The sequence below is a fragment of the Oncorhynchus kisutch genome, unplaced genomic scaffold (genome assembly GCF_002021735.2).
Source record: "Oncorhynchus kisutch isolate 150728-3 unplaced genomic scaffold, Okis_V2 Okis06b-Okis10b_hom, whole genome shotgun sequence".
NCBI lineage: Eukaryota > Metazoa > Chordata > Actinopteri > Salmoniformes > Salmonidae > Oncorhynchus > Oncorhynchus kisutch.
In genome coordinates this window covers 4,695,832-4,840,010 of record NW_022261983.1, presented here as the reverse complement: position 1 = coordinate 4,840,010, position 144,179 = coordinate 4,695,832, and the positions used below count along the sequence as shown (strand labels likewise).

The window sequence follows — 144,179 nt, the reverse complement described above, 5'->3', positions numbered from 1 at the left end:
TCTGCTATCATCTTTTAGGAGAAACTGAGGACATAAACTGTATTGTTTGAAATGATTGAATCTGGCAATGTCACACTCTTGTATTGGCCCTACTGGTATCTTAGTGTGGGACACTGGGAGATTGTTCCTGGAACTCCTTTACATGGCTGGAATCTCATTTCAACTTAGATGACAGGTAAAGTGATGAAGAGGTGTATTAGACTGCCCTGGGCTACCATTACTCTGTGTGTGTGTCTGTGTGTGTCTGTGTGTGTCTGTGTGTGTGTGTGTGTGTGTGTGTGTGTGTGTGTGTGTGTGTGTGTGTGTGTGTGTGTGTGTGTGTGTGTGTGTGTGTGTGTGTGTGTGTGTGTGTGTGTGTGTGTGCGTGTGTGTGTGTGTCTGATAGATAGGCCACAATATGGCCCTCGATAATTCAATATCACAGCCTAATATTATTTGAGTGTCCAATATCTCATCATTGTAGGGACCTGTTTGTGGCTGGGTGTTGTATATTTGATTGTTACTGTAATATATTCCTGTGTGTGTGTGTGTGTGTGTGTGTGTGTGTGTGTGTGTGTGTGTGTGTGTGTGTGTGTGTGTGTGTGTGTGTGTGTGTGTGTGTGTGTGTGTGTGTGTGTGTGTGTGTGTGTGTGTGTGTGTGTGTGTGTGTGTGTGTGTGTGAATAAAATAGATGAAAGATGAATAAAATAGAAAGGATATGTTCTCCAAATGATTTGAGGGAGTGAGCACATGCAGCTATTCTGTGTTGAGTGGTTAACAAAGAAATAGTTATTCCTGTATGCTTATTTTAGAGTTATTAATGCAACTTTAGTTGTTCTACAAATGTTGGGCTATATGTTTAGATTTGTAATACATTGTAAGGCTGCATGATGCGACTCTAATGATGATTTGAAAAAAGTCACTTGAAAGGCATCAGCTGTACACACTACATCAGTCACTCAGTCACAATTTGACAAGCTCTTGATAATGACTTTTGTGGCCAGTGGCCATTCTGAGCTTCTCACTGAGTGTTGTGCGCTCACAGGCTACAAGTGAAGACAGACACATCGGGAACGCAACTGCGCAACTGCACGCATCCTTATCCAATTCCGAGGTGCATATTGAAGATATTGGAAGAACTGTCCACATTTACTTTTCATCAGCCAACAATATGAGTCGACCTAACGAACAGCAAAAGCACTAGCCTACGTCAGTCTACTATCCCCCATAGTACAAAGGTCGGCCTATTCTATTCTGTGTGAGAAATAAATATTCCAAACATAGTCTGGGACAGTTGTGGGATGCGATAGATTCCAAATGAATACAACCACGAGCATCAAAAAACATTTTTATACGCAATGAGTCTGACGCTTCTACACCTGCATTGCTTGCTGTTTGGGGTTTTAGGCTAGGTTTCTGTACAGCACTTTGAGATATCAGCTGATGTACGAAGGGCTATATAAATACATTTGATCTGATTTTGATTTGATTTGACGCAACAGATCAGAACATTTAGCTTGAAATGTTGATAAATGATTTCTTCACATTATAAGTGCAGCAATGCGTACATGGCAGTTGGATATAAGAGCGAATGTTCCATTAGTGGAAAACACCATTATCAAAAGTGACAAATGCAATTATGCATTTAATGATTTATTATAAAGGTGCATTTTAATGGGGAAAATTATCTTCCCCAAACTTGAAACTCACACACTACTTATTAAGTATGCCAGTTAGGCTTTATACCCATTGTAAAGCAGATTAATGTGCTTCATTTTAAGAAGTTATTTGGCCACTTTAGTTGTAATACAAACCTTATTAAAACATTTAGGCCCATGGTTGAGGCTACATGAGGTGTGCGACTAAGATTTATTGTATTGTTTCTTATGCTGGGCATCATGTGATAATATATCATTCAGAAGTGATAGGCTAATATTGTCACCCATCATACTATTCTTGATTTAATTTTGTCTTTACATATACTAAAAAATATGTGTGACATTTGTATTTATTTAGAATGAATCGTTATCATGCACCTGTATGGAAACAGGAGCAGTGGGAAAAATACATGTCATGTCATCTATACACTTAAATAGTGACTGGAGGACGCTTTTCCCTCTGGTTCATTTTCATGCCAGCCAGGTAGGCTATACTCCTGCTGTAAATATAAGCAATGTGCTTAATATTAGGAAAGTTGAGAAATAAATATACTAGGCCTAGACTATAGAAACCTGATTATTTTTAGTAGAGGCCATCACTGTGTTTTCTCACTCAATTGCATAGCCTATTGAGATGTTGCGCAACATGAGCTCATGGGATCTCATGAAGTGTTAGATTTTTGAATACATTTGCATTGATGTCAGAGTCATTAGAGGGACAATAGAGTGCACAGTACCAGGCAGTTAGCAAGTTTGGTAGGCTACTAATCACCATCAGCAGCATCAGAGCTTGGAGAAGCCTAATTACCGTGACTAAACGGTCACGTGGAATTTGACTGCCTTCAGGACTCGCGGTAATATGGTCACCGCAACAGCCCTAGTAACACAGAGAGTATGAAAGAAAACCTTTACATGGCCGGAAAGAGAAAGGGAGCAGAGGATAGAGAAAGAGAAAGGGAGCAGAGGATAGAGAAAGAGAAAGGGAGCAGAGGATAGAGAAAGAGAAAGGGAGCAGAGGATAGAGAAAGAGAAAGGGAGCAGAGGATAGAGAAAGAGAAAGGGAGCAGAGGATAGAGAAAGAGAAAGGGAGCAGAGGATAGAGAAAGAGAAAGGGAGCAGAGGATAGAGAAAGAGAAAGGGAGCAGAGGATAGAGAAAGAGAAAGAGAGCAGAGGATAGAGAAGAAAGAAAGAAAGAACTATACTATGCTATACCCTAAACTCAGTGACTCCTAAGTCAAACCCAGTCACCTGGCACAAACCGCCACCAGCCATAATGTCATCCATAACCTCCTGCTGACAGTGACACCCACACCACCTCATCTTAAGCTTGGCACTTTATGCCCTTATTATAAGACACAGAGAGTAAAGCTAAGTCCCAAATGGCACAATTCCCTTTAAAGTACACTACTTTTGACCAGGACGCAGCTGCAGAGAGCAATATGTACGTGCTTTATCATCGCTTTATTAACATTTAAAACATTAGCCAGCTCAAACAATGTCTCATCCTATTGTATTTGTCCCCTGTGACCCCAGTGCTACCTCACAGAAATATAGAGAGGACACTGGGTTCAAATGGGTGCATCTCAAGGAGTTGAAGTTCATTTTGCCATCCTGTATCACCTACCACATCAGCCCCTTGGGTGAGTGACTGTGTGAGTGATAGGTGACAGCAATATGGCGTCAGCCCTAAGATTGATTGACTCTTACCTATCAAGCCCCCCCCCCTCCCTATTTTTCCAGGTCAGTGGGAATAAAGGACAAAACGCCATTTCACTTCAAACAAACACTGTATAGCCTCGTTAAAACTATGATTCTGATCTCATGGATCATCAGTCCTTGCATCAACAGCTCCATCTAGGAACCCCCATCCCATAGCTGTTTACCAAAAGAGAAATAAAAGAGTGGCAGGGAGGGCTTTGTTGTTGTTTGAATCCCAGATTGCCCCTTTAAAGACCATTTCCCTGCCGTTCACAGGGATCACAGTCACGGTTATCACTGAGGATGTCGACACAAGTGTACATTACTTTTAAAAGTCAAGTGCAATGCCCGGCCAGGGCATATCAGTTGGAATGAAGGGACTTGTTAGTGTAACAGTACAGCTTCTGTCCCTCTCCCTGCCCCAACCTGGGCTTGAACCAGGGACCCTCTGCACACAGACAACAGTCACCCACGAAGCATCGTTACCCATCGCTCCACAAAAGCCACAGCCCTTACAGAGCAAGGGGAACCACTACTTCAAGGTCTCAAAGTGAGTGAGGTCACCAATTGAAACGCTATTAGCGCACACCACGGCTAACTAGCTAGCCATTTCACATCCGTTACACTCACCCCCGTTTTGACCTCCTCCTTTTCCACAGCAACCAGTGATCCGGGTCAACAGCATCAATGTAACAGTATAGCTTCCGTCCCTCTCCTCGCCTTGAACCAGGGACCCTCTGCACACATCAATAGCTGATACCCACAAAGCATCTTTACCCATCACTCCACAAAAGCCGTGGCCCTTGCAGAGGGAGTCATCGATTGAAACGCTATTAGCGCGCACCACCGCTAGCTAGCTACCCATTTCACATCGGTTACATTAGGACTAATCCTATGTAGGAATGTTGGGACTAGTCCCATGACATCTCATCTGAGAATGGTCACAGGGTCAGTGGGAAGGAAGGACAGAAAGCATTTTAAGACTGTTTGGACCAGTCCTATTATATGACAAATCTCTCTCACTTGAGTAAATCACCTCATTATTTTCAGATGATCTCAATTAGCTCTTTCGTAGCTTTGTTAACTGTGTGTGCTTTCTATCCCAGTTCTCTCCTCTCCGTGTAGGCTTTACAGACGCTCCCCACCCCGTGGCTGAAACCCTTCTAATTTAATGTACCCTGCACACACAAACCATGTGGAATTCCTAGTCTCCGGCAGCATTTGGAACTGCCAATATGTTGTCCTTAGGTCCTTACACTTTTTTGGTCCTGACGGAGGGCTACTAATTTCTCCTAAGTGGAGATTTTCTCTTTTCCCCTTCCTCACCTGTCTATTTCCTCATGCTGTCACTGTCACTTGTCTTCTTGACCCTAACCAGTCAGGCTTCAAGATGTCTTACTCAACTGATACCACTCTCCTCTGCGTCACAGAGGTTCTCCGCTCTGCCAAAGCTGACTCTCTCTCCTCTGTTCTCAACCTCCTAGATCTATCCACTGCCTTTGACACCGTGAACCATCAGATCCACCCTCTCGGGTATGTGCATCTCAGGCTCTGCACACTCTTGGGTTGAATCCAACCTGGCATGTTGCACCTACCAGGTGACGTCGAGAGGATCTGAGTCTGCACCACATGCTCTCACTACTGGTGTCTCCCAGGGCTCGGTTCTAGGCCCTCTCCTCTTCTCTCGTCTTCTCTCTTCTCTCTATACACCAAGTCACTCGGCTCCATCATATCCTCATATGGTCTTTCCTATCATTGCTATGCAAATGACACTGCTTTTCGAATGACACTACTTTTCTCCCTCCCCCATTCTGATACCCAGGTGGCGACACGCATCTCTGCATGCCTGGCAGATATCTCAGCTTGGATGTCGGCCCACCACCTCAAACTCCAAGGCCTCTCCATCATGGTCGACAAATCCAGGACAAATCCACGGTGTCCCCCTTTCAGAATGAAAAAACCCCTTGGTGTTACCCTGGACAACACCCTGTCATTCTCTGCAAACATCAAGTTTCAGCTTCAAGTTTTAACGTCTCATGGACAAGTACGGTGAAAAGCCTCTCTTGAAAGCTCTAAACCCAACAATGCAGTAATCAATTACAAAATGTAGTAGTAAAAAACTATACGGTAGAGTAACAACTCATGAGAGAGAAAAAAAGAAATAAGAAGAACATGAGAAGTAAGCATACTATATACACGGTCAGTTCCAGTAGCGTATTAACAATGTCCAGGGATACTGAAGTGATAGCGGTAGATAAACTATACTGTACGTACAAAGGTATGTGGACACCACTTCAAATTCCTGGATTCGGCTATTTCAGCCACACCCGTTGCTGACGAGTGTATAAAACCAAGCACACAGCCATGCAATCTCTATAGACAAACATTGGCAGCTGAATGGCCTTAATGAAGAGCTCAGTGACTTTCAACGTGTCACCTTCATAGGTGCCAACTTTCCAACAAGTCAGTTCGTCAAATTTCTGCCCTGCTAGAGCTGCCCCGTCAACTTTAAGTGCTGTTATTGTGAAGTGGAAATGTCTAGGAGTAACAACGGTTCAGCCGCAAAGTGGTAGGCCACACAAGCTCACAGAACGGGACCACCGAGTGCTGAAGTGCGTAGCGCGTAAATATCGTCTGTCCTCAGTTGCAACACTCACTACCTAGTTCCAAACTGCCTCTGGAAGCAACGTCAGCGCAATAACTGTTCGTCGGGAGCTTCATGAAATGGGTTTCCATGGCCGAGCAGTCGCACACAAACCTAAGGTCACCATGCTCAATGTCAAGCGTCGGCCAGAGTGGTGTAAGGATCGCTGCCATTGGACTCTGGAGCAGTGGAAATGCGTTCTCTGGAGTGATGAATCCCGCTTTACCATAAATCTGAGTTTGACGGATGCCAGGAGAACGCTACCTGTCCGAATACATAGTGCCAAGTTTGGTGGAGGAGGAATAATGGTCTGGGGCTATTTTCATGGTTTGGACTACGACCCTTAGTTCCAGTGAAGGGAAATATTAACACTACAGCATAGAATGACATTCTAGATGATTCTGTGAGTCCAACTTTGTGGCAACAGTTTGAGGAAGGTCCTTTCCTGCTTCAGCATGACAATGCCCCGTGCACAAAGAGAGGTCCATACATATTTTTTTTCTGAGATTGGTTTGGAAGAACTTGACTGGTTTGCACAGAGCCCTGACCTCAACCTCATCGAACACCTTTGAGATCAATTGGAACGCCGACTACGAGCCAGGCCTAATCGCCCAAAATCAGTGCCCGACCTCACAAATTCTCTTGTGGCTGAATGAATGCAAGTCCCCGCAGCAATTTTCCAACATCTAGTGGAAAGCCTTCCCAGAAGAATGAGACTGTTATAGCAGCAAAATGGGGACCAACTCCATATTACAGTGTTTTTGGATTGCTAAAATTAAAAGTAGTACACTATTAGAAAAAACCTTACACTCAAGAAGCAAAACATCAGCCCATATTTGCACAACTATAAGCACATTGTCAACCTCACACTTGTTGCAAACTCTACACACAGTGATTTGCAAAACACTAAACACACTTAACATACATTACACACAAAAATCTATCATGAGTCACGTCCTTGCAATACCAAAGCACTGACTGTCAAATTACCACACCGTCCAACCAATTGGTTCAACACAGTCATCAGGTGTGCAAACACTCGTTTGCTTAATTGTAGACACACCAATCAGGTGTATGAGCACTATAAAAAGCAGCAGGTGAGTTCATCGGTCTTCAAGCACAATGGAAAGAGTCAGAGAAAGAGTGAGACGAGGAGGAGGAGGAGGATGAGGAGGAGGAGGAGGATGAGGAGGAGGAGGAGGATGAGGAGGAGGAGGATGAGGAGGAGGATGAGGAGGAGGAGGAGGATGAGGAGGAGGAGGAGGATGAGGAGGAGGAGGATGAGGAGGAGGATGAGGAGGAGGACGAGGAGGAGGACGAGGAGGAGAACAAGGAGGAGAACGAGGAGGACGAGGAGGAGGAGGACGAGGAGGAGGAGGAAGAGGAAGACAAGAAGGTGCTCAAAGAGGACCGAATCTGACAAATGAGATCCGCGCAACACTGGTTGACCACGTTGTCAAACACGGCCTGACGCTGAGGGAGGCTGGACTGGGAGTACAGCCAAATCTAAGCCGATACACAGTGGCAAGTGTGATGAGAACATTTCGACTGGAAAATAGGTATTGTAAAAATATCATCATATCAAAACATCTGCACGGTTTCAGTAACTGCTTACAGTACTGTATTCTATGCACTGTATTCTATGCACTGTATTCTATGCACTGTCAGCACTTCTGTTACCTCTTCCTGTGAAATTACTCTACTATTGGATACTGTTTTTTCTACATAGGATTGAGGGTCAGGAACAACAAGGGGGAAGGCCTCCTATGTTCACAGAACAGCAAGAGAGGGAGATAGTAAACATGGTTTTGGCCAACAATGCTATAACACTCAAGCAGCTCCAAGCTAACATTGTCAATAACCACGTCATTTTCAACGACATCCATCAGGTCTCAACATCAACACTGGCACGCATCCGACAAAAAAAACATATTCAAATGAAGCAAATTTATCGAGTGCCTTTCGAGCGCAATTCCGAAAGGGTAAAACGACTGCGGCATGATTAGGCAGAGGTATGTATTCACTTTAGCAGTGTGATCTTGCATACTGTCTCATAATATTTTACTGTACTGTAATATGTATACTAGATCTACACTGAACTACACAATTTTGCCTGACACTGTTTTTCAGAGAGTTTTACGAATGGATGGAGAGGAGATTCAGCATGAGTTCATTTACATAGATGAGGCTGGGTTCAACCTGACGAGAACACAAAGGAGGGGAAGAAACATCATTGGCCACAGGGCTATAGTCAATGTCCCAGGGCAACGTGGGGGTAATATAACACTCTGCAGCCATTACACAGAATGGGGTCCTCCACCGCCATGCCCATATGGGCCCATACAACACAGCACTCATACTTACATTCTTGGACCAATTGCACAACATAACAGCAGCAAATCAACTCGATCATATGCAATACATTGTTGTCTGGGACAATGTGTCTTTCCACCGCTCTGGTCTGGTTCAGAACTGGTTTCAGCAACATCCACATTTCACCGTCCTATATCTTCCACCATACTCTCTATTCCTCAACCCTATAGAAGGGTTTTGCTGTTGTGTGTGTGTATATATAGGGGTAAGGTGACTAGGCATCAGGGTATATGGTAAACAGACTCGCTCCTGTAGGTTCATGGTCTACAACATCCGTAGAGTACAACCCTTCCTCACACAGGAAACAGCGTAGGTCCTAATCCAGGCTCTTGTCAACTCCTGTCTAGACTACTGCAACTCTCCATTGGCTGGGTTCTCTGCTTGTGCAATCAAACCCATGCAACTTATCCAGAACACCACAACACACCTAGTGTTCAACCTTCCCAAGTTCACTCTTGTCACCCACTCCTCTGCACACGCCACTGGCTTCCAGTCTAAGCTCGCATCCACTACAAGACCACGTTGCAAAGAGTATCTTAAATGAATCCCACGGTGAGCACTGCTAAATTACTCAAATGGAAACGCAAACATTATTATGATGGCTCTGATAGACCCAGGGTTAGAGTGACCCCATTTTCCTGCAGGTCCATGTGCCTCCAGGTCACTGTGACCCAACTGAAACACAGATTGACTGACTGTTCTGTGCACAGTTGTATGTGTCTCAAATCGCACCCTATGCTCCTTGGAACAAAGTAGTGCACTATATAGGGTATATGGGTGCCATTTGGGACGAATCCTCTGACTCTCAGAGAGTGTAGTGTTTGCATGCAAATGAACTCATAACTTCAGCAGTTTGTACATTAGCTGTAATTTTCTCATCTGTGTCAGTATAACAACATGTAAAGAGGATAACACAGGGGCAATAGTCACATGGACAATTATCTGCATTTACAATTCTACTGTATCTGAACTGTCTACATATATATATATATATATATATATAGAGAGAGAGAAATACTACTGTCATCTACATATAAATACATATAAATACAGCATTTTGTAGATAAACATCAAACTGAAGGTTCATAGATCAGGTACAGGGCTTCTGAGTGCTGAACAGAGTGGCCTTGTGCTTTCCACCTGATCCTAATACCTTCATGAAGGAACAGGTTGTTTGATCTGCTCTCCTCCCTTTCCATCAAGCCAAGGGGCTAACATTGCAGCCTCCTCCTCTGCTAGACATATTACACCAGGCTTCGAATAGTATTCTCTCCCCTTAAAATACTTTGAGCATTTGAAAGAGGCTGCCTGCCTGCCTGCCTGCAGTTCATTTGCATTGGTTCCATTGCGCCAGGCATGCTCAATCAAGCACAGATGAAGTATTTGTGACAAACCAGATTTAAACTCAGGTACTATTTGATTGACTCTCCTGACACATCTATCCTCTCAGTGTGTGTGTGTGTGTGTGTGTGTGTGTGTGTGTGCGTGTGTGTGTGTGTGTTGTGTGCGTGTGTGTTGCGTGTGTGTTTGTGTATACAGTATGTTTGTGTGCATGTGCATGTGTGTGTTGCACCTCTCTCCTCTCAGTTTCCCAGCCCCTCCATGTGAACACTGTACCTGTCTAATGTATTCTGTTTCATTCAGCTGCCTCTCCTTTCATCTGGACAGATAAAGGGCCTGGTCTTAGAGCAGTGTTTAAATCAGCATAGTTAAAGCCACAGGACAACAAAGAGGACCGGGGCTCCAGATACATCAACACAAACACAAACTACAAAGACAACAGGGATGGTTAATGAAGGGAGAGTGGGGGACACGTAGCGACTGCCAAATATTAGTTTGGATGGGTGGGGTGGGTGAGGGGGGGGGGGGTCTCTCTGTATCTTTGCAATTAGTCTTAATATTAATAGATTTGTAAATATTTAAACGAACACAACAAACACAGGCAAACTAGATGCAGAAACCCTCACCGTTTTTTTGCCAGAAGAAAAATGGATGTACGGTAAGATTTATTGCTTTGTGCTGCAGCAACTCTTTACACAGAGCTAGGATTAACAAGCTAACAACTTCAGTTCTCTTTGTCCTTGACACACACACACACACACACACTGCATAAATCCTGTCCCTGGCTTCAGACCGTACAGTATTTAATAAGGATGGCACCCTATTCCCTATATAGTGCTCTACTTTTGACCAGGCCACATAGAGGCATCCCATAGGGTATTAGTCAAAAGTAGTGCACTATGTAGGGAATAGGGTGCCATTTAGGAGGCAGACAGAGAAACACTCACCTCCCTGCAGAGGTCATAAAGGAATGGACAGAAGGATGGCTAGAGATTTAATGAGACTGTAGAGGAAGGCAGCCGGGAAGAACCAGACTGCATCCCCAATGGGACTGTATCCCAGCCCACTGGGCCTTGGTCAAAGGTGCACTATATAGGGAATAGGGTGCCATTTAAGACGCACACCCAGAATTGATCCAGGGTTGTCTTTACCTTGTATCCTCTACGACCAGTTTACTCTCTCTCTCCTTACTCTTTCTCTTCCCCCTTTCTTTTCTGAGGTCTTGGCCAGGCCAGGCCATCTCAGTGGAACAGTGAGTGATGGATGAAGAAGTGTTACTCTACTCAGGCCAGGACATCTCAGTGGAACAGTGTGATGGATGGAGGAGCATTATTCTACCCAGGCCAGACCATCGTAGTGGAACACAGAGTTATGGATGAAGGAACAGTATTCTACCCAGGGCAGGCCATCTCAATGGAACACAGAGTGATGGAAGAACCCTACGGCAGCCATAATGATTAACTCACTCTCTCTGGCACTCCTCCCCATCTTCCATCCTCTCTTCCTCTGACTCTGTCTGTTCTTACTGCTGATCAACATGCCTGATAAATGGGCAGAGCTGAGAAGGTGGTGGGTCAGTTTTAAACTCTCTCCCTTTCTCTCTCGCTCCTCTTTCTCTCGCTCTCTCTCTCTGTCTCTCTGTCTCTCTCCCCTCTTTCTCTCTGTCTCCCCTCTCTCTCTATCTCTCTCTCTCTTGCTCTCTCGCTCCCTCTCGCACTCTCTCTCTCCCCTCTTTCTCTCGCTCTCTCTCTCCCCTCTTTCTCTCTCTCTCCCCTCTTTCTCTCACTCTCTCTCTCTCCCCTCTTTCTCTCTCTCTCCCCTCTTTCTCTCGCTCTCTCTCTCTGTCTCTCTCTCCCCTCTTTCTCTCTGTCTCCCCTCTCTCTCTATCTCTCTCTCTCTTGCTCTCTCGCTCCCTCTCGCACTCTCTCTCTCATACACAAATGACAAGATAAGGAGTGTCCACACACACGCACGCACGCACACACACACACACACACACACACACACACACACACACACACACACACACCTCCGTTATCTGCGAAGTACCCACAAGGGAAATTCAGGACTTGAACTCTTTGAGCCTGTTCTATGACAAAAACCTTTCATCAAAACACAGTCTTTCACTGTAAACCTGCTGAACCCAGCACAAAATATACTTACAGTCATAGTATGTAACGTTTTATGGATTTTACATCTGGTTAGAATGGAAAAAGTGTTGATCAATAAATTGCGGTGGGACCAGGAGAAGAAATATTGTTGCTGTTGATTCATTATAATTAAAAGTGAAATGCTTAATCAATAAAGAAGGTAATTTATTGTAAAATCAAGATACTGAATACTGACAAAGTGTGGGTTCATAATGATGCCTTAGAGTCAGAAATGATTGTATATTCATCTCGGCAAATGGGTGTCTGTATATGTTACAGTGTGTGTGCATGCGTGTGCGTCTGTGCTTGCCTCAGTGTTTGTCCATCTGTATATGTGTGTGTGTGTACGTGTGTACGTGTGTATGTGTGTGTATGTGTGTGTACGTGTGTATGTGTGTGTATGTGTGTGTACGTGTGTATGTGTGTGTATGTGTGTGTATGTGTGTGTATGTGTATGTGTGTGTACGTGCAGGTGCTTCTGCATGCTTGCATCTATTGCTTGCATCTGTGTGTTTGCGTCTGTGTGTTTGTTCATGCTCCCACACAGCTATGTGAGTTAATCCGTGTGAGTGTATGTGTGTCAGTACAGTATGTGATTGGATGGAACAAAAAACTGTTATGAAAGCCACACCGGAAAGGTCACAGAGCTAAAGGGGGAGGGGGGGGGCAAGTGACGAGGGTCGCTTTGGGGGTAAGGATCTGACCTCATCCTCCGCATCGCCCTTTACCACTCTCCAGGCGGCTGCCTTTGACCCCCCCCCCCCCCCCCCACCTGACCTCCACTTCCCACTGCCTCTACCCAGCCTCCCCCAGGAACCCAAAACAGGAGGGAAAATGACAGGATCATTGATTTAAGGGACTATTATATTATGTTTGACAAGGATGAAAGGGACATTTAAAGCAGGTTTAAAGGGACATTTGTTCTCCTGCTTCCAGCTGTTGGCCGGTAGATCCTGTGCAACTTCAAAGAGAGGAACAGAGAGAGAGGAAGGAGGAGAAAGGGAGGGAGGAGAGGAGGATGGAGGGATGGAGGGGGAGAGGAGGAGAAAGGGTGTGGGAAGAACAAAGAGAGAACAAACCAGATCACTTCCATTTCCTTATGTCCTATGACAAAAACCAAGCATCCATCTTTAACACATGTCCCAAACACCTGTCTTTAAACACCTGTCTTTAAACACCTGTCTTTAAAAACCTGTCTTTAAAAACCTGTCTTTAAACACCTATCTTTAAACACCTGTCTTTAAACACCTATCTTTAAAAACCTGTCTTTAAAAACCTGTCTTTAAACACCTGTCTTTAAACACCTGTCTTTAAACACCTGTCTTTAAACACCTGTCTTTAAAAACCTGTCTTTAAAAACCTGTCTTTAAAAACCTGTCTTTAAACAACTGTTATTTGTAAAGGTGTGCGTAACTGGTGGCAGTGAAGTCAGACACAGGAGAGCAGAACTAGGTAATAGCCGGAGCAGTTTAATACAATAACCATCGTGGGTACAAAACCCGACCCGCACCAGTAACAAATGTGCACAAGCACTAAAAACAAACAATTCCACACAAAGACATGGGGAGAACAGAGGGTTAAATACACAACACATAATGAGGGAAATGAGAACCAGGTGTGTAGGAAAACAAGACAAAACAAATGGAAAATGAAAAATGGATTGACGATGGCTAGAAGACCGGTGACGCCGAACGCCGCCCGAACAAGGAGAGGAACCAACTTTGTTGAAAGTCGTGACATTATTAAACACCTGTCTTTAAACACCTGTTATTAAACACCTGTCTTTAAACACCTGTCTTTAAACACCTGTTATTAAACACCTGTCTTTAAACAACTGTTATTAAACACCTGTCTTTAAACACCTGTTATTAAACACCTGTCTTTAAACAACTGTTATTAAACACCTGTCTTTAAACAACTGTTATTAAACACCTGTCTTTAAACACCTGTCTTTAAACACCTGTCTTTAAACAACTGTTATTAAACACCTGTCTTTAAACACCTGTCTTTAAACAACTGTTATTAAACACCTGTCTTTAAACACCTGTTATTAAACACCTGTCTTTAAACACCTGTTATTAAACACCTGTCTTTAAACAACTGTTATTAAACACCTGTCTTTAAACAACTGTTATTAAACACCTGTCTTTAAACAACTGTCTTTAAACAACTGTTATTAAACACCTGTCTTTAAACACCTGTCTTTAAACAACTGTTATTAAACACCTGTCTTTAAAAACCTGTCTTTAAACAACTGTCCTTAATCACCTGTCTTTATACACCTGTCTTTAACTGTCCTTAAACTCCTGTCTGTAAACATCTGTCCTCTCTGTACGTCCTCTCATTCCAGTGTGATGCACAGGTGACAGAGGAACAATGACAATGACCATATGAGTTGACAAGGCAATGCAAACAGATTTGGGACCAGGCTAAGACAGGGGGTCATGGAGTAGAAGACTAGAGACCAGAGGACAAAAGCCAACAGAAGTCCCCACTATAAGGGATGTTTTTTCCCTATTCTTTCACTTCATAGCTCCTTCCCTCTCCCTGATTAGTTTTCAGTATCAGGGGACGCAAATGGGGGTATCCTGACAGCCCATCGATCAAAGTCTGAGCTCCAATCTGTGTGACGCTTACGCAGGTGTCTGTAATTGTAGTCTATTCAGCATACTCACACATATACACACAGGAGTGTGTAGGCATACACACACAGATACACACTGGCCATGGCCAAAATCTGGCTTGTGTAAATGTGTGATTTCAGAAACATAACGAGCTCTGACTGGGAAAGTCACAGAAGTCGTAGCTCTAGGACGATGTTTATGACTTGTTATTTTGAGTTGGGTGACAGTTTAAATCGATTTCCCCCAGTTGGATAAAAACAAGTTCTGAGTTCCCTGTTGTCTTGTACAGCTTCATATGAACCAGGAAGGAACTTCTGTAGCCCCACCCAGTGACCTTTCGTGTTGTTGTTTTGGCTAATGTTAGCTAAGTAGCTAGCATTTGGAATTATGTATTTGGAGTAAACATGAGTGTACCGTAGGCCTACGCATGAATCAATTGAAGAGTCCCCTGAAGCTTGAATGGGAGATGCAGTAGAGATGCAGTAGCTACTACTTAGAATATTGTGTGGAGAGCTTTCTGGCACCCTGAGCTGCTGAGGCATCACCCAAGTGGGTAACATACATTGCAAAGGAGAAGTGCAGTGGCTACACAACTCATGCTGGTTCACCTCTACAAGATCGTCACCAGACTCCTTCATCAACCATCTCCCTGACCGCCTTCCTCTGATCAAGCCTTGAACTGTCCCTCTCCATCTTTGGAAGATGCACTCAGACTTGTCCTCTATTGGTTGACCCAGCCAACGATAGCTAGGCTACTCGTGATGTATTGGTTGACCCAGCCAACGATAGCTAGGCTACTCATGATGTATTGGTTGCCCCGGCCAACGATAGCTAGGCTACACATGATGTATTGGTTGACCCAGCCAACGATAGCTAGGCTACTCGTGATGTATTGGTTGCCCCGGCCAACGATAGCTAGGCTACTCATGATGTATTGCTTGTTTGTTTTCATATTTTGATGTGCTTTCAGAATGTTATGAAAAGCACTATAGAAATGTAATCAATTATTATTACCAACTTATATCCATTTATTTTATTTAGTAGAGCAAGAATCTACGAAGAAGGCCAAAAGGTCGACAAGGAAAGCATCAATCATAAAGTGATACTAGCACTAGCAGTGAGAAGGTTTCTTTTAATTGATCTAATTGTTGCCATGCAACTGCAACAATATAGCTTAGATGTGAGAGTGCACTTTTTGATGTTGAAATGTTCAAAATAAAACACACCAACAGCGGCTGTACCTGTATCAAATTATTTTTATTTTTATTACAAACAAGAAACACATCAATGGGAAAACAGAAATCCACTTTGGGCTTTAAAAAAAGGACTTCATCAAAAACAACTAATAGTTACATACAGCATACATTAAACTACTTGTGGCCATAAGGTGTGCCTCCTTGGCAGTCCCCTCCTTCTCCCTCCTCCACATCTGGACCCTTCTGGGAGGGAGAGGATGTGATTGGGTGATGGAGTGGCAGTCCCCTCCTTCTCCCTCCTCCACATCTGGACCCTTCTGGGAGGGAGAGGATGTGATTGGGTGATGGAGTGGCAGTCCCCTCCTTCTCCCTCCTCCACATCTGGACCCTTCTGGTAGGGAGAGGATGTGATTGGGTGATGGAGTGGCAGTCCCCTCCTTCTCCCTCCTCCACATCTGGACCCTTCTGGGAGGGAGAGGATGTGATTGGGTGATGGAGTGGCAGTAGCCTCCTTCTCCCTCCTCCACATCTGGACCCTTCTGGGAGGGAGAGGACTTGATTGGGTGATGGAGTGGCTGTCCCCTCCTTCTCCCGCCTCCACATCTGGACCCTTCTGGGAGGGAGAGGACGTGATTGGGTGATGGAGTAGCAGTCCCCTCCTTCTCCCTTCTCCCTTCTCCCTCCTCCACATCTGGACCCTTCTGGGAGGGAGAGGATGTGATTGGGTGATGGAGTGGCTGTGGTCTCCCACCGTGCTGATTCTGGTGGGGAAGCTTTCAGCATCTAACATACTAGCTACACATAAAGGCCTGTAAAAGGTGTTATGCTATTCTCTAGAATACTCCTTTCTAACGTGTCTACTGCATCTTCACACTAAGATGAACTTTCTGGTGAAGCATAGGAAATAGATGGGAAAGTGTTGTTGCTCTCAGAGAAAAAGGGAAACGTTATTATCCAAGTACAGCACCGCAATAAATGTCAAGATAACATATAGTAGAGTATTGTGTATTTTTGCTGATGGTTATCGCACATATTTTTCACTCATGAGGGCAACAGCTGCCCCTTCAGCTCACACTCCTTCACATAGATCATGAAAAGACCAAGTACAACATTAACCAAAACATGAGGATAGTAGAACTTTCTGTAGATAAATACTTGATCAAACTGGAGTGCCAAGGTGAAACAATAACGAGAGCAGCTTCCCATTACTTTCACCACCAGCTACCTCATCCCCATACTGTTATTTATTTTGCTCCTTTGCACCCCAGTATCTCTACTTGCACATGAATCTTCTGCACATCTATCACTCCAGTGTTTAATTGCTATATTGTAATTATTTTGCCACTATGGCCTATTTATTGCCTTATCTCCATTATAATACCTCATTTGCACACATTGTATATAGACGTTTCCTATTGTATTATTGACTGTATGTTTGTTTATTCCATGTATAACTCTGTGTTGTTTGTGTCGCACTGCTTTGCTTTATCTTGGCCAGGTCACAGTTGTAAATGAGAACTTGCTCTCAACTTGCCTACCTGGTTAATGAAATAAAGGTGAAATAAAAAAAAATATTGGTTATGTGAAACGAAACTAGCTAGCCTAGACCCATTCAGGCTGTAACCTTTCAGGTAGAAAGTAATACTGCATCGCATGAACATCACAACACAAACCGACTTGACAAGTCAGGAGAACTAGAAGAAAATAGAAGTGTTGGGAGCAGCACCGCTGAGGAAAATAGGAATGTAGTAGTAGGTTACCACGTTACTAACGTTAGCTATAACTAGTGGCAGTGCATAGTGCAGTGGCAAGAGAGCTACAGTAACTATGGCTACATGACTAACTCACAACCTTTGTAGCGGCATTTCTCCTACCATGTTCACCACTGAATTAAATGCCTGGTATAGAGAGCATTAATAATGGCGTCTTTTTGTAGGCACTAACTCAGTCATTATCAGGTTTCAAGGTAAGACCCAAGTCCAGACTGTGTGAAGTAACAAAGTTTATTGTAACCACAGGGTCAGCAAACGACAGGTCAATGCAGGCAGTGGTCAATAATCCAGGGCAGAGGCCAACGTACAGGACGGCAGGCAGGCTTAGGGTCAGGTCAGGCAGAGGTTGGTAATCCAGAGCAGAGGCCAAGGTACAGGACGGCAGGCAGGCTTAGGGTCAGGTCAGGCAGAGGTCGGTAATCCAGAGCAGAGGCCAAGTTACAGGACAGCAGGCAGGCTTAGGGTCAGGTCAGGCAGAGGTCGGTAATCCAGAGCAGAGGCCAAGGTACAGGACGGCAGGCAGGTTTAGGGTCTGGTCAGGCAGAGGTCGGTAATCCAGAGGTGAAGAAAAGGTACAGGACGGCAGGCAGACTCAGGGACAGGCAGTGGTCAGGAGGGTGGATTCAGAGTCAGGACAGGTAAAGGTCAAAAACCAGGAGGACGAGAAAATGAGAGACTAGGGAAAAACAGGAGCTGAGACAAAACGCTGGTAGGTTTGAACAAACAAGACGAACTGGCAACAGACAGACAGAAAACACAGGTATAAATACCCAGGGGATAATGGAGAAGATGGGCGACACCTGGAGGGGGTGGAGACAGGTGAAACAGATCAGGGTGTGACAGTCATGGTTGGTTGGACAAGGCCTATGGAAATAAAAAAGGTCTGTGGTAAATACAGGTTTAGCAGATCTTCTACATGTTGTTCTATGAGATAATCTTAATCAAATCAAACTTTATTTGTCACATGCACCGAATACAACAAGTGTAGACTTTACCATGAAATGCTGATTTACAAGGCCTTAATTAACCAACACTGCAGTTCAAGAAGAGTTAAGAAAATATTTACCAAGTACTGTAGACTAAAGTAAAAAGTAATAATAAAAAGTAACACAATAAGAATAAGAATAACGAGGCTATATACAGGGGGCACCGGTACCGAGTCAGTGTGCAGGGGTACAGGATAGTTGAGGTAATTTGTAGATGTAGGTGGGGGTGAAGTGACTTTGCAATAAACAGAGAGTAGCAGCAGTGTACAAAAGGGAGGGGGGGGTTCAATGTAAATTGTCTCGATTTTATTAATTGTTCAGCAGTCTTATGGCTTGGGGGTAGAAGTTGTTGAGGAGCCTTTTGGTCCTAGACTCTGGTACCGCACTCTGGTACCGCTTGGTACCGCTTGCGGTGCAGTAGCAGAGAAAACAGTCTATAACTTGGGTGACTGGAGTCTGACAATTTTATGGGCTTTCCTCTGACACCACCTATTATATAGGTCCTGGATGGCTGGAAGCTTGGCCCAGTGATGTACTGGGCCGTTCGCACTACCCTCTGTAGCGCCTTACGTCAGATGCCGAGCAGTTACCCTACCAGGCGGTAATGCAATCGGTCAGGATACTCGCGATGGTGCAGCTGTAGAACCTTTTGAGGATCGGGGGACACATGCAATATCTTTTCAGTCTCCTGAGGGAGAAAAGGTTTTGTTCTGCCCTCTTCACGGCTGTTTTGGTATGTTTGGACCATGATAGTTCATTTGTGATGTGGACACCAAGGAACTTGAAACACTCGACCCTCTCCACTACAGCCCCGTTGATGTTCATGGGGGCCTTTTTGGCCTTCCTTTTCCTGTAGTCCACAATCATCTCCTTTGTCTTGCTCACATTGAGGGAGAGGTTGTTGTCCTGGTACCACACTGCCAGTTCTCTGACCTCCTCCCCATAGGCCGTCTCATCATTGTCGGTAATCAGGCCTACCTCTGTTGTGTCGTCAGCAAACGTAATCATGGTGTTGGAGTCGTGTTTGGCCACGCAGTCGTGGGTGAACAGGTAATACAGGAGGGGAGTAAGTACACACCCTTGAGGGGCCCCTGTGTTGAGGACAAGCGTGGCAGACGTGTTGTTGCCTCTTCTTACCACCTGGGGGCTCCCCGTCAGGAAGTCCAGGATCCAGTGGCAGAGGGACGTGTTTAGTCCCAGAGTCCTTAGCTTAGTGATGAGCTTCGTGGGCACTATGGTGTTGAACGCTGAGCTGTAGTGAATGAACAGCATTCTCACATATGTGTAGATTTTGTCCAGGTGAGAAAGGGCAGTGTGGAGTATGATTGAAATTGCGTCATCTGTGGATCTGTTGGGGCAGTATGCAAATTGGAGTGGGCCTAGGGAATCCAGGAGGATGTTGTTGATGTCAGCCATGACCAGCCTTTCAAAGCAATTCATGGCTGCCAACGTGAGTGCCACGGGGCGGGTAGTCATTTAGGCAGGTTACCTTCGCTTCCATGGGCACAGGGACTATGGTGGTCTGCTTGAAACATGTAGGCATTACAGACTCGGTCAGGGAGAGGTTGAAAATGTCAGTGAAGACACTTGACAGTTGGCCTGCGCATGCTTGAGTACACGTCCTGGTAATCCGTCTGGCCCAGCGGCTTTGTGAATGTTGACCTGTTTAAAGGTTTTGTTCATATCGGCTACCGAAAGTGTTATCATACAGTCATCTGGAACAGCTGGTGCTCTCGTGCATGCCTCAGTGTTGCTTGCCTCGAAGCGAGCATAAAAGGCATTTAGCTCATCTGGTAGGCTCGCGTCAGAGCCGGTGTAATAGGATTCAATCTTAATCCTGTATTGACGCGTTGCTTGTTTGATAGTTTGTTTGAGGGCATAGCAGGATTTCTTATAAGTGTCTGGATTAGTCTCCCGCTCCTTGAAAGCAGCAGCTTTCCATGGCTTCTGGTTGGGATATGTACGTACAGTCACTGTGTGGACGAAGTCGTCGATGCACTTATTGATTAAGCGGATGACTGAGGTGGCGTACTCCTCAATGCCATTGGATAAATCCCGGAACATATTCCAGTCTGTGCTAGCAAAACAGTCCTGTACATCAGACTACTTCTGTATTGAGCGAGTTACTGGTACTTCCTGCTTTAGTGTTTGCTTGTAAGCAGGAATTGGGAGGATAGGATTATGGTCAGATTTGCCAAATGGAGGGTGGGGGAGAGCTTTGTATGCATATATTTGTGTGGATGTGACGTGCTGGTAAAATTAAGTTTGCCTGCATTAAAGTCCCGCTAGGAGTGCCAATCTCGGTGAGCATTTTCTTCTTTGCTTATGGCCTTATAGAGTTTGATGAGAGAGGTCTTTGTGCCAGATTCGTTCTGTGGTGGTAAATAGACGGCTACAAATAATATAGATGAGAACTCTCTTGGTAGATAGTGTGGTCTAAAGCTTATCATAAGGTACTCTACCTCAGGCGAGCAATACCTCGAGACTTCTTTAATATTAGACATCCAGGAGGATGTCTAATATTGTCTAATAATGTCTAATAATACCAGCTGTTATTGACAAATAGACACACACCCCCACCCCTCGTCTTACCAGAGGTAGCGTCTCTGTTCTGCTGGTGCATGGAAAATCCCTCTAGCCCCTATATTGTCCGTATCATCGTTCAGCCACGTCTCGGTGAAACATAAGATGTTACCGTTTTTAATGTCCCATTGGTAGGATAATCTTAATTGTAGGTCAGCAATTTTATTTTCCAATAACTGCACTTAGCAAGAAGAACAGATGAAGGTGGGAGTTTACTCACTCACCTATGGATTGTAGAAGGCTGCCCGATCTGTGGCCCCTGCGTCTTTTCCTCATACAAAAGGCGTGGATCTGGGCCTGTTCCAGTGAAAGCAGGTTATACTTCTCTTCGGACTCGTTAAAGGAACAAGTTTCTTCCAGTCCGCGGTGATTAATCGCTGTTCTGAAGTCCAGAAATTATTTTCAGTCATAAGAGATGGTAGCAGCAACATTATGTACACAATAAGTAAAAAAATAAGTTATACAAAATTTAAAAACTAACAAAATAGCACAATTGGTTGGGAGAATGTAAAACGTCAGCCGTGTTCTTCGGCGCCATCTTGTGCTATCTTTTTGTGAATTTCTAAGCATTTGTCATAAAAAAACACATAAAGCACACAAAAGGCTTCATAATACAAAAGGTCATGTTAACTGACTGGTAATACCTCATTGATCAAAACGTTTAAGATCTTCTAAGCCTGTGTTAACCTCAGACCTTATTTTCAGTGTTAATCCCAAAACACTATTCTTTCCCTGTCATTTTCCCCATAGGAATGGCTGAATGAGAGGTACAGAGGTAAATCATTTTTGTTTTTTAGGACTACAAGCTGGCTAGCTCTATTGTCATCAGATCCTGTAACAGTTTGAACACAAGCCCTGATATTTACTGCAAGTAGCTAGCTAACAATGCTAATATTAAATATGAAGTTGTCGCTCAACAGCAAGCCAATAGCTAACCCTGTAGATAATGTTACTGTTTCGAACTGTGATAACTTATAAAGCAGATCTGTTTTCAAAGATGTAATGTTATGATTAAATTGTTTTAATAATTTGAGGAGAACAAGAAGCTTCGCTATTCTCCATCTTCAAAGTTATGTTGTTTACGTGAAGAGATCTTGTGATCAAAACTCCCCCCCTCTTCCAATGCATTGTGGCTTTGAAATTCCTTTAAAGTGTGCAGCAAATTCTACTAAATGAAAACCCGAAATGAGTATAATATCCTGGCATTTAAAGCACAATTGATTTTCAAAAATTAACATACTGTAAAACATATTTTTCCATACTGAGAATGTGTCATGTCTTTCCCGCTACGCCTTGATTTGGGTAGCTCATCCCCATTTAATCGATCAGCTAATAATTGACCCCCCCCCACCCCCCCACCGTACCAGTAAATGAACAATAGGTACCGTACAATATTTGGTCTCTCTCTCCTCTCAGCTTGATCTACTGCATTACAGTTTCTTCTTTACTCTCAGTTCAGTGAGTTCACAGTGCTTAACAGTCTGAGGAGGTATGCACTCTCTCTCTCCCAATCGTTCTCCACTCTGCTTAATACAACAGGGTGTGATTCATTTGAATGGTCGGTAGCAACGAAGGCTCCAATAGGTTGTCTTCACCACTCCAACGGGACTCTCTCTTTCTCCTCTCTCTCTCTCCCCCACTCCCTCCATGGTTCAAATCCACTTCACCATGTCTTCAGCTCAGAGACCTTACTATTTGTGTGTATCTGTAATATATTAGAGCTTACCCAAACCTCAAGGGGGTAAACTTCAGTAGCTTATTAGCCCACTTGAGTTGTAGCGAGGACATTTTTCAATTAACTTCTTATGGCTGCAGGGGCAGTATTGAGTAGCTTGGATGAAAGGTGCCCAGAGTAAACGGCCTGCTCCTCATTCCCAGTTGCTAATATATGCATATTATTAGTAGTATTGGATAGGAAACACTCTGAAGTTTCTAAAACTGTTTGAATGATGTCTGTGAGTATAACAGAACTCATATGGCAGGCAAAAACCTGAAAAGAAATCCAAACAGGAAGTGAGAAATCTTTTCAACCCAGGCCCTATTGAATTCACAGTGGGATATGGATGGAGTTGCACATCCTATGGCTTCCACTACATGTCAACCGTCTTTAGAAACTTGAATGAGGCTTCTACTGTGTTGTGGGGCTGAATGAGAGGGGAATGAGTCAGGTTACTGGCAGAGAGCCATTTCCTGGTCACGCGCATTTCACATGATATCGACCTGCTTGCTTCTCTAGACACAAAGGAATTCTCCGGTTGGAACTTTATTGAAGATTTATGATAAAAACATCCTGAAGATTGATTCTATACTTAGTTTGAAATGTTTCTTCGACCTGTAATATAACTTATTGAAGTATTTGTCTGAAGTTATGCGGGACCTGCACGAGCGTTTGGGTTTGTATACCTAAGCCCTAACAAAAGTAGCTACTTGGACATAAATAATGGACATTGTCGAACAAATCAAGCATTTATTGTGGAACTGTGATTCCTGGGACTGCAATCTGATGAAGATCATCAAAGGTAAGATAATATTTATGTAATTTCTGATTTCTGTTGACTCCAACATGACGGAAAACTTTATTTGTTTTCTGAGCGCCATCTCAGATTATTGCATGGTTTGCTTTTTCCGTAAAGTTTGTAAAAAATATGACACAGCGGTTGCATATAGGAGAGGTATATCTATATTTCCATGTCTAACACTTGAATTTTCATCGACATTTATGAGTATTTCTGTAAAATATGTGGCTCTCTGCAATACCAGAGATATAAGTTTTATATAAATATGAACTTCATCAAACAAAACATACATGTATTGTGTAACATGAAGTCCTATGAGTGTCATCTGATGTGGATCAAAGGTTAGTGATTCATTTTATCTCTATTTGTGCTTTTTGTGACTCCTCTCTTTGGCTGGAAAAATGGCTGAGTATTTCTTTGGCTTGGTGGTGACTTAACATAATCATTTGTGGTGCTTTCGCTGTAAAGCCTATTTGAAATTGGACACTGTGGTGGGATTAACAACAAGATTACCTTTAAAACGGTATAAGATACATGTATGTTTGAGGAATTTAAATTATGAGATTTCTGTTTTGAATTTGGCGCCCTGCACCTTCACTGGCTGTTATCATATCGATCCCGTTAACGGGATTGCAGCCCTAAGAAGTTTTAACCAAATTCGTAAACTCTAAAAACCAATGTTCCCAATGTTCGTAAAATGATAAAGATGTCACAAGGAAGACGTCACTAACGGCATTCAATAGTTTGAATCACTCATGTTTTGCAGAGAAGTGATTGTAGTCTGTTCCTCAAGACTTTGTAGAGAACAGCCAATTCAGTAAGGCTGAGTGCCCTCTACTGGCATGTTGGAACTACAGTTTCACTGTGGGTGTATTCACTAGGAACCAAACGGAGGCAACCGGCCCAAAATGGGAAACTTTAATTTTCATTAAAAAACATTTTGCTATGGTGTGTACACTCTTAGGGGAAAAAGGGTTCCAAAGGGGTTTTCAGATGTCCCCATAGGATAATCCTTTTGGGACCCAGGTAAAACCCTTTTTGGTTTCAGTTAGAACCTTTTTTCCCCACTGTGGAAAGGGTTCTTCATGGAACCAAAAGTGATTTTATATGGAAACAATAAGGGTTCTTCAAAGGCTTTGTGTGGACAGCCGAATAATCCTGTTAGGTTCTAAATAACAACTTTTATCTCAAGAATGTACTAATGAATACCACCCATTATTCTCACTGAATCCAGTGCTTGACTTGACAGGAATAGGTGTCAGTTCTATTTACATTGAGGTGCAGGAGCTCCACAATACTGTTGAGCTAATAAGAGGTGCAGGAACTCCACAATACTGTTGAGCTAATAAGAGGTGCAGGAACTCCACAATACTGTTGAGCTAATAAGAGGTGCAGGAACTCCACAATACTGTTGAGCTAAGAGGTGCAGGAACTCAAGCAGTAGAACATTTGAGGTAGTCAGCTCCAGTGAATACTTCAACATCAAATGACCGTACTGTACATGTCTGGGCATGTTGAACAAAGCACAAACAAAAAGGACTTGAGTGTTTTGAACAGCACACTGGAGTTTCTAGAAACAAACATCTAACGTACTGTATTCATCTCTCCCTCATTCCCTGTGTGACCCTTTCTAATTGTTGAAGAGCAATTGTCTTTCATGAGAGTGTGCACTAAACTGGAGCATTCAGTTATCAGGAGCAATTATCAAGTATGTCATTGAATTGCAACTTGAAAACTCACTTAGAATAAGTGCTCTTCACGAGTTTCAGACGTCAGTTTAATTTCCACTTCCTCGATCTAGCCCAACAGGGACAATTTCTCAATTGTGATACTGGTCTGGACAGATGAAATGTTAGTTACAGAAAGTTGATGGACTGTTGCAGGAAATTTATACAATGAGTTTTACAGGAATTGGAACGTTCCAATAATCACATCTTCTTCCTGTTGTGTCCATGGGCTAGAGAGAGAACAAGTCATTTCCTCTCAAATCCATGAAGAGAAATGAACAAGTACACACTTTGGAAAAAAAGAGAGAATTGGGACGCAACCCTGGTGAGATAAAGTTCTAACACTGTAGCTGTGAAACCAGTGAGGTTTGAAGTAGTCACAGTTTATGGATGACAAATAACTGTTGGCAGTCTGCTCAGGCTTCCTATCTGTTCATAATAAAAAATGCTGAGTCATCTCTTCAATACAGTCAACTTTAATCAGAGCTTTACAGAGCAACTAGACAGGAAGTGAAAAGACAACCATAAGATCCATTGTAATTATTGACAATGGTCTTTTATGACAAATGAGTAGTAGAACGTTCAGAGGAAAAAAGAGAACAGGATCGGTGAGGGAACGACTGCAAGAGTGTAATAACAAAACATCTCAATGTAACAATGTTACAATAAGAAGTGATGGTGATATATACATCTCAATGTAACAATATTACAATAAGAAGTGATATATACATCTCAATGTAACAATATTACAATAAGAAGTGATGGTGATATATACATCTCAATGTAACAATATTACAATAAGAAGTGATGGTGATATATACATCTCAATGTAACAATATTACAATAAGAAGTGATGGTGATATATACATCTCAATGTAACAATATTACAATAAGAAGTATGATGGTGATATATACATCTCAATGTAACAATATTACAATAAGAAGTATGATGGTGATATATACATCTCAATGTAACAATATTACAATAAGAAGTATGATGGTGATATATACATCTCAATGTAACAATATTACAATAAGAAGTATGATGGTGATATATACATCTCAATGTAACAATATTACAATAAGAAGTATGATGGTGATATATACATCTCAATGTAACAATATTACAATAAGAAGTGATGGTGATATATACATCTCAATGTAACAATATTACAATAAGAAGTGATATATACATCTCAATGTAACAATATTACAATAAGAAGTGATATATACATCTCAATGTAACAATATTACAATAAGAAGAGTGGTTTAGAAGTTCCTTTACTTTCATGGACTTCAGACGAGTACAGAACTACAGTGAAACAGCTATAGCGCAGCTACTACCAGTCTTTGGTATCAGGATTCTCTTTGGTAGTCACTACAAGGGTCAAGTCTAGCCAGGGACCTGATGGAGCTTGGCACTTGTGGGTTTGAATTTCTGCTAGGACAACCCATACAAAAATGGATAAAAGCATCTGCTAAATGGCATTTATTATGTAGTATTTTGTGGAGCTGAGGGAAGCTCACCACCTGCTCAGGGACTATATAGGATAGACATAACCCTTTTGGCGACCCCTGGGTTGTATTCATTAGGCACCAAATGGAAGAAAATGGACTGAAAAAGGGAGGGACTATCTGGACTTGTCCAATAAGAATTAGTTTTTGTTTCTTCGTTGTAAAACATTTTCCAACATCACATGCCCTAGTGAATACGAACCTCATACATTCACAGAAATGTTGATTTGATTGAAGTGCCATGTCCCAGTCCTTCAGATAAAGGTAGTACAGTCAGGTCAAATTAATATCAAATGCGTTTGTAGACGTGGATGATTCTGTTGCAGTTGGGACAGCTGTGATTCACGTCTTTACAGGAGTCTACACAGAAAGGAATGGCGCAGCATGGCCAGCACCTAGAGGGTAAACAGTGGAGTTAATGAATTCTCTCTGTCAAAATGGTACCCTATTCCATAATGCACTAATTAAAGGTATGCCTATAGGCTTTAGTTGAGAGGGCTAACACTTGTGTGGTGCATGGGTTTCCTACCCCAGTCGGTCATATACACAGCTATACTACAGCATAGCATTACAGAATCATTTCTCTCACCCAACAATGAAGAGGCCACCACAGATGAGCCAGGTGAGCAGGCCAGTGTTGGTCTCTGTCTTGGTGACCACGTGCTGCTGGCAGTGGGGACACATGGTCGAACCTCCGACCTCCATCAGGCTAGGAGTCATTATTACCTGGGTCACTAAGGAGAGAGAGAGACACAAGGTTAGGAGACATTATTACAAGGGTCACTGAGGAGAGACAATGTTAGGAGACATTATTACATGGGTCACTGAGGAGAGACAATGTTAGGAGACATTATTACATGGGTCACTGAGGAGAGACAATGTTAGGAGACATTATTACATGGGTCACTGAGGAGAGACAATGTTAGGAGACATTATTACATGGGTCACTGAGGAGAGACAATGTTAGGAGACATTATTACATGGGTCACTGAGGAGAGACAATGTTAGGAGACATTATTACATGGGTCACTGAGGAGAGACAATGTTAGGAGACATTATTACATGGGTCACTAAGGAGAGACAATGTTAGGAGACATTATTACATGGGTCACTAAGGAGAGACAATGTTAGGAGACATTATTACATGGGTCACTAAGGAGAGACAATGTTAGGAGACATTATTACATGGGTCACTGAGGAGAGTCAAGGTAACCAAGTTCCCCACCAAGTTCAATTTTTTTCATTATTATTTTTCCTAACATTTCCCAATCTTTTATGTTTTTCTTCTTCTGTCCATCTTTCTTTTCTTGCCTCTTCCCATGTCATTTGTCTCCCTCACTTTCCGTCCATCCTTCTTTACAACTTTAAAAGGGGCACCGATGTGACACGGATTGTAGCGTAATTGAAGAGAGTAATGTAAAAGGAACTGTTTAGTGGATCATGAATACAACTTAAATGTCCCTTATCTAGAACGACAGAAATAAATATGTGAAAGTCAATGCTGACACCTAGTGGTCTGCTGAGTACAACTGCGCTTTATAAACGTTCTACACACATGCGCAAGTGCACCAGCACACACACAAACACAGTTGAATTGCACTTCCGGAATAGTAGCCCAAAGAGAATCAAATAACCTTCCCTTTCTAAAGACTAAATATTTACTCAGGCATCGTTTTGTTCTGCTAAACAGTTCTCCACAGCAGATAAGGTTATTTCCTTTGAACCAGTTTAATGTAGAATATTAACCTGGTCGCAGACCTATTTGTGCTCATTGTGACAATTACAGCAATGGCGTTGTAGATTGCACATCTGGGACCAATGCTAGTCGAGTCTGCCTGAGAGCTGAGGAAGGAAAGCTGATCCAGGATCAGAGACCATTCATTCCCAGCAGTCTGCTACACATTTTAGAGTGCCTCCAAATCAAATTAACCATGATTGGCTGGCACCTCTCTGGCACAGCACAATAACATCAGTGTTAGAGAAGGGTCACAACCCAAATGGGTGAGAGAGTCTGTGTCTCAAATGGCACTCTGTAACCTATATAGAGCACTAGTTTTGACCAGGGCCCATCGGCCCACTATAAAGGGAATAGGGATCCATTTGGGATACAAGTCAGAGAGGAAAAGCCTCGTCCAAAACATGGATGGAAACATTAACTGGCTCTCTTATGAATGGATGGACAGATTTTGCTTTCTGAACTTTGCATTCTGTAACTTCATATCCCCTGGTTTCCTGGAGTAGCTCTGACAGAGATTCTGTAACTTCATATCTCCTGGTTTCCTGGAGTAGCTCTGACAGAGATTCTGTAACTTCATATCTCCTGGTTTCTCAGAGTAGCTCTGACTGAGAGATTCTGTAACTTCAAATCCCCTGGTTTCTCAGAGTAGCTCTGACTGAGACATTATGTAACTTCAAATCCCCTGGTTTCCTGGAGTAGCTCTGACTGAGACATTATGTAACTTCAAATCCCCTGGTTTCTCAGACTAGCTCTGACTGAGACATTATGTAATTTCATATCCCCTGGTTTCTCAGAGTAGCTTTGGATACAGTTCATAGGTATTCTGGGAGTTTTTTTCCAGTATTTCCCCTTTCCTTTCTCATTCCGGAAAATGCTGTTTAATTCTTTCCATGAGTTCCTGTTCCCGCCCACCTCTCCTGTCAAGGACCTTCCTGTACAAGCAGGCACTGCTCAGACTGCCCACACAGAGAGACTGAATATGTTCACATTTTCATATGAATGCGCTGTGGCGGGCAACTGGACAAAACGATACTGTTTCAGTCTGAACTATGTACAGCTATTGTTGGAGGGGGCAGTTTGGGTCAATAATTCTATTCAGGTCACAAGTTGAGGTCACAAGTCATGTCAGGCATTTGGGTTACTCTTCGAGTAAGTTCCTTATTTAGCTTGCATTGACCCCAATTAACCTTTGATAATGTGTGTGTGTGTGTGTGTGTGTGTGTAGTCCCCACAAGTATAGTAAACAAATCAAAATGTGACCAACTGGGGACATTTTGTTAGTCCCCTCAAGGTCAAATGCTATTTCTAGGGGGTTTACTGTTCATGTTAGAATTAGTGTTAGGGTAAGAATTAGGTTTAGGGTTAGGCGCTAGGGTTAGTTTTAGGGTCAGGGTTAATAGCTAGGGTTACATTTGGGGTTAAGGTTTGGGGTTAAGGTTAGGGTTATGGGTTAGAGTTAAGGCTAGGGGTTAGAGTTAAGGTTAGGGAAAATAGGATTTTTAATGGGACTGAATTTTGTGTCCCCACAAGGTTAGCTGTACATCACTCTGTGTGCGTGGTGGAAGTATCAACTCACCGACTGGCACCGGTCCACCTGGTCCAGAGGTGTACTGTGGTGGAGGTGTGTACACACCTGCTTGGGGACCTTGAATAGGAGAGTAAGATACCAATCACAATGTGGTCACAATGCAATGAACATGTTATTACTATACCACCACGTACTGCGGAATAAGATTGTACCCAGTGGTGGAAATGGACTTGATTAAAGGGAGTTTTACAGCTTTACATAGCGGTTTGCCTTCATTTAGATATTGTTTCCTTACCTCGAAAGCAGTCTGTTGTTGAAGGTTGCTTGCTCAGACTCCTTTCAAGGTAAGGAAAAAAATTGTCTAAATATGTAACATCGCTGAACTATCATTTTAACTGGGTTAACCCACAAATGGGGGTCTGGGGGCAAACTCATTCAGATAGTTGCACCATATCATCAACAAAATTCACCCCCAGTAAAATTAATTTCCAGTTCCAATGGGTTCCACCCCATTTCCAGTTCCAATGGGTTCCAGTTCCAATGGGTTCCACCCCATGTTCTTCCCTTGATAAGAGCTTGTTTACATGTGTCTGGATAAGAGTATGTACTGTGATAAATTACTAGAATGTGCATAGCTACATATAATGGTCAGGGTTTATTGTGTGCGTAGGTGTTTGACTGTTTTTCCACACATCTGGCACCACACATTATTGACATTGAAGGGGAGTGTTTCCAAAGTGGTGTTGAAAATAGTACTTGAAGGAGGTAAGTGTTTGCTGTGCTGTAATCCACAACACAATCAATATGATTCAAAGGGGAAAGAACACGGAGAACTTTTGAAACAGTATGTTCATACTTTATAAGTGCTTGAATGGTTTGGGAGAACTGAAGAAATAGGGTAATTTCCAATGCCTCCATTCTCCACCAGTGTAGCCAAACAGCAGGACAGACATACAGACAGACACAACCACCAACCAAGCTGTTGTTGTGTGTTCTTACTTGGCTTGGGCTGTTTGTATCATATCTACAGTAGTTGCCACAAGAGGCAGAGAACGTTCAATTCATCTCCATAGACCCACATGTGTATTTTAGAAGAGTTTGTTGTGTGTCCTGTCGTCTTTAAGATGGAGTTGATAATGGCGAAGAAGAAAAAAATATAGAAACAAACATTCTAAGAGGTATTTGTTTGTTGCAAAAACTCATGTGAAAATGCTTGGTTCTCACACACAGAATATACAGTAAATCCAGCCTTCTAAAGTACAATATGAACCAGTAGACACTCACCTCCCTGGTAGGGACCAGGCTGGAACCCTGGTTGTGGAGGACCAGGGGAGGCAGGGTATCCGCCTGGGGGCTGGGGGTACAAGCCTGGCTGGGGGCCCTGGTCCGTGGCTGTCCCCCCATAGGTCATGGGAGGTCCTGGGTGAGGGGCAGAAGTACCATCCCCGGGATAACCTTTCTCCATCTCGACTGATCTCTACCTGCAATGAGGGAAACTGTTGTGTTTATTTATTTGTATCCCCATTAGCTTTTGCAGAAGTATCAGCTACTCTTCCTGGGGGTCCACAATAAAACAAAAACATGAATAGTAAAAAATATTTTAACCTACAGAAAGAAAAAATCTGTCTGGGCCTCCTGAGTGGTGCAGTGGTCTAAGGCACTGCATCGCAGTGCTAGCTGTGCCACTAGAGATTCTGGGTTTGAGACCAGGCTCTGTCGCAGCCGGCTGAGACCGGGAGACCCATGGGGTGGCGTACAATTGGCCCGCCGTCGTGAGGGTTTGACTGGCAAGGATGTCCTTGTCCCCTTCCGCACTAGTGACTCCTGTGGGGGACCGGCCACAGTGCACACTGACATGGTCGCCAGGTGTACTGTTTCCTCTGACACATTGGTGCGGTTGGCTTCCGGGTTAAGTGGGCATTGTGTCAAGAAGCAGTGCGGCTTGGTTGGGTTGTGTTTCGGAGGACGCACGGCTCTCGACCTTCGCCTCTCCCGAGTCTGTACGAGAGTTGCAGCGAAGAGAAAATACTGTAACTACTAATTGGATCCCACGAAATCGGGGAGAAAAGGGGTAAAAAGTAAATAAAAATAAATCTGACAATGTTTTTAAGAAGTCCTATGAAACATTATAAGACTAATAAAAATAATTTATTTTGAGCCTATAGGCTACATGAAATCAAAAGTTATTTTGTTTGTTAAACACACTTACCCTGACCACTGTCAACAACTATATATATATATATATATATATATATATATATGTTATGGTAGGCTAAGACTATAATGGAATAAAATACAAATAATATTTTCCCACAGCTTGCATCACGGGAACCACTGTCATATATCCACATCTCATCTCTTTTTCAACCTCTGCAAGTTTTTGGAGTTGTCTATACGTGATCGAGCAAAATCATGCACTTAATTTAGGCTACATTATTGCATGCCAAATGGTTCTGATCAGTGATAATCAAATCAAATAGTATTAGTCACATGCGCCGAATACAACCTTACAGTGAAATGCTTACTTACAAGCCCCTAACCAACAATACAGTGAAATGCTTACTTACGAGCCCCTAACCAACAATACAGTGAAATGCTTACTTACGAGCCCCTAACCAACAATACAGTGAAATGCTTACTTACGAGCCACTAACCAACCTTACAGTGAAATGCTTACTTACGAGCCCCTAACCAACCTTAGTGAAATGCTTACTTACGAGCCCCTAACCAACCTTACAGTGAAATGCTTACTTACGAGCCCCTAACCAACCTTACAGTGAAATGCTTACTTACGAGCCACTAACCAACAATACAGTGAAATGCTTACTTACGAGCCCCTAACCAACCTTACAGTGAAATGCTTACTTACGAGCCCCTAACCAACCTTACAGTGAAATGCTTACTTACGAGCCCCTAACCAACCTTACAGTGAAATGCTTACTTACGAGCCCCTAACCAACCTTACAGTGAAATGCTTACTTACGAGCCCCTAACCAACCTTACAGTGAAATGCTTACTTACGAGCCCCTAACCAACCTTACAGTGAAATGCTTACTTACGAGCCCCTAACCAACCTTACAGTGAAAAAAATACAGATAAGAATAAGAAATAAAAGTAACAAGTAATTAAAGATCAGATAGATGAGAAAACAAATAGATAAGTGAAGGTGGTATAGCTTATTTGCCCAGCCAGAGTATGAACCAAATATACACACAGAGATTCAGTGAAACAAAATCACATTGATGAAGACAAGTCAAAGGTTGTCAGTAGTAGGTCTAGGCTACTAAGCGACTGAAGAGGAAAATAATCTATTTGTTAAGCATGTTGGCTAAATGTTCTGATCATGGGCAATAAATGAGACAACTTGACAAGATGATCATGAGCAGCACTCACCTCAACGTAGCTAACATTTCTACAACCTAGCTGTGGCCTATAACCAATATCCAAACGGAGACTCAGTGAAAAGGAAATAAATCTGACATTAATTGAATTATTAAGACCAGTTCCCACTTGTCTCAGAACAGGCCGAAACGGCACTGAAGTTGTTGACCACACGCAGCAGGCTATTGCTCCAATAAAATGTATTATAACAATTGGATGACTTTGGGAATTTCAGTAAGCAACAATTTGATGCCTTCAATTGCATTAGCCTACTTTCATTCAAATATTTTGGCCATTCAGTGATATTTGTTCCCAAAGAAATTCTTTATGGATCCATCCAGTTGTGGTTATTAAGAAACCGTGCATATGGTGGTGGGCTTTGCGAAGATGGATGAAGTGACATGCCTCGCAAAGTTCAGAAAGGACGATAGTAGTAATGACCACTGCCTAGCAACCATCAAGACCTTAAAAATCTTGGCACACCCATCCCTTTAGCGGGATCATTTTCCGCTGAATTGCAGAGCGCCAAATTCAAATTAAATTACTAAAAATATTTAATTTTCATGAAATCACAAGTGCAATATACCAAAACACAGCTTAGCTTGTTAATCCACCTGGCGTGTAAGATTTCAAAAAACCTTTACAGCGAAAGCTATCCAAGCGTTTATGTTAGGACAGCTCTCTCAGCAGACAAAACATTAAACAGCTAGCAGCAAAGTAGATTGGTCACGAAAGTCAGAAAAGCAATACAATTAATCGCTTAAGGTCATCCGATGATCTTTGGATGTTTGCACTCACGAGACTCCCAGTTACACAATAAATATTTGTTTTGTTCCATAAAGATTATTTTTATATCTAAAAACCTCCATTTGGTTGGCGCGTTTTGTTCAGTAATCCACAGGCTCGTGCAGGTCACGACGGGCAGACGAAAATTCCAAATAGTATCCGTAAAGTTCGTAGAAACATGTCAAATGTTTTTTATAATCAATCCTCAGGTTGTTTTTACAATAAATAATCGATAATATTTCAACCAGACTTTAGCTTTTTCAAGAGGAGAGAGAGAGAGAAAAGGTCTGCTCCAAGCTGTTGGTGCATGCAAAACTCTGGGGACACCCAGCTATGCACTGACACAATGTGATCATTCTCTCTCATTTTTCAGAATGAAAGCCTGAAACTATGTCTAAAGATTGTTCACACCATGTGGAAGCCATAGGCAAAGGAATCTGGTTGATATCCCTTTAAAATGGAGGGAAGGCATGCAATGGAACAGAGAGGTTTCAAAATAACAGCACTTCCTAGTTGGATTTTCCTCAGGTTTTTGCCTGCAATATCAGTTCTGTTATACTCACAGACAATATTTTGACAGTTTTGGAAACTTCAGAGTGTTTTCTATCTGCCAATTATATACATATTCTAGCTTCTGGGCCTGAGAAATAGGCCGTTTCATTTGGGTACGTCTTTCATCCAAACATCAAAATACTGCCCCCTAGTCTCAAGAGGTTATTAAGAGTGTAGTGCATGCCAATGCCACCTCAGCATTATGGCTACATTTCATACTAAGCCATAGGCAGAACTTTACCACAATCATGACTAGGCCAGTTCACGGAAATAAAAGGCTTTGATACCGGCTACACCTTTCAGACATAGAGAAAAGGTGAAATAAAGTCGGCGGGATGCTAAAGTTGGTGGAAAAATGTATTGGTTTGACAAGGACAGGGACACAAATTTAAAATATGATATACAATGATATACAATCAACTAAAGCATAATACGAACAATGCAACTAAAAATGTTGCGTGTGTTAGAGTGCGTCTGTGTGTGCATGTGTTTGTGTCCACATACAGTCCCTGCCGTTGCATATGTTTTTTAATCTGTTTTTCAAAGGTATTTAGCTTTTTGCTTTAGTAATTGGAGATGGATCGATCATGGCTCTGTATAATACTGTGCATTGCCGTGAATTCATGTTGGACTTGGGGACTGTGAAGAGACCCCTGGTGGCATGTCCTGTTGGTTTGCTGAGTGATTAACCAACATATTTAATTTTTTAATAACTAATAATTAGTTATTAAACAACTAATTGACCGAAGTTGGTTCAATTTAGTTCTTTTTTTTTTGTGAGCCGAACACGTCATTTCTCTAGAGAGAAATTAAATAATTAACGAGAGAAATCTAGTTAAGAATCATGTGGGATGCTGGGCTGAAGGGAGTTTTTATTAAGCAAATATTCAAAGAAATACAGTGCAGAAATGTGGTAATTAACTGTAATGATCATAATCCATTGCGCCAGTTTTTTTTTTTTACTCAAAGACAGATCAGAGAGGAAGAGATGAACCAAGTGAGTTTCTATGGGCTTATTTTGGACCTAAACCTTTCACCTGCCTTACTGCCTTTGGGAAAAATACTCTCATTGTTAGGGCATCATCATACTCTTTTAAGCCTGCTAAATTAGGTTTGATGCACACAGACCACATCAATGAGGAATGTACGACAGGGACAGAGACAGTTTGTGAAAAAGTATACCTCATCTACTTTGACAAACGAGTAAAATGATTGATGTCAGACAGCTCTGCAGCATATAATGCCTTCAGAAACTATTCAGACCCCTTTCTCAACATTTTGTTACTTTACAGTGTTATTCCTCAGCAATCTACACACAATACACCATATTGACAAAGTGAAAATATATATATTTTTTTAAATGTTTGCACATTTAGTCAAAATAAAAAACATTATTCAGACCCTTTGCTTTGAGACTCGAAATTGAGCTCAGGTGCATCCCGTTTCCATTGATCATTTTTGAGATGTTTCTACAACTTGAGTAGAGTCCACCTGTGCCAAAAATGTGGCCCCCATCATTTTTAAATGGAAGAAGTTTGGAACCACCAAGACTCCTCATAGAACTGTCCGCCCGGCCAAACTGAGCAATCGAGGGAGAAGGGCCTTGGTCAGAGAGCTCCAGAGTTCCTCTGTGGAGATGGGAGAAACTTCCAGAAGGACAACCATCTCTGCAGCACTCCACCAATCTGGCCTTTATGGTATAGTTGCCAGACGGAAGCCCCTCAGCAAAAGGCACATGACAGCCAACTTGGGGTTTGCCAAAAGGCACTTAAAGACTATCAGACCATGAGAAACAAGATTCTTTGGCCTGAATGCCAAGCGTCATGTCTGGAGGAAACCTGGCACCATCCGTACGGTGAATCATGGTGTTGGCAAAATCATGCTGTGGGGATGTTTTTCAGCTGCAGGGACTGGGAGAATAGTCAGGATTGAGGGAAAGATAAACAGAGAAAAGTACAGAGAGATCCTTAATGAAAACCTGCTGAAGAGCGCTCAGGACCTCAGACTGGGGCAAAGGTTCACCTTCCAACAGAACAATGACCCTAAGCACACAGCCAAGACAATGCAGGAGTGGCTTCAGGACAAGTCTCTGAATGTCCTTGAGTGGCCCAGCCAGTGCCCAGACTTCAACCCGAACCAACATCTCTGGAGAGACCTGAAAATAGCTGTGCAGTGACGCTCCCCATCCATTGTTTTCACTATATATTTTACCTCTTGGGGATGTTATTCGAAAACATAATGTTAACTTCACTGCTATGCGGATGACACACAGCTGTACATTTCAATGAAACATGGTGAAGCCCCAAAATTGCCCTCGCTAGAAGCATGTGTTTCAGACATAAGGAAGTGGATGGCTGCAAACTTTCTACTATTAAACTCGGACAAAACAGAGATGCTTGTTCTAGGTCCCAAGAAACAAAGAGATCTTCTGTTGAATCTGACAATTAATCTTAATGGTTGTACAGTCGTCTCAAATAAAACTGTGAAGGACCTCGGCGTTACTCTGGACCCTGATCTCTCTTTTGAAGAACATATCAAGACCATTTCGAGGACAGCTTTTTTCCATCTACGTAACATTGCAAAAATCAGAAACTTTCTGTCCAAAAATTAATCCATGCTTTTGTTACTTCTAGGTTAGACTACTGCAATGCTCTATTTTCCGGCTACCCGGATAAAGCACTAAATAAACTTCAGTTAGTGCTAAATACGGCTGCTAGAATCCTGACTAGAACCAAAAAATTTGATCATATTACTCCAGTGCTAGCCTCTCTACACTGGCTTCCTGTCAAAGCAAGGGCTGATTTCAAGGTTTTACTGCTAACCTACAAAGCATTACATGGGCTTGCGCCTACCTATCTCTCTGATTTGGTCCTGCCGTACATACCTACACGTACGCTACGGTCACAAGACGCAGGCCTCCTAATTGTCCCTAGAATTTCTAAGCAAACAGCTGGAGGCAGGGCTTTCTCCTATAGAGCTCCATTTTTATGGAACGGTCTGCCTACCCATGTCAGAGACGCAAACTCGGTCTCAACCTTTAAGTCTTTACTGAAGACTCATCTCTTCAGTGGGTCATATGATTGAGTGTAGTCTGGCCCAGGAGTGGGAAGGTGAACGGAAAGGCTCTGGAGCAACGAACCGCCCTTGCTGTCTCTGCCTGGCCGGTTCCCCTCTTTCCACTGGGATTCTCTGCCTCTAACCCTATTACAGGGGCTGAGTCACTGGCTTGCTGGGGCTCTCTCATGCCGTCCCTGGAGGGGGTGCATCACCTGAGTGGGTTGATTCACTGTTGTGGTCATCCTGTCTGGGTTGGCGCCCCCCCCCCCCCCCCTTGGGTTGTGCCGTGGCGGAGATCTTTGTGGGCTATACTCAGCCTTGTCTCAGGATGGTAAGTTGGTGGTTGAAGATATCCCTCTAGTGGTGTGGGGGCTGTGCTTTGGCAAAGTGGGTGGGGTTATATCCTTCCTGTTTGGCCCTGTCCGGGGGTGTCCTCGGATGGGGCCACAGTGTCTCCTGACCCCTCCTGTCTCAGCCTCCAGTATTTATGCTGCAGTAGTTTGTGTCGGGGGGCTGGGGTCAGTTTGTTATATCTGGAGTACTTCTCCTGTCCTATTCGGTGTCCTGTGTGAATCTAAGTGTGCGTTCTCTAATTCTCTCCTTCTCTCTTTCTTTCTCTCTCTCGGAGGACCTGAGCCCTAGGACCATGCCCCAGGACTACCTGACATGATGACTCCTTGCTGTCCCCAGTCCACCTGGCCATGCTGCTGTTCCAGTTTCAACTGACCTGAGCCCTAGGACCATGCCCCAGGACTACCTGACATGATGACTCCTTGCTGTCCCCAGTCCACCTGGCCATGCTGCTGTTCCAGTTTCAACTGACCTGAGCCCTAGGACCATGCCCCAGGACTACCTGACATGATGACTCCTTGCTGTCCCCAGTCCACCTGGCCATGCTGCTGCTCCAGTTTCAACTTCCACCTGACTGTGCTGCTGCTCTAGTTTCAACTGTTCTGCCTTATTATTATTCGACCATGCTGGTCATTTATGAACATTTGAACATCTTGGCCATGTTCTGTTATAATCTCCACCCGGCACAGCCAGAAGAGGACTGGCCACCCCACATAGCCTGGTTCCTCTCTAGGTTTCTTCCTAGGTATTGGCCTTTCTAGGGAGTTTTTCCTAGCCACCGTGCTTCTACACCTGCATTGCTTGCTGTTTGGGGTTTTAGGCTGGGTTTCTGTACAGCACTTTGAGATATCAGCTGATGTACGAAGGGCTATATAAATAAATTTGATTTGATTTGATCCAACCTGACAGAGCTTGAGGGGATCTGCAGAGAAAAATGGGAGAAACTCCAAATACAGGTGTGCCATGCTTGTAGCATCATACCCAAGAAGACTCAATGCTGTAATAGCTGCCAAAGGTGCTTCAACAAAGTACTGAGTAAAGGGTCTGAATACTTATGTAAATGTGATATTTCAGTTTTCTATTTTTTTTAAATGATCAAACATTTAAAAAAAAGTTTTTGCTGACTGCTACTGCCTGAGAGATTAGATTATTCATTTAAGGAACAAAAAATAATAAAGTCAAATAAAAACTAAGAAGCAGTTCATCTCTCATCCACCCCTTAACCAGGAAAGACTGGAATGCATCTTGTTGATGTTAGGTATGTGTGCAGTTAAGGGCAAGGTGTGCTGTTATGCTTTGAGCCAGCTATAGCTTTGCTAGGTCTTTTCTGAACTTGACCATATTACCAGACAGTAATCGAGACCAGAGCCTTAACAACTAGTACAGTTTATTATGAATCACTCATTCTGATATTGACTAACTCCTTATTTAGACTTTCAGTGAGCTCCCTGGCTTTGGGTGCTGACATATAGAGTGTATAATCATCCACATACAGTCATTCTAGCTTTGTGTAAGACCAGTGGCAATTCATTGGTAAAAATAGAGAGAAGTGATGGCCCAAGGCAACTGCCCAGAGGGACACCACATTGTACATGTCTGATGTTAGAAAAGTTTTCATTGGGTTCTATTGGATAAATAACTCTCCAACAATGTGATGGCAGGTGATGTAAAGCCAAAGCAAGTGAGTTTCTTCAATACCAATTTATGATAAGCTGCATTGAAATCTAACACTACAGCTCCAACTATTATAATCAATCTATTTTAACCAATCACCTGTCCCCTAAGTCAGTGCAGTACAAGTTGAGTGCCCTTCTCTATATACATGCTGAAAATCAGTAGTTAACTCTGAAAAACAGCATTGTATTTGGTTAAACACAATTCTCTCCATCAGTTTACTAAGAACAGGCAGCAAACTGATTGGGCGGCTGTTAGAGCCAGCAAAGGGTGTTTGACTATTTTTAGGAAATGGAATTCATGTAGCTTCCTTCCACACCTGTGGACACGCACTCCTTTAGGCTTTGGTTAAAGATATAGCAAATAGTGGTGAAAATCCAGTCTGCTACCATTCTCAATAGTTTCCCATCAAGATTGTCTTTACCTGGTGGTTTTTCATTAGTGATGGATAACAATAGTTTTTCCACCTCTCCCACACTAACGTGACCAAATTCAAAACAATAACCCTTCCATTTCATTATTAGATATTTTATACAAAAATATGACAGTTCCCTGTTCGGTGTTGTCATTTCCCTTCTGAGGTTTTCCACTTCACTAGTGAGAGTCATTGAAATGATTGGCAACACCAAAAGGTTTTGTTGTAAATGACCCATCAACTTCAATGAACAATGGAGATTAATTGGGTTTTCAGCACATGTTATCAGTTTAGGTACTCCAAAGTATTTTTCCATTGTGTTTTATGTCATTTATCTTGGTTTGGTAATATAATTTATTATTTTTGTTAGGCTTAGTCACAACTGACAGTATGTCAACCAATAACCTGAGCAGCTCTTTAGAGTCACATCTTTGAACCATACAATTTTTCAATGCATCATCAATTCAGGGGGCTCTACAGTTCTCACAGTTGATTTCTTACACATCAACAATTTGCATAAATCATTTTACAAATACTTCCAGTTCTGCATCTGGATTCACTTCCCCATACGCATCAGATCAACATAAATGTTTTACATCTTCAACAAAAGAGTCCTGAGAAAATATTTTGTATGATCTCTTAGAACTTACTTTAGGCCCAACATTTGGCACTTTGGCTTTCCTTGTTATTGTTACAATGTTATGGTCACTACAGCCAATGTTGTTGTGTTGCATTATATTATTATGTTGTGTTAAGCACCTGGTCAGAGTTTCTATACCTACCATACTTATTTCCATCTCCTTTTTCTTCCTACCACACTTCCTGCGGGTTGCCATGACAACTTCTCACAAAAAGCATGTGTTTGTTTACCTATAGCTACTCCTACACAACTCTTATTCTATAATTTTTCTTAAAAGAAAAAGTGAATGTGAAACAATGGGGTCAATTGCTGTAGAATACTAAGGAGGAAGTGGAAAACTGTTTTTCCTCATCTCTCAATAGTGTGTGACTATCCTATGACCATCTGTCTTTGAAGCCCAGGCTTTAGCTCAGTGGACAAACAGTCTTATGGTGTTGTTGAGTGGTGATAAATGTCACAGATCTCACAAAAACTTGTACTTTTCTAGACTGGGGTTCTTGAAATGTGGAACTGAAATGTGAGCCAGTTCCCTATTATCTGGTCTAACCAATGAAACACTTCAGACAATAACACATTGGGGTTGTTAAGGGGGTCCCAGAAGAGACTTAACTCAAGCATGGAGAGAAACAGTAGCGACCATTGTCCCTCATCTAAAAAAATGGCAGAGTAAATGGCAGCAGTTTTACGAGCACCTAACCAATTGCACTATGTGGGGTTTTTTGCATTATTTGTAACTTATTTTGTACATGTTCTGTCACCGTATCTTAATGCAGAAAATAGCTTCTGGATATCAGGACAGCGATCAGATTTTTTTTTCCGTCAACAAGCAGGACGCAGAGGACATTCTTCGAACACCCGACAAGGTCAACATCCCCGTTATTGGCAAGAGAAAGAGATGCAGGTACAGAGGTAACAGGGCAGGGTGCCTCGTAAGGATCCGCAGAAGGCGAGTGGGAAAGCTTCCACTACCGTCAATATTACTTGCCAACGTACAATCATTGGACAATAAATTAGACGAGGTACGATCATCAATATCCTACCAACGAGACATCAAAAATTGTATCATCTTAAGATTCATGGAATCGTGGCTGAATGATGACATGGATATTCAGCTAGCGGGATATACGTTGCACCGGCTAGATAGAACAGCACTCTATTTGTAAAACACAGTAAGACACTATTTGCCAAGAGAGTTTTCATCTATACTTTTCGTGGCTGTTTATTTACCACCACAGACAGATGCCAGCACTAAGACTGCACTCAGTCAGCTGTATAAGGAAATAAGCTAACAGGAAACCGCTCACTCAGAGGCGGCACTCCTGGTGGCTGGGGACTAATGCAGGCAAACTTAAATCAGTTTGACCTAATTTCTATCAACATGTTAAATGTGCAACCAGAGGGAAAATAACTCTAGATCAAATGTACTCCACACACAGAGACGTGTACAAAGCTCTCCCTCACCCTCCATTTGGTAAATCTGACCACAATTCTATCCTCCCGATTCCTGCTTACAAGCGAAAATCAAGCAGGATGCACCAGTGACTCGGTCTATAAAAAGTGGTCAGATGAAGCAGATGCTAAACTATAGGACTGTTTTGCTATCACAGACTGGAACATGTTCCAGGATTCTTCCAAATGCATTGATGAGTACACCACATCAGTCACTGGCTTCATCAATAAGTGCATCGAGGACGTCATCCCCAAAGTGACCGTACGTACATATCCCAACCAAAAGCCATGGATTACAGTCAACATTCGCACCGAGCTAAAGGGTAGAGCTGCCACTTTCAAAGTTCAGGACTCTAACAAGAAGCGTATAAGAAATCCTGCCATGCCCTCAGATGAACCATCAAACAGGCAAAGTGCCAATACAGGGCTAAGATTGAATCATACTACACCAGCTCCGATACTCGTCTTATGTGGCAGGGCTTGCAAACTATTACAGACTACAAAGGGAAGCACAGCCGCGAGCTGCGCAGTGACATGAGCCTACCAGACGAGCTAAAACACTTCTACGCTCGCTTCGAGGCAAGCAACACTGAGGCATGCATGAGAGCATCAGATGTTCCGGACGACTGTGTGATCACGCTCTCCGTAGCCGATGTGAGTAAGACCTTTAAGCAGGTCAACATTCACAAGGCCAAACTGATTACCAGGATGTGTACCCTGAGCATGTGCTGACCAACTGGCAGGTGTCTTCACTGACATTTTCAACATGTCCCTGATTGAGTCTGTAATACCAACATGTTTCAAGCAGACTACCATAGTCCCTGTGCCCAAGAGCACTAAGGCAACTTGCCTAAATGACTACAGACCCGTAGCATTCATGTCCGTAGCCATGAAGTGCATTGAAAGGCTGGTAATTGCTCACATCAACACCATCATCCCAGAAACCATAGACCCACTTCAATTTGCATACCACCCAACAGATCCACAGATGATGCAATCTCTATTGCACTTCACACCGCCCTTTCCCTCCTGGACAAAAGGAACACCTACGTGAGAAATCTATTAATTGACTACAGCTCAGTGTTCAACACCATAGTACCCTCAAAGCTCATCACTAAGCTAAGGATCCTGAGACTAAACATCTCCCTCTGCAACTGGATCCTGGACTTCCTGACGGGCCACCCCCAGGTGGTAAGAGTAGGTAGCAACATATTTGCCACACTGATCCTCAACACTGGAGCCCCTCAGGGGTGCGTGCTCAGTCCCCTCCTGTACTCCCTGTTCACCCACGACTGCATGCCCAGGCACAACTCCAACACCATCATTAAGTTTGCAGACGACATAACAGGGGTAGGCCTGATCATCGACAATGATGAGACAGCCTATAGGGAGGAGGTCAGAGACCTGGCCAGGTGATGCTAAGGAAATGATTGTGGACTACAGGAAAAGGAGGACCGAGCACGCCCCCATTCTCATCGACAGGGCTGTAGTGGAGCAGGTTGAGAGCTTCATGGTCCTTGGTGTCCACATCACCAACAAATTAGAATGATCCAAACACACCAAGACAGCTGTGAAGAGGGCACAACAAACCCTATTTCCCCTCAGGAAACTCAAAAGATTTGACATGGGTCCTCAGATCCTCAAAAGGTTCTACAGCTGCAACATCGAGAGCATCTTGACTGGTTGCATCACTGCCAGGTACGGCACCTGCTCGGCCTCTGACTGCAAGACACTACAGAGGGTAGTGCGTACGGCCCAGTACATCACTATGGCTAAGCTGCCTGCCATCCAGGACCTCTACATCAGGCGGTGTCAGTGGAAGGCCCTAAACATTGTCAAAGACCCCAGCCACCCCAGTCATAGACTGTTCTCTCTACTTCCGCATGGCAAGTGGAACCGGAGCGCCAGTCTAGGACTAAAAGGCTTCTCAACAGTTTTTACCCCCAAGCCATAAGACCCCTGAACAGGTAATCAAATGGCTACCCAGACTATTTGCATTGTGTGTCCCCAATCCCCTCCCTTACGCTGCTGCTACTCTCATTTTATCATATATGCATAGTTTGAGTTTGAGTTTATTTTTACAGGGACAGTGCACATTAATCAACATTTCAGTAAAAGTGCCGGTTTTAGCCAACCGGCTAATTTTCAACCGCAGTCCCTGGGCAGGTTATTAAAAACAATTACAATATAGACAATAGCAACATAGAACAAGCAAGACATAGCATACAGACAGAGCAACATAGGACAAGCAAGACGTAGCATACAGACAGATCAGCATAAAACAAAAAGCAGCAAGACAAAATTCATAAAAGCAACAAAGTGTTTCCACACCTCACAAGCTACAGACAACAGACAACATGGAGAGCGGCAACACACAGCTAGGGACCATGTTCACAAATCTGATTGACCTTTAGCCATGTCTTCAAGCATTTTGTGAAAGTGTGATATGTGGTGCAGTTATGTGTGTCTGATGGCAGTGTATTCCAGACATGGGAAGCTCTCACCTTGAATGCAGATTTACTAAAGGTGCTTTTCCTTAGGGGAACTATACAGTCACCTCTCATGGCAGACCTTGTGGATCTGCTGCCATATGTCTGGGTTTTCTGTTTAACAAAAATATTGAGTGGAGGGGGAGTCACTTAAACTATACATTCATGTACATACTACCTTAAATTAGCCCGACTAACCGGTGTCCCCGCACATTGGCTACCCTGAAGGTGGGGTTCGCCCAGGGAGCCATACAACCTAGAACCGCCACTGCTCATTAGTCTGTACTACTATAAAAGTCATTACTAACCCACCCGTTTAAACAAATCAACTTAATATCAAGCATTTTACTGGCTGAATCAGGTGGTGTTAGTGATGGGCAAGAACAAATATGTGCACCTCTGTTGGTCCCCAGAACCAGGATAAAGAAACCCTGCTATATGTTAATACTCCCACATCTCGTTCATCACTCGGCTTATAAGTAAGCTTGGAAATTGAGGCAAGCTACCGTAATTGCTGGACTATTAAGCACACCTGAATATAAACCGCACCAACTGATTTTTAAAAAAAAATGTATTTTGTACATAAATACGCCGCACATGTCTATAAGCCACAGGTGCCTACCGGTACATTGAAACAAATTAACTTTACACAGCCTTTAAACGAAACACGGCTTGTAACAAAAATTAAACAGTAGCCTACCAGTAAAGTCATTGGTCACTATCTTCCTCCTCCTGTGCACTGAAACCACTGAAGTCATCTCCTTCGGTGTCGGCGTTGAATAGCCTCAGAATTTCTTCATGCGATGTTGGATCGTTCATTGTCGCTCTCGTCACTTTCATCCGGAGGCAAATTCCCTGCTGAACTGCCCTCAACAACACGCAGCAGTCCAGCCTTTCGAAACCCGTTGATGATAGTGGATTTTTTGACAAAGCTCCACGCTGTCAGGACCCACTGGCAGACTTGACCATAAGATGCTCTTTGCATGCAGCCCGTTTTAGTGAAGGATTTCTCCCCACTTGTCATCCAAGCCTCCCACTGAACGACACCTTAAATGCACGATTTACACTGATGTCCAGTGGCTGCAAATACTTTGTTGTGCCGCCAGGAATCACAGCTGGAATTGAGTTTGTCCTCTTGATGGCTTCTTTCACAGAATCTGTTATGTGGGCCCTCATGCTGTCCAACACGAGCAATGCCTTGTTCTTGTGAAAGAATCCTCCCGGTCGCTTGCCGTAACATTCCGTATGCCATTCATGCATTAGGCCTTCCGTCATCCATCCTTTCATAACAATTCCTCTCGGGATTTTTCTTTTGGCATCGTCATGCGTTTAAAAATCAGCATCGGTGGAAGCTTTTCTCCCGATGCCGTGCAGCTCAGAACACAGGTGAAGTGTGTTTTTCTCCCGATGCCGTGCAGCTCAGAACACAGGTGAAGTGCGTTTTTTCATGCCCAGTTGTTTTCAACGTGACGGATGATTCGCCTTTCCTGTTGACAGTCCGAGTGAGAGGCAGGTCAAACGTCAGAGGAACCTTATCCATATTTATGATGTCGTGCGGGCCGATGGAATGCTCCTCTATCTTTGCATCAGTGAATTTGTGGAAGTTTGAAACTTTTTCCTCATAGTCGGGAGGGAGCTGCTGACACAGACTCATCCGTACCCTGATGGACAGGCCTTTACGTCTCATAAATCTTAGACACCACGATGGTCCACCTCTAAAATCCTCAAACTTCATTGCGGTGGCGATTGTTTTGGCTTTCAGTCGGATCTGCACAGTTGAAACACCTCGGCCGTCTGCTCTCTGTGTGTTGACCCAGTCTTCAAGCTCATTTTCTAGTTCGGGCCATCTGCTTTTCTTCCCTCTGAAAGCTTTTGTCTTTTTGCACTGAGTCAGTTCCTCACGCTGCTGTTTCCAACATCTTATCATTGACTCATTAAGGCCAAGCTCCCATGCAGCAGCTCTATTCCCTTTTCCAACAGCCAGATCGATCGCCTTCAACTTGAAAGCTGCATCATATGCATTTCTCCGTGTCTTTGCCATGATGAGAGACAAAATGACTACCGTAATCAGAATGATGGGAAGTTTGAGCGCGCTCGATTTACGTCGTATTATGTGACGGTGCTCAGTTTTTTGGTGGCATGAATCTTGTGAAAGCGGGAAAAATCCATAAATTAGCCGCATCATTGTATAAACCGCGAGGTTCAAAGCGTTGGAAAAAAGTAGCGGATTATAGTCCAGCAATTACGGTATATGTTATCTGGCTGCTGTATGAACCCATTAAGAAGGAGTAATGTTGTAAATGTTGCCTTGAGACAGTGGACTCCCCCTGTTTCCCTCCCTATGTCCCTCCATCTCTCCTCTTATTGATTTGATAAAGCCTCTGGATAGCCTACTAAAGCTTTCACATGATCTAAATGGTGTACTTGGACGAAGTAGTGCATCTGTATTGTAGTGAATAGTACATCTGCATTCTGAAGTAGTGCATCTGTATTGTAGTGAATAATACATCTGCATTCTGAAGTAGTGCATCTGTATTGTAGTGAATAATACATCTGCATTCTGAAGTAGTGCATCTGTATTGTAGTGAATAATACATCTGCATTCTGAAGTAGTGCATCTGTATTGTAGTGAATAATACATCTGCATTCTGAAGTAGTGCATCTGTATTGTAGTGAATAATACATCTGCATTCTGAAGTAGTGCATCTGTATTGTAGTGAATAATACATCTGCATTCTGAAGTAGTGCATCTGTATTGTAGTGAATAGTACATCTGCATTCTGAAGTAGTGCATCTGTATTGTAGTGAATAATACATCTGCATTCTGAAGTAGTGTATCTGTATTGTAGTGAATAATACATCTGCATTCTGAAGTAGTGTATCTATTGTACAGTAAAGCTGTTAGTATGGTTGTGTTTTTCTATAGTATGAAATTGCTTACTGTAACTATATTCAAGCTATATTAAGTTGAGTCTATACAGTAAACATACAGTGTGTATGAGGTTGTGTGTCCGTGTTTAAACTACCAGTGGAGGCTGCTGACGGGAGGACGGCTCATAATAATGTCTGGAACGGAGTGGATGGAATGGCATCCAACACATGGAAACCTTGTGTTTGATGTTGTTTTTATACCATTACACTCATTCTGCTCCAGCCATTACCACGAGCCATCCTCCCCAATTAAGGTGCCACCAACCTCCTGTGCACTCTACCCTGAGTTGGCTCCTACTCAGAGTAAATACGGCCAGTCAATTTCCTCCAGCTCGGTGCCATCTTATCATGTTTTCATGAACTCACGCCAACAATTTTAGTACACAAGTAGTGCCACACCCTAACAAGGATTTCCTCACGACTAACTGTAGATGACAGAAAGACATTCCCTTTCAACACAGTCATTTTAACAGCTTCTCCTCTCTTCTCATAATAATACTATTTAACAGAGGACAGACCAACATAAATCTCTCCTATAACACAAATACTGCTGTAGAAAACAGGATAAAATACAGATGTTGGATCTTAATTTGACCAGTTTGCTACAGCAGGAAAAATATCCTGCAGCAACAGGAAATGTGAACTATTATGTGGATTATAATTAATGGACGTTTTGTAGGGGTTGATACTTTTCAAAGTGGAAATTACAAACGTTTAAGTTCTCCAGCAAGAGGGTGATCAAATTAAGATCCTACGTGTGTAGGCTCCATACAAGATGAATTTGTAGACAAACATTTGCAAGTGACGGTCTGTATCCCAGGCTTTAGGCTAGCTCTTAACCCCAAACCTCTACTACAGTATGAAAGGCCGTTCAGGTCTTGTGTGTCAAAATGAACACATCAAATAACACTATTTGATAAATCAAATAAGACTATTTCACGCGTCAAATAACCAAAAGGACTGTGACCTGAACGGCGTCGCATGCTGCAGAGCATAATACTCCTCTCCTCCTTATCCCCCCACAGTCCATGATCTCCTAAAGGGAGAATCTCTAATCCCTGGCCCAAATACCTGAAGGATTCCTGGGGTGAACGACTGGGCTGAGGACCTGGAACTATCCGGTCCTGGGAGAAGAGAAAGACTGAGGTACCTTTGGTTTAAGAGCGAAGAAGAAGTGGTGGGAGGAGGAGAGTGTATGAGAGGGAGGAGGAAAAGCAAGCTTCCCAAGACCTCCTACAGTTTCTGATATTACAGGAAATTGTTTAACTGTTGAAACTCTTACCTTACGTTAGCATTGGGACCTCCTGTGTTTTGTGATGCTGTTCAAGTGGTTGCAATCAAAGGAAAGTGTTGAAATACCAATGTAGGCTGAAGGAATGAAAGAGTTCCACAAGAACATGCAAACAAAAGAACCTGCTCCAATACAGTTTCAGTGAAAGAGAAACAGATGAAGAGAGAGGGAGGGAGGTGTGGGGGGGGGGGGGGGGGGGGGGGGGGGTGTCTTGCTCAAGGGCACAACGGCTGGCAATGGCATCTAGGATTTGATACCAGCATCCCTCCGTTTGCCAGTTCACTTCCCGCCAGATTAAGGTATTATTCAATTGTAAGTATTTGTTATTTCTCAACACTCTTTGACTCCTAGTGATGATTTGTTAGAATGAGAAATGACAATGTTACTGACCCTGCCCGCATCTGATTGGCTCAGGCTCTTTTGGCAGTCCTGTGACTGGCCATTCTCAACACGTCACTACAAAAACTCCCAATCATGACTTTTTTTGAATCGCCAATTTCTGTCTCAGATGAATGCTGCCCTCTGCTGCATATAGTATGATACTGTCACGACTCATTCAAACAATCTGGGGAAAGCCTATCTATCTCAAAGGAAAAGTGTGTCTGGGAAGGCTACTGAGAAATGTCACCTACTTTGTATGGATAAACAACTCCACAACTCAACTAGTCGAGTTAGGGGGCTCTTCCCCAAGATTAGTTTTTTTCCAAATAGGGTTCATTTCATTCACTTTCACTTCTAAACAATCTAACATGGTCCCATGGCATGGAAATAGGACATTTAAAAAAAACATATTTTACCAGTTTAGTCACATTGAGAGTAGAAACCTGTTTTACAAGACAGACCTGGACAAAATAGCAGCACACAATGGAAAACATGCATCTGTTAATATTTGGATTCTCTGACTGTGTAAGACTCCACATTATAAACATTAGACACAGCACATGGTGACAGACAGGGGAATAACTTTGATTGGAGATGTGGGGGGTGGGTTGGGGGTTCTGGCCTAGGGGGCTCTTCCCCATGATTTGTTTTTCCAAATAGAGTTAATTTCATTCACTACAACTTCAACACAATCTAACATGGTCCCATGGCATGGAAATAGGAGAAAAACATCTAATGAACAGCCTAACCGTACATTTGAGATATTGCACAGGGCTTTTACTGCAAACTCAGCTTACTGGACCTGGTACTGCTATTGATGTGCATAGGTCAAATTTAGGGTTGTGCTGCTCATTGAATTTCCTGTATTTTTTTGCTACTACTCAACTTGTATGGAAACTTCCCGTTGCTGTGTATTACATGTGAAAAATGACTACCCTTTCTGTTAGGCACGTGCACAGATATTTATCAATCCAATTATACACTTCTGTAGCTAAAACCAAGTTTAAAAGGGGTTAGAAGTAAAAAATGCACAGGCATTATGGTGGGACTTTCTGTCTTATGTAACCATACCAAATGTAACATATCATACTAATTTCAGTGTCCTGGATTTACATTTGCTATTTTACTTCTAGTCTATGAGACGAGCTGTGGACAGGAGCGATATGCTTTTGGAATGAGCTCATCTGCCATCGCCAGAGAGTGATCTGAGCATCTGAGGCAGTGAAACTGGAAAGATTGGTTGTTTTTATTGAACTTCGGTTCTCAGTTTGTCAGTGTCAAAGTAACCTGTCATTTCCATTATTTGTGCTGAAAAAGATTTTGCTCAGCCTCCAGTCATGTAAAAGGGGTGGGTATAATTTGTGGAACGGTCCAACAGGAATCTGTTCCAAAAACGTCGTTAATAACAAGGATGCCAACAAACAACGCATACAAAGTAGCATGATCAACTCACCACGTAGCTTATTCTTAATGTTTGTCCATAGGCTACCAGAGTGAGGACAGACATTTTTCGGAATACACCTGGTGCGTGGGAAAATGTAACAAAATTGCACTTTCCCTACCCGGTATCCTGTTCTGCCGCTATACAACTGTGTATGCGTTGTTTGTTGGAATCCTTGTTATTTACGAAGTTTTTGGAACAGATTCCTGTTGGAACGTTCCCCAAATTATACCCACCCAATGTTCCCCGTGTGTGCAACTTCTGTATGCGCCTCTACTGTACTGCTCTATGCCACTATGCAAATGCACTGATATGCATACAATGCTTTATTATTAAGGGGATGTTTTTATGCGTTCTGGTACAAATGAAGCACTGAACACAGGTAGTCTAGACTCTAGCTAACCACCCTATACTAAAATATCCTCACAAACCTCTCTCTATATGGCCAGCCAGCCATATATCATGGCTATATGATGAAGTTATTATTTAAGAGCATTGAAGATGAATCACAATCAGTAAAACAAGTATTGAGCTAGCTAACGAGCAGATTTACATCAATATCAACGATTAGCTGATAGCCTACCCTCTTTTCCTGATGTCAATCATGTCTATAGGAGTCACTGTAACTAGCTTGCTTAACATTTGTGATGAGTGAGTGTGTTGTTGCAGAAATAAATATGCATATGCTAAAACATTTAAAACTCTATATTAAAATGGGTGCCTAGCACTGGGATTGAACCCAACATCCTCTGAGCCGTAGATCTGTAACGAGGCCCACTAGCTGTTAATCGGTGCTTGCGTTGCCCCTAGTAGACGATAGTAAATTGCTACGGAAGTAAAATAAACCAGGATGCCATATTTTGACAATTTCAAATATGCATAAATATGTCATCCACTAGAGTCTGACCTGCTCTACTTCACACTACCTGCTCAACCTAGAGCTGAACATGGAAACCTACAGCTGAACATGGAAATCATTACAGGCTGGATAGAGCAAACCTGCGTAAAGTAGATGTTTCCATCAGGTCTTGTGTGTTAAAATGAACACATCAAATAACACTATTTGATAAATCAAATAAGACTATTTCACGCGTCAAATAACCAAAAGGACTGTGACCTGAACGGCGTCGCATGCTGCAGAGCATAATACTCCTCTCCTCCTTATCCCCCCACAGTCCATGATCTCCTAAAGGGAGAATCTCTAATCCCTGGCCCAAATACCTGAAGGATTCCTGGGGTGAACGACTGGGCTGATGGCCTGGAACTATCCGGTCCTGGGAGAAAAGAAAGACTGATGTACCTTTGATTTAAGAGCGAAGAATAATTGGTGGGAGGAGGAGAGTGTATGAGAGGGAGGAGTAAAAGCAAACTTCCCAAAACCTCCTACAGTTTCTGATATTACAGGAAATTGTTTAACTGTTGAAACTCTTACCTTACGTTAGCATTGGGACCTCCTGTGTTTTGTGATGCTGTTCAAGTGGTTGCAATCAAAGGAAAGTGTTGAAATACCAATGTAGGCTGAAGGAATGAAAGAGTTCCACAAGAACATGCAAACAAAAGAACCTGCTCCAATACAGTTTCAGTGAAAGAGAAACAGATGAAGAGAGAGGGAGGGAGGTGTGGGGGGGGGGGGGGGGGGGTGTCTTGCTCAAGGGCACAACGGCTGGCAATGGCATCTAGGATTTGATACCAGCATCCCTCCGTTTGCCAGTTCACTTCCCACCAGATTAAGGTATTATTCAATTGTAAGTATTTGTCATTTCTCAACACTCTTTGACTCCTAGTGACGATTTGTTAGAATGAGAAATGACAATGTTACTGACCCTGCCCGCATCTGATTGGCTCAGGCTCTTTTGGCAGTCCTGTGACTGGCCATTCTCAACAAGTCACTACAAAAAACTCCCAATCATGACTTTTTTTGAATCGCCAATTTCTGTCTCAGATGAATGCTGCCCTCTGCTGCATATAGTATGATACTGTCACGACTCATTCAAACAATCTGGGGAAAGCCTATCTATCTCAAAGGAAAAGTGTGTCTGGGAAGGCTACTGAGAAATGTCACCTACTTTGTATGGATAAACAACTCCACAACTCAACTAGTCGAGTTAGGGGGCTCTTCCCCAAGATTAGTTTTTTTCCAAATAGGGTTCATTTCATTCACTTTCACTTCTAAACAATCTAACATGGTCCCATGGCATGGAAATAGGACATTTAAAAAAAACATATTTTACCAGTTTAGTCACATTGAGAGTAGAAACCTGTTTTACAAGACAGACCTGGACAAAATAGCAGCACACAATGGAAAACATGCATCTGTTAATATTTGGATTCTCTGACTGTGTAAGACTCCACATTATAAACATTAGACACAGCACATGGTGACAGACAGGGGAATAACTTTGATTGGAGATGTGGGGGGGTGGGTTGGGGGTTCTGGCCTAGGGGGCTCTTCCCCATGATTTGTTTTTCCAAATAGAGTTAATTTCATTCACTACAACTTCAACACAATCTAACATGGTCCCATGGCATGGAAATAGGAGAAAAACATAAAAAACAAACATCTAATGAACAGCCTAACCGTACATTTGAGATATTGCACAGGGCTTTTACTGCAAACTCAGCTTACTGGACCTGGTACTGCTATTGATGTGCATAGGTCAAATTTAGGGTTGTGCTGCTCATTGAATTTCCTGTATTTTTTTGCTACTACTCAACTTGTATGGAAACTTCCCGTTGCTGTGTATTACATGTGAAAAATGACTACCCTTTCTGTTAGGCACGTGCACAGATATTTATCAATCCAATTATACACTTCTGTAGCTAAAACCAAGTTTAAAAGGGGTTAGAAGTAAAAAATGCACAGGCATTATGGTGGGACTTTCTGTCTTATGTAACCATACCAAATGTAACATATCATACTAATTTCAGTGTCCTGGATTTACATTTGCTATTTTACTTCTAGTCTATGAGACGAGCTGTGGACAGGAGCGATATGCTTTTGGAATGAGCTCATCTGCCATCGCCAGAGAGTGATCTGAGCATCTGAGGCAGTGAAACTGGAAAGATTGGTTGTTTTTATTGAACTTCGGTTCTCAGTTTGTCAGTGTCAAAGTAGCCTGTCATTTCCATCATTTGTGCTGAAAAAGATTTTGCTCAGCCTCCAGTCATGTAAAAGGGGTGGGTATAATTTGTGGAACGGTCCAACAGGAATCTGTTCCAAAAACGTCGTTAATAACAAGGATGCCAACAAACAACGCATACAAAGTAGCATGATCAACTCACCACGTAGCTTATTCTTAATGTTTGTCCATAGGCTACCAGAGTGAGGACAGACATTTTTCGGAATACACCTGGTGAGTGGGAAAATGTAACAAAATTGCCCATTCCCTACCCGGTATCCTGTTCTGCCGCTATACAACTGTGTATGCGTTGTTTGTTGGAATCCTTGTTATTTACGAAGTTTTTGGAACAGATTCCTGTTGGAACGTTCCCCAAATTATACCCACCCATGTAAAAGGACATATAATTGCATCAAATGTGGTAATAAAAAGGCCCATTTTCTCCTGGACCCTATGCTAATAAAAATTTTCCCCGTGTGTGCAACTTCTGTATGCGCCTCTACTGTACTGCTCTATGCCACTATGCAAATGCACTGATATGCATACAATGCTTTATTATCAAGGGGATGTTTTTATGCGTTCTGGTACAAATGAAGCACTGAACACAGGTAGTCTAGACTCTAGCTAACCACCCTATACTAAAATATCCTCACAAACCTCTCTCTATATGGCCAGCCAGCCATATATCATGGCTATATGATGAAGTTATTATTTAAGAGCATTGAAGATGAATCACAATCAGTAAAACAAGTATTGAGCTAGCTAACGAGCAGATTTACATCAATATCAACGATTAGCTGATAGCCTACCCTCTTTTCCTGATGTCAATCATGTCTATAGGAGTCACTGTAACTAGCTTGCTTAACATTTGTGATGAGTGAGTGTGTTGTTGCAGAAATAAATATGCATATGCTAAAACATTTAAAACTCTATATTAAAATGGGTGCCTAGCACTGGGATTGAACCCAACATCCTCTGAGCCGTAGATCTGTAACGAGGCCCACTAGCTGTTAATCGGTGCTTGCGTTGCCCCTAGTAGACGATAGTAAATTGCTACGGAAGTAAAATAAACCAGGATGCCATATTTTGACCATTTCAAATATGCATAATTATGTCATCCACTAGAGTCTGGCCTGCTCTACTTCACACTACCTGCTCAACCTAGAGCTGAACATGGAAACCTAGAGCTGAACATGGAAACCTAGAGCTGAACATGGAAACCTAGAGCTGTCAAAACATGGAAATCATTACAGGCTGGATAGAGCAGACCTGCGTAAAGTAGATGTTTCCATACTAGTTGAGTTGTGGAGTTGTTTATCCATACAAAGTAGGTAACATTTCTCAGTAGCCTTTCCAGACACACTTTTCCTTTGAGATAGATAGGCTTTCCCCAGATTGTTTGAATGAGTCGTGACAGTATCATACTATATGCAGCAGAGGGCAGCATTCATCTGAGACAGAAATTGGCGATTCAAAAAAAGTCATGATTGGGAGTTTTTTGTAGTGACGTGTTGAGAATGGCCAGTCACAGGACTGCCAAAAGAGCCTGAGCCAATCAGACGCGGGCAGGGTCAGTAAAGGTCAGTAACATTGTCATTTCTCATTCTAACAAATCGTCAGTAGGAGTCAGAGTGTTGAGAAATGACCAATACTTACAATTGAATAATACCTTAATCTGGCGGGAAGTGAACTGGCAAACGGAGGGATGCTGGTATCAAATCCTAGATGCCATTGCCAGCCGTTGTGCCCTTGAGCAAGACATCCCCCCACACCTCTCCTAAACCTGTAAGTGTATGTATGGGTGTCTTTCGGATGTTGGGTTAAAAGAAGAACTCAAATTTCTGTTGGACCTTGTGTGCAATTGAACAATAAAGTGATCTTATCTTAATAAAGTATCACTACAATACCATAATAAGTCAACATTGCATTACGGTAACATGGATCTCTCACATGACAGTGGACTGGATAGTGTTGTTGTGCAACCATTTATATGGTTAATAATACAACATGGTATTATTAACCATATAAGTATTGATCTGATTTGAGATCAGAGGGACAACAGAGGATCAAGACACAGTTTTTCAAGATAAAATATTGATTATGATGGCATGTTGTTGTTGGTCATGGTGGTGTGTGTGTGTGTGTGTGTGTGTGTGTGTGTGTGTGTGTGTGTGTGTGTGTGTGTGTGTGTGTGTGTGCGTGCATGTCTCCATTGTTTCTCAGGAGTTGGGTTGTAACTACGCAAATATACACATTTCTGTTCTCTACACGACAGTGGCGGTCGGTGGCATTTAAGATGATCCTGGTCTTATTTCTATTACAGCATATTGGATAACTGTCATTCATATTCCATTCACACAGCTCAATGTAACATCGATAGGTTAAGGCTACTACATGATACTCAAATTTCCCTATATTCATCATGAGGTTGCTACAACCTAGCCTCTGAATGAAAGTTTACAACGTAGGTGCACACAGGTCGAGAGAACAATTTTTGTAATCATGGTGACAGACAGTGACACATTCAATACCGCCTTGCACACTCTTGCCTGCCTCTAGCTGATCTAGGGTGTAATCATCAGTGGCGAACAATAATTTCTATTCAATTTCAGAAACAATGCACGCACACGCACGCACGCACGCACGCACAGACACACACACACACACACACACGCACACACACACACACACACACACACACACACACACACACACACACACACACACACACACACACACACACACACACACAGTCGAAGGGGTTAGAAGCACAGGGTCAGCCACAATTTATTTTAAACATACATGCATTGTGTAACCGCTCTGAAATGAACACATGCATGTGGACAGTTAGGCTTTGAAATCAAACACACACACACACAACAATGGCATTGATTTGATTTGATTCAATGGGGGGAAATATGCACTGAGTACATCCTAGGGGATAACACGTTAAAGTGAAATGGGGGGAAATATGCACTGAGTACATCCTAGGGGATAACACGTTAAAGTGAAATGGGGGGAAATATGCACTGAGTGCATCCTAGGGGATAACACGTTAAAGTGAAATGGGGGGAAATATGCACTGAGTGCATCCTAGGGGATAACACGTTAAAGTGAAATGGGGGGAAATATGCACTGAGTGCATCCTAGGGGATAACACGTTAAAGTGAAATGGGGGGAAATATGCACTGAGTACATCCTAGGGGATAACACGTTAAAGTGAAATGGGGGGAAATATGCACTGAGTACATCCTAGGGGATAACACGTTAAAGTGAAATGGGGGGAAATATGCACTGAGTACATCCTAGGGGATAACACGTTAAAGTGAAATGGGGGGAAATATGCACTGAGTACATCCTAGGGGATAACACGTTAAAGTGAAATGGGGGGAAATATGCACTGACAACATCCTAGGGGATAACACGTTAAAGTGAAATGGGGGGAAATATGCACTGAGTGCATCCTAGGGGATAACACGTTAAAGTGAAATGGGGGGAAATATGCACTGACTACATCCTAGGGGATAACACGTTAAAATGAAATGGGGGGAAATATGCACTGAGTACATCCTAGGGGATAACACGTTAAAGTGAAATGGGGGGAAATATGCACTGAGTACATCCTAGGGGATAACACGTTAAAGTGAAACGGGGGGAAATATGCACTGAGTACATCCTAGGGGATAACACATTAAAGTGAAACGGGGGGAAATATGCACTGATTACATCCTAGGGAATAACACGTTAAAGTGAAATGGGGGGAAATATGCACTGAGTACATCCTAGGGGATAACACGTTAAAGTGAAATGGGGGGAAATATGCACTGAGTACATCCTAGGGGATAACACGTTAAAGTGAAATGGGGGGAAATATGCACTGAGTACATCCTAGGGGATAACACGTTAAAGTGAAATGGGGGGAAATATGCACTGAGTACATCCTAGGGGATAACACGTTAAAGTGAAATGGGGGGAAATATGCACTGAGTACATCCTAGGGGATAACACGTTAAAGTGAAATGGGGGGAAATATGCACTGAGTACATCCTAGGGGATAACACGTTAAAGTGAAATGGGGGGAAATATGCACTGAGTACATCCTAGGGGATAACACGTTCAAGTGAAATGGGGGGAAATATGCACTGAGTACATCCTAGGGGATAACACGTTCAAGTGAAATGGGGGAAAATATGCACTGAGTACATCCTAGGGGATAACACGTTAAAGTGAAATGGGGGGAAATATGCACTGAGTACATCCTAGGGGATAACACGTTAAAGTGAAATGAACCTTTTCCAATATTATACATGTGGTTCAGCTTCAGATGTTCCACCCTGAGCTGTACAGGCAACAGACCCACTGCTTGGAATTCATTTCCTCCAACATGTGTTCTGGGGGGAACATTAAGCAGATACCTAATGATGTTGTTTGTGACTAAGTGGTATTTGACCTCTGTTTAGTGAAGCTAACAGACAAACAGTTGACATGGAAGTGAACCCTGTCACTGTTTCACATTGAGGCCTGAATTACTCAACCAACATGAGAGAGAGACAAAGAGACAAAGAGACAGAGACAGGGTGGGGGAGAGGGGAGGGGAGGGGGGAAAGGAAAGGAAAAGAGAGAGAGACAGAGACAGAGTGGGGGAGAGGGGAGGGGAGGGGGGGAAAGGAAAAGAGACAGAGACAGAGAGACAGAGACAGAGTGGGGGAGAGGGGAGGGGAGGGGAGGGGGGGAAAGGAAAAGAGAGAGAGACAGAGAGACAGAGACAGAGTGGGGGAGAGAGGAGGGGAGGGGGGGAAAGGAAAAGAGACAGAGACAGAGAGACAGAGACAGAGTGGGGGAGAGGGGAGGGGAGGGGGGAAAGGAAAAGAGAGAGAGACAAAGAGACAGAGAGAGAGAAAGAGGGAGGTGAGAGAAAAAGTGCAAGAGTCCATTATATCTTAACTCAAACCCACCTAACAGCAACTTTTCACATTGTTCAACACCACAGTGAAAACAAATTATTCTTGGATAAGTGAAGTTACTGTTAAACATGAACAATGCTCTGTCAAAGCACCTGCCACCAGAGGGGAAATCTCAAGACATGTTCTATTCATCAGTCTGAGACGCTGTGATTCAGTCACTCATAGAGATGGAGGGGATTGGGTCTCCAAAACAGGGCACACACATACTGTATATATATATATATAACGTAATGTTTAAATCCTATCCCAAACTTTAACCCTCACCTTTACCATAGGGAATGAGTGCCTAAACGTAATGTTTAAATCCTATCCCAAACTTTAACCCTCACCTTTACCATAGGGAATGAGTGCCTAAACGTAATGTTTAAATCCTATCCCAAACTTTAACCCTCACCTTTACCATAGGGAATGAGTGCCTAAACGTAATGTTTAAATCCTATCCCAAACTTTAACCCTCACCTTTACCATAGGGAATGAGTGCCTAAACTTAATGTTTAAATCCTATCCCAAACTTTAACCCTCACCTTTACCATAGGGAATGAGTGCCTAAACTTAATGTTTAAATCCTATCCCAAACTTTAACCCTCACCTTTACCATAGGGAATGAGTGCCTAAACGTAATGTTTAAATCCTATCCCAAACTTTAACCCTCACCTTTACCATAGGGAATGAGTGCCTAAACGTAATGTTTAAATCCTATCCCAAACTTTAACCCTCACCTTTACCATAGGGAATGAGTGCCTAAACGTAATGTTTAAATCCTATCCCAAACTTTAACCCTCACCTTTACCATAGGGAATGAGTGCCTAAACGTAATGTTTAAATCCTATCCCAAACTTTAACCCTCACCTTTACCATAGGGAATGAGTGCCTAAACGTAATGTTTAAATCCTATCCCAAACTTTAACCCTCACCTTTACCATAGGGAATGAGTGCCTAAACTTAATGTTTAAATCCTATCCCAAACTTTAACCCTCACCTTTACCATAGGGAATGAGTGCCTAAACGTAATGTTTAAATCCTATCCCAAACTTTAACCCTCACCTTTACCATAGGGAATGAGTGCCTAAACGTAATGTTTAAATCCTATCCCAAACTTTAACCCTCACCTTTACCATAGGGAATGAGTGCCTAAACTTAATGTTTAAATCCTATCCCAAACTTTAACCCTCACCTTTACCATAGGGAATGAGTGCCTAAACTTAATGTTTAAATCCTATCCCAAACTTTAACCCTCACCTTTACCATAGGGAATGAGTGCCTAAACGTAATGTTTAAATCCTATCCCAAACTTTAACCCTCACCTTTACCATAGGGAATGAGTGCCTAAACGTAATGTTTAAATCCTATCCCAAACTTTAACCCTCACCTTTACCATAGGGAATGAGTGCCTAAACGTAATGTTTAAATCCTATCCCAAACTTTAACCCTCACCTTTACCATAGGGAATGAGTGCCTAAACGTAATGTTTAAATCCTATCCCAAACTTTAACCCTCACCTTTACCATAGGGAATGAGTGCCTAAACGTAATGTTTAAATCCTATCCCAAACTTTAACCCTCACCTTTACCATAGGGAATGAGTGCCTAAACTTAATGTTTAAATCCCATCCCAAACTTTAACCCTCACCTTTACCATAGGGAATGAGTGCCTAAACGTAATGTTTAAATCCTATCCCAAACTTTAACCCTCACCTTTACCATAGGGAATGAGTGCCTAAACGTAATGTTTAAATCCTATCCCAAACTTTAACCCTCACCTTTACCATAGGGAATGAGTGCCTAAACGTAATGTTTAAATCCTATCCCAAACTTTAACCCTCACCTTTACCATAGGGAATGAGTGCCTAAACTTAATGTTTAAATCCTATCCCAAACTTTAACCCTCACCTTTACCATAGGGAATGAGTGCCTAAACTTAATGTTTAAATCCTATCCCAAACTTTAACCCTCACCTTTACCATAGGGAATGAGTGCCTAAACTTAATGTTTAAATCCTATCCCAAACTTTAACCCTCACCTTTACCATAGGGAATGAGTGCCTAAACGTAATGTTTAAATCCTATCCCAAACTTTAACCCTCACCTTTACCATAGGGAATGAGTGCCTAAACTTAATGTTTAAATCCTATCCCAAACTTTAACCCTCACCTTTACCATAGGGAATGAGTGCCTAAACGTAATGTTTAAATCCTATCCCAAACTTTAACCCTCACCTTTACCATAGGGAATGAGTGCCTAAACGTAATGTTTAAATCCTATCCCAAACTTTAACCCTCACCTTTACCATAGGGAATGAGTGCCTAAACTTAATGTTTAAATCCTATCCCAAACTTTAACCCTCACCTTTACCATAGGGAATGAGTGCCTAAACTTAATGTTTAAATCCTATCCCAAACTTTAACCCTCACCTTTACCATAGGGAATGAGTGCCTAAACGTAATGTTTAAATCCTATCCCAAACTTTAACCCTCACCTTTACCATAGGGAATGAGTGCCTAAACTTAATGTTTAAATCCTATCCCAAACTTTAACCCTCACCTTTACCATAGGGAATGAGTGCCTAAACGTAATGTTTAAATCCTATCCCAAACTTTAACCCTCACCTTTACCATAGGGAATGAGTGCCTAAACTTAATGTTTAAATCCTATCCCAAACTTTAACCCTCACCTTTACCATAGGGAATGAGTGCCTAAACGTAATGTTTAAATCCTATCCCAAACTTTAACCCTCACCTTTACCATAGGGAATGAGTGCCTAAACGTAATGTTTAAATCCTATCCCAAACTTTAACCCTCACCTTTACCATAGGGAATGAGTGCCTAAACTTAATGTTTAAATCCTATCCCAAACTTTAACCCTCACCTTTACCATAGGGAATGAGTGCCTAAACTTAATGTTTAAATCCTATCCCAAACTTTAACCCTCACCTTTACCATAGGGAATGAGTGCCTAAACTTAATGTTTAAATCCTATCCCAAACTTTAACCCTCACCTTTACCATAGGGAATGAGTGCCTAAACGTAATGTTTAAATCCTATCCCAAACTTTAACCCTCACCTTTACCATAGGGAATGAGTGCCTAAACTTAATGTTTAAATCCTATCCCAAACTTTAACCCTCACCTTTACCATAGGGAATGAGTGCCTAAACGTAATGTTTAAATCCTATCCCAAACTTTAACCCTCACCTTTACCATAGGGAATGAGTGCCTAAACGTAATGTTTAAATCCTATCCCAAACTTTAACCCTCACCTTTACCATAGGGAATGAGTGCCTAAACTTAATGTTTAAATCCTATCCCAAACTTTAACCCTCACCTTTACCATAGGGAATGAGTGCCTAAACTTAATGTTTAAATCCTATCCCAAACTTTAACCCTCACCTTTACCATAGGGAATGAGTGCCTAAACGTAATGTTTAAATCCTATCCCAAACTTTAACCCTCACCTTTACCATAGGGAATGAGTGCCTAAACTTAATGTTTAAATCCTATCCCAAACTTTAACCCTCACCTTTACCATAGGGAATGAGTGCCTAAACGTAATGTTTAAATCCTATCCCAAACTTTAACCCTCACCTTTACCATAGGGAATGAGTGCCTAAACTTAATGTTTAAATCCTATCCCAAACTTTAACCCTCACCTTTACCATAGGGAATGAGTGCCTAAACTTAATGTTTAAATCCTATCCCAAACTTTAACCCTCACCTTTACCTTAGGGAATGAGTGCCTAAACTTAATGTTTAAATCCTATCCCAGGCCTTAACCCTCACCTTTACCATAGGGAACGAGTGCCTAAACTTAATGTTCGATCACCACATTCTTTTGGAGAGATTGGAAACCCAAATTGGTCTACACGGACATGTTCTGGCCTGGTTTAGATCTTATCTGTCGGAAAGATATCAGTTTGTCTCTGTGAATGGTTTGTCCTCTGACAAATCAACTGTAAATTTCGGTGTTCCTCAAGGTTCCGTTTTAGGACCACTATTGTTTTCACTATATATTTTACCTCTTGGGGATGTTATTCGAAAACATAATGTAAACTTTCACTGCTATGCGGATGACACACAGCTGTACATTTCAATGAAACATGGTGAAGCCCCAAAATTGCCCTCGCTAGAAGCATGTGTTTCAGCCATCCACTTCCTTTACATAAGGAAGTGGATGGCTGCAAACTTTCTACTATTAAACTCGGACAAAACAGAGATGCTTGTTCTAGGTCCCAAGAAACAAAGAGATCTTCTGTTGAATCTGACAATTAATCTTAATGGTTGTACAGTCGTCTCAAATAAAACTGTGAAGGACCTCGGCGTTACTCTGGACCCTGATCTCTCTTTTGAAGAACATATCAAGACCATTTCGAGGACAGCTTTTTTCCATCTACGTAACATTGCAAAAATCAGAAACTTTCTGTCCAAAAATGATGCAGAAAAATTAATCCATGCTTTTGTCACTTCTAGGTTAGACTACTGCAATGCTCTATTTTCCGGCTACCCGGATAAAGCACTAAATAAACTTCAGTTAGTGCTAAATACGGCTGCTAGAATCCTGACTAGAACCAAAAAATTTGATCATATTACTCCAGTGCTAGCCTCTCTACACTGGCTTCCTGTCAAAGCAAGGGCTGATTTCAAGGTTTTACTGCTAACCTACAAAGCATTACATGGGCTTGCTCCTACCTATCTCTCTGATTTGGTCCTGCCCTACATACCTACACGTACGCTACGGTCACAAGACGCAGGCCTCCTAATTGTCCCTAGAATTTCTAAGCAAACAGCTGGAGGCAGGGCTTTCTCCTATAGAGCTCCATTTTTATGGAATGGTCTGCCTACCCATGTCAGAGACGCAAACTCGGTCTCAACCTTTAAGTCTTTACTGAAGACTCATCTCTTCAGTGGGTCATATGATTGAGTGTAGTCTGGCCCAGGAGTGGGAAGGTGAACGGAAAGGCTCTGGAGCAACGAACCGCCCTTGCTGTCTCTGCCTGGCCGGTTCCCCTCTTTCCACTGGGATTCTCTGCCTCTAACCCTATTACAGGGGCTGAGTCACTGGCTTGCTGGGGCTCTCTCATGCCGTCCCTGGAGGGGGTGCGTCACCTGAGTGGGTTGATTCACTGTTGTGGTCATCCTGTCTGGGTTGGCGCCCCCCCCCCTTGGGTTGTGCCGTGGCGGAGATCTTTGTGGGCTATACTCAGCCTTGTCTCAGGATGGTAAGTTGGTGGTTGAAGATATCCCTCTAGTGGTGTGGGGGCTGTGCTTTGGCAAAGTGGGTGGGGTTATATCCTTCCTGTTTGGCCCTGTCCGGGGGTGTCCTCGGATGGGGCCACAGTGTCTCCTGACCCCTCCTGTCTCAGCCTCCAGTATTTATGCTGCAGTAGTTTGTGTGTCGGGGGGCTGGGGTCAGTTTGTTATATCTGGAGTACTTCTCCTGTCCTATTCGGTGTCCTGTGTGAATCTAAGTGTGCGTTCTCTAATTCTCTCCTTCTCTCTTTCTTTCTCTCTCTCGGAGGACCTGAGCCCTAGGACCATGCCCCAGGACTACCTGACATGATGACTCCTTGCTGTCCCCAGTCCACCTGGCCATGCTGCTGCTCCAGTTTCAACTTCCACCTGACTGTGCTGCTGCTCTAGTTTCAACTGTTCTGCCTTATTATTATTCGACCATGCTGGTCATTTATGAACATTTGAACATCTTGGCCATGTTCTGTTATAATCTCCACCCGGCACAGCCAGAAGAGGACTGGCCACCCCACATAGCCTGGTTCCTCTCTAGGTTTCTTCCTAGGTATTGGCCTTTCTAGGGAGTTTTTCCTAGCCACCGTGCTTCTACACCTGCATTGCTTGCTGTTTGGGGTTTTAGGCTGGGTTTCTGTACAGCACTTTGAGATATCAGCTGATGTACGAAGGGCTATATAAATAAATTTGATTTGATTTGATTTGATTTGAATGTTTAAACCCCATCCCAAACCTTAACCCTCACATTAACCTTAGGGAATGAGTGCTTAATGTTTAAACCCCATCCCAAACCTTAACCCTCACATTCACCTTAGGAAATGAGTGCTTAATGTTTAAACCCCATCCCAAACCTTAACCCTCACATTAACCTTAGGGAATGAGTGCTTAATGTTTAAACCCCATCCCAAACCTTAACCCTCACATTAACCTTAGGGAATGAGTGCTTAATGTTTAAACCCCATCCCAAACCTTAACCCTCACATTAACCTTAGGGAATGAGTGCTTAATGTTTAAACCCCATCCCAAACCTTAACCCTCACATTAACCTTAGGGAATGAGTGCTTAATGTTTAAACCCCATCCCAAACCTTAACCCTCACATTAACCTTAGGGAATGAGTGCTTAATGTTTAAACCCCATCCCAAACCTTAACCCTCACATTAACCTTAGGGAATGAGTGCTTAATGTTTAAACCCCATCCCAAACCTTAACCCTCACATTCACCTTAGGAAATGAGTGCTTAATGTTTAAACCCCATCCCAAACCTTAACCCTCACATTAACCTTAGGGAATGAGTGCTTAATGTTTAAACCCCATCCCAAACCTTAACCCTCACATTAACCTTAGGGAATGAGTGCTTAATGTTTAAACCCCATCCCAAACCTTAACCCTCACATTAACCTTAGGGAATGAGGTCCTAAACGTAACCTTTATGGAACGGTACAGAGGAGCAACAAAAACACTTTGAAATGTGCCGTTTGGAGCAACTTCAAAATTCGGCGTTTGGAGAACGTGAATGAACATCTAATTCTGCAGTGAGACTGCGAGATCTTGTTAAGAGGGACTGTTATCAGAAGGTACGAGTAAGCAGGCAGAAATTGAATAAAAAGTCACATGATGTACTTTATAGATTGACTCATTCTCCCACTCGTGTATTATGGCCTAACCACTGGGAAATAACACTGGATTGTAATGCTTCAAAACAATGTGTTTATAGTAGGACTGCAAGGCATTACCAAAATAGTTCACTGACCAATCACACAGCTGAGAAATTCTTCATGTTGGAACATTTATTTGAAAAGTTCTCATGTTGATTATGTAAACACTGTAAATACCAGAATATCATTTTTATTTCATCTCTGTCTCTGTCTGCCTGAGTGTCTTTCTCTGTCAAACACACATCTCTGAATAACTACTCACACAGATGACTCACACAGAGTAACCTCAACACCGGGCCAAAATAACATGGATTTAGAGCCTATACATGTATCATTCTTGTGCAATTCGTATCTATAGACTACATTTAGCTTTTTCTTTCATTCTTTGTATCTGGAATTAGGGCATAAGCCTAAGCTGTAGGGCCTAACTGTATGTGTGCCAAATACATGGTACTTGCCAAATGCTTTCAGGAACTTAGGCAAAAAACATTCACTATGATCCACAGAGGCAAAAAGGACCATGTCAGAGTTGAATTCAAAAAGAGAAAACCATTTCACAGGTTATCTTTATGAGCATCATAAAAGCTGATATTATTTCAACCACAAAAAAATATGCATCCAAAAGCCGAACTGAAATCTAATCAGAAACATGTTGGGTCGTTTTCATAGATTTTAATTCCCTTAAAACCGGTCAAGTATTTGGAAATTTAGCAATTTTCTCCCGGCCCCTAAACAACTTTGCTGGGCGAAAGAAGCAGAGATGAAAGAAAAAATTGTGCAGATGCCAACTAAATTGAAGCATTCATTCTATCATTGTATGACATATTATCTGGTGAGAAAGGGTTTGTTTAGTCTTCTAGGGCAGTGGTTCCCAACCAGGGGTACTAGGACCCCTAGGGGTACTTGGCCTATCTACAGGGGGTACTTGAGAAGACTTGTGAGATAGTAGGCCTACTGGGAAAATGCACTTAAGGGGGGGGGGGTACTCCAGGGGTACTCAGGGCAGAGCATAATTCAGTTTATTTAGATTTTTTAAATTGAACCTTTATTGAACTGACTTTCCTAGTTCAATAAAGGTTCAATCAAAATAAGTACACAATATCTGAATTTTTCTCTGCCCTGAGTACCCCTGAAGTACCCCCCCCCCTTAAGTGCATTTTCCCAGTAGGCCTATGCTCGCAGGAGTCTTCTCAAGTACCCCTTGTAGATAGGCTAATTACCCCTAGGGGTCCTAGTACCCCTGTAGATAGGCCAATTACCCCTAGGGGTCCTAGCTCCCCCTGTAGATAGGCCAATTACCCCTAGGGGTCCTAGTACCCCCTGTAAATAGGCCAATTACCCCTAGGGGTCCTAGCACCCCCTGTAGATAGGCCAATTACCCCTAGGGGTCCTTCGGATACCACACCTAGTTGGTGGTACAGTAACAGAAAAAGGTTGGGAACCATTTTCTATGTTTGCAGGTTAGGGTTTGGTACAGGCCTCAGATTTTCACTTTATCACGTAAAGTTGGGCGGTTGCAGATGGGGTTTTAGCAATTGCGGGCAGGTGTGGGTGAACAAACAGCTGACCAACGCATTACTTCTGAATACCTTTTCACACAGATGACCAACACAGACTAATCTCATCGCCTGGCAAAACTGAAGCACAATAAGAGTATATAAGGAGGTGTGAACTTACTGATTCATGTTTTTGGGGGAATTCGGTGGAAGTCACGTGGCTCTCCGTCAGTGTCCTGTTGTTTTGACAGGATTGACAGTTTTCCTTTCTTTTTGGTTGACAGTTAAAACAGTGTTACTTACAGTTAGTCACAGACATAGACCAGAGTAGTGCAGCGAACATACAGGACAGATACAGACCTGCAACTGAGGTAACAGAAAAAGTGCATGTATTTGAGGACGGCTCATAATAACGTCTGGAATGGAGCGAATGGAATGGCACCAAACCATGTGTTTGATGTATTTGATACCATTCCACTCATTCAGCCATTACTCCAGCCATTACTACGAGCTCGTCCTCTCCAATAAAGATGCCACCAACCTCCTGTGATTAAATCCAGATAAAGTTGAATATGATGAACATAATGCAATGAACTCCATGGATATTGATGATGACGATATTGATGATGATTGTCAATGTAAGATCCGACAAGCCCAACAAGAAGGGTGGAGTTGGTGCTCAACATTCAGTATCTTTTCAGTGGTGGAAGAAACCCTCCGGCATTGGCGCAGTGTGTCTGGGGCTGCTGTGTGCTCTCCTACTGGTTGGGATCATAAGTCTGTTAGTCTATCATAGAAATCAAATGACCAGTTATAACAACCTGGCTAAAGAGAGAAACCAGCTGCAGAAAAGCCCTAACAATCTGACTGAAGAGCGAAACCAGCTAGAGACCAGCCACAACAACTTGATTAAAGAGAGAGACCAGCTGCAGAAAAGCCGTAACAATCTGACTGAAGAGCGAAACCAGCTAGAGACCAGCCACAACAACTTGATTAAAGAGAGAGACCAGTTACAGAGTGAAACAGAAAGCCTGAAACAGTCTTTAATGGTCAAAGGGTACTGTTCACAAGAATGGATGAAGTTTTGCTTCAGCTGTTACTACCTCACCGTCTGAATGGAAACTGGGAGGAGAGCAGATTGGACCATTGATTTCAGTTATAAATAACCTCCTTTCTTATTATCTTCTCTTTTGTCCTTCCCTCTCTTCACCTCTTATCTACTCTCCTCTCTTCTGTTCTCTCAATTCTTCTCCCCTGTTCTCCTCTCATTTCTTACTCCCTACTCTCCTTAAATTTCCTTTCCCCTTCTCCTCTCCCCTCTCCTCTGCCTCTGAAGCCCCAGATCCATTCTACCAGTCGATGCTCTATCAGAGCAGATGATGTCTCTTGGTGAACCACAGGTGGCACCAAACACACATCCTGTAGGCAACCTCCTATCAACTCAGGATCAACCCAAAGAGAGAGCTTTGGGAAATATTTTCATACTCATCTTAGACATCTCTCTCTCCTGGTCCTGCACATGCACATGCATGCACGCACGCACACACGAAAGGGTTGAAAGCAAAGGGTCAGCCGTGGTGCAGCGCCTTTGTAAAAAGCAGAAGTGAAAGGTCTTAATGCGCTCTCTCTGCCTCTCTTTCTCGTAAAATGTATATATGACCATCTAGCATGGTTTCAGCTATATTCCCCTGCCAGCTACTTCTCTCCAGCAAATCCTATTAAAGCTATTATCATACACATACACACATCCAGGCTGTATCACATCCGGCCGTGATTGGGAGTCCCATAGGGCGGCGCACAATTGGCCCAACGTCGTCCGGGTTTGACCGGGGTAGACCGTCATTGAATTTGTTCTTTACTGACTTGCCTAGTTAAATAAAGGTTAAATGAAAAACAAATAAAATAAAATACATTTACTCCTATCAGCCATTGGAGAGCTGACTGACAGTTTGAGAGACAGTGGATTAAGATAATATATAATGGTTAAAGATTTGCAGCATGGAACACCAGCTAGAGTGGAACACAATGCAGCATGGAACACCAGCTAGAGTGGAACACCATGCAGCATGGAACACCAGCTAGAGTGGAACACCATGCAGCATGGAACAAACAGACTTAACACTGCTTAAGGACAGGCAGCTCCATGTTTCTGTCTGTCTCGCTCTGTCTGCCTGACTGTCTATCTGTCTGTCTCTGTCTGTCTCGCTCTGTCTGCGTGACTGTCTCTATATGCCTGTCATTTGAAGTGAAATATTACATAGCATCCTTGTAAAGATAATGAATATGAGGTTATAAAGTGCTGAAGTTCCTCTTTAAACGAAGTTGGCCACCGGAGATTCACATGGCGTGAAGCAAACTATTAAAATCTTCTGAGAAAGACTCAAACATACATTTCCCACACCAGGCAGGTATCAATTGATAAGCCACAAAATGTGAACCTTTTGCAAAGTGATATGCGTCACGAACTATGAAGCATACATTGTGTTCAATGCAAAAAGATATGCATCAAGAGTATTGATGCACAAGTCAATAGATTGTGTTCATTGCAAAGAAGTTGGGGATAAAGCAGCAATGGGTGACAGACAGACAGACAGACAGACAGACAGACAGACAGACAGACAGACAGACAGACAGACAGACAGACAGACAGACAGACAGACAGACAGACAGACAGACAGACAGACTACATGGAGTAGAACCCTGTGTAACTGCAGAGAGATAATGAAGGACTATGTTGATCAAATCTAACCACAGTTTATTTGTCACATGCACAGAATGCAGCGGGTGTAACGGTACAATGAAATGCTGACTTAAAGCTCTTCCTCAACAGTGCAGAATAAATGGAAGGTAGCAAAAGTAACACAAATAGACAAGAGCAAAATAGTACATTTAAAAAAGAGAAGGTAATACAATATTTAATAAATAAACACAAGAACTGACCATTATAAACAATGTGAAACAGTGTGCAGGAACACTGTGGAGGTAGATCAATAGGCTCAGCAGCAGGGTGAAGTGTGTGTGTGTGTGTGTGTGTGTGTGTGTGTGTGTGTGTGTGTGTGTGCATGCGTGCGTGCGTGTCTGAGTGTGTGTGTTCGTATGTGTGTGTGAGAGTGTGGTCGGTATGGGTGCAGTTAGACAGCCAGTGATAACTGCATGAAAATAGGTGTTTCCGGGTATTTTCCAACCTGTACACAATCAGTGAATGTATTGTGAGCGGGAGCACACTCCTGTCCACGCACTGGCACAAGTATTTCCGGGATCGTACACTCCTGATGTAAAAAAATTATTTTGCACCTGACCTTTCCCAGAGTCCTGTTACGGTGGATATCTCTCCATCTCAGCTGTCAATCAGAACACTGAAGTTTCAGCCAATCAGCATGCCCGAATGCACATTTGGACACTGCACCCGCCCACTCTAGCTCAGAGGGTTTATGTGGTTCCAAGAAGAAGACACAAGTTTTGGCTTGCTATCAAGGTTTTTCGTTGTGTTTACGAGGAAGATTGTGCGTGCATCCAAGAAAGTGAGTTGTGGGGTTTATTGTTGGGATGTTTTATGCTATGCAATGATGATTGACTGCAAGTAATTTACCTTAAGTTACCTTGTCACATCTGTGACTGTATTAAAGTAATGTTCTTATCCTGCAGCTTATGTATATTTCAGATACTCCATGTTGTTTATATTGCATAAGTGCCAGTTTCGCCTTGATTGCATGAGCATCTGTGCAGTAGATGCATATTTGTCTAGAGTAATTTGTATAGTCTGTATACCCATGCTACCTCAGCGTTTTCATATTAGCCATTATGGTTACCATTTGCAGGTGCCAGGGCAAGCCTCTAGAACAGTCTAGATTAGAAGTTTCAGAACTGGAGCTCGTGCAGGTGCAGTATAATTTATGACCCCAGAGACAGATCTGATAAGATCCCCACCAGGCCTGAGAGAGCGGGCCATATATCTAGCTTGTCAGACTAGTTAGCTCTCTCTCTCCAGTGAGATGTTTATCCACATGTTGATATGCTGTGTGAATATCCCTGTTCAGGTGTAATGTTAGGACATTCCTTCCTGTGTAGATCTTCCTATTGTTTAGTTTCCAACACTGTGTATCTCTTCTTATCTTTCAGAACCACAAGTCCATTTCTTGTAACCACAAAGATACTTCAATGATGTGTGGGTTTGTGCAACTGTGTGGTGGTGACTTAGAGAATAAAGCTCTGGATATGAAAACATCTGCCTGGTTTCTGCCGGACTGCCTGTAGTGGGTCAGACCAAAGTACAGCTAGCGTTAAGTCATTAGCTGGTGAGGGTTCAGAAGCCAACCGCTCAGATGGCTCCAGCTGGACATTTTTATACCCGGTTACTCGTTAACAAGGATTTCTGGGATCGTACACTCCCAATTATTGTGCATGAACTTAAACTGACGTTTTCTGGTGTCTGAACTGCATGACACTTGCACTTGGAAAGAGGAGACATCATAGCGTCACGTCAATACACGCCCAACCAACTAGCTAGTACCACTTACGTTGGGGCGGGAATATTTGAATTGCAGTGTCAGTTAGCTAGAGAGATCCCTAGATCCGTAGACCCCTCCGTAGAGATCCACTCACTGCCTGTCCGCAACATTAGCTGTGATTTCAACGAGAAGACTTCAAGACTTTCAACAAAGTCGACATCGAAGTACTTCAAAAGAACCATGGTCTAGGCACAATTTACACAGTAGGTCTTACGTTAGTGTGGTGGTTGTACATTGAAATGATTTACTAGCTAGCTAACGTTAGTCAGCTGAATTAAGTGCCAGAGATGAATAAACATATTTTAGCTAGCTAGCTACTTTGGTGTTAAGCAAGAGTTTAGGGGTTAGTTGTTGCAAGGTGCTTGAATGCCTTATAAAATAAGCTGTTTATCAAAAGGTAATAAGACTTACTAGCACACTGTGTCCTATTGCAGGGAAGTGATGTTTTTTGTTTTTGTGAGTGTAGGGAAAAACTTGTGATCGATATTGAAGCATAGAGGTGTTTTATGGAGACATGAACAATTATTCTACTCAATATCCCTACACCCCAGTCTCCTCTGCTACCTCCCAGGGAGGAGGAATACCCTAAACTCCTCGTTCTCACAGGACTCGGGCTAGTACGCTGTTGCCAGGTCAGTCTTGGGGGTGACCCGGCTGAGGTGATTTTTTTGGGAAGATTATTTAAAAATTTAAAAAATGAAATAAATAACATGAGGTTATGGCTGAGCATTTATACACGCATTGTTATTATAACAATTATATATTTTTTTCTATTCATTAGGATTGCAATCAATGTGGCAACTTTTGTATTATCAAAACCTTCTTTCTGTCATTGTGTTTCTGTCAGACATGTTGGATACAACATTGGGTCGTTGACCAGCAGTGGTTACCCTCCCCAGGACATGTTGCCCTCCTGCTCCTCCTCTGCTGTCTCTTCCTCAGCCGGGGCATGCAAAGCTCCCTGTTACCCAGAGGACCCCCATGCACCTCCTCAGCTATCACATGGGTCGCCCACGTACCCCCCTACTGCCCCCTTAATGAGCCCCAGGTCTACCCCACATATGCGATACCACCCCCCTTCACTCCAGGACAAGCAGCCCCCTCTGGCAGACCGGTACAGAGAGAAGGACAAGGACAGAGCGGGACAGGGACTCAGGAGTGAGGTATGTGCCAGTAGGATCGGCTCTAGAAGGTCATCTTACCAGGAGGCCAACTCTTCCTCAAATGATTCGCACCACTCGGAGTGAGAGTGAGGGGAGAGGGGCTACAGACGGGACAGCCTGGGCTCCAGAGATGACCGCAGACACCGTAACCACCACTCACACAACCACAGCAGCAGCAGCAGAGCAGCCATGACAGCAGGAACAGAAACAGCGACTACTCCAACAGCTCCGATCCCACCACACCCCTCTGCTTCCCCCACTGCACCCTCCCTCCCTCCTGCTGCCTCTGTGATAGCCCAGGACTGTGGCCAGGATGGCCCGGCCAAGCCCAAACGCCATGTGTATCTAGGGCTGAGCGATGTGGCCAAAATATCATATAACTGTATTTTTGATGGTATGTTGGTTTTTGATGTTTCTGAATACTAATAAAGTTCTAAATATGCTTTATGGGTAGTACATGGCCCAAGGATGGCAACAGATGAATTCTAAGTGGTTTTAATGTGCTTTCTCCATTCAGATTGCTTTGCTGTTCAACCAAACTTCAACCAAAAATAATAGAAAGACTAAATTAACTTACTCTGGTTATCGACCAATGAATGCCATTTGCATAGTTATTTGTTCAATTCTAGAGTTCACTTGCAGCATTTGAATACATTTCTTCAATTCCTGCTCTGATTCATCAGTCACACACTGTGTCATGTTTCTTTTGTCTTACAGTGCCTTGCAAAAGTATTCATACCCCTTGGATTTCTTCACATTGTATTGTTACAAAGTGGGATTAAAATGGATCACAATTTAATGAACAATCTGCACAAAATACTCGGTAATGTCAAAGTAGAAGAAAAAATTTACATTTTAAAGATTGATATAACTACAACGACTAGATTTTAGTTATTTGTAGTTATAAGTATTCAGCTCCCTGAGTCACAACATGTTTGGCAGAAGGTTACAGCTGTGATTCTTCTTGGGCAAGTGTCTAAGAGCGGTATACATATTACCCATTATATTAGCCCATTATTCTTTTCGTAATTCTTCAACCTCTGTCAAGAGGATGGGATCACTGCTAGACAGCTATTTTCAAGCAGATTTAGGACTCAACTGTAATTTGGCCACACAGGAACTTTTCCTGTCTTCTTGGTAAGCAACTCCGGTGTAGATTTGGTCTTAAGGTGTATGTTATTGTCATACTGAAAGGTGAATTCCTCTAGGATTTTGAATGTGCTTAGCTCCATCCCGTTTCCCGATGTCAAGCTTACCCATACCATGATGCAGGCACCACCATGCTTGGAAATAAGGAGGCAGTTACTCAGTTGTGTGTTGTGTTGGATTTGCCCCAAACTTACTGTAAGAATTTGTGTTTAGGACAAAAAGTGAATTAATTTTCCGTGTTCAGTTCAGAAGGACGACTATCTTTGTGTCTGGGTGGTTTAATACATAATGCAAAGCATAATTATTAATTTGACCATGCTTAAAGATATATTCAATGTCTGATTTGTTATTGTTAACCATCTACAGTACCAATCACTGCCATTTTGATGAGGCTTTTGAAAAGGTCCCTGGTCGTTGTAGTTGCATCTAGCTTGAAAATCAATACCTGACTGAGGGACCTTATATGGAAGGACACTCAACATGCACAGCACTTACACAAATGACTGATGATTGGCTGAGAGAAATTGATGATAAAATGATTGTGGGGGCTGTCTTGTTAGACTTCAGTGCAGATTGACATTTTCGATCATAGTCTGCTGCTGGAAAAAGTGGCCTAACAGAACACTGTTCTTTAATGGAAGCCTCAAATATAATCCAGTTAGAATCAGGAATTCCCCAGGGTAGCTGTTTAGGCCCCTTGCTTGTTTACATTTTTACTAACGACATGCCACAGACTAAAGTAAAGTAGAGTGTCTATATTTGGATGACTCAACACTACACGACGAGACAGCCTATAGGGAGGTCAGAGACCTGGCTGTGTGGTGCCAGAATAACAACCTATCCCTCAACGTAACCAAGACTAAGGAGATGATTGTGGACTACAGGAAAAGGAGGACTGAGCACACCCCCATTCTCATCAATGGGGCTGTAGTGGAGCAGGTTGAGAGCTTCAAGTTCCTTGGTGTCCACATCAACAACAAACTAGAATGGTCCAAACATACCAAGACAGTCATGAAGAGGGCACGACAAAGCCTATTCCCCCTCAGGAAACTAAAAAGATTTGGCATGGGTCCTGAGATCCCCAAAAGGTTTTACAGCTGCAACATCGAGAGCATCTTGACTGGTTGCATCAGTGTCAGAGGAAGGCCTTAAAATTGTCAAAGAACCCAGCCACCCCATTCATACACTGTTGTCTCTACTATCGCACGGCAAGCGGTACCGGAGTGCCAAGTCTAGGACAAAAAGGCTTCTCAACAGTTTTTACCCCCAAGCCATACGACTCCTGAACAGGTAATCAAATGGCTACCCGGACTATTTGCATTGTGTGCCGCCCCCAACCCATCCCCTCTTTTACACTGATGCTACTCTGTTTATCATATATGCATAGTCACTTAAACTATACCATCATTTACATACTACCTCAATTGGCCCGACCAACCAGCGCTCCCGCACATTGGCCAATCGGGCTATCTGCATTGTGTCCCGCCACCCATCAACCCCTCTTTTACGCTACTGCTACTCTGTTCATCATATATGCATAGTCACTTTAACCATATCTACATGTACATACTACCTCAATCAGCCTGACTAACCGGTGTCTGTATGTAGCCTCACTACTTCTATAGCCTCACTACTTCTATAGCCTCGCTACTGTTATTTTTCACTGTCATTTTACTGTTGTTTTATATCTTTACTGACCAATTGTTCACCTAATACCATTTTGCACTATTGGTTAGAACCTGTAAGTAAGCATTTCACTTTTATATTCGGCGCACGTGACAAATAAACTATGGTTTGATTTATACACGGCAGCTACTACAGCGACTGAAATGACTGCAACACTCAACAAAGAGCTGCAGTTAGTTTCAGAGTGGGTGGCAAGGAATATGTTTGCCCTAAATATTTCTAAAACTAAAAGCACTGTATTTGGAACAAAATACTCACTAAACCCTAAACCTCAACTAAATCTTCTAATAAATCATGTGGAAATTGAGCAAGTTGAGATGACTAAACTGCTTGGAGTAGCCCTAGATTGTGAACTGTCATGGTGAAAACATATTGATGCAGTAGTAGCTAAGATGGGGAGAAGTCTGTCTGTAATAAAGCGATGCTCTGCCAACACTATCAACAAGGCAGGTCCTACAGGCCCTAGTTTTGTCGCACCTTGACTACTGTTCAGTCGTGTGGTCAGGTGCCACAAAAAGGGACTTGGGAAAATGTCAATTGGCTCAGAACAGGACCGCATGGCTGGCCCTTGGATGTACACAGAGAGCTAATATTAATCATATGCATGTCAATCTCTCTTGGCTGAAAGTGGAGGAGAGATTGACTTTATCGCTGTTTTTATTTATGAAAGGTATTGACATGTTGAATGCACCGAGCTGTCTGTCTAAACTACTGGCACACAGCTCTTACACCCATGCATACCCCACAAGACCGAGAAGCCGAGAAGAGAGGCACCTTCACAGTCCCCAAGTCCAGAACAGACTATGGGAGTCACACAGTACTACATAGAGCCATGACTACATGGAACTCTATTCCACATCAAGTAATTGACGCAAGCTGTAAAATTAGATTTAAAAAACACTTAATGGAACAGCTGGGACTGTGAAGCAACACAAACATTGGCACAGACACATGCACACGATAACATACACTACACATACACATGGATCAAAAAAAAACATTTGACAGAATGATTATTCTCCTATTTGACTGCATTCATTTTCTGGCTTCAATTGCAGTTCTTACTTTCACCACTAGGAGTAGTTGCCAATAGGGGGTCTTTACTCCCAAACTTGTTGACTAAAGGTAGCAGCAGAGACTGAAGTTTTTTTCAGGGCACATTATTGTCACTCCAATTTGATACTAAGTGATTTTCGTAGCAGGTTAGGCGAGCATTTTCGTTTACAAGAATATTGCCGGTAACGGTAACGGCAAAATCAAGTGAATTACCTCAAAGTTAACTTGTTTTGACATTGCGTTGTTGTTTTTAGCTGAAGAGATGATGTATTGTATGTGTTCAGAGTATTTTTTAAAGCTTTCAGACAATGTGATAAAAACAATAGTGCACTAAAACTTGAGTTAACAGCCCCAATTAGAACTCGAACAGTGCTACACGGAGGAGACACGGAGTGCAAGCTTCTCTGTTCTTTTCACTGGGTTTCTTCCAATGTCTGAAGAAGAGAGGTGGGTGCCTGCAGCAGTAACATTCTTAATGGAAGGCTCAGAAATCGGAAATGTAAATATTTAACACACTTTCATATTCAGGCATTACAGAATTTACAATTCCATATGTGGAAACATTGCTACTGCAACATGTTAATGCCAACACTTCACATGTGAGGAGAATAACCCCATTTCACCACATGTGATCTTGCAATAAATTGTGAAACTAAATATTCTATTTACACATGTGAATGGTTTTCGCTTGTGAACTTGCAATTCCACATGTAAATAGGAGATTTCACATGAGAAAGTTTTTCACATGAGAATGCATATACAATTTTCTGAGGTGAAAACAAGTTTTTCTTCTACACATAAAAAAGTGCTGTAATCATGTGAACTCACATTTTTAAGCTCAACATGTGAAAACAGCTATTTCACATGTGAAAATTTGATTTGACAAGAGCAAATGCAAATTTGACGTGTTTTTTTGTAAGGGTTTTGCAAGTGTTTGTCATCCTCGTGGTTGTGAAAAATATTTGTATGATGTGCAACCAAGAAAATGTCATTAGTACAACTCAATATACTGTATAATGAGTCACATGTTAGCGCTGTTATATTTTTATATTATGTCATTGCCATTATATTGCCAATATTGTCTGCACTGATAATTAAATTCTATAGACAAAATACTCAAATATTATTCTATCATTCAGACTATACAATAAGGTTTCTTCACATTGAAAACGGCAAAGGACTACACCTACATCCCAGAACTTGAAAAGAACAGTGTTAAGACTTGGCCCTCGTCTGGGGCTACCAAGGAGAATGATCCTGAGATCAAATGAACCAAGACTCCCTGAAGTGCCATCACCAACTACGGAGACGTGGCAACACAGGAAGCAGTTAGCACACCTTTGAGTGTGGAAGGACATGAGCTTTCCCTATTGTCAGACTTGGTGGCTCCCAGGAAGCGTGAAAACCTACAGAGTACTCAGAAATGTTGTTGAAAGAGGGGGCCTTACAACCAAACTTATAAATAATTTGTAAATAAGGGAAGTTTGTGTGGGAAACAATACATTTGTGTGAGAAACAATATGTGTATTTTTTATCTATCAAATAGAAATTATTGTTGCACTTTTGGAAGGGTTTTCGTATTATTTACTAAATTGTTCTCTTTTTCTGGATATCTATGCTCCTGGCGGTTTTAACTTCAAATTCGCAGGCCTACAGGAGGGTAGATATCCAAAAAGACCGACTACCCTGGTGTAAATACAGTACAAAACAAGTCTGTCCGTGTCACGTTCTGACCATCGTTCGTAGTGTTGGTCAGGACGTGAGCTGGGTGGGCATTCTATGTTGTGTGTCTGGTTGGTCTATTTCTATGTTTGGCCTGATATGGTTCTCAATCAGAGGCAGGTGTTAGTCATTGTCTCTGATTGGGAACCATATTTAGGTAGCCTGTTTTGTGTTGGGTTTTGTGGGTGATTGTTCCTGTCTCTGTGTTTGCACCAGATAGGACTGTTTAGGTTTTCACTTTTCTTGTTTTGTTTAGTCTGTTCATGTATAGTCGTCTTTATTAAAAACATGAATAACCACCACGCTGCATTTTGGTCCGCCTCTCCTTCAGATGAAGAAAACCGTTACAGAATCACGCACCACAACAGGACCAAGCGGCGTGGTAACGGGCAACAGCAAAAGCAGCAGCAGGAGAAGGAACAGAGGCAGCAGCAGCAGGAACAGCAACAGCGAGGTCAGGATTTCGGGACATGGGAGCAGAATCTGGACTACACAACTTGGGAGGAGATAGACAGGTGGGCGGTCGACCCAGGGAGAGTGCCGGAGCCCGCCTGGGATTCGATGGAGCAGTGTGCGGAAGGTTACAGGAGAATGAGGTTGGCGACGCAAGCACGGCGGCGCGGACGGAAGCCCGAGAGTCAGCCCCAAAAATGTATTGGGGGGGGCACAGGGAGAGTGTGGCAGAGTCAGGAGTCAGACCTGAGCCAACTCCCCCTGTTTATCGTAAGGAGCCAAGGAGGAAACCAGAGCCGGTGTTGGAGGTGAGTGAAGCAGAGACGGTGAAGGAGTTAATGGGGAGATTGGAGGAGAGAGATATGAGGGAGTTGCTGTGTTGGTGCATGAGACACGGAATTCGCCCGACGGAGCGTGTCGAGAATTTGATGACACCTGGGTCAGCTCTCCATACTCGTCCTGAGATGCGTGCTAGTCGGCTGGTGAAGATGGTGCCAGCCTCACGCACCAGGCCTCCTGTGCACCTCCCTAGCCTTGCACGTCCTGTGCCAGCTCAGCGCTACAGTGCGCCTAGCAGTGCTAACCGTGGCGGGTGTGATACTGGTCAGGCACCGTGCTATGCGGTGGAACGCACAGTGTCCCCAGTACGCGTGCTTAGCCCGGTACGCTACATCTCAGCTCCTCACATCTGCCGGGCTAGACTGAAGATCCAGCCAGGGCAGTTGGTGCCAGCTCTGCTCTCAAGATCTCCAGTACGCCTTCACGGTCCGGTCCATCCTGTGCCACCTCCACACACCAGCCCTCCGGTGGCAGCTCCCTGCACCAGGCTTCCTGTGCGTGTCCTCGGCCCAGTACCACCAGTACCAGCACCACTCATCAGGCCTACAGTGCGTCCCGCCTGTCCAGCGCTGCCGGAGCCTTCCTCCTCTCCAGCGCAGCCAGAGTCTCCAGCCTGTCCGGCGCTGTCAGAGCTCCCGCCCCTCATTCCAGAGGCGCCAGAGCCCCTCATTCCAGAGGCGCCAGTGCTCCTCAGTCCAGCGCTGCCAGAGCCGCCTTCTCCAGCGTTGCCGGAGCTTCCCATCTGCCCAGCGCCATCAGAGTCGCCAGTCTGCCCAGCGCCGTCTGAGCTACCCGTCTGCCCAGCGCCGCCAGTCTGCCCAGCGCCGCCAGTGCCGCCAGTCTTCCCAGCGTCGCCAGTGCCGCCAGTCTGCCCAGAGCTGCCAGTGCAGCCAGTCAGTCAGGAGCAGCCAGTCAGTCAGGAGCCGCCAGTGCCGCCAGTCAGCCCAGCGCCGCCAGTGCCGCCAGTCTGCCCAGCGCCGCCAGTCTGCCCAGCGCCGCCAGTGCCGCCAGTCTGCCCAGTGCCGCCAGTCAGCCAGGAGCCGCCAGTGCCGCCAGGATCCGCCAGAGCCGCCAGTCTGCCAGGATCAGTTAGATCCGCCAGTCTGCCAGGATCAGTTAGATCCGCCATTCAGCCAGGATCCGCCATTCAGCCAGGATCCGCCAGTCAGCCAGGATCTGCCAGAGCCGTCAGTCAGCCAGTTTCTGGCAGATGCCGACCCAGACCCTCCCCTATAGGTTTAGGTTGTGCGTTCGGAGTCCTCACCTTGGGGGGGGGGGGGTTCTGTCACGTTCTGACCATCGTTCGTATGTGTTTTCCTTGTTTTAGTGTTGGTCAGGACGTGAGCTGGGTGGGCATTCTGTTGTGTGTCTGGTTTGTCTATTTCTATGTTTGGCCTGATATGGTTCTCAATCAGAGGCAGGTGTTAGTCATTGTCTCTGATTGGGAACCATATTTAGGTGGCCTGTTTTGTGTTGGGTTTTGTGGGTGATTGTTCCTGTCTCTGTGTTTGCACCAGATAGGACTGTTTAGGTTTTCACTTTTCTTGTTTTGTTTAGTCTGTTCATGTATAGTCGTCTTTATTAAAAACATGAATAACCACCACGCTGCATTTTGGTCCGCCTCTCCTTCAGATGAAGAAAACCGTTACAGTCCGATTAAAAAGATCAAGTTAACTAGAGGTTTATTAGGGAGATAAACAAGATTACAAGGTAGTCTCTGTAACCTCAAAAAAAACAAAAGCAGAGTAAGGAAAACATTCTGATAAGGTACTGAACTGGTAAAGTACTAAATCACCCAGACCATTAATTAAATGGCTAAAAATAATAAAGTACATTGTAGTTGTGAAATGTGTTCAACTGTTCTGTAAACATACTTGGGCATGATAAATAGAATAGTGGAGTGATGAAATGGCAGCAGTTGTGTGTTTTAAGGTTCATGAGTCTTTGGATTGACGTATTTAGCAAGTTGAACTTGGAGATATCTCTGGTGGTACTGCTGGACAGTAAATGGTAGAACAGTTGTACATGTTTATAGGCTTTGTGACAGCGCTGGGAGTGATTTACTGTGCTGTCTTCTGGAGTGAGGACATCAGAGCTCTATCTCTACAGCCTAGAGATTACCACTTGGTTCTTGTCCCAGGGCTCCATACTGCCAAACAACATATTGTCTTTATGATGCATGTCTGTACTCCTTGTGATCTGTGCAGGTTGGCCTGTGGCAAAATTACATTTCTGGTAGACCAGACCGGGTGCAAAAAAAAGTTTCATGTGTGCCATCCTGCTCACACATCTGTCCAGGCTCTGACCGCAGCACTTCCTCTCAAGGTCAGTGGCCATCTCCTGGCAATTCAGGCAGGTGCACCAGCAGGGCTGTCCTCGGTCTGGGATGTCTGGAGATCTTGGCATAGCTTACCACAAATGAGGACTGTATTACAGTACGTTCCTGTTAGGAATGTACTGTAATATCTACTATGTATAACAGATCATGGTTTACATGCAAAAGGGTTGAGTGCCACACTAACACAATCAATACAAACCATCTTGATAACCAATGTAGCTCATGAAATGACCCCTTGTAGATACCAAATAAAATGCAGTAGCTAGTTGTTCTTCTATGACATCATACTCATATAAATTTGTTTGACATTGGTGCACATTTATCATTGCTTGACTACTTCAAAGGTCTGTTCGGTTTTTGTTGTTGTTACTAATTAGCTTGTTAGCCTAGCTAGGTAGCTATAGCTAAGGACTGACACAAATATCTAGATTGGTCTGACTGTCAGTTACTGAGAGGACCTGAAAATGGGTGGACGGCACAAACCTGACCACCCCAAGGTAAGAGACTACTACTCTAATTACCCTGATCACAGTGTAAGGACTAAAAATGATTATGTGTGTTGTTCCTGATTCTAGGTTCTGAGAGAGTGGTCAGTCAAACACTGTTGTTCCTGATTCTAGGTTCTGAGAGAGTGGTCAGTCAAACACTGTTGTTCCTGATTCTAGGTTCTGAGAGAGTGGTCAGTCAAACACTGTTGTTCCTGATTCTAGGTTCTGAGAGAGTGGTCAGTCAAACACTGTTGTTCCTGATTCTAGGTTCTGAGAGAGTGGTCAGTCAAACACTGTTGTTCCTGATTCTAGGTTCTGAGAGAGTGGTCAGTCAAACACTGTTGTTCCTGATTCTAGGTTCTGAGAGAGTGGTCAGTCAAACACTGTTGTTCCTGATTCTAGGTTCTGAGAGAGTGGTCAGTCAAACACTGTTGTTCCTGATTCTAGGTTCTGAGAGAGTGGTCAGTCAAACACTGTTGTTCCTGATTCTAGGTTCTGAGAGAGTGGTCAGTCAAACACTGTTGTTCCTGATTCTAGGTTCTGAGAGAGTGGTCAGTCAAACACTGTTGTTCCTGATTCTAGGTTCTGAGAGAGTGGTCAGTCAAACACTGTTGTTCCTGATTCTAGGTTCTGAGCGAGTGGCCAGTCTAACTCTGTTTCTACTGCAGATATCATGGGAATGGACAGTCTGTAAATCATGCATCTGAGAACTGCGGGGATTTTAGAAAAATACCATAAGGCCAAGGAATATGGGGAGACTTGCAATGTAACTGCACTGCTGTTAAATAACCTCTCTAATATCTTAATGACAGTCTGAAAAAGACTGTTGTAGTTTTGTAGAATGGTACTGTGAACTAGATGCAGCAGAGAAACACACCCAAGCACACACACTTCACACATACTGTATGTATCATTCAATAGCTACTGTCAATCAATCACTTGAGTTTTGTAGTTACACAATATATTTAAAATGACTGTGTTAACATATGTTGGCTTCTTGTGCTTTAATGAAGCTGTACATAAACCATGTGTAATTTCTGCTCATTCAATGAATAATTTAACCAATTGTTATGAACCCAATAACCAGCCTATGGATATTGTTACACTCGCATTGTCTATGGGTCCTAGGCTTAGTTACGTGCTCTGTAACCTGAATGAATGTGTGCATTTGTGATAAATCAGCGTTTGAGGACTGTGTTGGCTGTGCCCTGGAGACAGCAACTTACTGAGGTCAGTGCCAGCTCCGTCTTGACTTTTTTTGTTCAGATGGTGATGAAAATAAACATACCAAACATAAAACCACAGGCATGCCCAAACTAAAGACACAAAGCCAAACGAAAAGCCTCATTGCCACCAAACAAACCAGCAGCCACAAGCTGGGACACTGACTGACCATCACCTTAATTGGTAGCACCTGTGTCCTTCTCAATCAGGCTCCACACCTGGACAAGGTTGCTACTGCCCCCTGGGAAAATAGTGTTGTAACCTGGATATTTAACAGTCTTATGGCCAGGTATTTATCACTCTTTGCCTGAGCCTTGATTGCACCGGTGCCGCCTGCCAGACAGGAGCATGGAGAACAGTCCATGTCTCGGGTGGCTGGAATCTTTGGCAATTATTTAGGCCTTTCTCAGACAGTGACTGGCATATATGTCCTGGATGGCTGGGAGCTCGCCCCCAGTGATTAGTTGGGCTGTCCGCAACACCCTCTGTAGAGCCTTCCTGTTGCGGGCCGTGCAGTTGCCATACCAGACAGTGATACAACCAGTCCGGATGCTCTCAGTGGTGCTGTTGTAAAAGTTCCTAAGGATCTGAGGGGCCATGCCAAATCGTTTCAGTCTCCTGAGACTGAGGGGTTGCAGTACATTCATGACTGTTCTGGTTGTGGACACGTAGGAACTTGAAGCTCTTGACCCTCCCTCTACCCTATTTCCTGTATTCTACGATCAGCTTCTTGGTCTTGCTGACGTTGAGGGAGAGGTTTTTGTCCTAGCACCAGCAGAGGCACTCTCTGTACTTTCTCTCTGTCTGTCTCTGGAGAAAGGAAGGATGAAAAGACACGTGGGATAAAAAGGAAGGGCACTGCTTTCAGTTAAAATTAACCACTCAGGGCTCTCCCCTTGCCTCCTTTCCTCTCTGCTCTGCTCTCCTCTCTTCCCCTCCTCTCCACACCTTTCCCCTCCTCTCCACCCCTTCATCATCTCGTCTCCTACCCTTCCCTCTACTCCTCTACCTCCTCCCCTTTCCTCCACTCCCCTCATCTCCCTTCCCTTTATCTCTCCTTTCCCTCAGAAGTACCATTAGAGTTCCACTCTACCAGTCTGTATTAGAGCAGCTGGTGTCTCTGGGTGATCCACAGGTGGCACCAAACACACATCCTGCAGGCCAGTGGTTAGGCAACCGATTTTGGCCAATTTTGTCAGAGCAAATGTTCGGGGGGCCAGAACATAATTATAATATTTTGTACACTGCAAATTGACCACAACTAAGCCACAAAACAGATTGCATTTGAAAATAACGATAATTTCATACCTTGATTACATTGAGACAACCTATCACTCAGGATCAACAGGAGAGAGAGAGCGCTTTGGGAAATATGTGCAAAGTCATCTCAGACTAGGGGTGTAAAGGGAGGGTATATTACTGGAAACCTAAGTCTACCAGTAAACTACCAGTATTTTGCTATCTTTCAAGGATTTTATGTAATCTGTCACAGGACATCTAGTGGCCGCTTTGGGTACTTCAGAATATCACAGGTGTCTCTAATCATCTATGGCCCTCTGTGTGACAAAATACATTAAATAATTAAACAAGATGAAATAAAACAATTGGATAATATTTTACAGCTTTGTCATTGTAAATATAAACCATCAACTTATTGAATACCATTGCTGTTTAATATGATTTTTTCAGCATGAAATATCCTTTATTACAAACTTTATTTTGTTATGTCAACATGTATTTGTTGTCAATGTTTTGTCGTTAAACTGGTGGCAGTTGTGAATAAAGTCAATAGTTGGAAGACTTGCAGATGTCATTTATTTATGTATTGACCCTTTATTTGATCAGAGAGTCGTACTGAGACCAAGGTCTCTGTTACAGGGAGTCATACTGAGACCAAGGTCTCTGTTACAGGGAGTCATACTGAGACCAAGGTCTCTGTTACAGGGAGTCATACTGAGACCAAGGTCTCTGTTACAGGGGGTCATACTGAGACCAAGGTCTCTGTTACAGGGAGTCATACTGAGACCAAGGTCTCTGTTACAGGGAGTCATACTGAGACCAAGGTCTCTGTTACAGGTGAATTACAGCAATTATAGACAATACACACATCAACATAGAAATACAAAATGCAAGCAGAAAGAAATAAAAACATGGTCATGAAAAACACATTAATCAGTAATAAGATCCTCAATCATCTTTCTGAATTGCCCCCTGGGCACCAAAACATCACATTCATCAGTAATAAGATCCTCAATCATCTTTCTGAATTGCCCCATGGGCACCAAAACATCACATTCATCAGTAATAAGATCCTCAATCATCTTTCTGAATTGCCCCATGGGCACCAAAACATCACATTCATCAGTAATAAGATCCTCAATCATCTTTCTGAATTGCCCCATGGGCACCAAAACATCACATTCATCAGTAATAAGATCCTCAATCATCTTTCTGAATTGCCCCCTGGGCACCAAAACATCACATTCATCAGTAATAAGATCCTCAATCATCTTTCTGAATTGCCCCCTGGGCACCAAAACATCACATTCATCAGTAATAAGATCCTCAATCATCTTTCTGAATTGCCCTCTGGGCACCAAAACATCACATTCATCAGTAATAAGATCCTCAATCATCTTTCTGAATTGCCCTCTGGGCACCAAAACATCACATTCATCAGTAATAAGATCCTCAATCATCTTTCTGAATTGCGCTCTGGGCACCAAAACATCACATTCATCAGTAATAAGATCCTCAATCATCTTTCTGAATTGCACACTGGGCAACAAAACATCACATTCATCAGTAATAAGATCCTCAATCATCTTTCTGAATTGCCATCTGGGCACCAAAACATCACATTCAATAACATGTTGAAGATTGTTCCACAAATAAGGTGCAAGAAAACTAAAATCTGATAACTCAATAGAGACCAAAGGAATTTCCAGAGTTGGCCATCCCTGAGCCCGTTGTGGTAACTCATGTCTAAAGTTTAGTAATGATGTTAGGTACAGTGGGACCTTTTGTGAAACGGCTTTATGCTGTATATGAAAACATAGCAATGTATTGACCTTTGTGACATCAAAGAGGGCCAACCAACTTTCTGGTTGAGAATGCAGTGATGAATAGTAAAACTGTCGCTTTAAACGGCTTTAATGAAGTGGCAGCTACGTTCATATAGATGATGTCGCAATAGTGTAGGACCAATAGGATCGTTGACTGAATAATCTGCTTTCTACTATTTAGAGAGAGGCAGGACCTATTTCTATAGAAGAAGCCCATGTTTATTCTCAGCCTCTTAACTGACTCATCAATATGCTTTTTAAAAAAGACAGCTTTTCGTTTATCCAGATGCCTTGATATTTGTAAGCAGGAACACAATCAATATGGACACAATCCAAAGTACATATGCTTAAATATTTAGAGTGATTTTTATACACTCAAGAGAACAATGTATACTTAGTTTAACCTGCATTCAATACTCATTTCAGGTCAATAAAGTTCTGTAATACAATGAAGGCAGACTATAGTTCAGATGGCGTCTGGTCAACCAATAGCATACACAACAGTATCATCGGCATACAAGTGCAGGTTACAATTTTTTACAGACAAGTCAATATTGTTCATGTAAACAGTAAAAAGTACAGGACCCAGAACCGACTCCTGCAGGAAGCCTTTCGTAATATCCAGGAAGCCTGATTTAACACCATCAGTAGATACACATTGAGTTCTATCTGCTCAGTAATTCTTAAACCAGTTACATGCAGCCTGGTCTCGGCCAATCGATTAAAGCCTTTGAATTAGCAGTGAGTGAGCAACAGTATCAAATGTCTTTGACAGGTCAGTGAAGAGGGCAGCACAATGTTGCTTTTTATCCATACATTTAACCATATCATTTATAACTGGGCTCCCGAGTGGCGCAGCAGTCTAAGGCCCTGCATCTCCAGGTCATCTACACGTTTCTGCTAGATAAAGCCCCCCTTATCTCAGCTCACTGGTCACCATAGCAGCACCCACCCGTAGCACACGCTCCAGCAGGTATATCTCGCTGGTCACCCCCAAAGCCAATTCTTCCTTTGGCCGCCTCTCCTTCCAGTTCTCTACTTCCAATGACTGGAACGAACTGCAAAAATCTCTGAAGCTGGAGACTCTCAACTTCCTCACTAGCTTTAAGCACCAGCTGTCAGAGCAGCTCACAGATCACTGCACATAGCTCATCTGTAAATAGCCCATCCAATCTACCTCATCCCCATACTGTATTTATTTATTTATCTTGCTCTTTTGCACCCCAGTATCTCTACTTGCACTTTCATCTTCTGCACACCCTACCATTCCAGTGTTTAATTGCTATATTGTAATTACTTCGCCACCATGGCCTATTTATTGCCTTACCTCTCTTATCCTACCTCATTTGCACATGCTGTTTATATATTTTTATTGATTGTATGTTTGTTAATTCCATGTGTAATACTGGGTTGTTGTATGTGTCAAACTGCTTTGCTTTATCTTGGCCAGGTCGCAGTTGCAGATGAGAACTTATTCTCAACTAGACTACCTGGTTAAATAAAGGTGAAATAAAAAATTTAAAAATCTCAGTGCTAGAGGTGTCACTACAGACACCCTGGTTCGAATCCAAGCTTTATCACACCTGGCTGTGGTTGGGAGTCCCATAGGGCGGCACACAATTGTCCCAGCATCGTCAGGGTTTGGCTGGTGTTGGCCATCATTGTAAATAAGAATTTGTTCTTAACTGACTTGCCTAGTTAGATAAAAACTAGGGATGCAGCAGAGATCGAGGGAATCTGGTATAAAATCTGGTCTAAAATCTGGCTGATATACATTTCAAAGATAAGAAAGAATGGATGCCAATAATTTAGCTAGACAAGAACGCTTAGAAATAGGGTGATCATTATTTAGGTCACAAGAGTCACCACCTTTGTGAAGAGGGAGCACTGTACATGGTTTGCCTTCCAAATCTTAGGGATAGTACCAGATATAATAGTTTGGTTAAAAATATGGTTCAGGATCAGGGCGGCAGAGAGCTGCAGCAAAAATGGATCAAGCATATCTGCCCCGGTGGATTTTTATTACATCAATCTTAAGCAAGGCATTTAGCACATTGCAAGTAGTAAATTGTTGAAATGAAAAAAAATATTTCTTAGAAGTTGATGGGTTAAACGTCATGACAGCTAGAGGCTGGCAGAGGGAAGAGCAGTTGATTGACTGAACAGGGTCAATTAAACCACCATTTATCTCAAATAAAAAGCCTGCCAAAATAAAATGATGATTAAAGTCTCACTTATCCCTTCTTCTCAGTTATGATGCCAGTCAGAGAGAACTTGCTTAGTCAGGGAATAAGAGGAATTTGCAAGCATCCGTGCATTTACTGTTTTCCAAAATGTAGAAGGATCATTCGTAGAGTCAGAGATAGAGCTTAAAAAGTAGCTTGAGTTAGTTTTCTTAGTCGAGATAGTACACCTGTTTCTCAATTGTCTGAAAGATTGCCAGTCACTATAGAGCCAGTTTTCTTTGCTTTGGCCCAGGCCTGATTTCTCATCTGAATGAGCTCAGATAGATCTAACCCTTGGTTTTCTTTTGAGCTATCTTTGACTCTGAATTGAAAATAATGCCACATTTGATTAAATTATTTTTAAATTATTAATTAGGCTATTTTCTCTTGAACCATGTGATCGATCTACTAGAAAGTCATGGACAATATGGACACATATAATACAGATGTAGGATCTTCATTCTGTCACCCGGTTGCAGGGAAAGTAGAACTTTCTGTATCTGAGGTTTAAAAAGGCTTCTGAAGTTTGTAATTTCCACATAGAAATTTCAGACTTGATTTTCCCTTACAAAAATGTACTGCATCAACCCCTACAAAAATGTGAATTATAATCCACATAATAATTCACATTTCCTGTTGCTGCAGGATTATTTTCCTGCTGTAGCAAACTGGCTCAAATTTAAATGGAACTGACAGCATTTTAGCTATGTTAAATCTTATTCATATCTGTTCATATACAGCCCCAGGACGTATTGTGTCAAGAGATATGGTACTAAAACACTTTAGTGTCTCTCTTGATCTTAGGTCCTGGCAGAGTTGTGCAGACTCAGGACAACTGAGTCCGTAATTTGCTTTCTAATAATCCTCAAAGAAGTTCATGAATTTATTACTGCTGAAGTGAAAGCCATCCTCACTTGGGGAATGCTGCTTTTTAGTTAGCTTTGCAACAATATCAAAAATAAATTTAGGATTGTTCTTATTTTCCTCAATTAAGTTGGAAGAATAGGATGATCGAGCAGCAGGGCTCTTCGATACTGCACGGTACTGTCTTTCCAAGCTAGTCGGAAGACTTCCAGTTTGGTGTGGTGCCATTTCCGTTCCAAATTTATGGAAGCTTGCTTCAGAGCTCGGGTATTTTCTGTATACCAGGGAGCTAGTTTCTTATGAGAAATGTTTTTAGTTTTTAGGGGTGGAACTGCATCTAGGGTATTGCGCAAGGTTAAATTGAGTTCCTCAGTTAGGTGGTTAACTGATTTTTGTCCTCTGACGTCCTTGGGTAGGCAGAGGGAGTCTGGAAGGGCATCAAGGAATCTTTGTGTCGTCTGTGAATTTATAGCACGACTTTTGACGCTCCTTGGTTGGGGTCTGAGCAGATTATTTGTTGCAATTGCAAACGTAATAAAATGGTGGTCCGATAGTCCAGGATTATGAGGAAAAACATTACGATCCACAACATTTATTCCTTGGGACAAAACTAGGTCCAGCGTATGACTGTGACAGTGAGTAGGTCCAGAGACATGTTGGACAAAACCCACTGAGTCGATGATGGCTCCGAAAGCCTTTTGGAGTGGGTCTGTGGACTTTTCCATGTGAATATTAAAGTCACCAAAGATTAGAATATTATCTGCTATGACTACAAGGTCCGATAGGAATTCAGGGAACTCAATGAGGAACGCTGTATATGGCCCAGGAGGCCTGTAAACAGTAGCTATAAAAAGTGATTGAGTAGGCTGCATAGATTTCATGACTAGAAGCTCAAAAGACGAAAACGTCATTTTTTGTTTTGTAAATTGAAATTTGCTATCGTAAATGTTAGCAACACCTCTGCCTTTGCGGGATGCACGGGGGATATGGTCACTAGTGTAACCAGGAGGTGAGGCCTCATTTAACACAGTAAATTCATCAAGCTTAAGCCATGTTTCAGTCAGGCCAATCACATCAAGATTATGATCAGTGATTAGCTCATAGACTATAACTGCCTTTGAAGTAAGGGATCTAACATTAAGTAGCCCTATTTTGAGATGTGAGGTATCACGATCTCTTTCAAAAATTGCAGGAATGGAGGAGGTCTTTATCCTAGTTAGATTGCTAAGGCGAACACCGCCATGTTTAGTTTTGCCCAACCTAGGTCGAGGCACAGACACGGTCTCAATGGGGATAGCTGAGCTGACTACACTGACTGTGCTAGTGGCAGACTCCACTAAGCTGGCAGGCTGGCTAACAGCCTGCTGCCTGGCCTGCACCCTATTTCATTGTGGAGCTAGAAGAGTTAGAGCCTTGTCTATATTGGTAGATAAGATGAGAGCACCCCTCCAGCTAGGATGGAGTCCGTCACTCCTCAGCAGGTCAGGCTTGGTCCTGTTTGTGGGTGAGTCCCAGAAAGAGGGCCAATTATCTACAAATTCTATCTTTTGGGATATTGTTATCTCTTGTTATATCTGGAGTACTTCTCCTGTCCTATTCGGTGTCCTGTGTGAATCTAAGTGTGCGTTCTCTAATTCTCTCCTTCTCTCTTTCTTTCTCTCTCTCGGAGGACCTGAGCCCTAGGACCATGCCCCAGGACTACCTGACATGATGACTCCTTGCTGTCCCCAGTCCACCTGGCCATGCTGCTGTTCCAGTTTCAACTGACCTGAGCCCTAGGACCATGCCCCAGGACTACCTGACATGATGACTCCTTGCTGTCCCCAGTCCACCTGGCCATGCTGCTGCTCCAGTTTCAACTTCCACCTGACTGTGCTGCTGCTCCAGTTTCAACTGTTCTGCCTTATTAGTATTCGACCATGCTGGTCATTTATGAACATTTGAACATCTTGGCCATGTTCTGTTATAATCTCTACCCGGCACAGCCAGAAGAGGACTGGCCACCCCACATAGCCTGGTTCCTCTCTAGGTTTCTTCCTAGGTATTGGCCTTTCTAGGGAGTTTTTCCTAGCCACCGTGCTTCTACACCTGCATTGCTTGCTGTTTGGGGTTTTAGGCTGGGTTTCTGTACAGCACTTTGAGATATCAGCTGATGTACGAAGGGCTATATAAATAAATTTGATTTGATTTGATTTGGGAGGGGCAGAAAACAGTTTTCAACTAGTGATTGAGTTGTGAGACTCTGCTGTAGAGCTCATCACTCCCCATAACTGGGAGGGGGCCAGAGACAATTACTTGATGCAGACACATCTTTCTAGCTGATTTACACGCTGAAGCTATGTTGCGCTTGGTGACCTCTGACTGTTTCATCCTAACATCGTTGGTGCCGACGTGGATAACAATATCTCTATTCTCTCTACACTCGCCCGTTTTAGCTTTAGCCAGCACCATCTTCAGATTAGCCTTAATGTTGGTAGCCCTGCCCCCTGGTAAACAGTGTATGATCGCTGGATGATTCGTTTTAAGTCTAATACTGTGGGTAATGGAGTCGCCAATGACTAGGGTTTTCAATTTGTCAGAGCTAATGGTGGGAAGCTTCGGCGTCTCAGACCCCGTAACGGGAGGAGTAGAGACAAGAGAAGGCTCGGCCTCAGACATCGACTCGCTGCTTAATGGGGAAAACTGGTTGAAAGTTTCTGTCGACTGAATGAGCAACACCGGTTGAGCATTCCTACAGCTTTTCCCTCCAGAAGCCATGAGAAAGTTGTCCGGCTGCTGGGACCGTGCGAGGGGATTTATACTAATGTTACTATCTGTACTTACTGGTGGCACAGATGCTGTTTCATCCTTTCCTACACTGAAATTACCTGTGCCTAACGATTGCGTCTGAAGCTGGGCTTACACCATAAGGTGATCGTTCTCCTGTATATTATGAGTACAGCGACTGCAATTAGAAGGCATCATGTTAATGTTACTACTTATCTTCGGCTGGTGGAGGTCCTGACGAACCACGTCCAGATGAAGCATCATGTTAATGTTACTACTTAGCTTCGGCTGTTGGAGGTCCTGACGAACCATGTCCAGATAAACCATCATGTTAATGTTACTACTTAGCTTCGGCTGTTGGAGGTCCTGACGAACCACGTCCAGATAAAGCGTCAGGAGTGAAAAAGTTGAATGAAAAAAAGTTGAGTGAGGGAAAAATTTAAAATATAAACGGTAATTAAAAAGTAAAAAACGTAAAGTTGTCAGGTAGCAAAGTAAGGTTGGCAACAAAACGCACAAAACCCCCTCAACATGTAAACAAGTCTGCAAGTTGTAGTTGAGTAGGCAGGATTCTGCTCAAATGCTGCTGTAATAGCCCTACATGTGTCTCTTTTGCATGGTGTTTTTGGGTTATTTCATTGTCAAGCGTTAAAAACCGAAGCCGGACTGCAATATTTTAGTAGCCTAGCTAAGACTGTGGCATATGTCTGTAACCAGGACACACGGAAGCAGCACAATTGAAGTTGAATTCAAAGACTCGAGCACATCAAGCTGTTGTTTCATAAAGTCGATCACTCAACTGTTGACTAATTTATACTCGCTGTGTGCCCTTTTTGGCACGCAGGCCTTGTTTGACACATGTGTGCTAGCCTATTAGCCACGTCGTGACTAACTTGTGATCATTGCCCTTGCTAGTTTGATTGTATTGACATTCCCAGCCTTAGTTACAGTCGGACGTTTTTTGTTTAAAATATTGAGTAATTGAAACAAACAGTGCATCCTGAATGAGTGGGGGCTGCAAACAGTGTACCAGTCCAGCTGTGATATACAACCTGATTGCAGTATATGTTGGACTACCAAGAAATGTATTGGTGAATTATATTAATCATGCATCGAACTGCATCCATCTATTCTGCCAACAATGCCTTACTGCATGCACATCATGGAATTTTGAGTCAAATTGATTATATTTTTTAAAACCTTTTAATAAAATGAATAAATGTACAAAAAAATGTTATTCAAGTATAAATTGCAAAAGTTACATTAGATTTCCAAAGATTTTCTGTTAATGACCAAAATTACTGAAGATTTCGGTAACTTTTGTAAATTACCAGTAGCTTTCAACCCTATCAAATCAAATGTAACTTTAATTATAATGCACATTTCAGACATAAATGCAAAGCAATGCACTTAACAGGAAAGAAAACATACATAAAAAACAACAAAAAGAAAAAAGTAATATTTACCACAACAAACATAAGAGGATGGAAAAAACTAAAGAATAACAATAAAAACTGAAAGACTAAAAAATGCACCCTGAGGAAAAGCCAAGCTAAAAATGTGTGTTTTAGGATCTCTTTTAAATATGCCACAATTTCACTCACTCTCTCTCTATTTTTCTCTCACACACACACACATATGCTCACAAACACACACACACACACACATATGCTCACACACACACACACACACACACACACACATATGCTCACACACACACACACACACACACACACACACACACACACACACACACACACACACACACACACACACACACACACACACACACACACACACACACACACACACACACACACACACATGCACCGCTCCTCAAGGGCATCATTAACATGTTGAACGGGAAGCACATTGTTCACATTGTAAATGGGAACCAAGCTACCCCAGGAGGAGGACTCTGTAGCCCTCTGCTGTCATAACTGACCTCAGGAAAGACAATGATTAATGATGAGCATCATAGATTGTGACAGAGGGCAAGTGGCTGCCACAACCTATCAAAGGTTGTTGGACTGCCAATATGTTCTTTTAGTCTTCTGAATTGTTCTATCCATCCCCTTCCTTCTCTTACCATGGCTCATCATCCTCATTCATTGTTTGTTCCTCCTTTTGTCTCCAGCAATGTATTTATTGTGTGTTTGTATGTGATTAGATGTTTTATTTGATTTATTATTGTGTCATTCATCTTCATGATGCCCATCCCACATGGACACTGTATTTGCTGTATCCAAAGAAAATTAACATACTTACATATGCATACCCGTCCATACATACTGTACATACGTAACTACATACATACAAACATGCATACATACACACACACAAATACAAAGACATACACACCCATTTGCATTCCTACTGAAATGAACAAATATTTTAACCAAACAAAAACCTTTCAGTCCTACAACTTGTGTTGTCCCATCTTCCAAGCTTTTGATATAAAATGTGCAACCAGCAACGCTATTCTTCTCTGAATAGCCATTCAAGTTTTCCTTCAACACTTCTCCCAGCCTGGTCTCATAGACTAGGCGTAACATAGTAAATATAAATCCGGGACTTGCAAATAGTATGATATTGTCACGCCCTGGTCTTAGTATTTTGTGTTTATATATTTATTTGGTCAGGCCAGGGTGTGACATGGGGTTATTTTGTGTTGTGTGGTGGTATTGGGGGTTTTAGTAGGTATTGGGATTGTGGCTGAGTAGGGGTGTCTAGCATAGTCTTGGCTGCCTGAGGCAGTTCTCAATCAGAGTCAGGTGATTCTCGTTGTCTCTGATTGGGAACCATATTTAGGTAGCCTGGGTTTCACTGTGTGTTTTGTGGGTGATTGTTCCTGTCTCTGTGTTTGTTGTCACAAGATAGACTGTATAGGTTTTCACGTTTCGTTTGTTGTTTTGTATATTTAGTTATTTCATGTATCGTTCATTTTTCATTAAAGAACATGAGTAACCACCACGCCGCATTTTGGTCCGAATCTCTTTCAACAGACGAACGCCGTTACAGATATGTTACGTTTGGTATGGTTACAGGAGACAGATAATTAATAAATGCAAAACTAAAGTAGGATGGTTGGTTGGCATTTAACAAGAACGTCTAGAAAAGCAAAAGTTACGAGTTCAAATCTCATCACTGACAACTTTAGCATTTGAGCTAAATAGCAACTTTTTTTTAGCTAACCCTGTCACTAACCCTAACCTTAACGCTTTTAGCTAACCCTAACCTTAACCCTTTAAGCGAACCCCAACCTTAACCCTTTAAACTAACTCTTAAACTTAACTTTAGCTTAACCATGACACCTAACCCTAACCCCTTGCCAAGCTAATGTTAGCCACTTAGTCACCTAGATGGAATTTGTCATACGTTTAGCAAATTCGTAACATAAAATAGAAATTGAAGTTTGTATAGTTCTGGTTTCTGCTTCTGCATTTAAAAATAGGTTACTCTTAAATCATCATTATAAAGTACAGTAAAATAAAAAGTTCAGTTAATTCTCCATCTTCCTTAAATCGCAGACTGCACTTCATCTATGGCATTAAACCTTCCTACTTCAATTGCCAGATGCAGTATCCCAGTTCTCAACTGGGTACACAAGAATCTTTGACTTCTTGTTAGGTGATAGGCGACATAGGGTAATGGATCATACTGTAGGTGTTCTTTATCTGGTTTTACGTTCTGCGCTTTGGTTTTAGCCATATAACAACATTTTTCTTTGTAGATAAGGGTTAACTTGTGTTTGCTCATGTTGACATTTCATCCAGTGGAGGCTGCTGAGGCGAGGACAGCTCATATAAATGTCTGGAACGGCGCAACTGGAATGGCATCAAACACATGGAAACCATGTATTTGATACCATACCACTGATTCCGCTCCAGCCATTACAACGAGCCCGTCCTCCCCAATTAAGGTGCCACCATCCTCCTGTGATTCCATCACAACTTGTTTCAAAATATTTGTTGAAGATCAGCTTCCTTATGTCATTGCATTCCTTTGTCCAAGGGTAATTGTGTGTTTTATCCCAGGTGAAAGCCTGTTGAGTTATTCTGTCCTCTGGCATGTCAATAAGATGGTTCCATAACCTTATTTCATTGGGCTCTCATCCCGATGTCTCCTTGAATAGCCCGATTTGGGGCAAGCTTATACACCCCAAGGAAACATCTGTTTTAAATAGAGTTTTCCGTTTTGGCTTCCTTGCTCCATAACTCCATGTTCTATAAGGACACACACATGAATTACAGAGCTGTGAACATGTACAATAACCAGATTTTCTATTATCTAGCAACGGACTCCAACACCTACACCTGCAGGATCAGATTAGGACTTTATACACTCCAAAGGTCATATATTCATAGCTACGGACATTCGGGGTGCTGAGGGTGCTGCAGAACCCTCTGATAAATCACAATATAAAATAATATACAAGACAATATCAAAAGAAATTTAAAAAAAGGTGCACCAGACCTTCATTACTCTTGTATGAGTTGGGAAAATACTCGTCAGCAGAGAAGGGAGAAAAATATTGCTTCCAAACGGATAGTGATGAATACGTCTTACTGTACCATTTTTTATGAAGTGCTTATCTGGGTTTTATCTATCTTGCCTGTTGATCAATCATCTCCACTTTGTACACCAGACATTGACAGTGTTCAACATACATTGCAAATCATTCTCAGTATCTTCAAGGTGGACAATATTGTTTGAGGGTTAAATACACAACATGTAATTGATGGAATTGGAACCAGGTGTGATGGAAGACAAGACAAAACCAATGGAAAATGAAAAGTGGATCGGCGATGGTTAGAAGGTCGGTGACGTCGACCGCCGAACGCCGCCCGAACAAGGAGAGGGCCCAACTTCGGTGGAAGTCGTGACACAGTTCTTACACCCCCCCCTCCCCCCAACGGACACTTACCCTGCCTCCACACTCCCCAATGGACATTTAGTATTGCTACAGTTGTAAATATATACAGTACCAGTCAAAAGTTTGGACACACCTACTTGTTCCAAGGTTTTTCTATATTTTTACTATTTTCTACATTTTAGAATAATAGTGAAGACATCAAAACTATGAAATAACACATATGGAAACATGTAGTAAGCACAAAAGTGATAAACAAATCAAAATATATGTTATATTCGAGATTCTTCAAAGTTGCCACCCTTTGCCTTGATGACAGCTTTGCACACTTTTGGCATTCTCTCAACCAGCTTAATGAGGTAGTCACTTGGAATGCATTTCAATTAACAGGTGTGCCTTGTTAAAATGTATTTGTGGAATTTCTTTCCTTCCTAATGCGTTTTAGCCAATCAGTTGTGTTGTGACAAGGTAGGGGGTTATACAGAAGTATACATACCCCTATTTGGTAAAAGACCAAGTCCATTGTCACGACTTACGCCGAAGTGGGTCCCTCCCCTTGTTCGGGCGGCGTTCGACGGTCGACGTCACCGGCTTTCTCGCCACCGCGATCCACTTTTCATTTTCCATTTGTTCTGTCTTTGTCTTATCACACCTGGCTTCACTCAATCAATTACTTGTTTATTATTCAACCCTCTGTTCCCCATGTTGTATTTGTGAGTGATTGTTTATTGTATTTTCGGTCCGTCATTGTGTGCTCGTGATGTTACTTTGTACATTTGTCATTTTGAGTAAAAGTACGTTGATTACTCATATTTGCTGTTCTGCGCCTGACTCTCTACACCAGCTACACACAGAACCCTTACATCCATATTATGGCAAGAACAGCTCAAAAAAGCAAAGAGAAAAGACAGTCCATCATTACTTTAAGATGTGAAGGTCATTTAATACATAATAATAAGAGATTTGCTTGGTCCAAGAAACACGAGTAATGAACATTAGACTTGTGGAAATCTGTCCTTTGATCTGATGAGTCCAAATTAGAGATGTTTGGTTCCAACCACCGTGTCTTTGTGAGACGCAGAGTAGGTGAACAGATGATCTCTTCATGTGTGGGTCCCACCATGACGCATGGAGGACGAGGTGTGATGGTGTGGGGGTGCTTTGCTGGTGACACTGTCCGTGATTTATTTATAATTCAAGGCACACATAAACAGCATGGCTACCACAGCATTCTGCAGCGATACGCCATTCCTTATAGTTTGCGCTTAGTAGAACTATAATTAGTTTTTCAACAGGACAATGACCCAACACACTCTCAGGCTGTGTAAGGGCTATTTGACCAAGAAGGAGAGTGATGGAGTGCTGCATCAGATGACCTGGCCTCCACAATCACCTGACCTCAACCCAATTGAGATGGTTTGGGATGAGTTGGACCGCAGAGTGAAGGAAAAGCAGCCAACAAGTGCTCAGCATATGTTGTAACTCCTTCAAGACTGTTGGAAAAGCATTCCAGGTGAAGCTGGTTGAGAGTGCCAAGAGTGTGCAAAGCTGTCATCAAGGCAAAGGGTGGCTATTTTGAAGAATCTCAATAATATTTGATTTGCTTAACACTTTTTCGGTTACTACTATATGTGTTATTTCATAGTTTCGTGTTGATGTCTTCACTATTATTCTACACTGTAGAAGATTCTAAAAAATTAAGAAAAAGCCTTGAATGAGTAGACCTGCCCAAACATTTGACTGGTACTGTATGTATATATTTAATTGTTTTCATTCATACACTTCTCTTTTTTTGACATGCACAATTTCACTGTACCCTGCGAATACATCTGCGACCATGTGACTAATAACATAATCTAATCTAATCCTAAAAGGGTTCTTCAGCTGTCCCCATAGGATAAACCTTTGAATAACCCTTTTTAGTTCCAGGTAGAACCCTTTTGAGTTATGTGGAACCCTTTACTCAGAAGGTTGTACGTGGAACCCAAAATAGTTCTACCTGGAAACCAGAAGGGTTATTCTAAGGTTTATCCTATGGGGACAGCTGAGGAACCCTTTTAGGATTAGATTAGATTATGTTATTAGTCACATGGTAGAAACCTGGAACACACACACATAGAAAATATTGACACCACACACACACACACCATCACACATGTCTCTGTGTACAGCCAGTATTTGATCACCTCTCTCCTCTCCTTATCTTTTTCTCTCTATCATCCCCTTTTTCCCATCATCCCTCACACCTCCCATTTCCTCACGTGACACATGACCTCTTCCATATTTCCTCCATCACATACATACCCTCTTTTTCTCTCCCAAAATACATTCCCATTCTTGATTATGTGTAACAGTGTGTATGTAGGCTATTGTATATGCAATTTCCAATTAAAACAAACTACATACCCTCTCCTACTCACTAATAGCTAACCTGAAAAGTTAATCACGACCTCACGGTCTGCTCCATCACAAAGAACAATTTCAAATCATCCTTCATCCTCTCAAGCAGCCCGTCAGCCATTTTGAGAGTGATTGGAACAAATTGGGCGCATGTGTGATAGTGCTACTTCCTTCTTTTGATGACCCGATCTGATCCTGACATGGTTCGATTGGTGAAAGCAATGAGGTGGGAACCTGGAAACTGTCATTTGCCTGTTCAGGGAAAAAAATGCCTAATTTCTAATACCACTTACATCTTTTATTACCACTTAAACGAAAAAAAATGACTTCGTCCAAATGTATCATGCAACTGAGGCAACAACATGTTCATAGAAAGGAAATGAATAGACATCAGATTGCTATTGACACATCTCTCATGTTCTTTAGACACAGCCTGTTCTTGGATGAGTAGAAAATATAATTCTATTCACCAGAACAGACATTGTGTTAATGTTGATGATGTTTGAAACCTCATGACCTTTTCAGTTATACAGTTACCTGTGAGTTGAATGGACCCTTCACTAAGCCCCGCCGCAGAATTTTGGGCAACCAATCTCAGAGCTCCAATGGATAGCAACTGTCGTCGAGTGCGACACGACACCTTGGACAAGCTCATGTTTGAAACACAAAGATAGTGAGGGCAGTGGGAAAAACAGAGAATTACTTGGAAAACCAGGAACCATCAGTTGCTTTCCAAGAACCAGGCTGAAGAGATTTAATAATGAGCTGATCCATCACATTGAAGCTATTAGCTCTTTCTGAAGTGTAAAAAAAATACCTTAATTACCACTTAAACAAACCTAATATATAACTTTCATTTAAAATGATACTTTATTCAAGTGTAGCGTGCAGAAGCAAGAACATACTGTACAACCAGTGTCCTTTATTTTTTCACTTCTTTCCTCTCCTTTTCCCCCAACAACTCCTTATCTTTTCTCTCTATTAACACCTTTTCCCCATCATCCCTCATACAGCGCCCCCACACCTTCTATTTCCTCACCTGATCTCTTCCATATTTCCTCCATAACATCCTCCCCCTCTTTGTTCTATCCACGAAGACCACACTCTGCATTCCTGTCTGTGTATAGCAGTGTGTTGGTAGGCTATTGTATGTATAATTTACCAATTAAAACAAACCACATTTATTCTCTCCTGCTAACTAGCAGCTAACCTGAAAAGTTCAGCACGACCTCACGGTCTGTTCCAGTCGCAAAGAACAATTCTAATTTAAAAATCATCCTTCCTCATCTCGAGCAGCCTGTTATCTGTTTTGATTGATTGGAACACATTGGGTGCATGTATAATCATTAGCTCATCTATGCTATTTTAAACCTGACATCCTAAATACTTCCAATACATTTTTTAAAGTTGTTTAACCTAAACAGAAGCTCTAACTTACCATTGACAATAACATGCTAATCTCTGTTAAATTAGACATCACTACATCTGCTTTGGCTCAGTGTCAAACACATCTGAATATTCAACATGTTTGTAGACAGAAAATGTATAGATTTATCAGATTGCAATTGACACATCTCACACTTACTTTAGACCTCACAGCCTGCTCTTGGATGTGTAGAAAATATACATTTCTATTTACCAAACCAGACAGTGTGTTAATGTTTATGTTTGAAACCCCATGGTCTTCATCAGTTATACAGTTACCAATGAGTTGAAATAGTCAAATACTTCCCCCCTGTGACTGGGTTCGAATCCGAGTCTCCTGCATGCCACAAGACTGCAATAGCCGCCGAGCTAAAGCCTAGCCATTAGCTAGCTTGGGGAGCTTACTCAAGTCTCCAGGTCTCAGACAAGGTGACTCATCAAGCAAGTGTGGTTCATGGAATCCCCTCCGTAACACATAGGCCTCCCCATCCCAAATTAGAGACCTGAAGACTTGCATAAGCTCCCAGAGCAAGCTAATGCCTGGGCTGAAAGAGTGACTGAACGCACCGATGTGCATGTGTTTTTACATTTTTTATTTAACCTTTATTTAACTAGGCAAGTCAGTTAAGAACAAATTCTTATTTACAATGACGGCCTACCCCGGCCAAACCCTTACCCGGAAGACGCTGGGCCAATTGTGCTCAGCCCTATGGGACTCCCAATCTCCGCCGGTTGTGATACAGCCTGGAATCAAACCTGGGTCTGTAGTGATGCCTCTAGCACTGAGATGCAGTGCCACTCTGTTGCTCATTAAACAAAAACTATTTCAGTCTTGGGGATGTGATTTGATGTGGCGGTTACTGATGTTTGTCTCCCATGACAAACCGTAGGAACAAAGCCAGTGCTCCCTTAAAAAAAACTACCTGTAAACTTGCGCTTTCACATATGAAAATCAGATATGCAGTTTCACATATGATAATGTTGAAATCTCACTTTCACATGTGGAATTACAATTTCACATCTGGTGTTGAAATAGTGTTATTTCCCCCAAATAGTCAGAAGGAATCTAAGATAACTCAAGGAATCTGTCATTCATTTTGAAGTTTTTACCGAGGAGGTTTTAGTCACCCAATTGTACATCTAGCAATGTGTTGTCTTATGTAAACAAAGTCCGATCCGCTGCACTGCTGGGCAGGTTTGTCTCATTGTCTGTGTGTTCTGCAGTAGGATTGGATAGAGAGCAATCAATGCAGCTGTGTATCCTGTGTTAGTGGGCAAGTGAGCATTGCTGAAATCAAAACCAGTTAGTAATGACAAACTCACATACAAAACTCAGTTTTGGACGAGACTGACTTTATGAAACATTTTATCCTATTTACACTTTGTAGTAAATTTTTACACTAGAATACATGTTTCTGAATAATAAGGATGCCACATAGGCCGTTTTGGATCAGATAAGTTGTTTATTGCCTTCAGTTGCGCTTTAAGCTCAGCAGGCTAACACAGTAAACCACCTCCTTTACACATCTAATAAATAATATTACTATAGCCAGTGAAGCTTCAATCTGGAATCTGCATTAAGGGAAACAGCACCACTCTTCACCCACAGCCTTTATTATTGTTTTTGTTTTGTTCATGAAATGGAGGGAAAACTGAAAAGTGGAGCGTCTGCACAGTGGTAAAAAAAAAGTTTGATCACGCAGTGATGTCTGAGGAGAAAAAAACAGTGTTTATGATTTTGTAGTGACTTCTTTGTTATTGTACTATCCCAAACGGACATGGCAGTTTCACCAATTAAAGATGGAGTCTGCATTAGGGGAAACAGCGTCCCTGTTCACCCCAGCGCCTTTGTTATGGTTTTTGTTTTGTTGACTAAATGGAGGTGAGGAGCTTCCAAACGGAGAGGAGGAGCTTCCAAATGGAGAGGAGGAGCTTCCAAATGGAGAGGAGGAGCTTCCAAACGGAGAGGAGGAGCTTCCAAACGGAGAGGAGGAGCTTCCAAACGGAGGTGAGGAGCTTCCAAATGGAGGTGAGGAGCTTCCAAATGGAGAGGAGGAGCTTCCAAATGGAGAGGAGGAGCTTCCAAATGGAGAGGAGGAGCTTCCAAATGGAGAGGAGGAGCTTCCAAACGGAGAGGAGGAGCTTCCAAACGGAGGTGAGGAGCTTCCAAATGGAGGTGAGGAGCTTCCAAATGGAGAGGAGGAGCTTCCAAACGGAGAGGAGGAGCTTCCAAACGGAGAGGAGGAGCTTCCAAACGGAGAGGAGGAGCTTCCAAACGGAGAGGAGGAGCTTCCAAATGGGGAGGAGGAGCGTGGTAAAAAACATTCTGTACATAATGTTCTGTTCTAACACGCGTGCAGTTTTGTCTGAGGGGCAAAAAACAGTGTTTGTTGTTTGCAGTAACGTCTTTGTTGTTGTAATAGCCGAAACAGATGTGTCAGTTTCACCAGATTCCATCTTTAAGCTTTAGCATTAACTTGAGGACAAACTCAAATCTACAGGCCACAGGCAAGGTTATTTATCACCTCTGTTAAACAGTCATCCATTCCGTCATTAGACAAATCAATAAATTATTATTCAGCCACACGTCCCCATCGAGCCCTCTGGACCCATCTGTCCGTCACAGGAACACCTGTGGGGAGGAACACCGGAGAGAACAATAAAGGCTTTCGGTCCTGAGGATGTGTAGAACAGAAACCTTTATACCTCCTCCTTGTCTGCCTTATCTCGTCTCTCCTTCTGTCCTCCTTCTCATTCCTACTTCCATCCCCTCCGTTCTTCCCCCTCTTTTCGCCCAATGGAAAACCTTTCCCCACATAACTGAGAAGTGGTGGTGCTCATACTCCTAGGATTACCACAGAAGAAAAGTGGGCTGTCCCCCCCCCTCCCTCCAGAGTGAGTAAAAAGAAGGACAAAACCAGAAATGTTCACTTGATACTCAGGGTGTCTTCTTGAAGACACTGGTAATGGGTTAAGGCTTCACCTTTCTTAAGCATTCACGTGGATATAACAAGTAAGCCTGTATAGTGGAGAAAAAAACGGTTACAAATTCAACCATTTCAACTTTTCTTCCTGTGTTTTCCGATGGCTGCAGAGTAGGCTCATTCTGTCTCACTTCTTTCGTAAGATTACACTGCAGTAATTCTAGTGGGTCAAGGTCAAAGACCTCAAGCTCAATTCCTTTGAGTTAACAGACCAAGATACATCAAAGCCTTGCTGTAGCCTTTAAATCAGAATGAGGAAGTCCTTTGAACTCTCCTACAGTGACCTTGCTTACCACTCATTTCTCGGCAAAACCCGGAAAGAAATAATTTGGAGAGCTGAGAACACACAACGCGTTCAGTTATGGGGAGGGTGCTTTACGGGTAGTCACCTCAGATGCAAACGTTTAGACAAGAGCTTTGTTTGAAGCAAAGAATTGTGGCCTTGGAAAAGCAATTTATTTAATGTTAATTGAGGCAGAACGGTTGTTGCAGCTTGGAGGATACAAGAACACACAATCACGACATCTCAATTGGTAAAAACAGATCAGATATTGTGCGCCAAATTAAATATCCTCCATGCATATTTCCTCTATAGGAGGAGGAAGTCCTATGCCTGTCAGACGATACTTGTAGGTATATTTAATATTTTGGAAACAATTGTCTGACTACAATACAGCTGCCTTGAACACCTTCAGGATAGCAGTCGTGGGTTCAAATACTATTTTTTTCCCCCAAATACTTTAAGCCTTTGATTTGGTCGGGTTTTGCTCTTATGGGATGATTCCATTGGTTTCACTGCGCAAGACAAGCAAAATCAAGCGTTGCTAAAGTATTTGAAAGAAAACCCAGTTCTGCAGGATAGCGTTGTGCCGCTGACGAGAGTCTGAAGGTTTGAAAAGTCAGCAGCCATCCCCATCACAACAACTTCCACCCAGGCTAGCCTGTCAGGCCGAGGGAAACAATCCGCTCCTCAACCTAGGAATGGGCTGTGGAACCTGGGGAAGCCGGCCGACTTCAGCCACCCCCAGTGGAGAGACCCAGACAGCATCTCACAGTCATTTTGTCTAGTCTACATCGGGCATCAATAAGCATCAGAGCCACTCTATAAAGCAGTGGGTTGCCGGTGGGCTGCTGAAGGGTTGTCATGACGTTTGGTGCATCAAGGATGGGGGTCCATTACCCACAACCCCATAAAACAAAAATGATAGAAAGTTCAGCACATTGTATGTGTTATCAATTTGGTTTTATTTAACTTTTATGTAATCAACAGCAACACAAGTTCAAGTGGTTTTCATGAATCTATAAAAAGGTGTAATTTAGAAACAAATCTCCCAGGATATTGATGTCAGTGTTGTGTGAGTTACAATATTATCACAACCACTTGAAAACGAGATATTGATTTATTGGAAGCCACTAATTGTCTCTGACTGGGTGACAGACTTTCCTAAAGAGTGTGTTTTAGAGGTTGGTGTGTTTTTGTATGTGTGTGTGTGCGCACGCATGCGAGCTAGAGAGTGAAAAAGAGCAATGTGAGGGCCTCCCGGGTGGCGCAGTGGTTAAGGGCGCTGTACTGCCAGCTGTGCCACCAGAGACTCTGGGTTCGCGCCCAGGCTCTGTCGCAACAGTCCGCGACCGGGATGTCTGTGGGGCCACGCACAATTGGCCTAGCGTCGTCCGGGTTAGGGAGGGCTTGGCCGGTAGGGATATCCTTGTCTCATCGTGCACCAGCGACTCCTGTTGCGGGCCGGGCACAGTGCACGCTAACCAAGGTTGCCAGGTGCACCGTGTTTCCTCCGACACATTGGTGTGGTGGGCTTCCGGGTTGGATGCGCGCTGTGTTAAGAAGCAGTGCGGCTTGGTTGGGTTGTGTATCGGAGGACGCATGACTTTCAACCTTCGTCTCTCCCGAGCCCGTACGGGAGTTGTAGTGATGAGACAAGATAGTAGCTACTAAACAATTGGATACCATGAAATTGGGGAGAAAAAGGGGTAAAATTCAACAACAACAAAAAACACACAAAAAAGAAGAAAAAGAGGAATGTGTGTTAGAGAGAAGTATGTGTGGTCATTCATAACAGAGAAGCCCTTCCCTTCTGAAAGAGAAGTATGTGTGGTCATTCATAACAGAGAAGCTCTTCCCTTCTGAAAGAGAAGTATGTGTGGTCATTCATAACAGAGAAGCTCTTCCCTTCTGAAAGAGAAGTATGTGTGGTCATTCATAACAGAGAAGCTCTTCCCTTCTGAAAGAGAAGTATGTGTGGTCATTCATAACAGAGAAGCTCTTCCCTTCTGAAAGAGAAGTATGTGTGGTCATTCATAACAGAGAAGCCCTTCCCTTCTGAAAGAGAAGTATGTGTGGTCATTCATAACAGAGAAGCTCTTCCCTTCTGAAAGAGAAGTATGTGTGGTCATTCATAACAGAGAAGCTCTTCCCTTCTGAAAGAGAAGTATGTGTGGTCATTCATAACAGAGAAGCCCTTCCCTTCTGAAAGAGAAGTATGTGTGGTCATTCATAACAGAGAAGCTCTTCCCTTCTGAAAGAGAAGTATGTGTGGTCATTCATAACAGAGAAGCTCTTCCCTTCTGAAAGAGAAGTATGTGTGGTCATTCATAACAGAGAAGCTCTTCCCTTCTGAAAGAGAAGTATGTGTGGTCATTCATAACAGAGAAGCTCTTCCCTTCTGAAAGAGAAGTATGTATGGTCATTCATAACAGAGAAGCTCTTCCCTTCTGAAAGAGAAGTATGTGTGGTCATTCATAACAGAGAAGCTCTTCCCTTCTGAAAGAGAAGTATGTGTGGTCATTCATAACAGAGAAGCCCTTCCCTTCTGAAAGAGAAGTATGTGTGGTCATTCATAACAGAGAAGCTCTTCCCTTCTGAAAGAGAAGTATGTGTGGTCATTCATAACAGAGAAGCTCTTCCCTTCTGAAAGAGAAGTATGTGTGGTCATTCATAACAGAGAAGCTCTTCCCTTCTGAAAGAGAAGTATGTGTGGTCATTCATAACAGAGAAGCTCTTCCCTTCTGAAAGAGAAGTATGTGTGGTCATTCATAACAGAGAAGCTCTTCCCTTCTGAAAGAGAAGTATGTGTGGTCATTCATAACAGAGAAGCTCTTCCCTTCTGAAAGAGAAGAGAAGTATTATTCATAACAGAGAAGCTCTTCCCTACTGAAAATGTTCTTTCTCTGGGAAAGGGTGCCTGTCTGGCCCCTCTGGGCTACGGCATTCTACAGCTAAGTCTTGGGATGAGTTGATGAGTTTGAAATACAATACAATCAATATGTAGGCTATTTTATGTTTAATTTATTTAACCTTTAGTCAACCAGTTTAATCTCATTGAGATAAAGATATGTTTTATCTCAATGAGACTAACCTGGTTAAATAAAGGTTAAATAAATAAAAATGAATAAAATGGCCTACATATGGATTGTATTGTATTTCAAAATGCATCAACTCATCCCAAGACTTAGCTGTAGAATGCCGTACAGTGCAGTCTAATGTTACCGTATTTCAAGAAGCGTCAATAAAAAACCATCAACATCTGTAAACCAATTAAATCCCTAAAATAGTATTTTGGCTTTTGCCTTATGTCTTCCTCTCTCCTCTTCTCCACAACGTCACATCTTCCTCTGAGACCTCATAAGTCTCATCACTGTTCAAGCCAGAGTATGGAGGCTACAGATTTATCACTAGAGGCAAGCCGGGCTTGACACCACCCAAGCACCAATGTAATTGCAGGTTTGTTTATTTCCTATTGAATAAACATGTATGGGTGGAAAAAGCAATTCCCCCCCACCTGCGACCTCTTAAGACCCACGGGGCCTGTGTCGGACAATACCGCAGTTATAAATAATCCCTTGCTCTCCTGGAAGCAGAAATTGATGGAACTGTTGCCTACATGGTATATTTAAACTTAAATCATTTGTATTATTATTGTATTATTAAAAAGTATTACACTTTTAAAATCCACCATTTGTTTGTATAATTGGAGAAGGTTAAAACTGCAGCGCTATGGCAGTGTGTGCCGCATTGGACCTTTTCTTGAAGCTATAACGTTGACCTAATTGAGATAAGTCTCAAAACATGGCCATTGTTACCAACAGATTTGAAGTAAGACTACACAACAAAGCTTGTCAACACACCGTGAGCTTCATTCAACGGTCCATGTGATGGCTAGCTAACGTATATAGGAAGATTTGAGAACAGACCTTCAAATACCCTACTGCTCTCCTTCTGTCCTTTCCCCTGACATTGAGGGGTGGAAAACATGCCAGTCAAAAGGTTAGGTGTAGCCTAGGGCCTAGCGGTTTAAAGGGGAGCTTGTTGTTTTCACCCATACACCTGCATGCACCTGCAGTAGTAAGCCACTGGGACACGTTGCCTGTAAACACACTAGAGATACGGGTGAAGAGAAAGAGAAAGAGAAAGCACCAAGGACGGTTGGTGAGAGGGAGGGATCATGGGAGGATAGGAGATGAAAGAAGGGCATGTAGAGAGAAAGAAAGAAAGAAAGACAGACAGAGAGACAGAGACAGGGGGAGCGACATCCATCCAAAGAGCATGCATATTAGCCTGGTCGCAGTATCTGTTCAGCTTTTACATTCTACTCCTTGCCACTCCTGTTGTTTTCCAAAGGAGTGGAATGTTAGCTAAAAAGACTGGTACAAGGAGTGGAATGTTAGCTAAAAAGACTGGTACAAGGAGTGGAATGTTAGCTAAAAAGACTGGTACAAGGAGTGGAATGTTAGCTACAAAGACTGGTACAAGGAGTGGAATGTTCGCTAAAAAGACTGGTACAAGGAGTGGAATGTTAGCTACAAAGACTGGTACAAGGAGTGGAATGTTAGCTACAAAGACTGGTACAAGGAGTGGAATGTTAGCTAAAAAGACTGGTACAAGGAGTGGAATGTTAGCTACAAAGACTGGTACAGGGAGTGGAATGTTAGCTACAAAGACTGGTACAAGGAGTGGAATGTTAGCTACAAAGACTGGTACAAGGAGTGGAATGTTAGCTACAAAGACTGGTACAAGGAGTGGAATGTTAGCTATAAAAAGACTGGTACAAGGAGTGGAATGTTAGCTAAAAAGACTGGTACAGGGAGTGGAATGTTAGCTACAAAGACTGGTACAGGGAGTGGAATGTTAGCTACAAAGACTGGTACAAGGAGTGGAATGTTAGCTACAAAGACTGGTACAAGGAGTGGAATGTTAGCTATAAAAAGACTGGTACAAGGAGTGGAATGTTAGCTAAAAAGACTGGTACAGGGAGTGGAATGTTAGCTACAAAGACTGGTACAGGGAGTGGAATGTTAGCTACAAAGACTGGTACAAGGAGTGGAATGTTAGCTACAAAGACTGGTACAAGGAGTGGAATGTTAGCTATAAAAAAGACTGGTACAAGGAGTGGAATGTTAGCTACAAAGACTGGTACAGGGAGTGGAATGTTAGCTACAAAGACTGGTACAAGGAGTGGAATGTTAGCTACAAAGACTGGTACAAGGAGTGGAATGTTAGCTATAAAAAGACTGGTACAAGGAGTGGAATGTTAGCTAAAAAGACTGGTACAAGGAGTGGAATGTTAGCTACAAAGACTGGTACAGGGAGTGGAATGTTAGCTACAAAGACTGGTACAGGGAGTGGAATGTTAGCTACAAAGACTGGTACAGGGAGTGGAATGTTAGCTACAAAGACTGGTACAGGGAGTGGAACGTTAGCTAAAAAGACTGGTACTCAGACTACATGCATATTGATCGAACCAATTGTATTTTGTCATTTTATTAAAACAATAACACTGAAATGAAACATTTTGAACACATGTCCAGATGGTACACATTAGCAATAATGCTATGGTATTATTTAAAATAATTAGCATAAGTAACAGCAACTTTTTTGACATTTACTTGACCACGGTGTAATCCCAGAGTAGAATACACAGATAATAACTTACTGTATAAATCTTGACCCTGTCATATATGACTGTAAGACAGTCAGTGTGGATTGTGTGCTCATTGAAATCAATACAGTTAAAGCTCATCCATAAAATACTGCATGTGTGTACAGCAGATTAATCACTGTCTGATGAAAACACCATTTTTGCCATTTACATTTTTTTATTTAATTGAAAGCAGTAACTCCTTTCAATGTACTCTGAAAATTTAATGACTCTAGGACCAAGACAATGTATTCAAAATAGCTCCTGAAGTTCCAGAATTGTATGTTCAATAATGGGACAATATGGTCATTTCTTCCATTTCCTGAAGAAATGTGTTTTGGAGATGAGTGCTTTCCATCAGCCAGCGACGACTATGCTGTTGTACGCAGATTGTTCAGTAGGGCATGCAAGGGAAAACAATTCAAAAGGTGAAATTAACATCTGTGTATCTTACTGGACATTAGTCTAGGAGGTAGTCCCTCCCTGTTTCAGCCCGTTTTATTCCATATGGTGCCTAAAGAACATGACCTCAGGCAAGGTCAAGCAAAATGAAGTTGCATCAGTGCTTCAATCTCCAATAAAAGGTCAAGGGGATCCATTAATCACAAATAAACGCATTAAAATAACCAAAACACTTGGAACAACTACCCAAGTTTATAACAATAATACCCAACAAATAACAATAATGTATCAATAATATGAATAGGATCCTCAGTTATAACATTATGCCATAGATACAGTGAGTACTGTACGCCAGATTCATCTATTTGATTGACATCATCATTATCATCATTCTCTCTGTTCGGGGACAGTGTTCTTTTTCCACAATGCAGGTTTCCTCTAGTACCATTTCATTGGTCATCCCAGCTTGAACTAACTTTGTCCAGAGCAGAAACCATCCATGAGTCCACAGGTGGGAATTATGAGCCTTTGGGACTTGTTACAGGTGATCATAGTGACAAATGGACAAGGGTCATAGACAGTGTGTGTAGTACGTTCCCGTCATGGCCTTACCTACATAGTGATGAAGGCCCAGTACATACCTACATACAGAAAGTTCCAAGCTCACAAAGACGACAATCCATTTCAATTCACAACATTTCTGATGAAATCAAATGATCCAGTTCATATAAAGTGAAGGGAATACTCAGGTTCCTTTTCTAGGGCATTTTAATCTAGGGCAAGTTTCTACCCATTCACAGTCTAAAAAATATGATTTCCTTATAGTATATGTAAGGAATCTATAAAGTACATGGAAGAATGTGCTCTTGCTGGTTCCATGACACCAAGCTGGTGCAATGCACAGGCGGTTGGTGGCACCGTCATTGAGGAGGACGGGCTTGTGGTAATGGCTGGAGCGGAATCAGTGGAATGGTATAAAAAATACATTGAACATGGTTTCCATGTGTTTGATGTCATTCCATTCGCTCCGTTCCAGCCCTTATTATGAGCCGTCCTCCCCCCAGCCCCTTCAAGTGGTGCAATGCGCTGTAAATGTCTGAGGATTATACTGACAAATAGGAGAGGTGTCATCGCAGAAATCGTTCAGTGTAGTGTCAGAACAGGAAGTGTTCTTTGAAGTCCCATGTACCTCTTCTTCCTGTATCATCCGAAACAGGTCATTGGTCAAGAGCTACATGAGTTGACAGTGGGAGGGCTCCCAATGATGGATTGTTTGTCGTGATGGAGAGGGAGGTGGCTTGGCTCATCAAAGCATAGACTAACCAGTCAGGGCTTATCAAAGTGTAGACTCACCAATCAGGGCTCATCAAAGCGTAGACAGACCAATCAGGGATTATCAAAGCGTAGACTAACCAATCAGGCCTCATCATAGCGTAGACTGACCTATCAGGCCTCATCATAGCGTAGACTGATCAATCACTGGGCTCTCTAAGGGCAGAAGCTCCGTCGTCATGTTGGCACAAGTCTCAATTTGAACACACTGCAAAGACAGCAAGAGATACATTTAGACATTACAAACAACGACCAGCACGACCAGCACACTCCCCTTTCGCCCCCCATCCGTCCATCCGTCCCCCCCATCCGTCCGTCTGCCCCCCCCCCCCCCCCCCGCCCATTCCCCCGTCAGTCATGATTTGTTTTTAATCTTCAAACTGTAAAAGAGATGATAAATCTCTTTTAAGATATAATAGAAAAGAGGACATCTCTTTGAGCATCTTCTGTCTGATATGTCACACAGAGCTGCTGTTGATTTGTTATGTATTCTCACATTATGGCATCATAGAAACACATTCACACTAACAGGGAGTACTAGGCACAGACACAGCTCTCAGATGGAGACAAGTCACTCCAAGGAGATCACCAGAAATCCATTCACACACGAACAAGTGAACTTTTATGTTTTATTAGTCTTATGTACAGGACACACATGGTAAACATCATCCAACGAAATGCTTACTAGCAGGTTCCTTCTTGACAACGCAACAACAGTAAGACATGATAAAAGATAAGAATTCAAATATAAAGTAAATGGCTCAGTACAATATCATTTTTATTTTTGCATAAGTATAATATATGAAGGCACAGTTTATAGTCCAATATTTACACGTGTTTTGGGGAAGTGGCGATTGGTTGGCAAGTGTATAAATTGTGCAGTATTTAACAATGATAATAAGAGTCTGGTAGCAGCAGTTGTGATTTGTGTGTAGCATAAATGTGTGTGATTGTGTGATTGTGTGATTGTGTGTGTGTGTGTGTGGATGACTGCATATCTGTGAGGTTGTGTGAGTGATTAAGTGAGTGCATATGTGCTAAGGTGTGCAGAGTCAGTGGAGGTGGTCAGACCAGTTCAGCAGTCTGATGGCTTGTAGATAGAAACTGTGTCTGAGTCTGTAGCTATCAGACCTCATGCTCCGATACCATCTGCCCGACGGTAAAGGAGTGACTGGGGTGTGTGGGTTCCTTGATGATGCTACTGCCCGCCCCCAGGCAATGTTTTGAGTAGATGTCCTGGATGGGTGGGAACACGGTCCCAGTGATGTACTGGGCCTTCTTCACCAACAGCTGGAGGACCTTGCAGTCGTGGATGAAGCAATTCCCGTGCCAGGCCGTGATGCAACAGGTCAGCAGTACTATTTGGAATTTCTTCAGCCGCCTTAGGAAGCAGAGACGGTGTTGTGGTGGTGTTGTTGGTCCATGTCATGTCCTTGGTGATGTGGACAGCGAGGAACATGACTCTACTGTAGTCCCATTGATGTGGATCAGGCATGTTCCCCCCTCTGCTTCCTGAAGTCAACAATCAACTCCTTTGTTTTGCTGATGTTGAGGAAAGGTTGTTGTCCTGGCATCACAATGCCAGTTCACTTACTTCCTCCCTTTAGGCTGATTCGCCGTTGTTGGTTAATAGACCTACAGCAGAGAACTCAGGACACACCCCTGGGGGGCCCTTGTGTTAAGAGTCAGTGTGCTGGAGATTGGCTTGTCAATCCTGACAGCTTGTCGTCTGCCCGTCAGGATGTCCAGGATCCAGTTGCAGACGTGGTGTCCAGACCCAAGGCTCTGAGCTTGGTGTTGAATCAAATGCAATGAAAATGTATTTGCCACATGCATCGTAAACAACAGGTGTACACTAACAGTGAAATGATGAATTACGGCCCCTTCCCAACAATGCTGGGAGAAAAAAAGATAAATAGTAACACGAGGAATAAATACACAATGAGTAACGATAACTTGGCTATATACACGGGGTACCAGAACCAAGTCAATGTACAGGGGTACAAGGTAATTGAAGTAGATGTGTACATATTTATAGGGATAAAGTGACTATGCAACAGGATAGATAATAAACAGTTAAAGCAACGTAAATGCAAGAGTTAGTGCTAAAAAGGGTCAATGCAGAAAGTTATAGTTAACCAATAGCTACCCGGACTAACTATTTAGTAGTCTTATGGCTTGGGGGTAGAAGCTGTTAAGGGTCCTTTTGGTACCAGACTTGGTGCATCAGTATCGCTTCCCATGTGGTAGCAGAGAGAACAGTCTATGACTTGGGTGGCTGGAGTCCTTGACCGTTTTTAAGGCCTTCTTCTGACACCGCCTGGTATAGAGGTCCTGGATGGCAGGGAGTTTGGTCCCAGTGATGTACCCTCTGCAGTGCCTTGCGGTCGGATGCCAAGTAGTTGCCATAATAAGTAGGGGGTGCAGCCAGTTAAGATGCTCTCAGTGCTGCAGCTGTAGAACTTTCTAAGGGCCCATGGTAATCTTTTCAGCCTCCTGAGGGGGAAGAAGCATTGTCATGCCTTCTTCGTGACTGTGTTGGTGTGTGTGGACAATGATAATTCCTTAGTGATGTGGACACCGAGGAACTTGAAGCTCTCGACCCACTCTGCAACAGCCCCGTCGATGTGGATTGGGGAATGCTAGGCTCTCTAGGTCCGGTAGTACACGATCAGGTCCTTCGTCTTGCTAATGTATAGGGAGAGGTTATTGTCCTGGCACAACACTGACAGGTCACTGAACTCCACCCTATAGACTGTCTCATCATTGTTGGTTATCAGGCAAGCCATTGTTGTGTCTTCAGCAAACTGAATGATGGTGTTGGAGTTGTGTGCGGCCACACAGTCATGGGTGAACAGGAAGTACAGGAGGGGACTAAGCATGCACCCCTGAGGGGCCCCCATGTTAAGGGTCAGCGTGGAGGATGTGTTGTTGCGAATTGGAGTCGGTCCAGGGTGTTTGAAATGATGGTCTTTGCCATGACCAGCCTTTTAAAGCATTTCATGGCTATCAATATAAGTGCTACTGGGCGATAGTCATCTAGACAGGTTACCTTGGCCTTCCTGGGCACAGGGACTATGGTAGTCTACTTGAAACATGTAGGTATTACAGACTGGGTCAGGGAAAAGTTGAAAATGTCAGTGAAGACACTTGCAAGCTGGCCAGTGGATGCTCTAAGTACGCATTCTGGTAATCCGTCTGGCCCCGCGGCCTTGTGAATGTTAACGTGCTTAAAGGTCTTACTCACATCTGCTATGGAGAGGGATATCACACAGTCATCCGGAACTGCTGGTGCTCTCATGCATGGCTCAGTGTTGCGTGCCTTGAAATGAGCATAGAAGGAATTTAACTCGTCTGGTAGGCTCACGTCACTGGGCAGCTTGTGGCTGGGTTTCCCTAATCGTTCATAGTTTGCAAGCCCTGCCACATCCAACAAGCATCAGAGCCAGCATAGTAGGATTCGATCTTAGTCCTGTATGGAAGATTTGAATGTTTGATGGCTCGTTGGAGGTCGTAGCAGGATTTTTTTTTTAAGCGTCCGGATTAGTGTCCCGCTCCTTGAAAGTGGCAGATCTAGCCTTTAGCTCAGTTTGGATGTTGCCTGTAATCCACGGCTTCTGGTTGGCATATGTACGTATAGTTACTTTGGTGACAACGTTGTTAATGCACTTCAAATAGCTACACTTTGCCTTCACACTTTGCCTTCATGACAACTTTGCACACCTTGGCATTCTCTCAACCAGCTTCACCTGGAATGCTTGTCCAACAGTCTTGAAGGAGTTCCCACATATGGTGAGCACTTGTTGGCTGCTTTTCCTTCACTCCGCGGTCCGACTCATCCCAAACCATCTCAATTTGGATGAGGTCGGGGAATTGTGGAGGCCAGGTCATCTGATGCAGCACTCCATCACTCTCCTTCTTGGTCAAATAGCCCTTATACAGCTTGGAGGTGTGTTGGGACATTGTCCTGTTGAAAAACAAATGATAGTCCCACTAAGCCCAACCAGATGGCATGGTGTATCGCTGCAGAATGCTGTGGTAGCCATGCTGGTTAAGTGTGCCTTGAATTCTAAATAAATCACATACAGTGTCACCAGCAAACCACCCCCACACCATAACACCTCCTCCTCTATGCTTTACGGTGGGAAATACACATGCAGAGATCATCCGTTCATCCACACCGCGATTCACCAAGACACGGCGGTTGGAACCAAAAATCTCAAAATGTCCACTGGTCTAATGTCCATTGCTTGTGTTTCTTGGTTCAAGCAAGTCTCCTCTTATTATTGGTGTCCTTTAGTTGTGGTTTCTTTGCAGCAATTTCATGTGTCTATTACTATTACTATTACTCAAACTTTATTTGGGCTGCAATTTCTGAGGCTGGTAACTTGGTTTTTTTGTGACTGAACTTGAAGAAACTTTCAAAGTTCTTGAAATTTTCCAGATTGACTGACCTTAGTGTCTTAAAGTGATGATGGACTGTCATTTCTCTTTGCTGTTTTGAGCTAAACATAACATAATATGGACTTGGTCTATTACCAAATAGGGCTATCTTCTGTATAACCCCCTACCTTGTCACAACACATCTGATTGGCTAAAACGCATTAAGAAGGAAATAAATTCCACAAATTAACTTTTAAGAAGGCACACCTGTTAAATGAAATGTATTCCAGGTGAGTACCTCATGAAGCTGGTTGAGAGAACGCCAAGATTGTGCAAATCTGTCATCAAGGCAAAGAGTGTCTATTTGAAAAATCTCAAATATATAATGCTTTTTTTTACTACATAATTCCATATGTGTTATTTCATAGTTTTGATGTCTTCACTATTATTTTACCATGTAGAAAATAATCTAAATAAAGAAAACTTTAGACCGGTAGTGTATATTATCAGCCACGACTGAACAAGGACATGGATGACACCATGGCTGTACTAAATTCTACAGGTACTTCAGGTTACAAAAAAAGAAAGCATGGGACTGTAAAAATATCTGAACATTATGAAATGGATATGAACACACACGTACTCAATTACAGTGCCTTGCGAAAGTATTCGGCCCCCTTGAACTTTGCGACCTTTTGCCACATTTCAGGCTTCAAACATAAAGATATAAAACTGTATTTTTTTGTGAAGAATCAACAACAAGTGGGACACAATCATGAAGTGGAACGACATTTATTGGATATTTCAAACTTTTTTAACAAATCAAAAACTGAAAAATTGGGCGTGCAAAATTATTCAGCCCCCTTAAGTTAATACTTTGTAGCGCCACCTTTTGCTGCGATTACAGCTGTAAGTCGCTTGGGGTATGTCTCTATCAGTTTTGCACATCGAGAGACTGAATTTTTTTCCCATTCCTCCTTGCAAAACAGCTCGAGCTCAGTGAGGTTGGATGGAGAGCATTTGTGAACAGCAGTTTTCAGTTCTTTCCACAGATTCTCGATTGGATTCAGGTCTGGGCTTTGACTTGGCCATTCTAACACCTGGATATGTTTATTTTTGAACCATTCCATTGTAGATTTTGCTTTATGTTTTGGATCATTGTCTTGTTGGAAGACAAATCTCCGTCCCAGTCTCAGGTCTTTTGCAGACTCCATCAGGTTTTCTTCCAGAATGGTCCTGTATTTGGCTCCATCCATCTTCCCATCAATTTTAACCATCTTCCCTGTCCCCGCTCCCAGTCCGGAGCCTCTGGTCGACGGTTCCCAGTCCGGAGCTTCCGGCGACGGTCCCCAGTCCGGAGCTTCCGGCGATGGTTCCCAGTCCGGGGTCTCCGACAACAATCCACGGTCCGGTTCCACAGAAGCGGAGGGATCAGTGTAGGGAGCGGGGACTGCATCCAGAACCGGAGCCGCCACCGAGGGTAGAAGCCCACCCAGACCCTCCCCTGTAGGTTCAGGTTTGCGGCCGGGAGTCCGCACCTTTGTGGGGGGGGGGGGGGAGTACTGTCACGCCCTGACTTTAGATATCTCTGTTTTCTATATATTTTGGTTAGGTCAAGGTGTGACTAGGGTGGGTACGTTTGTATGTCTAGGGGTTTTGTAAGTCTATGTTGGCCTGATATGGTACCCAATCAGAGACAGCTGTTTATCGTTGTCTCTTATTGGGGATCATATCTAGGCATGCCTTTTTTTCCACTTTCTGGTGTCCACTTTCTTGTCTACAGTTAGGTGCCTGTGTACACACTAGTAGCTTCACGTTTTGTTAGGTTGTTTGTTGTTTTGTTTTGGTGAGTTTCAGTTCATAAAAAATATGTGGAACTCTATTCACACTGCGCCTGGGCCTCCTTCATACGATGAATGTGACAGGAACTCAAAAGGTGTGATATAAATTACCAAAAATGTAGATCTGAATGTGCAAATAGTCAGGAATGATTCGCAAGGAAGGTGGATCCTTTTGAATATCGTAAAGGTAATCACTCTACAAACAAAAAGTTTTAATAGTAAACAGAATGAGATCGGATCATCATCTAATTGGCATTCACATAACTCTTATATATTATCCATGTGGATGGGGATATTGGACATTTCATCATAGTTTACGGGAGGACAACTTATTTTAACTAAGACAAAATCATTTATAACTGAATTTTTCCAGTATAGTATAGGTTCAGCAAATCCCCTTATTGTTTGGGATACCTTCAGATGTACCTTCAGGGGTCATTCAATTCAATATTCATCAATAATAACAAAGAAGTTTCTGGCAAAAGAGCCAAGACTAACAAGGGATATACATTAACTAATGGTACAGGTAGATAGCAATAAAAACGATACTACAGAGATACCAAATAAGTTAGAGGAACAACAAAAATAACTTATTCAAGAATGATCTAATGTAATCTATTACAAAAATAAAGCAAACTGGATGGAATATGGAGACATTTTGAATCTCCAATACAGGAACACTAACAAAAATAATTTGCAGAAACTCGTTACTGAAGAATCTATGATTCTCCAAATGGTATTTTAAAAGGAATTCTTTCCAAATAATATAAAAAATAGAACATTAACAAATGTACAGAAAGATCAAATTACAGAGGAAGAACTTGTTGATGCCATTAAATCCTTTCAGTCTGGAAACCCCCAGGGCTGGATGGCATACCGGGTGAGGTATATCAACCCCATGGCTGGATGGGATACCGGGTGAGGTATATCAACCCCAGGGCTGGATGGCTTACCGGGTGAGGTATATCAACCCCCAGGGCTGGATGGCTTACCGGGTGAGGTATATCAACCCCAGGGCTGGATGGGATACCGGGTGAGGTATATCAACCCCAGGGCTGGATGGCTTACCGGGTGAGGTATATCAACCCCAGGGCTGGATGGGATACCGGGTGAGGTATATCAACCCCAGGGCTGGATGGGATACCGGGTGAGGTATATCAACCCCAGGGCTGGATGGCATACCGGGTGAGGTATATAAACCCCAGGGCTGGATGGGATACCGGGTGAGGTATATCAACCCCAGGGCTGGATGGCATACCGGGTGAGGTATATCAACCCCCAGGGCTGGATGGGATACCGGGTGAGGTATATCAACCCCAGGGCTGGATGGGATACCGGGTGAGGTATATCAACCCCAGGGCTGGATGGCATACCGGGTGAGGTATATCAACCCCAGGGCTGGATGGCATACCGGTGAGGTATATCAACCCAGGGCTGGATGGCATACCGGGTGAGGTATATCAACCCCAGGGCTGGATGGCATACCGGGTGAGGTATATCAACCCCAGGGCTGGATGGCATACCGGGTGAGGTATATCAACCCCAGGGCTGGATGGCATACCGGGTGAGGTATATCAACCCCAGGGCTGGATGGCATACCGGGTGAGGTATATCAACCCCAGGGCTGGATGGCATACCGGGTGAGGTATATCAACCCCAGGGCTGGATGGCATACCGGGTGAGGTATATCAACCCCAGGGCTGGATGGCATACCGGGTGAGGTATATCAACCCCAGGGCTGGATGGGATACCGGGTGAGGTATATCAACCCCAGGGCTGGATGGGATACCGGGTGAGGTATATCAACCCCAGGGCTGGATGGCATACCGGGTGAGGTATATCAACCCCAGGGCTGGATGGGATACCGGGTGAGGTATATCAACCCCAGGGCTGGATGGCATACCGGGTGAGGTATATCAACCCCAGGGCTGGATGGCATACCGGGTGAGGTATATCAACCCCAGGGCTGGATGGCATACCGGGTGAGGTATATCAACCCCAGGGCTGGATGGCATACCGGGTGAGGTATATCAACCCCAGGGCTGGATGGCATACCGGGTGAGGTATATCAACCCCAGGGCTGGATGGCATACCGGGTGAGGTATATCAACCCCAGGGCTGGATGGCATACCGGGTGAGGTATATCAACCCCCAGGGCTGGATGGCATACCGGGTGAGGTATATCAACCCCCAGGGCTGGATGGCTTACCGGGTGAGGTATATCAACCCCAGGGCTGGATGGCATACCGGGTGAGGTATATCAACCCCAGGGCTGGATGGCATACCGGGTGAGGTATATCAACACCAGGGCCGGATGGGATACCGGGTGAGGTATATCAACCCCAGGGCTGGATGGCATACCGGGTGAGGTATATCAACCCCAGGGCTGGATGGCATACCGGGTGATGTATATCAACCCCAGGGCTGGATGGCATACCGGGTGAGGTATATCAACCCCAGGGCTGGATGGCATACCGGGTGAGGTATATCAACCCCAGGGCTGGATGGGATACCGGGTGAGGTATATCAACCCCAGGGCTGGATGGCATACCGGGTGAGGTATATCAACCCCAGGGCTAGATGGCATACCGGGTGAGGTATATCAACCCCAGGGCTGGATGGCATACCGGGTGAGGTATATCAACCCCAGGGCTGGATGGGATACCGGGTGAGGTATATCAACCCCAGGGCTGGATGGCATACCGGGTGAGGTATATCAACCCCAGGGCTGGATGGCATACCGGGTGAGGTATATCAACCCCAGGGCTGGATGGGATACCAGGTGAGGTATATCAAGCCTTCTTTAAATACTAAAAGCGCCACTGTTTGTTTTAACTACTCCTATAGAAATGGTAGTCTGTCAGGTACTCAGCAGAAAGGTCTGATTTCTCTATTATTAAAACAAGACCTAGATGGCAAATATAAAGACCCAGTCTATCTAAAAAACTGGAGGGCCCTTACACGTCAATGTTGTGATGCAAAAATACTAGCGAAATGCATAGCAATCAGAATAAAAAATTAAAAATACACTGGAGGCATCAACCGTAGAGGAGAAATCAGTGGTACCCATTTACAGTACTAGTGGGTGTAACTAACTATCAGCACACAGTACACTGGATCCCCTCAGCGCCAAAGCTTCTGATCAGGAGGGTTTACTGTGTTAGGCTTCCAGAGTGATTTTTCAGCTCCTCTCACCCTCTATGCTGTAAAGCTGTTGTGGGCCAAGGAGAAGGCTAAACGCCCTGTGTAGTAAGTGCTTATTAATCTATTCTACTTCTTAAGATGCTCTGCAGGTGAAAAAAACTATCAAGTACTATCATTTAGATAAATATAAATTACATATAAATTGGCTGTGAATCTAGTTATATTGTATACTGAGGTTGACTACCAATGAATGAAACGGACAGCCTTCAAGATTATCTTTGGCAGACTGACCAAAATAATTGATACCTGACAGCCATTCACAGTTCTTGGGTAGAATATTGACCCATAGAATTAGTAGTCCACCCATCACAGAACGTTCACTTTATTGCGAATGTCCGTTCTAGTCGTTTTATTTCTATAGATTTACCTACTTGGTTGTTCTGCATGTGTCCATTGTTGAAGTCCATGATCCGGGGGGTGAAGAGCGGGTCATGCTGCTGCGTCGTCTCCACCCTCTCCAGCCTAGGGGATATGGGACGTCCCCCTCCACTCCCCATGTCTCCTCCGTCCCCCACCCCAACCCCGTTCGCCTTGTGGAGACACAGGACCTTCCTGAAGCTCTGCTTGAAGTTGTCAGACAGGAAGCCGTAGAGGAGCGGGTTGGCACAGGAGTTGACGTAGGTCATGATGACCAGGAAGAAGTAGACGCCGGCGGTGACACTGTTCTCTGGTATGATGAAGACGAGGTTGACTATGTTGGTGGTGAAGAAGGGCAGCCAGCAGATGACGAAGACCACCACGATGATGACCACCATGCGGGTGACTTTGCGTTCGGAGCGGCGCCGCCTGGTCAGGCCCGCCCTGGCCCCGGCAGACTTCACCTGTAATGAATGGGAGGTTTTGTCTGTGACTTTGTGAAGGAATAGCTCTGGACATGGACACCTTTGAAGATCACTATATTGAGAGGATTTATAGTGGTTTGGAGAGGTTTTAGGCCCAGGCCAGGGTCTAAGGCACTGGTCCATTGGGTTTGGAAATAGAAACAAACCTAAGAACCATTAGAATTCAGTTTGGGACAGTGAGAAGAAGGGATTAAGGACTCAAATTCATTGGGGCCTCAAACAAATGGAAGGCGCCCTCAAAAAAATGGAATGGGGTCTCAAACAAATGGAATGGCGTCTCAAACAAATGGAATGGGGTCTCAAACAAATGGAATGATCCTCAAACAAATGGAATGGGGTCTCAAACAAATGGAATGGGGTCTCAAACAAATGGGATGGATCCTCAAACAAATGGATTGGGGTCTGGTGTGGGTGGTCTCAAACAAATGGAATGGGGTCTCAAACAAATGGAATGGGCTCTCAAACAAATGGAACGAGGTCTCAAACAAATGGAATGGGGTCTCAAACAAATGGAATGGGGTCTCAAACAAATGGAATGGGCTCTCAAACAAATGGAATGGGGTCTCAAACAAATGGAATGGGGTCTCAAACAAATGGGTTGTGGTCTCAAACAAATGGAATGGGCTCTCAAACAAATGGAATGGGGTCTCAAACAAATGGAATGAGGTCTCAAACAAATGGAATGGGGTCTCAAACAAATGGAATGGGCTCTCAAACAAATGGAACGAGGTCTCAAACAAATGGAATGGGGTCTCAAACAAATGGAATGAGGTCTCAAACAAATGGAATGAGGTCTCAAACAAATGGAATGTGGTCTCAAACAAATGGAATGGGGTCTCAAAAAAATGGAATGGGGTCTCAAACAAATGGAATGGCGTCTCAAACAAATGGAATGGATCCTCAAACAAATGGAATGGGGTCTCAAACAAATGGAATGGGGTCTCAAACAAATGGAATGGATCCTCAAACAAATGGAATGGGGTCTCAAACAAATGGAATTGGGTCTCAAACAAATGGAATGGATCCTCAAACAAATGGAATGGGGTCTCAAACAAATGGAATTGGGTCTCAAACAAATGGAATGGATCCTCAAACAAATGGAATGGTGTCTCAAACAAATGGAATGGTGTCTCAAACAAATGGAATGGATCCTCAAACAAATGGAATGGTGTCTCAAACAAATAGAATGGTGTCTCAAACAAATGGAATTGGGTCTCAAACAAATAGAAGGGGCCTTAAACAATGAACAAACAATGAACAACATAATACTAAAGAGGATGTGGGTTATAGTACAACCCAACTATACCTTGATGATGATGAGCAGGTAGCAGAGGCAGATGATCAGCAGGGGGACGAAGAAGCCCAAGATGGCCGTGTAGAGGATGAAGACCGTTGACCACAGCTCCTGGGGATCAGGCCAGCTCATGTTGCACGAGTTGAAGCGGTCCTGAACATCTGAGTAGATGGTGACCGGCAGCACCACCACGAACGACACCACCCACACCAGCCCGTTTATGATCTTAGCCACCTTCGGCTGCCGCCACTTGACACTCCGAATGGGGTGCACCACGGCCAGGTAGCGGTCAATGCTCATCACGGTCAGGCAGAAGGTGCTGGTGAACTGGTTGATGGAGTCTACCGTCATGACCACGCGGCACAGAAACTGCCCGAACGGCCAATAAGAGAGCACGTTCTGGGTGGTCAGGAAGGGAAGTCCTAAGATGTACAATTCATCTGCCAGGGCTAAGTTCAGAAGGTACATGTTGGTGACAGTCTTCATCTTGGCATAGCGCAGGACCACATAGATGGCCAGCGTGTTGCCCAGGAGGCCCACCATGAATACAGTCATAGAGATTACTGCGGTGATAACGGTGCTGCTGTCCTGGAAGGGAGCGCTCTCGCCGGACTCGTTCATGAAGAGGTTGGTGACTGTGGAGTAGCCCCTGGAGGAGGAGAGGTTGAAATCCCCAGGGATGGAGGTGCAGTCTTGGGGATTCATAGCGGGAAGGTGGGGGTGGGGGTGGAGGTCAGGGAGATGAATCAGGAAATGGCCCATAAGGCTGAAAATAAAAAGTCAGTTATTGAGGATGGAAAATAGACATTCTAAAATAGACATTCTAATATACATTCTAATGGACATTTTGAAAAGAACATAATAGAAGAATAATATAGAATAAATTAGAATAGAATTGAACATCATTAGTCATTCTGACATTTGTCTATGAAAACCATCTTATGGATGAGAGGTTGAGTGATGTTTCAATGTTTGTGTTTTCTACTATACTGCTTCACCACTCCACTTTGTTCACCCACAACAGCACATGGACATTCTCTGTGCAGGGGGCCCATATTGACACTGTTCACTCTGTACTTCATCAGAAAAACAGCACATTTTCATGGACTACCTCAGGCAGGCATACATCCAAGCACTTCTTCCACGTATTCCTCATGCCTTACTACAAAGCAGTCAACCTGCCACTGACTTGGTAAATAGCTGAAGGATGGGGTTGGAGAAATGTAACCAAAGTGGTCACCATGCAACTGACTTGGTAAATAGCTGAAGGATGGGGTTGGAGAAATGTAACCAAAGTGGTCACCCTGCCACTGACTTGGTAAATAGCTGAAGGATGGGGTTGGAGAAATGTAACCAGTTCATAGACAGAGCTATGGATGCAAGGACAGACCATCCAAGATATCCAAATTATACTTTTAACCTTGTTTTGAGGCTATACAATGTTTGTTTACAATTGCATTGTTTACAAACAAAGGGGTAAAACATGGTTATATTTGGGTTCTGATGGGGTTCTGTTTGGTTCTGATGGGGTACGACAGTGGAATTAAACTCTTATACTCTTCAATGGGTTTATATTATGAATTCTAAGTCCAAGAATGGACGTAACAATCTGGCTAGTCTGTCAATGGCGTGCAAGTCCTGGACAATGCTGGGTGTATCTGATTGAAGACTCGGTCAAGGCTAGGTCAAGGGTTGACATTTTATTGTTCATGATGGGTCAGTGTTTCTGAGTAAACCCCTAGCCCTAGCTCCTGAAACCTGTTGCGCCAATAAGTGGTCTGATGTGGGGATTCATTGAACCGCAGTCCAAAACATTGGAATGACGTCCATTCAACAGCCTAGTGTTGTGACTATAAACAATTGCATGTGGCATGGAGGCGAAGTTGCATAAATCGGTTTGACATTTCTGTCAATCTAAATCAAAACTATTGTAAGGACATAATTGTCTGACTCTATTAGCGCAAAAATCATGACAGTTTCTATTTTCACTTTCTATTTTCACTATTTTCACAAAATTGCACTTTCCAGTGCCCAAAAATTGGTTATATAATATTCAAATGTATACAGAAAATAAAGTAAACATAACTTGACTTTGTTTAATAACTTATGTTTGTGCCATTTACAGAGGCAATCTGCAGTTACTACATCCATTTCGGCACCGTTAAAGGATTGATATATAGCCGTTGATTGTTGAATAATATACTTTATCAAAGCCTCATGAGCTTAGTTCAACTGTAGGAACCCATCAGAAGCCAAAATATACGCTTGTTTTACGTCAATGTTTGTAAACAAAGTCCATGTAAACAACCACTATAGCTTTAAAACAATCCTTGCATCCATAGCTTTGTCTATGGATTTGTGAGTGGTTATATTACTCAAGCCCCGCCCCTCAGCTGTTTACCAATACAAGTGGCGGGGTGGCTGCTTTGTAATATTTTGAACTGCAGATTGCCTCTTCAAACTACACTTTTCAATCTATAAAGGACCAATCTCAGTTTACCCAGAACTAAAATGTCACGTAATTCGTTTTTTTTATGTTTATGTAGTCTGTCCATAAAAGATTCATAATGGACACATTGAAGATAAACTGCCAGTGGGTTGATTTTAATTTCTTATAAACCTAATTTCTTATGCAGATTAATAAGAGTATATTACACAGTGACAGGCATTCCCACATTAAGATTAAAATGTTGGGAAAAGCTACTAAATGTCCATTACTGGCATAAGCCCACATGAGTGAAAAACTCATTATTGCAGTTAAAAGAAATAGAAAAGGACTCTTCCTAAGACAATGTGTGTGCTTTCTAGCTTGTCTTGAAGTATTTATGGTTGATAGGATAGGATAGCCTGAAAATGTGAAAGTTGGTTTGGTGTCTCTAGCTTGTACAGGTCAAGTTTAAAATGTCAAGTTGTTTTAATGATATTTCCAGAATACACATGGTATACACCATCCAACAAAATGCTTACAGTACATTCATTTTTCCCGAAACGAATAATCAGAATCATGTTCTGCGCATGTGTTATTTAATACACACATTCAAGTCTGTCTCTTTACTTGATGCTTTAGTCACCCTCTTCTGAAGCCTCAACCACTTTGACTGAGATGATGATGTTACCTATGTCTCTGCCTCATATTTCTGAACAGCTGAAATAAAAACCTGTTGGCGACTTGAACAAACATTCAAAAAATATAAACACTGAGGGTACAAAACATCTGAATGGCACACATACACAATCCATGTCTCAATTGTCTCAAGGCTTAAAAATCCTTCTTTAACAAGTGACATCAATAAAGGATCATATCTTTCACCTGGATTCACCTGGTCAGTCTATGTCATGGAAAGAGCAGGTGTTCCTAATGTTTTGTCCTCTCTGTGTGTGTGTGTGTGTGTGTGTGTGTGTGTGTGTGTGTGTGTGTGTGTGTGTGTGTGTGTGTGTGTGTGTGTGTGTGTGTGTGTGTGTGTGTGTGTGTGTGTGTGTGTGTGGTGTGTGTGTGGGTGTGTGTGTATATATATATATATATATATATATGAAGGCTATCTGTCTGTTGTAACGGATATTGCTTGCACATCAAATTGTTACTTACTGCCTGTCTGTGGCTTGCTTTTTGATATGCTGTGTACATCTAGCTTGCCTAAATAGCTGCATGTAGGCCAACTCCTCTCCTGAAAAAAGAACATGAAATTGCTAGACTGCCTGTTGTGTCGTTCTCATGTTTGCTTTGATTACTGTTACAACAGACAATGAACTAAGTTTGTTTGAACAAGCGGCAGGGGAGTCAGGAAATGAGTGAGCACTAAGGCAACAGCTGAAAGGACTCGATCCTGCACATGCGCAAACATCTCAGTATCTTTAGCGTAGCCACTCTGTATAATTTAACGTTTTTAAAAGCTTAAATGGTATTTGTAGCTGAAATGGTTAAAGTTTATTAGCATTATATCTATATACATAGAGTATACCAAACATCCTAATATTGAGTTGCACCCCCCCCCCCCCCCCCCCTCCTGGCACCTACTACCATACCCTGTTCAAAGGCACTTGAATCTTTTGTCTTTCCCCTTCACCCGCTGAATGACACACATACACAATCCATGACTCAATTGACTCAAGGCTTAAAAATCCTTCTTTAACCCGTCTCCTCCCCTTCATCCACACTGATTGAAGTGGATTTAACAAGTGACATCAATAAACGATCATATCTTTCACTTGGATTCACCTGGTCAGTGAGTGTTTTCCTAATGTTTTGACATTATAGTCTATATTATGTCATTATAGTTTCTAAAGGTTTTAGAGAACTTGAGGTTAGGACAGCCTAAGCATCTTAAAGTTGGTATTGTAGCCAAGGAGCAGGACCGTTTTGAATAGCTACCACTGTATTCGTATACTTCTCATTCAAACCCATGTTCATTTATGCAAATGTTAAATGGTTATAAATCCAAAAAGTATAAATAGCCGAATGCAAGCCATCTGAGTTGAGTTAGTCTGCACATTTCAACATTGGATTGAAGTTCATAGCTTAACCCTGTAAGACCCATGGTTGAACAAATGCAATGATTCCAAAAAATTGCATTGTGTACAGGTCCTAAACTAAAACATCATGACAAACACTACCTATCGCATCTCCTTAGACCCAGATGTATCTCTGAGCAGTATGTGTTGTGTGTCTGTATGATTATTGTCGCATCAGCACATTAATGACTTGAATGCCCCTCCCCCCCCCAAAAAAAGAACATTCCATTGGCACGCAGCCAATGGACTAAATATTCAAATCCTGTTGCTGCAGGATTATTTTGCTGCGACAATACAGGTGAAATGAAGATCCTACATCTGTAGTAACAGTAGAAAGACAAGTGATTCTCCTCTTTTAACAGTGACCATCAAAACTGCTTTCAAAGGTGTGTTTTCCTGCGACTGCATTAAGAATGTTGTACAGTGAGTGACAGGGCATACATATTTCTCTCCCTGTGCAGCACTCGCAATTTGAATACGCCTTCGAGAGGAATATATTATAGGCTGAACAATTGAATAGTTCAACTATTCAACAGTGGGATTCTTTGATTTTTCTGTTGCATACTCCCTTTATAAAAAAGGACGTAAAATGTGCAGTTTCACATGTGGAGTTCACATATTAACACCATCTTTCCATGTGAGTTGCAGTTGCACATGTGAAATTAGCTGTTTCACTTCAACATGTGAATTTTAGATATGCAGTTCAACATTTTAAAATCAAATTGTGTGCCGTCCTATCGGACTTCTAATCACAGCCGGATGTGATTGGAATCGAACCAGGGTCTGTAATGACACTTATAGCACTGTGATGCAGTGCATTAGACCGCTGTTCCACTCCAGAGCCCACACCAAGACATGTAAAAAACAACCGTGTAAAAATCACATTTGCATTTTCACATGTACGAAAACTCCACAGGTGAAAATCTCCCTTTCACGTGTGATGGTGAAATAGTGTTATTCACCTCACATGTGAAAAGGTGTTGTTAGCATGCTGCAGTAGCAATGTTTCCACATTTGGAAGTGCAAATTCTGTAATGCCATTCTGTAAAAAGGCAACCTAGCCTATCTGAGTATAATAATTAAAGTGTGTTAAAAATGATTCTTTCTTATTTCTGAGCCATTCATTTGGAGTGTTACCTGGCGGGTTGGGTCCAATTTAAACCCTGGTTATGTCTCCAAGTTAAGCCATAAAGGACAACAAAATATTACTAAAAGAAAGTTACATAGAAAATCCACAAAACATTTGATCTTTTAAAAAATATATGTTTTTGAGGGCAAAATACAAAATGTGGATTGGTCAAGTTGATACATTTAGCCATTTCAGACAAAACCACCAAAGTCCCTGTGCCCAAGAAAGCGTAGGTAACCTGCCTAAATGACTACCGCTTTGAAAGGCCAGTGATGGCTCATATCAACTCCTTCATCCGGAAACGCTAGACCCACTCCAATTTGCATACCCCCTCAATAGATCCACAGATGATGCAATCTGCCCTTACTTTTTTTTAAATTACAAAATAATCAAAGGCCTATTACAAGTATTTCTGAAGGGTAATATATTTTTTCCTCATTTGGATGTATGCTGGCTTCTTAATGTTACCATTGTAATGCACATTTCAAATGTTTCTGGTTCGAAAAGTATAAATAGTATCAAAAAGCTGTGCGCAATTATTATATTGTTTCAGTCTGCATATTTCAACATTTGTTTGGTTTTGATAGCTTAAACGGTTCAAGGGGAGTAGCGTTAAGGTTTGACCATTCAAGTGGTATTTTAAGGATCTGCAATAAACCATTTATTAGCCATTTATAAATGGTTTGTTCACCATTTATTAAGCATTACTCCCACATGAATAAACCATTTACTAATCAAGTGAACTATTTTTGCATTCTTTCATCTAAAGTGAGTGCTATGTATATAAATCTTCCATAAATGTTTGGAGTGACCAGTGTAAAAAAGATGGGCATGCCATTGGTAGACATTCTGTAGTACCTGGTAAAAGAATAAGCACACAACACAGGATGTTAAAGGAAAGATATATACGTGTGAATAATTAGCTTACTAACGTTTACAAATGTGGGAGTAATGATTAATAAATGGTAAGCAAATGCCCTTTAAATGCCTTATAAATGGTTCATTATGGACCCTTAAAATAAAGTGTTACAGGCACTTGTATTGCCCTTGAAATGCATTTGGTGAAATGCACTTAAGAAATGTTGTAGTAGAAAAGGTAGAAATAGAAGGGAAAAAATCTCAAGCAATCGAAGTTGGGCTGTTGTTTAGTGTTGAATGCGTAAGCGGTTTAAGTGCTAGACTGAGTGGAAGAAATAAACAAACTACAAAAGTACATTTCCTAAAGAACATTTGTGTGCTTGATAGCTTGTCTTAAAGTATTTATAGTTTTGAAATACATTATAGTAGTGATAGTGACTGCAGTTCCCTTACAGGAAAAACCATATCAATTTCATATGTGATCTTATGTGAAGTTAATGTGATAACATGTGACAACATGGAAAAGAAACATGTGACAACATGAAACTACACATATAAAAACATGATCTCATGTGAAATAAATGTGACAACATGGGGATGTAAAATTTCATACCATGAAACTATGTGACAACTTTTTAAAGTTTTTCCCGTTAAAGTGCAAGTTAGATTTTCAAGTGACAGTTTTTGACATGTGAAAATGCAATTCCACATGTGAAAGTTAAGTTTTCACATGTAAAAATGCTCATTTAATTTTCACGTGAAAATTGAAATGAGTGAAAACATGTTATTCTCTTCATGTGATTTTTTGTTGTTGTAAGAGAAGTAATGAAATGGAGGTTTTAAGTTAGTGGTATGCTGTTCAGCTAAAATGGTGTATAAATCTTGTATCATTGACAATATGATTACATTTGGCATGATCACGTAGTAGTGACTTTTCAATATGACCCCACCTGGGTATGCTGATGTTTCTGCTGCACCACAAAGTCTGTAACCTTCTCAGAAGGCCCATCAGATTCAGGACCTATAAAACATCTCTGCACTTAGCAAAAGAGTACCATCTGCACTGCTATTTTAGTTATCAGTTAATCTGACTATTCTCTCATAATTGATTCTATTTACTTATTTCAGCAATTAGATATTTTTTTGTATAGTTGTCTAATGTTATTATGTTTAAACGTTACTCCTGAATCACTATGATAAATCAAATAGTTTTTCTTCATACAATGCTGAGATTTACTTTGAAGTCCAAAGTGTCGGAAGTGATCTCAGTGTACAGGTGAACTCAGTGTACAGGTGAACTCAGTGTACAGGTGAACTCAGTGTACAGGTGAACTCAGTGTACAGGTGAACTCCGTGTACAGGTGAACTCAGTGTACAGGTGAACTCAGTGTACAGGTGAACTCAGTTATTCACACAGCCATGGTGGCATAGCAGGAGAATCAGAATACCAGGAACTAAGAAGTTGTGAGTTCAAATCCCGGGTGAGAACATGTTGACTAATAATGACTGTATAAATATACATACACAATGTAATCATGTACATCACATTTGTAAGTAGAAAACACTGTGGCTATTTCAGGATGTTCCAGGGACATCTTAACGACACATTTTTGCTTGCAGTGCATTATGTGAACATTATAATTCACATGTGAAGGTTAATGTGAAATATCATCACTTATGAACTGTTCCAAAACCACATGAATTCACATGTGAAGGTTAATGTGAAATATCATCACTTGTGAAGTGTTCCAAAACAACATGAATTCACATGTGAAAGGTTATGTGATCACTTGTGGAAATCCACATGGCGATGAAAATGCCCTCCTACATACCACTTACCTTTTACACAGAAAAATGGTTGGATGGAAATGTGGTAACTATCTGCAAACCTGCATGGTGACATTCTTTCCACACCTCTTCTTTGGCTGCATTTACACAGGCAGCCCAATTCGGATATTTAGCTGCTTACTGGTCTTTTGACCAATCAGATCAGCTCTTTTGACAATAATTGGGCAAAAGATCAGAATTTGGCTGCCTGTGTAATCTTCTTTCTCTCCAATTGTCATGTCACACATAACAAAGGCATGGTTTTCTATAGTCAAATTCTAATTCCTGTCAACGCGACCTGCAACAAGAACGAACTGGAAAAGTGGCATATCTGTTCATTTGAAACTCTGGATGATGGCCTTGTGAAGTATCTTATGACATTTTTAGCTAACCACATTGGAACATTCTTATCTTTAAAGACATGGATGTCCTGGCAATAAATCAGCTCATCTCCGGGTGACTTCAGTCACAGTAAAATGCTATGTATAAGTGACGCTGGGCAAATACCTAACGTCAAGTCAGATAGTTTCACATTCAGTCAGTGAACTAATAAAAAAACTAGACACAGGCAATGCTGCATATCAATGCAAAAGCCTGCAGGCAAAAAATGTTCATGTTTGAATTGTTCCCATTTTACAATTGTATAATACATATAAAGTTGGTTCAGCCATGTGAAAACAATAACACATACATACTGGAAAAGTACATTTCCTAAAGAATATGTGTGTGCTTGCTAGCTTGTCTTGAAGTATTTATGGTAGTGCTAGTGACTGCAGTAGTAATCGTAGTGACCGGTTACAGTTGAAAAAGTAGCTAGATTGAAAGATTGATTGATTGATTGATTGATTGATTGATTGATAGCCTAAATAAGTAAAAGTTGGTTTGGTGTTTCTAACTTGAGTGGTTCAAGAGTTACTGCTATTTTAGATGGGTAATTTATGCAAATGTCAATAGTTATAATTTATAAAGTTTTGACATTTTTAAAGTTGTTTTAATGTTTGTAGCTGAAATGGTTAAAGAGCGGTAGCTTTTAAAATGTCCACCACTTTGTTCTTATGGCTGGCATTGAATCCATTAAGTGTTATGCAAATTTATGCAAATACATTTATTTATGTAGTTTAGAAAGGTTTTATGGAATTTTGTAGTTAGGATAGCCTGAACATTTTAAAGTAGTTCTTGTAGCTTAATTAGCTTAGGAGCAGGACAATGTTGAATACCTACCAATGTATTACAATTGTTCTCATTCAAGCCCACGTTAATTTATGCCACCCAAAATATGATTCATATTATTACGTAAGAGATCTAGAGTGGTCTTGCCTTCAGCAAGCACACTAATAATAATAAGAGTATGTAACGGGCTAGCTATGCCACGCGTGGATTTCCGTGAGACTTGCTTGATATGGAGTTGATAAGAGTCATTCTGTAGTCAATGTTACTTACTATATCAGCACGTGCATAAAGTCTAGGTGTTGTGCAGCTGCTGTAGCAGCAACCTAAAATTAGGTTTGGAGTCTATTTTTCTCAGATCCACATGCGTAAACACCATACAAAGTGCCTAAATCTTTTTTTGACACTTAAAAAACATATTCACTCAGCTTCATAGTGAAAATGTAATAGAAACATGAATAATAGTAGTAGGTTACATCAACACAATAGTTGTCACGCACTGACCTTAGTTATCTTTGTTTTCTATATTATTTGGTTAGGTCAGGGGGTGACAAGGGTGGTTTGTGTAGTTTCTGTATTGTCTCTGGGTTTTTGTATGTTTATGGGGTTTTCTAGTCTAGGTGTATATATGTCTATGGTTGCCTAGATTGGTTCTCAATCAGAGGCAGCTGTTTATCGTTGTCTCTGATTGGGGACCATATTTAGGTAGCCATATTCCTTGGATAGTTGCCTGTGTCGTTATGTCTATGTATAGTTGCCTGTGTTGACATTTGTTGTTCATAGCATCATGTTCGGTTTGTATAGTTAAGTGTTCTTCGTTCATTTAAAGAAGAATGTATTCTCATCATGCTGTGCCTTGGTCTCCTCTATAAGACGGACGTGGCAATAGTAGAAGGCTACCTGTATGAAAATCACATAAAAATAAAACTGTAGTTTTAGGTGCTTCTACACCTGCATTGCTTGCTGTTTGGGGTTTTAAGCAGGGTTTCTGTACAGCACTTTGTGACATCAGCTGATGTAAGAAGGGCTTTATAAATACATTTGATTGTTGTCTTCCTAGTTCATTTTTATTTTTGACCTTTATTTTACTAGGCAAGTCAGTTAAGAACAAATTCTTATATAGGAACAGTGGGTTAACTGCCTGTTCAGGGGCAGAACGACAGATTTGTACCATGTCAGCTCGGGGATTTGTTCGGTTACTAGTCCAACGCTCTAACCACTAGGCTACCCTGCCGCCCCTGGAGGTAGGTTATATGTATAGTAGCAATAGGTTTATTAGAAACATTTAAACGTTCAAACCAGCTGATGAACCGAAAGGCAGTTGCAGAGCTGATGGTCTACCTTGTATTATCTTTAGAGGCAGAGGATGCTGTAGAGTAGACCCTCCCCCAACCCTCCTTAGAAGTTATTCTGATTTGACAGGACAAAGTTGGCAAAATGGATGCCACCCGTTTGATCATCGAAGTTGAGAAGCACCCTTTGCTGTACGACCCTCAGCAACCCCAAATACAAGGACGCTTTGTCCAAAGAAAAAGCATGGAATGCTGTAGCCACCGTCCTCGGAGAACCAGGTATGTTTTGTCAACAAAATCAATTGATGTGCATTTGTTCTGGCCTACAAAGTACAGACAGCTAGCCAGTGGTGGCTGTGATTGGTTGAAACCCAGGGGTGGGGGTCTATTTAGAATGAGCAGCCAGCTCACAAATGAACAAGTGCCCCAGGGAGAATGCAACAAGCATGCAGATGCTATAAGTGAAAACACATTATCTAACTGTGGATGGCTAACATAATGTCACAAAGCATGATGTGCTAGCAAGTTAACTTTCATTCTGAAATAACTTCCTATTTCCAAGTTAGTCAGATATTCGTTTAGAAAGACTTGAAATTGGCATGGGAGCTAACAAGCTACCAGCTAGCTATAGCTAGCTATCTGCTTATCAAAGGTAGATAAAGGGTTCAAATGACCCAAAAATCTACCTGTCATGCCCTGATCTGTTTCACCTGTCCTTGTGATTGTCTCCACCCCTTCCAGGTGCTGCTGATTTTCCCCACTGTATTTATCCCTGTGTTTCCTGTCTCTCTGTGCCAGTTCGTCTTGAATGTTTCCAAGTCAACCAGCGTTTTTCCCGTACTCCTGCTTTTTGCATTTCTCCTTTTTCTAGTCCTCCTGGTTTTGACCCTTGCCTGTTTCTGGACTTTGACCAGAAGCCTGTCTGCCACTCTGTACCTCCTGGACTCTGATCTGGTTTTGACCTTTTGCCTGTCCATGACCATTGTCTTGCCTACTCCTTTTGTATTAATAAACATTGTAAGACTCCAACCATATGCCTCCTGTGTCTCGCCTTATGTCATGACACTACCAAACTATTTCACAATGTTTCTCAAAGTTACTATAACTAGCTAATTAATTTGATCATGCTTTGTGATAAACACAGATTTACGCTGTGTAAGTCAACACAACATGTCGCCTGATAAACACCATGGGGAAAACAATACAATTGACCAGCCACAGTCATGCTTTTTTTGCCCAACCAGATCTGCGATGAGAAGGTTCTAGCTAGTGTATAGCTCTGTCCTTTGACTCTTGTTGGATGTAGATGTACGGTTGATCAGGTCTCAGGCTTCCATGACTGTTGTGATTATTTACAAGTTAAATACAATTAGCTTTTTGCTTTAGCGTCATCTGTACCTGATAGAGCAGATCTAGTCTCAAGCAGAAGTAAGCTGTCTGGTGTGAGAGACTCATTGGGAGGAAGACTAAAGCAGACCCAGAAGTTCTGACTGAGTGAACATTTGAGCACTCCAGGGTGGTCCATTTATTTAGTGCTGTAAAAATGTATGCTATAAAATTGTGATTTCATTGGGGCAGTTCTCCCTCATATAAAATAGGTGGCAAAACAATCCAAGCAAAGTTCGCACGGCCTATGCGCCCACTGGGCTGCTGAGTCAATGAGGGGCAGAGTAGTAAGTGACTGCATCACTTGTTTTGAACAATATATTTTTTAAACAGGGAAATGTACACATTTGCCACACTTTTATGAAACATTTAAAACATAATCATGAATTATATATCTTTTCTTTTTTTTACAATTTTACCAATCACATGTGGGGTTCTGCCCCTAAAGCCCAAATGGGCAGGCCACCACTGCAGCTAGCCAGCAACTGTTCAATTGTTGATTAATGAATGAGGTTAATGAATTGACTGCAGATGGTTGTAGAATTTTTACTCAGCTTTATTTTTGATGTAATGAGAAATATGGTTGTCGTCATATACACACATTGGACCCCAAATCAAGAGATTCCTTGCAGAAGAGATCTAGTACTACTGATTCTGCTTCCACCCACGCATCTGTTTCCCTCTCTGGTGTAGCGTGTAAAATTACTGCACTAACGTCCTGTTCACAGTTTGGGTACGCGCCATCCAGGTGTACAGTAGCTCCTCCGTAAGTGTTAGAGTAGTCTTGTTTTCACCAAGCACACCAATAATTCAAACCTAATATTACATTGCTTAGGGACATATTAAACCATGTAACTTTAATCTTGTTTTAATAATTCCCATGAAAAAAACTAACATATTTGCTCGCTTTATTAATTTCTATTGAAAGACTTACCTGAGCGTTTCATACACTGTCCATGGCACGTCCGAGTTTAGCCGTTCGCGCTGTGCGCATTTCCATGTCTTTTCCACTTCAGACGCGCGCCTTTATCGACGTGGTGCTGTTAAAGACTTGTATCAAAGCAACGAAACGTTGACTATGTTACACAACGATCAAGTCAACAAGTCCTCGTCTCAATTCCAAGCGGGAGCAGCACACACTCAATAATCCGTTGTTGCATCTTTGCTGATCTCAAAACGCCCACAATCTAATCATTATTGTTATGTAAACTAAGATACATTTTCATATCAAATCAAAGTATCTTGTTTGATTGTGATGAATGTGTAGTTTACTGTTAGCAAAGTAAAACAGCAAGCTCCAGCTCTGCAGGGTGCAGAATTCATTTGAAGGTGGGAATGCAGTTAATTCATCTGGAGCTTTTCGGCTAGTCCATTTGGAGAGGGAGGCTGGCTGCTGCGCTGGTATTTATATATCACAATAGCGTGACAACGTCACTATGCTTCTGAGCAGGTCTCTCACCAATAGCTACTGATCCACCATAAAGCCATACATACAGTACTCACCTGTTGCACAAGCTAAGGCAATAGGACTGATGCAACCTGGACTCAGGGTTAGACGTAACATAGTAAAGGACAATCGTGGATGTTCAAATTAGAATTATATGTAACATTTGGTATGGTATTTATACATGTGTGGATATCTATCATCAATTTCATATGATATGTTAAGAATTGCAATTCGTACAATATGTTGTGAATTTGCAATGCGTATGATATGTTACGAATTCAAATTTGTTGTTGCTAACGTTAGCTAGGTGGTTAAGGTTAGGGTTAAGGTTAGGCATTAGGTTAAAGTGTTATGGTTAGAGGAAGGGTTAGCTAACATGCTAAGTAGTTGTAAAGTAGCAAGTAGTTCATTAGTAAGTTGCTAATTACCTAAAGTGCCAAAGTCCATGATGAGATTCGAACACGCAACCTTTGGGGCGCTAGACATTCGTGTTATATAACAAATGTAACATATCATACAAATTGAGTTACTCTGATCTTCGTTTACTATGTTACATCTATTATATGAGACCAAGCTGACTGATGAAATCTTTGCACAGCAGTTGTTTTTAGCATCATTAACTTTATTTACACCTTTCCAAATATCAGTCTTACCATTTAAAAAAAATGTTTTTAAATCTTGTTAAAATGTATATGTTTTTTAATTAGGCTAGGACTATCCAGGATTCTCAAAAAAAAAAAAAGATTCTACACTTGGATTGATGTATGGTTCAAGACATTAATTTGAGAGGGAATATGTTTATATCACTATATTGGCTATATTCCTAATACAGAGTTTATTATTTGTGACTCTCTCCCCATAGGATAAACCCACGGCTGTGATTTCTGGCTTGGAATGCTTTCACGTTGTTTTATGTTGACAGATGAATGGTTGTATGGTTTGGGTGTCAGACACTAATGAACTAAGATCATAGAAAATGGATTCCTCTACCAGCATGGGGTCTTTCATCTTGTTTAAGACATACAATATTGCATGGACATGTATTCCAGTAATTTCTATTAGCCTGGTCCAAGTTATGTGTGTGTGCTTGTCAAGCCAAACATGTCTGAATACCCTTTAAGCACATACATGGGGTGGCAGGTAGTGTTTAGAGCGTTGGACTAGTAAGCGGAAGGTTGCTACATTGAATCCTGACAAGGGAAAAATCTGTTGTTCTGCCCCTGAACAAGGCAGTTAACCCACTGTTCCTAGGCTGTCATTGTAAATAAGTATTTGTTCTTAATTGACTTGCCTAGTTAAAAAAAAAATACATAATTGTTTCCCAAATTACACTTTATTTTCCTGGGAACCCAAAATGATCATTTTTTCCCCTATCACCAACACACCTGGTTGAAATAATCAGGCTTGATGATGAGTTGAACCAAGTTAATAAAATGTGTTAGTTCTAGGGCAAAAGCAGAAATATCCACCCCATAGGGTCACACGACCAGGATTGGGAAACACTGACTCATACCCTCCATTAGATGATTGATTATGGCCCTCTATCACACCCTTGTGGCCTAAGTAGAGATCATTGTCAGGGTGGAATGTGGGCATTAGCCTGGTCCCAACCCCATTGCTCATTGTCAAGACAAACATGTTTGGCATGATAACGAGTGATAAGGAGTTGTCATGACGGAAACAAACAGATTGACACTCATGCTAAATTTGTATGACTTTTTTACACATGAATGTGAGATTATCCTTCCTTTCAAACATTTGACTTTTATAATTTAAAACACGTGACAGTCACCAACAACAACCGAAAACATACAACACAACACAATGTACAACACAACACAATGTACAACACAACACAATGTACAACACAACACAATGTACAACACAACACAATGTACAACACAACACAATGTACAACACAACACAAAAACAACAATGTCAAGGAACTCCAAAAACATACAACACAAGCACAATGTACAACACAACACAATATACAACACAACACAATGTACAACACAACACAATGTACAACACAACACAATGTACAACACAACAGCAACAATGTCAAGGAACTCCAAAAACATACTAGAAAAAGAAGAAGAAACATCCAGCATTGTCACCATGTTCCAACTCATCACTCTTTCTTCCTTTCCTTCCCTTGTCCCTCGTCTTCTTCTCTTACGGGCTCGCCAACCCCTCTAAACACTGCATCCTCTCCCATATACCAAACCACGGGGATCCAGATGCACAGAAACCTATCAAGTTTCCCCTGGAAGACATACAGTATGTCAGTCCTTCCAGAGGAAATAACCACAACCACAGATGATCCATCTTGGTATGACCACTACTGTCTCTGTTGCAGTAGGGCCTAGACAAGTCACATACAAGTTTAAATCCTTATAAAGCACATGCACCAGTTGTTTCTCAAATTACAAACTCTGGTCCTGGGGAACCAACGGGGTGCACGTTTTAGTTTTTGCCCTATCACCAACACAGCCTTTTATGAAATGATAAAAGGCTTTATGATGAGTTGATTACTTGTTTCAATGTGTTAGTGCTATGGTAAAAACAAAAATATTCACCCCTTATGGTCCTCATGGCCGGGACCAGGATTGGGAAACACTGACCTACAGCCCCCATCAGTTGATTTATGCTTGTGGCCCCTTGCGGCCAAAGTTTTACTGATTATGTTCATATGTCTGGATTTACTTCAAACCTCTGTGGTGAACCAACAATGGAAATGTCAGGAAGAGTACCATGAAAAACAGGTTTATATATTTGACTTAATGGCTGCTTTCAAATAGGCCTCCCAATTCTGATCTTATTTTCACTAATTGGTCTTTTGACCAATAAGATCAGCTCTGAAAAAGATCTGAAGTGAAAAGATTTGATGTAACTGGTCAAAAGACCAATTAGTGGAAAAGAGATCAGAATTAGGCTGCCTGTGTAAATGCAGCCATTAAGTGACAATGAGTTGGCATGATAGCACAAACAGACTGGCACTCAGGCACTCATTTTTATTGGCATAGCACATACATGTGATTATGCTTATTTTCAAAGATTTTACTTCTATAATTTTAATGTATGACAGTGATCAACAACAACAGAAAATATACAACAGAAACACAAAACACACACAATGCAAAACACAAAATCATAGCACATAAAAGTGAGATTATCCTTCCTTTCTAACATTTTACTTTAACACAAAACAACAGCAATTTCAAGGAACTCCAAAACAAAACATAATAGAATGGTTTTTTTCCAACTCCTCGCTCCTCCTGTATTCCTTCTCCCTCTTCTTCTTCTCTCAGAGGACTGGGATTGACCTCTACCCTCCATCACTGTTTAAGTATTGCCTATCTATCAATCCCATGTGGCCAAAGTTGTACTGATTATGTTCATATGTCTGGATTTGGCAAGAACAGGACCATGAGAAACCGGTTTATATATTTGACTCATCCCTCAACTTCCTGCCTATACTACTGGGATGTGTTTTTGTGTTTTAACATTGCCTTGTGTTATTGTTTAGTATGCCCTTGGGTTATTTGTATTATATGGAAGACTACACTAAGTGTACAAAACCTTAAGTGTACAAAACACTAAGTGTACAAAGCTCTTTCCATGACTGGCCAGGTTAAAGAAGGGTTTTTAAGTGAGACATGGATTGTGTACTGTATGTGTGCCATTCAGAGGTTGAATGGACAACAACAGGGTATGGTAGTAGATGCCAGGTGCACCGGTTTCTCAAGAACTGCAATGCTGCTGAGTTTTTCACGCTCAACAGTTTCCCGTGTGTATCAAGAACGGTCCACCACCCAAAGGACTTCCAGACAGATTGACAGAACTGTGGGAAGCATTGGCGTCAACAAGGGCCAGCATTCCTGTGGAACGCTTTCAACACCTTGTAGAGTCTATGCCCCGATGAATTGAGGCTGTTCTGAGAGTGAAAGGGGGTGTAACTCAATATTAGGAATGTGTTCCGAATGTTTTGTGCATTCAGCGTATATAGGAAACAGAGAGAAAAAGAGAGAGAAAGTAAGGCTGTATTTAGACAGGCAGCCCAATTCTGGTACTTTTTTCATTAATTGGTCTTTTGACCAATCAGATCAGCTCTGAGAAAGAGCTGATGTGAAAAGATCTGATGTGATTGGACAAAAGACCCGTTTTGGCCTGGGTCAATGCAATGTCCTGGGTCATACACAGCCAATTATATGACATGTAAAGTATCCTTTGTAATCCTGTGGCAGTTGCAGTGTTTGACTTTCAACTTTAAAAATATTACAAAGCAGACAGCGAGAGAGAGAGAGAGAGAGAGAGAGAGAGAGAGAGAGAGAGAGAGAGAGAGAGAGAGAGAGAGAGAGAGAGAGAGAGAGAGAGAGAGAGAGAGAGAGAGAGAGAGAGAGAGAGAGAGAGAGAGAGAGAGAGAGAGAGAGAGAGAGAGAGAGAGATAAACTCACATATCTATATGGGTGAAATACAACAGTGTGCAATCACAGCAGCAAGATTTGTGACCTGTTGCCACAAGAAAAGAGCAACAAGTGAAGAACAAACCCCATTGTAAATTCAACCTATCTTTATTATTTTGGAACTTTTGTCAGTGTAATGTTTAAGGTTAATTTTTATTGTTTATTTCACTTTTGTTTATTATCTATTTCACTTGCTTTGGCAAGGTAAACATATATTTTCCATGCCAATAAAGCCCCTTTACTTACAGACAGACAGACAGACAGACAGACAGACAGACAGACAGACAGACAGACAGACAGACAGACAGACAGACAGACAGACAGACAGACAGACAGACAGACAGACAGACATTGCATTGCAGGGTGGGGCTTAAGGACATAATACAGTAGGGGCGAGAGAGCAGGAGGAAAGGGGGATGAAGAGGGCTGAGGGAGGGAGAGAGGGAGGGAGGAAAGGGGGATGAAGAGGGCGAGAGAGGGGGAGGAAAGGGGGGTGAAGAGGGCTGGGGGAGGGAGAGAGGGAGGGAGGAAAGGGGGGGTGAAGATATATGACAGTGATTTCCTGGGAAGTGGGAACGATGTCTCCTGAGACAATCTGACTCAAGATGGCCGACTAGTCACTTTATAGCTGTCACTCTGATGAATGAACTGATATGTCTAAGAGTCCACCTCCACTGCCCAGCTTTACCCAGGAGGTAAACTGTCCTCTCTTCCCCTCCTTCTCACTACCTTATACCTTCTTGTAGACATATGCCTACCTCTCCCTGTCCTTTCATTCCCTCTCCTCTCCTCCTCCTCACTGCCCTATTCTCTCCATTACAAGTCTTCAAATCCCCCTTTTCCTTACTTCTCAATCCACCATCCCCAACTGCCCCCACCAGCCTCCCGTAGCCCTGAGACGGGCCGCTAACCACCATGAGATTACCCAGTGCCCCGGGGCAGCCTCCCGTAGCCCTGAGACGGGCCGCTAACCACCATGAGATTACCCAGTGCCCCGGGGCAGCCTCCCGTAGCCCTGAGACGGGCCGCTAACCACCATGAGATTACCCAGTGCCCCGGGGCAGCCTCCCGTAGCCCTGAGACGGGCCGCTAACCACCATGAGATTACCCAGTGCCCCGGGGCAGCCTCCCGTAGCCCTGAGACGGGCCGCTAACCACCATGAGATTACCCAGTGCCCCGGGGCAGCCTCCCGTAGCCCTGAGACGGGCCGCTAACCACCATGAGATTACCAAGTGCCCCGGGGCAGCCTCCCGTAGCCCTGAGACGGGCCGCTAACCACCATGAGATTACCCAGTGCCCCGGGGCAGCCTCCCGTAGCCCTGAGACGGGCCGCTAACCACCATGAGATTACCCAGTGCCCCGGGGCAGCCTCCAGGCTGTGGCAGTGTGTAGCACAGGTCAAGGGACCACTATAGTGTCACCACTTACTAAGGACTATTATAGGTTAGAGTGACTGTACATTTCTCTCTTCCTGTCTTTCTCTTTCCCTTTCTCTCTCTGGTTCTCTCTCTCTCTCGCTCTCTCCCTCCCTCTCCCTCTCCCTCGCTCTGACCGTGTCCCGAATACCCGTGTTCTAAATAGTAGGCATTTTCGGTATGCACATTTTCTACAATTGAGTTTGCTTTAAATGCCAGGATGTCATACTCATTTCGGTTGTTCATCTAGTAGAATTTGCTGCACACTATTGAAGAAGAGAATGATCTTTCCAGACCCACGGGTTTGACTAAAGCTGATAATCAGATAAGTGGATGCACTGTTCTAAAATGAACTAATGCTGGGAATCAACGTCAAATCAAATTTTAATTGTCACATACACATGGTTAGCAGATGTTAATGCGAGTGTAGCGAAATGCTTGTGCTTCTAGTTCCGACAATGCAGTAATAACCAACGAGTAATCTAGCTAACAATTCCAAAACTACTACCTTATACACACAAGTGTAAAGGGATAAAGAATATGTACATAAAGATATATGAGTGAGTGATGGTACAGAGCGACATAGGCAAGATGCAGTAGATGGTATCGAGTACAGTATATACATATGAGATGAGTATGTAAACAAAGTGGCATAGTTTAAAGTGGCTAGTGATACATGTATTACATAAAGATGCAGTAGATGATATAGAGTACAGTATATACGTATACATATGAGATAAATAATGTAGGGTATGTAAACATTATATTAAGTAGCGTACTTGCCCATTAGATGATGCATTCTCAGTATGTATGAGCCTAGTGTGGTAATATGTGTTGCTTACTTCATTTGTTTTTACTAAACAGTACGTTCTAAATAGTATGTAGTACAATTAGTATACAGTATGTCGTTTTTGTAAGTAGTAGGCAGGACAGATTGTGAACATGGCCTCTCTCTCTCTCTCTCTCTGTCTCTATCTCTCTCTACTAACAGGGACCTGATTTAGAGCAATAGACAGTTTTCCTGGGTAAGTTGAGGCTGAAGTAACTCCTCTGAGTTGTGTTCGTGGGCAAAGGAAATCTCTTGATATACTTGACATAAATCTCTTGACACTCTCTGTGAGAGACACAGTGAGAGATAGAGAGAGTGAGACTATTGCCCTAGAGCACACAAAGAATTATACCTAACTCGGCCTAAAAATCAACACCACAGGTAACTTCCACAAGGCTGTGAACGATCTAAAAGACAAATCAAGAAGGGTCTTCTATGCCATGAAAAGGAACATAAAACTTGACATCCCAAATACTTCCATCCGTTATAAAACCCATTGCCCTCTATGGTTGTAATTGTCTGGGTCCACTCACCAACCAAGAATTAACTAAAT

The 144,179-nt window shown here is 42.5% G+C and overlaps 2 protein-coding genes and 1 long non-coding RNA gene across 16 annotated transcripts; 1 reads left to right on the top strand and 2 right to left on the bottom strand.

Moving 5' to 3' along the window:
* Positions 1 to 25,708: 25,708 nt before the first annotated feature.
* On the bottom strand, positions 25,709 to 52,609 carry LOC109882773 (lipopolysaccharide-induced tumor necrosis factor-alpha factor homolog). Of its 12 annotated transcripts, none has more exons than XR_004206837.1 (7): positions 52,300 to 52,472; positions 52,089 to 52,141; positions 49,037 to 49,167; positions 48,826 to 48,904; positions 30,078 to 31,510; positions 27,353 to 27,497; positions 25,709 to 27,158 (listed from the first exon to the last, which is right to left on the bottom strand). XR_004206837.1 is itself a non-coding variant. In XM_031814156.1 (7 exons), the coding sequence occupies exons 4-7, from the start codon at positions 31,492 to 31,494 to the stop codon at positions 27,053 to 27,055; spliced, it is 501 nt and encodes a 166-aa protein (XP_031670016.1). In that variant the 5' UTR covers positions 31,495 to 31,510; positions 48,826 to 48,878; positions 52,089 to 52,141; positions 52,300 to 52,442; the 3' UTR covers positions 25,709 to 27,052. The 12 variants fall into 12 exon arrangements, 11 of the variants coding, with proteins under 11 accessions (XP_031670016.1, XP_031670017.1, XP_031670019.1 ...); XM_031814156.1 differs by lacking the exon at positions 49,037 to 49,167 and having other exon boundaries at positions 30,078 to 30,146; positions 31,314 to 31,510; positions 48,826 to 48,878; positions 52,300 to 52,442; XM_031814157.1 differs by lacking the exons at positions 49,037 to 49,167; positions 52,089 to 52,141 and having other exon boundaries at positions 30,078 to 30,146; positions 31,314 to 31,510; positions 52,300 to 52,609.
* Positions 52,610 to 70,728: 18,119 nt separating this feature from the next.
* LOC116359959 (uncharacterized) lies at positions 70,729 to 73,738 on the top strand. 2 transcript variants are annotated; one of them, XR_004206835.1, is made up of 3 exons: positions 70,729 to 70,859; positions 71,458 to 72,478; positions 72,694 to 73,738. It is a non-coding gene; the product is annotated as an uncharacterized LOC116359959 (long non-coding RNA). The 2 variants fall into 2 exon arrangements; XR_004206836.1 differs by having other exon boundaries at positions 71,458 to 72,505.
* Positions 73,739 to 109,809: 36,071 nt separating this feature from the next.
* LOC109876716 (somatostatin receptor type 5) lies at positions 109,810 to 136,927 on the bottom strand. 2 transcript variants are annotated; one of them, XM_031814151.1, is made up of 4 exons: positions 136,400 to 136,927; positions 123,310 to 124,063; positions 121,529 to 121,982; positions 109,810 to 111,941 (listed from the first exon to the last, which is right to left on the bottom strand). In XM_031814151.1, the coding sequence occupies exons 2-4, from the start codon at positions 124,057 to 124,059 to the stop codon at positions 111,928 to 111,930; spliced, it is 1,218 nt and encodes a 405-aa protein (XP_031670011.1). In that variant the 5' UTR covers positions 124,060 to 124,063; positions 136,400 to 136,927; the 3' UTR covers positions 109,810 to 111,927. The 2 variants fall into 2 exon arrangements, with proteins under 2 accessions (XP_031670011.1, XP_031670010.1); XM_031814150.1 differs by having other exon boundaries at positions 121,533 to 121,982; positions 136,400 to 136,924.
* Positions 136,928 to 144,179: the final 7,252 nt, after the last annotated feature.

Bases quoted from the DNA above. Each gene is read 5' to 3' on its own strand.
- LOC109876716 (XM_031814150.1), bottom strand. From the start codon at position 124,059: ATGGGCCATTTCCTGATTCATCTCCCTGACCTCCACCCCCACCCCCAC. The intron at 121,983-123,309 runs GTATAGTTGGGT...CATTCATTACAG, and splicing joins ACCTGCTCATCATCATCAAG to GTGAAGTCTGCCGGGGCCAG. The intron at 111,942-121,532 runs GTAGGTAAATCT...CTGTCTTTGCAG, and splicing joins GACACATGCAGAACAACCAA to TGTGTTCAAATTGAGACTTG.
- LOC109882773 (XM_031814157.1), bottom strand. From the start codon at position 31,494: ATGGAGAAAGGTTATCCCGGGGATGGTACTTCTGCCCCTCACCCAGGA. The intron at 30,147-31,313 runs GTGAGTGTCTAC...CTCCTATTCAAG, and splicing joins GCCTGGTCCCTACCAGGGAG to GTCCCCAAGCAGGTGTGTAC. The intron at 27,159-27,352 runs GTGAGAGAAATG...TTTACCCTCTAG, and splicing joins GGTGGCCTCTTCATTGTTGG to GTGCTGGCCATGCTGCGCCA.